The 144,179-nt window shown below is 38.2% G+C and overlaps 1 protein-coding gene and 1 long non-coding RNA gene across 10 annotated transcripts; both read left to right on the top strand.

Moving 5' to 3' along the window:
* Window positions 1–8,873: 8,873 nt before the first annotated feature.
* On the top strand, window positions 8,874–61,968 carry HACE1 (HECT domain and ankyrin repeat containing E3 ubiquitin protein ligase 1). 9 transcript variants are annotated; one of them, XM_030489665.1, is made up of 24 exons: window positions 8,874–9,073; window positions 13,688–13,742; window positions 14,953–15,042; window positions 16,843–16,947; window positions 18,273–18,348; window positions 18,627–18,758; window positions 19,935–20,017; window positions 21,312–21,408; window positions 22,931–23,032; window positions 25,490–25,596; window positions 29,341–29,587; window positions 35,533–35,870; window positions 38,457–38,525; window positions 39,179–39,266; window positions 41,024–41,135; window positions 41,229–41,326; window positions 41,519–41,606; window positions 42,689–42,838; window positions 47,539–47,735; window positions 52,548–52,679; window positions 53,394–53,492; window positions 53,771–53,841; window positions 58,994–59,107; window positions 59,623–61,968. In XM_030489665.1, the coding sequence occupies exons 1-24, from the start codon at window positions 8,998–9,000 to the stop codon at window positions 59,723–59,725; spliced, it is 2,829 nt and encodes a 942-aa protein (XP_030345525.1). In that variant the 5' UTR covers window positions 8,874–8,997; the 3' UTR covers window positions 59,726–61,968. The 9 variants fall into 9 exon arrangements, 8 of the variants coding, with proteins under 8 accessions (XP_030345525.1, XP_030345526.1, XP_030345527.1 ...); XM_030489666.1 differs by having other exon boundaries at window positions 29,341–29,491; XM_030489671.1 differs by having other exon boundaries at window positions 8,931–9,073; window positions 14,953–15,110; window positions 29,341–29,491.
* A 24,566-nt stretch (window positions 61,969–86,534) lies between these two features.
* LOC115609623 lies at window positions 86,535–91,470 on the top strand. The gene is made up of 4 exons (XR_003991926.1): window positions 86,535–86,613; window positions 87,753–87,883; window positions 89,346–89,451; window positions 91,338–91,470. It is a non-coding gene; the product is annotated as an uncharacterized LOC115609623 (long non-coding RNA).
* The last annotated feature ends 52,709 nt before the right edge of the window (window positions 91,471–144,179 follow it).

Here is a 144,179-nt window from a genome sequence, read left to right on the forward strand (position 1 = left end):
AGTTAGTCTTTTTATATATACATTGTCTTCAGAAAAGCTGAGCTATAAATAGGGAGTTTTTTTCCCAAAGTGTACAAAGTAGACCATTCATCTCACTGATTTCTCTTAGGTGGCCCCAAAGAGCCCAAAGAGGGAAATGAGTAACTGCCTAAAATAATAGCTTGCAGAGATGTAAAACATTCTGCTTCTTGTCCTGCACACCCCTTCCTCTCTTCCCAGGATCCACACCCCCTCCTTGCTCTGAGGAAGATGACGACATAAGCAAGGGTGACAAGACTGGGTATTATATACAGTTATTTTTCCCCAACCATACATATGTTTTAGATGATTAACTCCTAATTTACAAAGTTGCTTTCACTCATAAAGTTGAATTCTTTGGCAACAGACACATCTCAATGCAAATCTCTCTAAATAATTATAGATACTATAAGAAAAAAACCTATAATAAGAAAAAATCATAATCTTACCATTATCATTACATTTGTGATCTAGTGCTTAGGGTTTGTCAGGTGTTTAGAGAGTAACAGAGAAGGAATGATCTTTCCTCTTAAATCTAGATATGTCAAGTTGTCCTTTAAAATTGACACGCACTGAACCTCCTCCATGTCCATATTCCCAAGACATGGCACCAAACAACTAGCTATCTCCAGGATGCCTCCCTAAACTAACATCTGTTTTCTGGCTCCAGAGTCCCATAGGCCAGGTGTGGCTGAAAGGCTCACTGCCAGCTGCATATGGCAAGGAGGGCATGGGAGGCCATAAGGCTGAGGAGAAACAAGCAGTATGTGCTGGAAAACAGACTCCCCAGCTACCATTTTGCCCCTCGGCAGGTCCCTTGTTGCATGATCCAGTGCTTCAAGGAGGGACCGAGCCATAGGAACCTTGTCACATGTCCAAATTCAGGGAGAAAAAAGTGGGCGACAAAGATCTTGAGAGGTCTGAAAATTTCAAAATCCAAATATGGGTTTCATGCAGAACAGAAAAATACACAAAATAAATCTGGAAAACAACTTCTTATGGGTTTTTTTTGGAAGCCGAAACCAGGATAACACCCAGAATCCTATCCTTCCATGGTCTCACCATGAGCTGTCAAAAAGAAACCTTATCTTAAAGTACATAACATCCCATTTCCCTGGCTAGCTCTTCAGGCACACTACTAAGCCACATCCTGCCCTCCGGGAAACCTCTGGTGCAAGGAGGAAAATAAGGCTGCAGCAGAAAACTGGTAACTCTGCATGTCCCATTGGGTTTGGGTTGGTTTGTTTTCTGCCTGTGTGTGTTCTGAAGGCCTGAGGTGATACTGAAAGCTGATGCAGAAGGAAAAGATGAGTGTGGTGGTTATGGGTGGGCAAGTTTTAAAAATCAAAATAAAGTGGCAGAATAAGAAGATAAGGAATGTGATGGGTCAGCTTAGGAATGCAGGGCAGGAAATAGACTGTGAATTAGCATGGGAGTAAGGTGTACATTGTCTATCATAACTGTGAGTGCTGAAAACTCATGTTGAAAGAAACATCCATCTGTAACTTTGTCTTAAAATGTTAACACTAGAAAATCACATACTGAGAACAGATGAATGAGTCAATAACATTTAAGCAGCTGATTAACCATCAGGCAAGGAAAGAAAACTCTCTTTTAATGGAATACAGTAACTCTATTAGCTGTCTTCAAGGAAACTTGAGCTTGGCTTGTACTGTCTAATGTAAAGTAACCCATGAAACCAAGTGCTCTAGGAGCTACCGGAGTAAGAGCGGGGGAGCTACACTACATTTTGTGATACAAACAAGCTCTTTAAATGGCAAATCCTAATAGATTCTGTTCAGAAATGTTGAAAAATACAATTAACTGACTGGCCTGAAAATTTGATTTTTGTATGCTGGAAGCATTAGACTTCCTGCAGAAAGTATCTATGTCAGATATATTTTTAGATAAGTTCTGGTATTTCATTGTCTTACTGACATTTTACATTTCTTCAGTGGTACTCAATACAAAATAATTTTTTTTGATGAAAACTAAATCAATGTATGTTAACTCCTGAGTCTATGATTCTATACCCTTGTGACTGCAGTAGTGGTCAATATGTCTAGTTCCAGAGAAAAAAGTACACAAGGAGGAACTGCTTTTGTACCAAAACCCAAACAGATTCCAGAGAAATTACAAGGTAGAAGTTGAGAGAATCAAGAAAAAACAGCTATTCATCCTTTTCCCTTTTACTTTTAATATTTGTAAAGGATTACTATAAGTAAAGGATATTGTTATAACAAGTGATGTGTCAGGAAGAAACTCCAACATCCCAAAAGATTTTCCCTCTTAAATTTTGCAACATCCATAACACATTCACTTTACAAAGCACAGAACATATCTCAGCAGAACACGAGTCACCTTTTAACAAGGCACACAAATAACCTATGTTTGCAGACATAGTTATCCAGATGGCAGGTGACTTTCAGCCCTGAGATGCAGATTCAGATGTCTGGAGCTCCACCCCAATGCACCTCTCTCCTTGCCTTGTATGAGCACATTTTGGCTGTTCCTGCTTTGAAGGTACCTTTAGGCAGTTGCAGGGTGGTGTCTATGCTCTCTGTTAACTTCTTATCACTGGGAAGCCAAGAGCTGAGCCCCATAGGACCTTTAATCTGCATATTAGGATGCTGGTTCTCTTCAGAAAGCAGAAGCAAATGCCCCAAGGGAGACTGGCAACCATCAAAAAGGTGTATTATGAAACCTGAAGATGCAGCAGGTGAATTAAATTTTAAGGCCAAAGTAACATTAGTAAAAGTGCTTTCACTTAATAGCTGAATTACAAGAGTCAGTCAACTTCAGTAAGGCTGCAGGTGTGAGGTGCAGTAAAGGGCCTGTGTGAGAAGCCTGTAAGATGGGAGCCTAGAGCCTGCGTGTCTGCTGCAGGCTGAGAGACAGTGAAGGAACTAGAGGTTCAGGGCTTAATTTCCTGATCAATGTTGTGGTGTCTTGGGGTATTTCAGCTGCAAGTTGATGTATAAGGGTTTTAACTGTGTTCTGGCCAACCTATCTGTGACCGTTGAGGGAGCAAATGCCGCAGTTTGTCATTACATCTCACAACAATCAAACCAAAAGCAAATCTGGATCAAAGCATCTTTTGGTGCTTGCTTTGGTTTTTTCAGAGCAGGGGTAAGATCCTGGTGGGAAATTTGCCTGTTGTGGCAAGGTCTCTGTGCACATCCTGGGTATCGCTTCAACTTTCTAAGCACAACTGAAAGACTGTATGGACTGCAGAAGGAAATGGTTGAGCAGAGACAGAAGCAGTCAGCAGTTTTACTGCAGAATAGAGCAGAGCAGAGCAGAGCAAAGCAGCACAGCATGAACAACCACCAGAAGCAACAACAGGAGTTTGTGATGGATGGCAGTAGCCATGGTAAACCTGTCTGCTGTGAGCAAATGGTACCAAACAGAAGAGCATTGCTAGTGTGAGTAGTTAGAGGCAAACAGAGCACCCCTCAAAAAAAAAAAAAAAAAAAAAAAAAGGAGAAAAGAAAAGGCAAATGAAAGCACAATTCTTTTGCCAGCTTTCAAATGGCGAACTATGAGGGAATAGATTGCAAAGTATTCCAGGAACAACAATCAATATCTGTCACTTGGATGTCTCCAGACCTGGACTGGAAATGGAAATTGGGCTTTCCTATTACCTTACAAACATTCAGAACTGTAGGATGAAAACATGGTCAAGAATATTAGGAAAATAAAAATAGCTTTACGGGAAAAAGCCTGAAGTCCATCTAGTCTGATACTCTAGCCCTGAGAGCAGATGCTTCGAGAAAGAGTGTAAAAAAAGAGCAAGTGGGGAGTGACAAATCCCTGCTGTGTGCTTCCTGTGAGTCTCATGCAGAAGGGTTAAATCTTCAGCTTTTTTTTTTTTTTCCCCTAGTAGAAACAAATGTGCACAGGGGCTATATTTGGAGCTGATAATTCGTTTTGTGAACATGTTTATGACTAGGAATATTATTCTTAGATTAATTTCTCCACAAAATTTTCAGCATGATAAATAGTTTTTTTCCTATCTAGTTACTTATCAGAAAGGAGCCAACCAGAATAATTCACTGTAAGTCATTACGGCTGACATCTTGTGGTTGCTTTTTGTATGCCGCCTTCTGCTCGAGTTTCTGAGAAAAGACTGGATTTTCCCTTGTAAATAGCGATTGTACATCATCTCTATGTCGCTGATTGTGTGTTAGCTACAAGATTCTAAAAATTACTCAGTAACCCCAACAGGGAGCTGAGGAAAGAAGTAATGCTGGTATCAAAATTTACTTCCTTCTTTTTCCAGAGCTTTATGGTTTTGAATTGCTAATGTACGAAAGCATTCTTACTACTGCAGTCACAGCCCTCTTTAACATGTCTGTTTATATGCTGATATTTATCAGCTTAAGTCTTTTTAAAACTCTTAGTAATCCTACCCTGGATCACTAAACAGACTTAAAGGCATTGGCTAGAGTAACAGGGGAGTATACTTTAGTTTGAAAACCTCTCTAATTATCTTTTGTCTTTCGTGAATTAATAGCCACCAGCGTCCAGCAGAACGGGTGTAGCGAGGCCTGCCTCTTGCGTATATTCAGTTGAGACAGTTACTGGGAGCACCACTGTGCTCTCCAAAGTTTCATCATGTATTTTATTGTGGTACAAGTGTAAAAGACACACCTCCAGTGTCAGCAAAATAGGATCCATTTCAGAGCATGAAATATTGCCAGTCCAAAGAGTATAGCAATTCCTATATTATTTTTTTAATCTCAAGATGGTGTTATAATATGAGGCTACATCTTCATATTCTTCTGTATTTAAAGGTAGAAGTTTCTTTCTTACGCAGCAATTTGCAACTTGCAATATAAAAATATGATAAAAAGCTGGAAAGTAATTTGGACATTTATCTGAAACTTTCTTCTATTGGTACTTTATTAGTTTGTTCACAGGAATCAACAACTTCTGCGGCAATAGTTTGCAGGAGGTTTGGGATGCTGATGGGAGTCCACCTGTACAGCATCAGCAGCAAGTAGCAGAGAAACAGCAGATCAATCATCTCCAGTTATGATTGTGTTAAGTAAGGTTAGATCCACCCAGTATTTTCTTATGTGTATATAAATAATTCATTTATTTATTTGCTTGAGAAAAGAAAGGAGATTTCCTTCCTTTGAACCTGAGTGACAGAAGGATCCCAACAGCATAGCCCAGTTTTAATACACTTCCAAGAACGAAATTAGCTGACCAGGAACAAATGAAAAGACTTTGCCTGTCATTCAAAACAGAATAAATTCTAGAATGACAGCTAAGAGTGTAAGCCTAAATGACATATTTGCAGAGTTAATGAGGACTCGAAACAGGGACAGATAACAAAAATCTCAGTATATCATAAACTCTACATTTGCAGCAAATATGACAAAATAATTAATTCCACTGCTCCTTTAATATGTTTAGGTTGTTCTTTAGAATGTAATATAGTATTTCAGCACTGTTCACCTTTCAGGTTTCCTTTTTGTGATCTCTAATTGGGTTCAGAGATAATGAATTACAGGACCTTAAGTCATGATTACTATTGCAGGACTGTAAATATGCATGTTCTAGAAACACGAGAGAATGTAAAGAAATTGCCGTAATTATCTGGAGGAAAAAAACCCTCACATCTGTAGAGAGCTGCAGCTGCACAGAATGAAGTTGCAAACACAACTACTCAGAGAAAGGGGGCAGGGAAAACATGACAGCCAGCAAGAACATTACAAGAATGGCATCACCAAAGTTAGGCAGACAAGGACAGAATAATTATCAAGTCCTTACTGCCCAAGCAGATATTTAAACAGGTGGCTTTTCACTGATTCCACCACTGATTCCAATGCCAAGTGGACCATAATGATTAGCAGAACAAAGGCTTTTGTCTATCTATGTCTCACTCATGTTCTGGTATTTTCTTCTCAAAAATGCTTTGTGTAGAAGATGGCTTTTACTAAAAGAAGAGTGATGCTGTTTTCTAAGTATGAGACACAGATGTAAGCTTTTCAAGCTCCAGTAAAGATGTTGCAAACTTAAGGGCTATGACATTATGCAAATAGTTCAAAGTATCTTCACTCTAATCCTTGAGCACTGTGGATTTGTTTTAAGGCACGGTGAAACTTCTTTTTGAGAAATTAATACAACAGAAATGTAGCAGAAATAGAGCAGAAATATAACGGAATCGAGTTGCTTCAGACCAGAGGCATGCACATATTAGATAAAAGAGGGTTAAAAAATACACCTTCAAGTGTGGACACTTTATTACTGAGAAATTTCAGCAACTCAGCTTCAAGGAAATGCAGGTGGGTGTCAAGTGGCACTAACTGCTCCACAGAGAATAGAAATGGATGCTGCACAAACTGTAATTGATGGTCCTTTACCTTAGTAATGTTATTGAGAGTCAGTGTAAATCATACGCATCGTAAAAATAGACAATAACATTTTTAACCTTATGTTAGGTTCTAATTAGAATTAGAACAAATTAAAACCTCTTTTGCAGGACTGTTACAAGTCTCAGAAAGAGAAACCAGAATTAATTATAGTTCATATAGCAAAGCAGGAAAAAAATAGAAGGAAAGAATTCAATAGTTGAAAAATGCAGATAAAATAAAACCAGTAAAATTAATGGGGAGTTTCTCTGATGTCCTGTCCCACGACTACTTACCTGTCAGTTGTCAGAATCAAACCAACTGCACTTTGCTCAGAGAATATTCAGTTTCAGAGCATTCTCTGAGTGAATTTCCCTCCTTGAGGAAATCTCTTCATAGCAAAATTAAAAGAAACCCCATTAAAGTATACACAATTTTTACTTCTCTGGAACATGGTTTTCGGTATTATCTAGGGAACTAAGTTTGTCCATTAAAAGAAGATATTAAAATGGTTTTAAGAAATCCCATTAAGTAATTATAAAACCAGCATCTTTTTACATAGGAGAATATTCCTCAAAAATCAGACAAGACATAGAAATAATAGAACTTATTTTGTGTGAATAATAACAATAATAAAAATTGTTATTACATCCTCTATTAGTATAACTTTGCACAAATATAACTTATAGCACAAATAATGATGCTCAGAACTCAAATCTGAACATAGCCAAGTTCACATTTCATTTGGCTATAGAAATAAATGGGGACATAATCCTTATTATAAATGTCTTACAAATCCCATTGAAAACAGTGAGGTTGCATTGATTGTTTTTAACATGTATATGCAAAAGAAACAATTGAAACCATCTCCGGTTTGGGTAGCAGTTAATAGTGAAACAGCTTAATGCTACATTTTCTTGCCCTCAATACTATTGATACCAATAAGATAAATTTTGGAAACTGAAAAGCATCTGGAAAACAAGGATTCATGTATATAGGTATAAAGCCTATCTATCTAATGGCACACACCTAACGCACCCTGAAAAGGTTACTGTAAATCTCACTGCAGTAGCATTTTACATGATTAGATGTACTAAAATACAGTTGTATGAATTAGTGTATAGGACAGACATGCAGCTGCATTAGGAGTGGGAATCAGAGAGATATGTATAGATCCTTCAGCATTGTCTTCACTGGGATTATGCATGGTTCTCTATTTGAATTCCCTCAGTCCCTAAGAGCATATTATTCAGTAATAAGAGCAGTCCTCTCAGGAGCAGAGGGAACACAGCATGGACTTGTTTTCTGTGAAGGTCTTAATGTCCTTTGATGGCAACACAGGAAAGAGAAAGGTAGCTTAAGTAGTTCCCTGTGAATTAAGTCAATCTCTACTATAATTCTGCAAAGGTCCTCTGTTACATAGCCTCGCTTTCAGCACAGACGATTTCCTGAACAGAAGATGCAGGCAGTTTCCAACCCCAGCCTACTGGTGTGTCCGGAGGAAGCTGGCTCAGCCCACAAGGAGCACGTGGCTGTTGGGAAACTCTGAAGATGTGCTGACTCCTAACACTGCAATGCAGCGGAGAAGAAAATCTGTGCTGGCAGAGCAGCTTCCAGAAACTCAAACTGCAGTCGGGAGTCCACTGCTAGGGAAGGGAATCAAGGCAAATGGAAGCACGTCCGATGCCTGTCTATCTGCAGTACCCCACAAAAACATCATACTCTTAGCTTTTTAGTTCATTCCTTGGTGAAACATGAACTACCATGCTATCTTGGCTTGCATCAGAAATAGTGTGGCCAGCAGGACTAGAAAAATAAGAAAACAATGGTTTGAACCAGTGGACTGTGACACAGGAGGGATTTCAAATCCATGAATAACATGGTGATACCCCATTTATACACTATTGCTTGTTCCATTATCTGCTAGAAGGAACGTGATAAACTCAAGTTGGGCTGACTTTCTTGTTGAAAGAAAGAAAAGTCTTCTACTCCATTGAGTATTTGCAGCTGTCTTGAGAGCACCTAACTGATCTTTCCTTAGTATATTCTCAGAGTGTTAAAATTTATCCTTGTATTCAAGTACTTTATGCGCTTTGTTGCAGTTTGGAGTGCAAACCGAAACGCAAAAAGAGCTGACAAATAGTTTATGAAGAGTCGTTCTTTGCTTCTCATGTCTTACTCTGTTTATGATTGCTATTATTAAATGCTGCTTACATTTCTATGTTTTTGGTTACAATTCCTACATCTTCCTTTTCCCGTGTTTACTTTGAAAGTGCTAGTAAAGTCATTCACACTTTTCGTCCTTGCTACGCGCCTCCTCTTTCAATAACCCCTTCGGTTTAAAGCTCCCGGAGTTTGGCTGATGAAAGCCCCTTTCCCCCAAGGAGCCATATCAAACAGATGTCCCAGTACCCCCACTCCCCAAGCCTCGGGTTTTCTGTCCCTTAAGTAGTACACTGAAGCACGCTCCCGCACCCGCGCATGCGCGCAGCCGCTGAGCATGCGCAGAGGTTCGGGGGCTGGCGGCGGCCTGGGCGGCCTCCGCGCCGCCACCGCCACCGCCAGCACCGCGATGGGCTGAGGGAGAGGCGGCGGCTCCGGGCTGGGTGCTCCGAGGATGGAGAGAGCCATGGAGCAGCTAAACCGGCTGACGAGGTCCCTGCGCCGCGCCCGCACCGTGGAGCTGCCGGACGGTACGAGAGGGGCGGCGGGCGGTCTGTCCCCGCGGTCTGGCCCGGCGCCGGGGCGGCCTCTCCGGCCCGGCCCCGCCCGGCCCGGTGTGGCGGGGCGGGGGTGAGCTGAGTCGGGCGCCGTGGCGTGGCCTTGTCCGGGGAGGCGGCCTGGGAGGGTGGAAACCGGCTCCCTCCCTCCCTCCGCCTTCGAGGGGCTTCTTTAGTTTGTAGCGGTGATAAGAACAACAGCAGCGACCTCCGTATCTTCTTTAGTCTCCCGGTGTCTCGCCGCCGAAGGACGGAGGTGGCCGGCACACAGGGCGCGGCGTGCCCCTACCCGCCGCTGCCGCCTCTGGGCCCGGGCGAGAGGGTGGTCCGGCGTGCTGGATCCTCTTTTTGTCCGGCTTTGAATCTTTCCTTAGGTGCTTCGTCGGTGTCATCACTACTGATGACAAATCTTTGGTTGTATTGTTAGTTTGTTTTTGTTAATAGCACCGAATTTTATGTGAAATGGTGGTGTAAGTCACTGGTCACAGGCTAATTTTTCTGCCTCTAAACTACTTCGCATGGGTGCTAGCCATCCTGTATCGGGATAGATGTGTAAATATAGCTTCAGACTCTTACGGCAAGTAGTTTAGTGTTCCAGCCATGTCCAACTTTTGGGAGGACTACCTCTGTAAAAGCTTTTGGATACACAAAAGTTTCTGTTCCTGTGAGTCATGTGCTGTTACTGTACTTTCTTCAGGGTTTATTTTTATAGACGAGTCCTTGGCTGTCTGCCTGCCAGCTTTTGTCTCTGGTGGTGGAAAAAAGCAAGTAACGTTCTGTTTTCTCTGTCTTCCCTGTTTGGACTTCCTGGCTGCTGCACATGGACTTCCCCTTGCGCTGAGCTGCTACACCCTTTCCTTATTGTCACCCACCAGCAGTTTCAGTGTCTGCCAGTGCAATCACTCATAAGTTTCACAAAATTGACAGACAAGTTTCAGATGGATTTTGCTGCTGCTTGCAAGCAAGCCTTGGAATGACAGCAGTGAAAACTGACATAATACTGTTAATGTAAGCTCAGGCTTGGAGAAATAATGTAGTAGCATCAGTTTGACTAATTGATGATGGTAGTATGAATAATGCGTAGCGCAGCTTATGCCAGTTGGAGCTCCTTTAAATTTACTCCGGTACTAGAATAGGCAAATTCATTCTGAATTTGAGTTCAGCTGTTTTCTTCCTATCTTAGGCATCTTACATTTCCGAGGTAATCATGTCTATGCTAGTGCAAGTGCAAGCCCTGTGACTTCTGAGCAAGTACCTCTCTTGTCCTGTGGTGCAGAAGGAATGTCAATCCTATGTATTCTTTAAGAATTACATGAAACAAGTCGCAGCTGAACTGAAATAAGGAGATAAAAGGACTTTCAGCCACTGACGTCTCAAATTTCCGTTCCAGGAAAATCCATTAATGGCCATCTAACTTTGGATCCATCACAGCTCATTACCTGTCTTCTTTCTTGACCTTGGTGTTCACTAGGTTCATGCAGGCCTGCTCGGAGTCTTCTTGAGAAGCAGGTTTGGGTTGTAGTGTTTTGCTCCAAACATGTGCTGACAGGATCAGCTTAGAAAATACCACCACCATATGGCATGTGGTTTGGTGGCTTCTTCTGTGCTGTGTCCGGCTTCTTGAATTATGATTGCCATCCCCTCTCCCCCGGTACATAAACAGCTTTAATTTGAAAGATACATAGTTTACCTCTCCATCCTTAAACTGAGAGTCATAGTACTCTCTTGGGAAATGGAGATGTATGTTTGAACTTCCTTATGCTGAAGAAGGCACTAATTTCAGGTATTTAATTTCCTTTGCATGCGCTGTGGCCATTAAGATATTATATGGATGGTGCTGATGCTTCTTTAAGCTTGTGATCTCTGCCAAATTCAAGCCAAAATCTCTTATGAAATAAAATAAGTGTTTCTGGATTCAGGCACTGTTAAGTGCCTGAAAAGCTAGGTCTTGCAGCCCAAAGCAGTAGGTTTTAGGCTGTTTAGTTCTGACTCTGCATTTTGGGTGCTTATTTTTTGTCTTTAGATGTTCATAACTTGACATGCAAGCAAGTTAGGTAATAAATATGTTCTGTAAGTGCATGAGGCATATAATGCTTTTTCTTTCCCTGATGTCATGTACTTTAAGTTAATAAGTGTTTATTTATGAATAGGGATAATACTTACCAAAATAGGCACAAATGCTCCTTAGTCCCACACCCTTTTATTTCTGTACAGAAAAATTCTGGGAAAATCAGCACATGCTCCACAGTGTAAATTCTGTTAATAGAACAGCAAAAAGCTTAGTTTTGTAACTGTACTATGAATGCCTTTAATGGCCCAGTTACACTTATATTTAACTATTGTCTTTTTCTAAATTGCTGTACTTGTGATACAGTTAAGTTTAATTAGGATTAGTATGAAGCATTTCAGTTAAGTGTGCTGGTGTATATAAAGTTTTTTTTTTTCCTTTTTTTTTTTATTCCTGCCTCTTTAATAGGGCATAATTGTGGAAATTCTGAGGATGTCTAAGATTTAGTTTGTGTTCTCAAGTTCTGGTTTCTGTTTCAGTTGAGTGCTTTATCTTCCTGTCAAGAGATCTGTGGAACAGAGCCCAAGCAAGAATTTTTTTTTTCATTTAGATACACTGGAAGCTGATCATGAATACATTTTTAAAAAGTGATCCAGTCTTTTCCTCAATACATATCTTTATTTAGCATCTATTTAATTTTGTTTCCAGGACTCTCCCTCTTTGTGTGTGTATCCTCTCCCACCCAGCCTTCCCCCTTCTCGGACCCCAGCAAAAATTCTAGTGGTGCATGTTGGGGCTGGAGTTATCTAATGCTCACAGAGTGCTGCCATGAGGAACAATCTATGGATGGTTCAAACTCTTGAACGTGGGGATGGTTAGAATGACTTTCTACAGCTTGGAAATGTCATTTGGTGTTTTGAGAGGTTTGTGTCTCTTCCACCGTGTGTTTACTATAAGCAACATTAGTTTGTTTTTTTTTTTTTTTTTAACAAATAATGGAAGTATTATTTGAATTTGAATATGACATCTCTTTTCAGTGTTCAAAGATAATGATAGATTAGAATTGCTTCTTCCTTTTGTAAGCTACCGATGGACTGCATCAAATAGTGGGTAGCAGCACTAATCTTGGAGTACTGTTGAAGAATAATAACAAATAGCATAGCTGCAGCATGAGAAGGGTTTCTCTGACTCCGCTTGATAAGGCTGAAGAATTCATTTGATAAATGTCAGTTTGCCTGTCTAGCGGAAGTACTGAATGTATAGAAGCATGTACATAAAAGATACGAGAAGTTATACTTGTTTAGGTCTGTTTTAATTCTTCCTGTTCTGATGGCTTTGTAACTTTTTGAATAATCTGGAACATTTGGATCAATTAAGATACTGGGAAAAAAGTTCAAAGTGAAAGTTTTATAAGAACAGTCTTTTATTTACATATCCTGGAACTGTATACCTGGGTTCCCAGAAAGTATAGTCCCTCCTGTCATAAGCTGGCATCTACATGAAAAGTCTGTGGAGATTGCGCTCCCATCAACGGGTAGTTTGCTTCAAGCTGGAAATTATAATCATTATACATCAATAATAGTTAATGTACCTCAATATTATTAATAATTACATTGAAGGCTTTAAAGTTTTGTTGAATTCATAGAATCCTAGAATGGTTTGGGTTCGAAGGGACCTTAAAGATCTAGTTCCAACCCTCCTGCCACAGGCACAGACACCTTCCACTAGACCAGGTTGCTCAAAGTCCCATCCAACCAGGCCTTGAACACTGCCAGGGATGGGGCATCCACAGCTTCTCTGTGCAACCTGTGCCAGTGCCTCAGCACCCTCATAGTGAAGAATTTTTTCATAATATATAATCTAAATCTCTCCTCTCAATTGTCCTTTAAAAATAATGTTTTACTCCAGAAATTCTGTAAGTGGCTAAATAGGCATGTCATACCCATCCAGTGTGCTAGTATGTGCAGTAGAGGTCCTGGCAGGGACTGTATATCTGAATGTCAGTCTGTTCCCACCATTGACTTGGATCTTCATGTTCTGGCCTTTTTTTGTATTGCCTTCAAACATGGAATATGAAACTGATCAGAAATTAAATTGAAATTTATTGTATTCAGGTATTCGTGGTTAGAGACAAAAACAAATGGTTATGGAACAACTTAGTTTAAAGAAATCATTTTTACAAACTTGTAGGTATCGGGACTATGGAAGTCACCTTGGAACACAGGAAATTTCCTTCCTAAAATAAGCTATTTACTTTTTTTTGTTAATGCACATTTCTTAAGTACTTTGCCTTAACAGAATTGTCACTTTAGAGAAATTGATGCTCCATTGAAAATTCTGTAATTATTACTTTGTAAAAGAAAAAACTGTCACATTGAAACTTCATGTATTAGTCCTGTTAATTACCTCTTCTAAGTGTGGTGGCTTTTTCTCTATAATGAAACTTTAGTTACGTATAACCTGTGCAAAAAGAATAATCTATTGAACAATGGACAGTTTAAAAGGTAACTAAGTGCTGCTAGATGAATTTCACAGAAAAGATTTATTTATTATAATGGAATAATTTAATTTCTTCACAGACAATGAAACTGCTGTCTATACACTAATGCCGATGGTTATGGCTGACCAGCACAGGTGAGAGCTGCTGCTTTACACTTCCTTTTCTCACCCCTCCCCCCCCCCCCGTTTTTTAAGGTCTGAAAAACCAACGTGTTTGCAAGAGTTGTAGCTGCTGGAGCACTCTCAGGAGTTCTGCTGCTGAACAATTCTGTTGAAATCTTCTGTAGCTGAAGTTAGTCACTGACTGTGTGCATTCCAGCATATTCTTACCCGAGAAACCTATTTTATGCCATAGACTTGTTCTGCTGATACATAGAAACATTTGTCCTAGAATAAGAACAAATGCTTTTTTTTCTTTTTTTTTTTTTTTGTAACTGGGGTGTAGCTCGGAGTGTGCATTTACTGATGACATAGCAACTTTTAGTCTCGTTAGGCATCTTGGAAAGACATGGAGTAAGAGTTGCACAGTGAGATTGGTTCTTCTGGGATTCCTGAGATGACCAGCTGTTTCCTTTACGCAGCAATCCTCAGAGTGATTGGTACCTAGGGGGTGTATAGCGCCAGCTAAGTGGTGCTACCTTCTGATGAGTTTTGTGGGCAAGCAGGTCTTACTGAAACTGTAAACTTTTATCTAATCAGGCTAAACATTTGTTCTGCTACATAACACCTTGTTGAGATTGTTTTAAGTTATGTGATCAGCTCATTACTAGAGGTTGAAATCACCAGTTCACTTGCAGTTTTGCTTGTTTTGAAATACTTTACCTTAGCTAATATTTTATCTTTATTAATTCATTAAGACTTGAAGGGTCCTATTTAAATTTATTATCCTGTTGGCGTATCATGTGTCCTTCTACTTCATTATGATGATTTCACATACCAGTCTTCCCTCTGAACTTTGCCTATGTTTGGGAAAGCTGCTGGGTATCTGGTTAAGGTATATGTGTAGAGATAAGGAGGAAAATGGGAATTTATATTTTTTTCAAACCAAAGCTATTAATATGCTTGTTTTCCATGCTTGTAATGAAGTGATTTGGCCATCTGGTCTAATTCTTACTAGTTTACATTTGAAACAGTTGCCCAGTGTTGCAGTTCATGTTTTATGTACAAGTAAGAAGTGAAAGAGTAAAAGTAATGTTAATATGCAAACACTTGAAAGAAGTTGGATGTTGCTAGTTGGAGGGAAAGGAAATAGTGATCAGGTAAGAAATAGGGTACTTGTGTACGGTATATACTTTGCTTGGATATTGTGAGATACTTTTAATTAAAATTATATTTTTGTTTGAAGGTCTGTCTCAGAGCTGCTGTCGAATTCAAAATTTGATGTGAATTATGCATTTGGACGTGTGAAGAGAAGTTTGCTTCATATTGCAGCAAAGTAAGACTTTCTTGAGTCCAGTCCAGAAGTTAACAATGAAAGTATTACCACAAATCTAAGGCACCAATGTAAGCTGGGAAACTCTGTAGTATCAGTTAACATTTTGTTTTTACACTTCCTTTTTGTATTTTGTTTGTTCTTTTAGCAATATGCCTGCCTTATTGAGGGGGTAGTTTTTACACATAATATCAAATGGCTTTCTAAATTCTAGTGGAGGAAGTCTAGGTGGATACTTTTTTCCTTTCTGTGAAATATCAGTCTGTGAAGAGATGTAGCTGTTATATATATCCTGTATAGCTGGATTACTCTTGATTTTGTAGATCTAGAGAAATCTTGTCTGCAGGTGATGCTTGTCTTTGAAGTATTCTAAACCACTGAGAAGTACTTTGATGTTTGTTGGGAAGCAGCTGTTCCAAAGTACTTTATATGACCATACCTGAAGGGAATATAACTTAGCCACTCATTTCTAATAAATTTTTATATCCTGGATAAAAGGCTTAAGTGCAAATTTCAACTCCATGACCTAGATTATTGTTTATGTAGCTCTTCAGTGAGGATAAATCTTTATTGCCAAGAAACAGCCAGATTAACATTACCTTAATAGAAATGAACCATATAGTTTTTGAAATGTCCTTTCAGGAAACTAAACTTTAAACTATTGAGTGAATGTTTTATATCTGGGTCCCATTTTGAGTATCTAGAAAGCTCTTACATTTAAACTGGAAAAATAGTAAAATTACAAGAAATAATAGTGGCAGTGCATATAAATAGCAGGTACTTGGGCATAATGTAGGTGGGAATTCCAGGTTTCTAAGCAGACTGTTCTAGAAATATGTTTCCCTGATATTCCAGCTCAGATTTACATGCTGCTTATGTAAAATTTACTTGAGAAAGTGCTAAAGAAAAGAAATGCAAGCAAATTTTTAGCATACATCTTAGAAGTATCTTTGAAAAGCTGTTTTCATTGATCATAAACCCCAAGAAATTGTGTTACACCTAGTTTCTGGATTTTTTTTTTTTAACTTGGCTAATTTTTGGGTCATGAAGAGGTCACAGAGGTGCTGGTTTTGCAACTTACTGTACAGCCAGTCTTTGGTTTCTTTGGGTTGTTGGATAGCGGTTTTGTCATTGGGGACATTAATAACAATGGATAAGATGGTCATGATAGATATGAAAATACTGTATGTTTATCCTCCCAATCAGCTCTTCCTCTTGAAGAGTTCAGGAGCAAGATAAACATACAATGCAAAGTTTCTGTGTTCTTGGTGACATTGATTATTCTATATTATGAAAAGAAAAACGGAGTTACAGGTTCAAAACAAATAGCAAAGAATATTTGTATGAGTTTGAGGTTTTCTAATTCTTCAAGTTTTAAATATAACTTCTGGACACTGAAGTGTAACAATAAGAATTATATTGGAATTTTTATTTAATGGAAAATTCAGTCCTGTGAATAGATTAAAGACAGGGAGGTGAGAAGAAATAGTAAGCAAAACATTTTAAACAGTTTATATTTTAAACAACTGGCAGTCTTAAAGATTCACTGTCAAGTTTTAATGTCACTAAAATCACATAAAAGGCTAGCATCTGTTCAGTAGTGCAAGTTAAGATCACTTAGTTCTCACTGCGTTTAAGTGTCTTTAGCTTTGTGTAACTTGAATGATGAGGGTGTAAAAACGGTTTTGTGTAAAGATTTTTCTGCTGAATGTAATCTGTATGTAGTATAGCTGTTGTCTTCAATATAGATTTGGTTTGTAAATATCCTTATTACAGTTTCTCCCTTCCTTACTTTGTTCTTAGCTGTGGATCAGTCGAATGCCTTGTTCTATTATTAAAAAAAGGAGCAAATCCAAACTATCAGGACATTTCAGGATGCACACCTCTCCATTTAGCAGCAAGGAATGGGTAAGAAAGTTTTTAAAACTCTTCAAAAGGTTTTGTGCATAGTGCACTTGAGCTGACGTGTTCTGTAATATTTTTGCGTAGTTGGAGCAAAATACTTTGGTTTTCACTTTTGAAAATAGGATGGCACACTTATAGGGTACATGGAAGTTACTTTGAATATTCAGAAAATGTTTTTTTTATGAATAGGAAGTTACGTCTGAAATGCCAATTTCAATGCCAGTTATTTTAGTGTTTTCTGTTAAGTAGGAGATTAATGTTTATTACAACAGTGATTGAACAAGGGGTGTATTCACCTTCCAGTTAGCTAAGTAAGAAAAGATTTCAAAGAGGACACTGGAGGATTTGGAAGATGCAGGTATTTCAGAGTTTTCTCAGGTAGTGTCTCCAAGGAAATTTTTACTACAAGCAAAGGAATACTAAGTTTGCCAGCACAATATTAGTATAGAGGAAAAAAAACCACCCCAAAATGGTGAGCAAGCACCTTTTTAAGATCTTGTAAGGTCTTATTTCTTGAATTGCAATATGTGGAAACACACACCTGATAATAGTAATTTTGTCTTTTTGGTTTTAGAGCAGGTATGTTTACAGTAACTGAATTGTATCATGTCTGGTACCTCAAATGAGGAGGTAGTGTTTAGTGACTTTTAGGTATGTGGGAGAAGGGCAACAGAAGCAGCCAAGTGGTACATGGTGAAATGCAGAAATATACACAGGAGACAGGTGGAAAGGAGGCACGAGAAAGTGCGAGAGGTACCAAATAAAAAGGAAAAGTAAGAATAAACTCTTAAGGGTAAAGGACTTGAAGCATTGGAGAGCATTAAAAGACCAAATAAAACATGAAGTAGGAAAAACACCCCTACTTTTACTAAGACAGCTATTGTTCTTGCCAAAGATTTATATAGCTTACGGTGAGCGTCTCATTGTTTACTGATTTAGTGGTGTACTGTAAATGTGTTCACTAAAGTGTACAGATGATGATGAGCTTCATGGATTTCTATTAGTGGAGCTCTAGCTTCTTGCAACTGAGAGTGTAGTTCATGCTGAGCTGAAGCTGTTAGTGTGGTGGTGAAGTACTTCTATGCTTTCCACAAAAACATTCAGCTATGTTTTTAACTCTGTGCTGTCACATACTACACTTGCGCTGCGTGAGTCTCTGGTGCTACTGATGGTCAGTTTTTCATGTGCTCAGCACCCTACTCCTTATAAAGTAAAGCTACGTGCTGTAGTTTGTAGAATGATGAATTAGAGTGAGTGGAGTTCTAAGATACTTGGTCTTCATAAATGATTTTCCCTGCATGGGTTTTAATGTATTATTTTGTTTATAGTCAGAAGAAATGTATGAGCAAGCTGCTGGAATACAGTGCAGATGTCAACATTTGTAATAATGAAGGCTTGACTGCAGTAAGTGCTACTCGTTATAATGGTGATCTTAAAATGAATGAAGAATTTGAAGATTTTCATTTCTTAAGCTTCTGCCATCTTACATGTAAATGTACAAAACTGCTATGTGTCCAGTGCCCGTAAGAATCAAAAGCTGTGATCAAAGTACCTCAGCATGTGATAGTATTGTTCAAAGCTTCTCTTTTAAAACATCAACAGTAGCACAGTCAGGTTTAAAATAATATTTATGAAATATTTCTATCATTGCTAAAGAAAACGTATAATCATTTTGTACTTAGATTCATTGGTTGGCTGTCAATGGACGAACAGAATTGCTTCATGATCTTGTTCAGCATGTCAGTAATGTAGATGTTGAAGATGCAATGGGACAGACAGCTCTTCATGTAGCTTGTCAAAATGGACACAAGACAGTAAGTTTTTAAATTTTATTAACACAATGGCTTTGTGAAGAATTGGGTAAAATGCCTTGATGTTGCTGTGTGTATTTATAAACTTCAGGCTAGTCATGCACATTATAATAGTTGGAAGTGTGAAGAATTCTATTGTTTGTCTTAGTATTGACTGCATACACTTGAATGGGAACAACTTACTTATTCTTGTGGAGATGATTGACCTCAGTGTTTACGGGAGCTTAAGAGACTTACTGTATACTATTCAGCCATTCTGTAGTACTGTTATTGCTTTGTTGATAGCAAGTTTTTATGTAATGCTAAACATTTAAAAATGTTCTTCCTTACTTTTTAGAGTGTATTTGATTTATAATTATACCAGCAATCATGTGCTTTTGAAATCTGAAATGATTCTAATTTACTGTGAATAAAAAATGACTACAGAGTTGGGTCAGTTAGATATCTAATATTAGAAGTAAACAAGTTCACATGGACTCCTCTTTTGTTGATCTGCATGAATAACTTTTAGGCCTGGCCTTTCATTGGGGCTGGCGTCTACTCTCGGAGTACAGGTCTGGGTGCTTTGCTTGAACTGCATTACAGCACGTAGAGTTACACAGATTGTCTCCAGGACTATTTACAGTTCAAATAATGATTTTAAATAAAAAAATAAATATTTCTACCCAGATCCTTTCTGTTGTCATTGTTAGAGCTCAACTTTGGAAGACCAAATTCTGAGAAACTGTTAACTACAGACTTTTGTACTTTGTGTGACTGGAATATAGCAAAATTTATTTGAGAGTCTGCTCAGTATTTTGGAATTTGCTTACTTATTTATTCTAGTGAGCGTTTAAATCTTCAGCTTGTGATAAAGCTGTTTATAGCTGTCACTAACGCGAGCTTTACTTCTCTAAAAAATGTCAGTTTTCTTTTTAAATGGCTTGTAGTTCCAGGAGTCTTTGGAATTAGCTGAAGATCAGTAAAAGGCATTGTTATAAAAAATGGGAAGTTCAAAGAAAGCTTTATGAGCTCTGACAGCCATGATTTTCCATATAGTGATTAGGAATTTTGGTTTTGAGATTCATTATGGAAAATTAAATCCTTCATTGTAATTAGATACGCATGACACTAAATAGTTGCAAATCAATAGACTTTTCTGTTGCTTTTTTCTAATACTGTTTTTTTTTTCTGTTCTAGACGGTGCAGTGTTTGCTAGACAGCGGTGCTGATATAAACAGGCCAAATGTGTCAGGGGCAACTCCACTCTATTTTGCTTGCAGGTTATATATTCCTTAATTTTGAATACTGTGCTAAAAGTGAAATTGATCCCCTCTCCTACCCATTCCTGTCTGCAATAAGAATGTTTAGAAAGCACAACTTTTAGGAGACATAGAAGCTGACTGGTATTTAATCTTGCCTCGTGTTTGAATGTAGTTTGGTGTCTCATCTAAATACTTAGTACTGCAGGCTTATGTACCTTTTTCTAACAGACATGTTAAACACAGCTGTGTATGTTCTAGCATGAGTCGTAAATTAATAACTGCTGAACTTTTTTGGGGAAAAAAAGAGATATACCAACTTAGATTATACTGAGTACACTGAAAAGGCAACCTTTTGTAAGGCAAGTTTCACTATTCTTTAATGTACAGTATGGTATTACAGTGTACGTGAAATGTGCATATATGATTTAAAGTTACAATATTGAATTATATTGTTTATCAGTTCTGTTTTCTTCACAGTTTAGTTTTATGCCAAAACTAATCACATATGATAAATGACCTTTTGTTTTAATTGGAGCATTTCTGCTATTTGGTAGAACATTTACAATTTTATAATCCCTGTGCTTTGGTTACAGTTTAAATAGTTCACCTATGATTAAATGTTACTATAAACAAAAAGAGAAATGGACTGACCTGATGGCCTGCCAAGATGTTGTGAGAGCCTTGGTCTCTGGAGCTAGTCTATGCTGACTCTTGGCAGTTGAGAAGAAGGGAAGTGGCAAATAAATAGCTGCTAGCTAATTGAATGCCTGGGTGTTTGATTTAGGGACTGGCACTGGAATCTATTTTAAAAGAATTAAGCAACTTGCCTTGGGTTGGAGGTTTTTCGTGAGAAGAGAATGTGTTGCAAGTACAGTAGTGATGTTCTTTTACAAACCCACAATTGGAGCAGTTGGCAGGGTAGAATGAACAGGATGCATAGCAGAGGTCAACATCTCCTAGTCAGAAGTGCCAACTGGTGGTGCTGCCACCTTGGAAGAAAGGTTATAGGTCACTGATGACAGGGAGAGCAGGATGTGGTAGCGGTGGCTGATGATGGCTGGAGAAAAGGTATTGATGCTCAAAGTCTGACTCTGAAACCCCTAATTTTGCAGTGTGCTTCTGCAGTGGCCTTGAAAGGTAGTAGAAAAATATAAGTGGCATTATCTTCCATCCTGTGTTTCTGCTTAGTTTCATACCATAAGTACGTTTTCTCCTGGTTTATATGGGTTTTGTTTGAGATTCAATACTCAGGTTATCACTTATAGTAGAGCATAAGTGCTGTGTTAACTCTTTCTTCTCTTCTTTTGAACAGCCATGGTCAGAGAGACACTGCACAAATTCTTTTAATGAGAGGAGCCAAATATTTACCAGACAAAAACGGTGTTACTCCACTGGATCTCTGTGTACAGGTATTGAGTTAGCAGCACTCTTTCTGCGAACATCTGTCACTTACTACAGTGTTACTCAGTCAGAGTTATCTCTTTTATTTTTAAGGCCTATGAAAGATGGTAGTCCATTGGTGAAAGAGAAATGCAAAAATAACTTTTTACAATTAAAGTGATCTTACAGGCAGGTTCCCAATTCGTACCCTTTGCAAAAGTTTTTAATGTCTTTAAAGACTTTGCAAGATAGGAACCTCTGAGAAATGAAGAGTTTGCAGAACTCCAATTCACTAGAAAGTTTGGGAATCCTTGGTTTTTATGATTAGTGTTTCGAATGTCTGCTTCAGTCTGCAGTTTTACAGTCCCTGGGGAATGGCTTTATACGTCAAAATTCTGTCAACATTTTTAGGTGTGAGTAGTGACACCTGGTGTTTGCTGTTTTGTAATGATGATCTTCCTGTGTGAGCAAGAAAAATATTTTCTTTCCTTTTAAGTCATCTTTATTTTGTTTTTTTTTTCCCCTCGTTTGCTTACCAGTTTGCTTTTCAGTGTAGATACATCTTTCTAGAAGACTGAAATTATAGGTTCATATACTTCTTGCTAGCATGGTATTACTTGGGTATTACTTCGATTTTGAAAAACTGACTTTTGTTAATTCTTGTGGATTCTCAGTGGTTTTAATTTTAATACCTAATTTTTTGGCACCAGGAACAATTAAATGAATTTATTTAATGGATCTGTTACCACTGTAGCGAGCTATAAACTGTCATGCAAAAAGAAGGAACCTCTGGATTTGCAGCATTTAATCCATTACAAGGTCATCTTTTCAGTGTAGAATTTGTTGTGTGTTCAGGTGGTAGGTGCCTGCTTAAAAATGCAGCTGTGTTAAATAAGAGTTGATACAAATAAAATACAAATTCAAGTCCTGTTATTTCTAAAAGTCATTTTTCTCAAAAGCGTATGAAGTTAAGTCTGAGCTGTTGATCTGAGGCACAAGTGGAATCATATTCATGTATTGATTTTAAAGTTAAATAATCCTTTCATGAGTTTATCCTGTTTCATCCTTTACCAAGTCAGATCTGTGCCTTATGGACCTTTAGGAAAATATTTGTTTTGAAGGATTACATTCTGGGTGTAATTAGGTAGAGGTGTCTCATCCATGAGCAGTGGGAAGAGAAGCTAAATATTGCACCGTTTTTAAGCACTGGTAAATTGTTAGGTGAAACGTTGTTCAAATGTAACTTTGGCTTTCTAAGTGGGAAAGCGTTTCAAAAAAAAAAAACCAACCTAAAACAAACAGAGGAAAGGGAGCAGGTATATATGAACTGATATACTGAAAGAATTTAATCCTGCCTTCTCTCAAAAGTTTTGTTATACCTAATTTTGATACATTATTGAATTTCAGTTTGTTTATGTTAGGATTGGATTACTCCATTCAGTATTTAAAAAAAAAAAAAAAGGTAGTTCTCGGTAGGTTTTAATGCCTATAATAGTATAAGCTCCAGTTCTAATGTTTCTTTTAATTAAAATGGTTTTTGTTGCTTTTTAGGGTGGTTACGGAGAGACTTGTGAAGTCTTAATACAATACCATCCTCGACTTTTCCAGACAATAATTCAAATGACACAGAATGAAGATCTACGGGAAAACATGGTAATACAGTATTATGTGTTTTATAGTTACCAATCTGTATGGTGGAGATCTGATGTCTTAATATGAGTGTCCTGGTTAGAATACAGTACCAGAACTTGACCAGTCAGTGCCACAGTAGTTGATCACAATGTGGTTTTCTTTCCTCCCATAGAAAATATATGGTCTTCACATAGTTTTAAACACAAGAATTTGGGGTTAAATGTGGGATCTATTTCAATTTAGTGTTCTAACTTTGTATATTTGGCAAAGTAATCTAGACAGTGTAAGAAATGAAAAAGCAGATTTGTTGCAAGCGGCCTGTACCTTGTTTGTACAAAACCTGGTAAACCATTTTGTATATACAATTTCTTTGTGTAATAGGGCCTATTTTCCTTCATTTAGTGGTTATCTGCAGATGTCCGTTCTAGGATATGTCTCAAGGCTTGAATCATCTAGAATGAACTGGAACATTCGGAGTATGAGCACTCATCTGTATGAAGTTGCTTTGTGCAGTTACCGTGTAAAAGATTGCAGCCGCAATTTCATTTGGTTATTATTGCTGTAGATGAAACTATTCTGTTCCTTTTTCAGTGGTTCTTCTGTACCTTGTTTCTTTTATTATTGTGGGGTAGTGCAATCTAAAGCAAAGGAAAAGCAAGGAAAAGATTTTTTTGTTTCTTGATTCGCATGGGGGAAAGAAGCATGGGATGCTTTTGTTTCCCCCCTTCCAAATCTAGATAGCTGTGGGTTTTTAATATATTGTTTGCTTGAAAATAACTGGAAACAGTTTTACAGACTGTAAATTAAAAAAGAATAGATTTAGTAAGGTATTGGCTGCCTCTTCACTGCACTTCGTTTGCTAGATTTTTGAAGTTTTTATTGTTCTCTGTAATCCCATTACTTCCACTGCAAAACTGAGCATTTATAAGTCTATATAGAAACAGTCTTGAAATTTCTGAGACAGGTCTGAGTTTTACAAAGTAAAATGTCAGAGAGGTGAAAATTCTCAAAGTGTGTGTTAGAAGCACAGGAAATGGTGTAGGTGATTTCAAATAAAAGAAAGTTAACTAAAACCATGGAACAAAAAAGACTTTCTACAGGACGGGAAATGGCAAAGCATATTATTGTATATTGTATGAGTGAAGACAGTAGATGAGAAAAATTAATGTCTGTCTGAGTAATGGAGGAGGTGTGTGCAAAAAGATCTGAATGAGAGGGTATGCATACTGTATTAGATAATACACAGCATAGTTATGCTTCATTGTCAAAATGGAAACATATTTTAAGTATGGTTTTCTATGGCCAAGTCTGAGCTGTTCTGCCCAAAGTCTTGGATAATGACCAGTTTATATTCTCTGAAAGCGATGACATGAAGAGACTGGTTGCATGTTAGAAGTCAGGACTTGCATGAACTTAAATATTCTTGACAAACTGGAAAAATTACTGACAGACTGCAGGGAGAAAGATACTGCCTCAGCCATTTGTAGCTAGAGATTCACCTGAACCTTGGGGGAAAACTCTCACACAGTTAAGGAAGTGAAGTATTAGAAGAAATCAGTTAGTGAAGCTGCAGAGATTCCAGAGTAGGAGACATCTGAAAACTAGGCAGGCAGATTGGGCAGACCAGTTTGGATTGCAGATACAAGTGCTTCTGCCTTGAGGCAGAGTGTTGGCATAAATGACCTTTATGAGATAGATGCCTTTTCATTCTACCTTATTACAGGAGAAGTTGAGAAGGATTACTGAACTTTCTGAAAGTGAGCGAGAAGGAAGTAAATGAGGATACAATAGGAATGCATGAAGAGTGGTGCTGCTGAAGGGTTGGTTTACCTGCAGAAAAAGTCTAGGCTCGAGATAAGTGTAGAACAAAGGGGAGTTGAAGACAGGGTAGTGTCTGGGCAATTGCAACATGTAGTCTTTGTGAGCCAAGTGATGGTATTAGCAAGAAAAGGGATGATGTTGAGAAGAGTCATCATAACAATTATTGATTAGGGTATGATTTCTTATCTAAGGAAGGACATTCAGTATCTTGAGCAACAATGAAGGTAGTGAGAGCAGTCTCTAGGATCCAAGGTTCATTTACATTGTCATAAACTAACCAAGGAGTGAACTAGGGAGACAGGTGAATGATGAATTATAAACCTGAAATATATGCTCTTGGCTTTAAGAAGTTGAAAGTGTAGCCCACTAATTTTTCAGATGAAAATAAGTTGTTCTTGTGAATTAATAATATGTGGTTAAGCATTCAGTTATAGTATTGTATATCCTGTAATACCATACTTTCATACTAGAAGGTATACTTCTTCAGTAATCTTTGTAAATTATACTGAAATGTTAACTGAGGTTAGATTAGATGCTGGACAATATAGATGTACAATAATATTGCTAGCTCTTAATGCTTGGGTGATAATGTTCTAAATTAAATGTTGATCTGACACTCCATGACAGTATGCATTTTCTTTTGTTCTAATGTGTCAGTTGCGGCAAGTTCTGGAACACTTGTCTCAGCAGAGTGAAAACCAGTATCTTAAAATCCTAACAAGTCTTGCTGAAGTTGCTACAACAAATGGTCACAAACTGCTTAGGTAAGTGTGAGAGGATCATAAGTAAGTTGATAAGCTACCTGGTAGTTAGTGCCACTTAGTAGTTTTAATAATCTAAACTATCTCATGCCCGGCACATGCTGGAGTAGATGGAACTCAAATCCGATTCTTCATGACAGTGCCTGTTCAGATCATTGTCTTGAGGAGAGAAGGTTGGTGTCCTTCTATGGCTGCTGGCCAAGAAGCTTGAGTTCCAGAGAAGTGCATTTTTTTGTTTAATTTGGTTGTATCAGCTCTGGGAAGGGAAGCTTTTTAGCCAACTGCCAAACATTCCCCCCCCCCCCCCTTTTTTCTTCTCTTCCATATCTTTACTTTTCTGAATGCTTTCTTACTACGTTTGAGGAGAGTCTTGGTGGTTCTGATTGCCTTCCATGGCTACTAATATATATGAGACAAAAATTTATGTACCACTGTGCTGTCTCAGCAACGCAAGCAGCAGTTACCTGGGGAAACCTATAAAAAAGGCAAGCATATTTTCCTAATATGCTTTCCTAGTTTTTATGGCATCTGTTTGAGGCAGTTATGTAATCTGTTGGAACACCGGTAACATTTTACTGTTTTCAAAAGCTAGCAGAATCTGCTGTAACCTTTATGCTTTACTAAAAGCCAAGAAAATCTTTGCTGAAAGAGGTAAAGAGCCTGAAAGCATGAGTGGAAGTTCCTTACTAACATGTTCTGGATGGCTTTTTGGAAAAGAGAGATTTAAGAGTGTTCTGTAACCGAAGAGGTCTGTCAGCATAGGTTGTAGAACAATAAGACTTTGAATGCTTCTTTTCAACTGGGGCTGGGATGCGAGGAGCCCATCAGTTAGATAGAGACTAAATAATATATTCTTAGTTCTAGGTGCCTTTTTTTCTTCGACATCAGTCATGTTAAATTTGGATAGAACTTGTAGGTAGCAGGTCAGAACTCCTAGCCAATGCTAGGAAATTCATGACACCATTAATCACAGTCTTGTTCTGATGAGTGTTTGCCTCAATGAATGAGCATGAAAAACTTAAACCCCTCAAATGGTTGGTGATAAAGTGCATAGACATATTAGTGACATTCTGTTGCTGCATAGGTACCTTTTTGAAGAACTTTAGCTGTTGTTGGGCTTTAATGTGTAATCAGCTTAACTTGTAACACATTCCTTTTGTCTCCAGACTTCATTAAAGCCAATAGATCTCTCACAAATAAACTGTGATAAAGTGTAAAACCATTCTACAGGAAAGGGCTTGAAACTTGCTTTGTATGGAGACATTATCAGAAATCATGGTAGCTGGATTAGATCATATGAGGCAGTATTAGTTTCTATTTCATTATCTTCAGAGATAAACCGACTTTGTGTTTAAATTTGATTTATTACTGTTATTACGCCTCTGTACTGAGCAATGCTCCCTCAGTATGGCTGTAGAAACAGTATCTATGTGCCTGTACTGTCTCTGAATTTCAGCCCGTATGTACTCCTGTACTGTGGCATATGGGTTGTAGCGGAGGCTGAGGACAAGTTGGAAGCTTTGCCTTGCATTGATGAGCAGGCGTTTCCAGAGATGCCTGTACTTAGGGTGTCCTGTGGGTTCTTATTGGCCCAGTTCTCTTGGGTACTTTGTAATATGTCACAAGGGAAATGGAATTGTTTTCTTTTTCTATTACAAATCACAGTTTCACAAAAACTGTTCCCTCCAATTCTGTCCCTTGTCAGAGGCTTCAGTCTCTACTTAAACTAAGCATTTCTCAGTTGCTTTGTTATTAACATAACGAGGATGAAGGTGGTACTTGGTAAATATAGACCCTCTGAGCTTGAGCCTCTTTCCTCTCTCTGCTCCTTCCAACAGGTAGTATGTAAAATGCACTCTCTACATGAAAACCTCCGATAATGATACTCTTGCATGGCTGAACTTAGTATCATCATTGTTATTTTCCTGGCTATTAACCCACAGCCCATTGTTGCTGGGTTTGTTTCTTTAGTTCAAAAGTGTCTAAAGTTGTTTTTTGTAACGTCTCTATCAGGTAGCCAGGAGTGCCACTGAGCTTCTGCCTGAGGACTTCTGCTTTGAGTACCAGCAAGGAGCCTGTTCAGTTGGCATTACCTCCATCGCTTATTTCCTCTTTCCAAGGGATAATTATAGTGTGACATGATTTGTTCTTGCTGGTGCAGATTGAACCTAGCTGAATGTTTACAAACATGCTAGTAAAAGCTTCAGTAAACTATTAAAAGTGCTTTAAGGTATTCTTACATAGTTGGCTCCTCTTCCTGCAGATTTAAACCTGAAACTTCACCAGGAAAAGACTGCTGTTGAGGGATGATAAACGTCAATCAATGTTTTCTGTTTGTTTTGTTTTTGTTTTTTCTTGTTTTGTTTTTTATTTTAAAACTTAAGTGCGCTTCTTGTATTCATAGATTTTTTTTTTTTTTTTTTTTTTCCCCTGTAAAATCTTTGATAATATACCAGTGCTAATTTGTGGCTGTGATTAGAGCTTCTGGTAATGTAATTACAGCCTGCTAGTCAGAGGATTTTCTTTACCTGGTTAAAAACTTAACAGTGCGTCTTTGTGTTCTTTTCTTATCTCTATTTACTGAAAACTTCTCTGGTTAAAGTCTAGATTGTGACAAGAAAGTTGTACTTTGTATATCAGTTTGGTAAAATTCTTAGTATGTGGCTTTTTGAAATTCATACCTCTCAGGCAGTCATTCAAATGTAGTGCTGAAAACGGATAGGTCTTTTGCTTTTACCCATACCATAGGGAGAGTGACATCATGACGAAGGTACTGTTACAACTAGCTGTTTCAGATTCATGAATTAACATCTTTATTTGCATCAGAGGTTTACAGCATGCTCTAAGATGTCAGTTTTCTGGTCTGAACTGATCTTACAGTTAGAAAACATGCATTTGAGTTGCAAGTACTTTAAGGACAGAATTGAATGTGTACTCAACTATATAAAATTTGTGAGTAGAGTTCAGTGGAAAAAGTTTAAATTTCTTGCATTTTTTGTTTTGTATTCAAGATGAAAGAATTCTTAATACTTGGGGTTTAAGGAAAGAAAACAAAGTTGAATTTGGTGGAGAATGTTCTGCTTGTGCATAAAGTCATGAGTATCTCGTATTCTCCACTGTACTGGTACACAGTTCAGTGTTGGCCAGTTCAGTTAAGATGACATAAAACTTTTACTATATTTATTAGTAACATAGTGGTGCTGTTGTGTAGTATCTTTTAGATGATGTTTCTCCTAAGTAGAAATAGCGGCATCATTACAATCGTATTCCTTGTCTAACTGAGGTCTTTAATGAGCATTTAGAAGAATGGTGAGGATGGGCTGTGGGAGCCTATCTGATTAGTCAGTATGCTACTAGATGCTATCTTTTCTGGATTGAGAAACATTTTCATCTGGATATCCCAATTTGTTTCACATGTTGAAATCCTTACTGCACTAAGTTGAATTTCTTACCAACAGTTCATAAGAAGTGTACATGTACATAAAACCAAATAACTATTTTGCAAGATCTGGAATTTGCTGTTCTTATTTCACTTCCAGTTGAAATTTTGAGTATATGTTAGTAAAATTATAGTGCTTATATTTGACTTTTGGGGCTGGTGCAGGAAATTAAAATTCACTAGGGTTTAGAGCTTAGGTTTTTTTTTCAGCATATGTGTCAGACCCTACCATTAGATTACTTACTCCTTAATATACTAAACTGTTTCATCAAGGAAAAAAACCTTAAATATTCCATTTTTTCCCCCAGCTTGTCAAGTAATTATGAAGCTCAAATGAAGAGTCTCTTAAGGATCGTGAGGATATTTTGCCATGTCTTTCGCATTGGCCCATCCTCTCCCAGTAATGGAAATGACATGGGCTACAATGGAAATAAAACTCCAAGAAGTCAGGTGTTCAAGGTCAGAAAAGTATATGATGTTGTTAGGAAGATAGACGTTAAAGAGATGAATTTCACAAAGCATGCATTCATTAATCAGACATCTCATGAACAGGAAGTAAGTTTGGTTGATGTCCCTATCCCTACTTAAGTTAAGCCTACCTCTTTCCTTCTCATTTTTTTTATCCCCTCTGGATTCATTTAACATCTCATGATTTCTTTTTATTCTTATTTACTGTATTGTTTAGTAGATGTTGTTGAAGGCTTAGTTACTCAGCTGATTTTGGTAAACTTTGTTTTTATTTCTGTTATGTTGTTTTAGAGTGTAGTAATCTCAAAACGTAGTAATATTAATTTAATAGATTGTATTAATGTAATTTCAAAGTGCTATTTGGAGAGTCACTGGGAATTCTGATCACTCAGTTTTATCCAGCTTCACAAGATAAATGGAAATAATTGAATTCTTAATCTGTTCATTGTTTTCTCTGTGACCATGAAGTTTTTTTTCCGAAGTTGTTCTTGAATTTTATTATTACATCCTTTAAAACATACCAGCTTACTACTACTCTTGTGAGGTTATTGATTTATAGCTGTTTTCAAACACCTGCTTTAGGTGCTTGACATTTAGATGTTTAATTTCTGATTTTTGTGTTTTTGGTTTTTGGGGGTTTTTTTAATACTTGTTGAGGAATCCCTCTGTATAAAATCGCAGCTTACCTTTTCCGTAAAGAAGTCCTGGTTTCCTGCATGCCATTCAACGTACATTGGGTATACAACTGACGTACTAATCAGAGCACCTAAATAATAAGAACTGAAGGATAGTCTCTTATTTTCTCCTATCTTCCTCCTAACTCTTACATGGCACAGCTCATATTGCTAAATTTAGACACCAGTGGTTATGTGGGAATTTTCCTTAACCTTCACATTTCTTCCAGAGTGTCACGAAAGTGATATTTTGACATTACTGCATTTATTTGATGATATGTGTTAATCAGGTGAACTCTAAAGACTTTTAAGACGTAGCTATGTCAATAAGGTTATGAAAGACGATACTCTTAATTCCAGCCATATTTAGTTAAGTAGCTCAGTTTTTGTTTAAATTTCTTCTCTTGGAAAGAGGGAAAGCATTAGTCTATTTAAAAAAAAAAACAAGCATAAATGTTTTTCTGATAGCAAAATAATTTTAATAATGAATTGATTTATATAATGAATATAAAACTACTGCTCAAGTATGAAAAATACTGTGTGCAAAATGTAATGCACTGTACAGTGTGCAATGTAATAATGGTCCTTTACAGTTGTTCACTAAAATCTATGGAGCTAGACTGGCACATTGCAAGTTTAACCAGATTTCTGTTTTCAAAAAACAAAGCCCTACCCAAATCACGAGACTAATTTTATGAAAGACAGCAATTTCTAACAGTTTTAATGAAAATTCGTTTAAATATAACAAGAAGCAGGTGTTAAATGTGTTTAATACAGGAACTATCTGCAGTAAGATAGTGTTACCTTTTTTTCTGCAAGGTTTTAGTAGTACCTGACCTCATCTCCAAAACGAACAAGCAAACAAATAAAACACGCTTTTCAACTCCAGATCATTTCAGGACTCGCGATAAACAAACAAAAACATTCAGCTGCAATTTGCAAAGGAAATTGTATTTCAGCAGAATCACTTATCTGTGTGCCCAGATTACTTTGTATGCTGAAAGTAATTTAGTATACAGTTAAGTCTTGTGCAGTAGACTTAAATTACACAACTGGCACGCTTGTCCCAGAAAAGATCATAATTATGTAAACCCAACATTTATGTTTTTTAACAAATGAGCAAAATATGTGCTACTCTTGCCTTAGCTAGCAAACCAAGAATTTCAGGATGATTTTAAAATTATTATTGCTATTACATTAATTTATTTATTTTGAAGGTATTAAAACTGAGGCAGCCCTTAGGGCCGCTGTTGTCTCTGTGGTATTTTAAGGTTGATGTAAATTTCACACTCAAAAATACAAAACTGCCAACGAGAACTTACTCTTTTTTGGCAATGGGGCGCACAGGTCTAGCAACACTAAGTTGATGTTCAGTTGTAGATGAATTAGCCTGTTCTTCCCTGAATTTATATGAACTAGGTAGTGAGAGATTAGACATAGTGCTGAATCAGTTGGGTGACTTCCTGTTCTCTCATATTCCTAACTTCCCTTTACTTTTTTTATCCTTTCCTTGAAACCATGGTTGTGATGGTCCCTTTTGCCTTTTGGGAGGAGGGAAAATAGCCCACTGTATTCTAGATAATTACAATGGTATGGAGGCTCCTTGAAGACCTGTCAGTTGTATGTCTTCATTTGTACCATTACTTGCATGTGGGACGTGCAGGTCAGAGATAAAGAACTCCTCTTCTGGTTTTTTGGTTTGTTTTGGTTTATTTTGTTCTGTTTGAATTTTTTTTTGAATATAGGCTGTGTAACTGTTTGGTACAGTCTATTAAGGAAACCACAAAGGTTGCTGCTGCAAAATAGGAGTTAAATCTGTATTAAAAAAATCAATGTGGAACTTCAAGATTTTAAATTTGAGATCCAAATTAAAAATCTTAGAGGAAATTAGCTTTAAATTGGAATTTGCTGCTGATCTTAAAATTCAGTTGGGGGGAATAAATGTTGTAGATAATTTGAATTTTGATACAGGTTTTATAGCAAAAAAGTCTCTTAGACTGCTGGGTCATGTCACTTGTAAGGATTTGAGTACTTTGTAGAGCACAAGAAAGTGATACAGGTCACCACCCACTTCTCTAAATGCTGTTTATTTGAGCGAGTGAAGACCTCTAGATGTTTTCTTTCTTTACTATATGGGAAGCTAATCCATTGTTCAATACTGTCTTCTTTCAAGAATGGACTTAGGAACTTTTGTCTGGGGAGGATTGAAGGCAGCAGTGGCAGGAATTATGTCTTGTGATAGGTAGCCTTGTGGGATATGTGGACAAACATTATCAGGCCTTATTGCACAGTATCAGGGATTGTTTCCTTTCCTTCTGATTGCACTCCTGTTAGGTCCAAATAGATCTGTACCTGATAACCTTTAAGATGTACTTCATAACTCTTTTTAAAATGTTCATACAAAAACATATTTTATCCAGTGTAAGAACTGAAGAAAAACTTTCTTCTGACTTTTTTCCTAATGCTATGTTAAGGCTTTCTGTATTATACTGATTTAACTTATTTTGAAGAGTTGACACTGTAATCTAGCCTGAAAGGGGTTGGAAATATGAGTATATCTTGATCTGAGGCTACTGAGAAATGTTAGTACTTGACAAGGACAAAAAAAATCACAGAGCCGTCTTTGTTTTATTGAAGTTCCCTGTATGTAATTCATTACAGGCCTGGTCAATTTGGGTCTATCCAAATGTTTTAAAGTGGAAACACTAAGATGCACTTGTACTGATCTTGCAAGAAGCAAAATCATCACTGAATTTGAACACTCAGTCTTCAAACAAGCCACTGCTAACTTGGACAAGATCTTACCAGTGAGCAAGTTCATGAAGAGTAATTTTGACCAACTTGACGGTCATTACTTTTTCATGTGTTGCTCTTCCAGTTGCTGCACAGTATGATCACATATTAGGGAAGCTTGTTGCAAAATCTCCCTGTCTAATTGAACAAAGTTGGGAAGCCTCTAACATATTTCCCTCATTTCAGATACTGTTCTTTTCTAAAATAGAATTGAATTCTCTGCTGTGACACACTCACCTCAAGGATTGGTGATCTCCTGCTCCCTGTGTCTTAAAAGACAAACTGTGTCGCCTGGCAAAAGGTTTTGCTCCAGTGTCATAGTTTGAATACGGGTTTGATTTCTAGTGTCTTGCTTTCTAGATGGGTAAAGAGGAGGGTGTTGCATAACTAAATCCTTGCATTGGGGAGATCAGGTGTGCAGTTGTAAAAGCTTGGTACCCAGACTCAGGTGTATAATTACAAAGAAACTTTTCCGAAATGTGAGATATGAAAACTGAAGGTTGAGTGGGGGTTTATGGTTAATATGTGGTTCATGATAGGAATTGACTGAAGAATGCTGGCTTGTAGTATTAAAAACATGTTGCTAATGGTTTGATTGGCAATGCCCACATTATGCTTGAAAAGGTCTGATTATGGATGCTAACAAAAAACGTTGACAGTCATGGATATGGAGGTGGTGGGCAATATTTGCAGGTGTGCTTTATATCCTGAGGTTAGACTAGGGGGGAAAAAAAAAAAGGGAAAGTAGGAAGTTGAAGTCACCATGCTTGACTACACTTTTGAATGAGTTTGTGATCAGAATCTGTGAAAAACTAGCTTTGGAAAAACAAGTCAGTTGCAAGAGTTCTGGAGGGCGTTCTAAGTCTGTGGGAAATAAAAGATAAGACAAGAGATATCAGCAGAAAATTGGTGTCTGGCAGGCTAAGCATTGAAAAGTTTGGGAGAAGTAGACTAGATTTTAGTGTTCTAGTAGATAACTACCTAGTTTCTCGTGTTAAGAACACAGCTGCATTTTTTCCCATATATTCAATGAATCCTATTTTCCATTAGAAAATTTTTCTACGTTATGTTTTGTGGTGAAGGACTGACAGGTAGGTCTTGGCAAACTTGAAAGAAGCTAACTTGATCCTGTGTGGCAGATATTTATGTAGAAAATAATGCCTACACTGGAGGTATTCAGGTCACCATCTAGAGAAATGCATGGTCACTAGGAGTACAGGGATTAAGTGAGTGTCATATAGCATATTGAGCAAAGCCTACCAGTCTTAGAGATCAGGCTGACTTTCCCCAAAGTTCTTATTGGGGAAAAAAATGGAAGCATAATGGTAATTTTTTTAAAATGGTAAATTTGAACAGATTATTTCAATACACAACTTTCATGAGAAGTAATTTACTATGTATTGAGACTGTGTCACTAAGAGGTGTACTGACAGTGCTCCAGATAATGTAGACTTCTGGTATGTTGTGCTGTAAATCTTAACTTTTAAAGGTAACTTTAGAATATGAGAAGATACTTTTCAGTATCTGCTAAGTCTTTGAATGTTTTAATTGGTGAAAAATGTTGGTGCCACAGTAATACATAGAAAAAGGAGTGCATTTAGAAGTTTACTCTTACTTCTGGAATGCTGTGAAAGACTTGAGTCGGAATTGCTTCCCTGTAGGATACATATCCCTGTGCTCACTATGCTATGCTTGTGAAACAAGCCTTAACACATTAAGGTCTCTGTAAACACCATTAAGGGGCAGCACAGTCAGACCTTGTGTTTTGTTTTTTTTTTTTAAGTGCTGGTGAGTGTGTTGCAGTTCTCAGCCCTTTCTCTCCTCTGTGGTAGGCCTGCACCTCAGAGCGAATGTAATGTGTAATGATGGAATTGCGCTAGATTTCAATTGTATCAGTTTTAAGTTGGTGGTAGTGAATAAAGAATGACTTGGTTAAGATAAAATTTATAGCTTTAAAAATTGGTACGTAATTCTGCTGATACTTGTTTCTGTTTCGTAAAGCTCGGTATTAGTGACCCTTACTCTGAGACATCTGGGGTAGTACCAAAATGGGCTGTATGAGCTCACATGATGTATAAAGCACATTTTACTAGATGTGCGTGAGTCTGAATCTCAGTGGTATTGTCTGGGGTTTGCTCCATCTACCTGGTAGAGGGAGCTTGTTTGACCAGGGCCTTAAAAGGAACTCAACACGCTCTTACTCTGGAAACTTAGTATGTGTGTTAATGTTTTTTTTTCTTGACTGCAGCAGTCAGGCAGTGGTGTGCTGTGTAACCACCAGGAGGCCAAACGCTGAAATAGTTCAGTGTTTCACTCTTTCTAAATTATTTTATCTTTATTCTATCTGCTGCTTGATTATTTTCCTTCTATATGACATTTGTTCTTTGTGCTCTATGGCTACAAGTATGGATTTTTTTTTTGAGTTATCTCTAACGACTTCTAAAGGATCATTTAAAGCTTTTAAATGTGTGTGATATTTATTTGACTTAAGAGGATTATCACATAATTAATGTTATCTAATGTCAACATGTTCCTTTTTTGTCTGTTTTTGCATGTTTATTGCAGCCGCTGGAACTGCTCTGGCATTCTCTAGATGAATGGCTCGTTCTTATAGCCACAGAGCTGATGAAAAACAAAAGAGACTCTGCCAACATTACTTCTATTTTACTGAAGCAAAAAGGACCAGATCACCAGGATGCTACTCCTACGCCTTCCTTTGCCGCTGCAGAAACCGAGGGCACAAAAGAGCTATCCACTGATGCTGGCGAGTTGAAAACATATGATGTTTCTGGGAAGCAGGAAGCTTGTGCTGATTGCCAGGATGTTATCTCCATGACAGCAAACAGGCTAAGTGCTGTCATTCAAGCCTTTTATATGTGCTGCTCCTGTCAGATGCCTCAGGGGTAAGGAGAGGATCCTGTTAGTTACTGCAACTGTTATATGCTTTCTTGGAAGAATTTCAGTACTGACCTGATAATATTAGTGACAGTCATGGGTAATCACTATTGAGTGCATTTTTTTTTTTTTTTTTTTTCCTTCCCTCTGTCTTTAATGGTACCAACCAGCACAGCAGAATTTCCATAGGGCTGCTGCCTCTGAACATAGCTGCGCTGGGGCAGGTTTTGTATTGAATGTCTAATGGCTCTTTGTAATCATGTGGGATGCTTGCAAATAATGTAATTTTGATCTCTCGAAACTTAGCTGTTCTTGCTTTTGGTTCTTAATGTGAAATTATCCCTGAATTTAATGTGACTATCCAACAAGAATAACTATAAGCTCAGAGAAAAATATGAGTTATCTTTGTGTATGAAAATGACAGCTGGAGCAAAAGTTGTTTGGCTATATTGCAGAAGCTTAAAATAAGGAGAATACAATCTCAAAGTAATGCTCACTTGGCAAACAGAGTTTCGTGTGGAACAGACGCTATAAGTTAGGTAAATTTAATACTCTAAGTGCCTGGTTTAAAAAGGAAAAAAGTGTGTCCGCTATAACTGAGGTCTTTGAGATTGTTACAGATTGTATTTATGAACCTGCAAGTAAAGGATCCTTTGACTCTCTTGAGTGGAAGATTAGGCAAGTATGGTAGTTTTACAAGCTTCCTGTGGAATCTAGAAGCAAGGTTCCCACTACATGACACCTTTTGGTTATCGCCAGCCACTGTAAGGGATTTTCTTTCTCTGCCAAACTGAGTGGAATAAAAGCTTTCAAGTAAGCCAGCACTGTTTGGGGCACACTCCTCTGGACACTCTGGAAGACAATCTGGGGATCAGCGTGTTCCACGAGTACCTCAGTATTTTCACTTTTAGTTTTTTTCCAGCTGGAAAAAGGAACTGCTGTTTAGCAACTTCCCTTGAAATCTCCATCAAACTTTACTAAGATAAAATGCCAGTATAATATTACTTATAGCAGCCAAATCAAAAGTAGAAATGTTAATAATAGTGATTAAGTACATTTTGCCCCAGTTTATTTCTTTATGCCAAAATTCACTTGAGGAGGTGACTGTCTCCCTGTGCCCAGGTGGCTTGCTGATGTGTCCTGCCAAATGGGTATGCTCCTATGCATAGTTTGTGCTTCAAGTTGGGGAGAACTCCTCTGGATACTACATAAGTTTAACTTAAGAATTAGGAGCCAGGAGAGTAAGAACTGTTTCAGTGACAACTGGGAGAACTCCCTTGGATACAGGAAAGTAAGGCAGAGCACACCTGAATTCTGTGTTGGTTTAGGGCTTTTCAGAACTGCGTACAGAAGAACAAAGATCTGAGACTTACTCTGTTTTACTGACGTTTTCATATTAATAGAAGTAAATGGCACAGTGGTGTAATTCAATACTGCTGCCATCTTCAAATAATATTTGAAACTATAACAAATGACACTTTCAGGGAAAATAAAATGGCTTTAATTTTAGATTTGTGTGTCTTTGTTTAGTGGAGGAGAGTAAACAGTACACCGTTTTCCATTGTTCCTAATATTCATACAATAAAGACGGCATTTCATGCTGGTTAACATTTGAAATATTGAGGTTATTTTCTTTTACTTGCCATGATGCTTTTCTTCTGCAAATGCTGATATTGAATCTAGGCATTCTTTTGTTAATGTACTGGAATACAATGTTCCAAGTTTTCGCATCAAAACTGATGAGTGTATGCGAAGTTGATTTTTTTTTTTTTTTTTTTTTTTGGTGTGTTGGGGGGGTGTTGGGGTTTTTTTTTTTTTTTGTTATCCTGGACTTTTCAAAGTACTGTTTTTCACAACCTTTCCAGGCACTTGATGAGAGGGGTTGATTCTTGTTTGCAAGTATTCATTAGCTTTTGCTGAAGCTAAAGGATCCGCCTAAGAATTTTTCTGTTTCAAAAAATACAGGAGAGAGTTGTAAATAAAAGGAGTAAAATTTGCACCTGTGTTAATCCTTACCTTGTTCTCCAGATATAAATAGGAGGAAAAAATAGAATTCCATATTAGTGTATGAGATGCTTGCCTGGCAAGTAAGTTTGTTGTTTCATGAAGCCATTAAATACCACCTTGCCCCCCATTATTAAGTTTGAGTTTGTAAGGTTATTTCTTCCTGGCTCTTTCCTCACTTTTCACAATCTACACGGTGTGTGGTGGGAGTTATATACAATGAACAAGAATACAGAACAATGTGTATCATGTATATTGTGCATATAACATCATTCTTTCCATATATATATATTTCCATTGTTGTGCTGAAAGCTGGAGGGGTTTAAGTGTATCTCCATTAGTTTGGGCTTTTCTTCTTCATGTAGATAATAAGAGTTAGTGGTGAGGTTGCTTGACCTTCTTGATTATTGTCATTTTTGCCTTTTGTATGAGCTTGTTATGAAATCTTAATGCTGCTGAGTATTTAGTTTTATGATTGACTAGTTATGTAAATAGAAATGGATGTTGTTTAATATTTTATTAAAAGAATGCAACAATTTATGTAATTCAAATTATTTTCAATATCATTAACTAAAGCATTTTTTGCACAGGATGACGTCGCCTCGTTTTATAGAGTTTGTCTGTAAACATGATGATGTCCTTAAGTGTTTTGTTAACCGGTAAGCTTTGAGAAATATGGAATTTCTAATTTCTTCCCTTTTTTTCTCCCAAAATAATTCAAACTCATATTTTTCTTCTTAATGAGTTGTCACAACAATAAACTAAAAATACCTGTGAAAATACCACATGCACTTCAGTGGTCCTGCCAAATTCGAGGGAGTGCATACTAATGATTCAGAGAGCTCAGTTAAATGAACTGCTCTGCATTTGATTGTGAGATTTAGCGAACAAATTTTTTTCACAGAGCAACAGAATAATTTCCTTAGTGGATTCTTTCCTCATCTTTCTTCCAAAAAAGCCTTCCAATTGAGGCAAATGAAAACTTTTGTTCTTCCTCAAATGTGTTGTACATACTAACTTATTAAAGGAGTCTAAACCATTTTTGAACACTTGGCTATTTCCAGAGTTTCTCTGGGACTGCCCAGTTCATAATATTGTTTCTGTCTGGAGAGCTGCTTGTAATCCACCATGCTCAAAGGATGAGGTAGTATAAGTAATTTGCAAACATGAATTAGGAAAACATTATGAAATAGAGTTTGTTGGAACTTTTCTATGTGACTAATTGCATTGTCTCTTTCTGTAGACTTCATGTATCATGAAGCATTATTATTAGATCTCTGACTAACAGACTTCTAACCTATTTTTCTTTCAGAAATCCCAAAATAATTTTTGATCACTTCCATTTTCTTCTTGAGTGTCCTGAATTAATGTCCAGATTTATGCACATCATAAAAGCTCAGGTAAATGTCAGGAGATGCTTGGTTACAAGGAATATAAAGAGTTTGTTTAATAATAACAATAGTAATAATGATAACAATTAAAAAAAATCCATTTGTGGAGGATGGAAGAACTAAGTGTCCGCTCCAGTGTTTCTGAATCTGGGATGTTGAAAGATCAGATTAAGCAGACATGGCAGCCAAATTTCTGTACTTCTAATTCTTTGAAGTACATGTTTAAGTCCAATGTTAAATAAGTCTTCATGTCCAACTTTCAGTTAAACAGTTTACTTGCTATTATTAAATTTATTTGTGCACATCTAATAGATTCAGCTTTAAAATGCTGTGATTTTTCCTTAATTGACTTTATCTTGAGATAAACCAGACGATAAATACACCACTGTTAGTTGATTTGACCACAGTTAATTAGTGATAGCTCCTTCAGTGAAACATCATGTTGTATTGTTACTCTTTGCTCTGTTTCCTACCATTTCCTTTTGTTTGGGTTTTGATTTCTTTTTTTCCCCAATTAATTTTTTTCTTATTTGTAAAATCCTTATGTCTTGCATAACCTAAACTTGCTTCTCAATTTAACATGGGACATGAATTCAAGACTAAAGCGTGACTCCCGCAGTAAGACTAGTGTAGTTAAGCAGAAAAATTAGCAAGTGAACACCACACCCCCACCTCCCCATATGGAAGTCTGCTGCTTTACATAGCAGTTTAGTGTTAAGCATATGCCATGTTTTCATCACTTACCTTTAAAAGATTATGATTGTCTATTTGTAGCTTAGGGACAGGGATGCATGTTTTTTTCTATTACGAATGAGGATGGTCTTTTGCCAATAATGAGCTATTTGAAACTCCTTCATTTAGCACACGCTGGTTTAATTTTGCTTTGTTCCCTATTAGAAAGGTTCCTTACATTAAACTGTTTTAGTCAAAGACAGAATTTGCTGAAAATAACGGTAGAATTCCTCTGACCAGACACCCTCCACGCACCCCACAATAATTTTGGGGTGTCTGTTCCAAAAGATTTATTTCTTTAGTTGTGCCTTTATTTTTAGATGTGCACTGATTTTTTGGTAATTCTGTTTTATTTTTAGGATGTGATCTAGGTGTATTTTTTACTTTTGGTTGAAATATATGTTTTTGAAATTCATTACCTATGAATAACGAAGAGACCCTGAGAACTGATGCCCTGTTAGATCAACTAAAAATACATGCTGTGAATTGTGATAGATGAGAGAGGCCATATTTGTGTCATATCTATCTTGGCAGAACTGCAAAACGTCTATCTAAATACTGAAAACAAGCTAGGACCTCCTCACCTAGGAATTGCTTTGGAATCTTTCTGGTCTCTTTGGACTGTTTTTTATTGCCAGTGAACTTTACTGCAAATACCCCTTGTTTATATCATTTGTGCTAATGTGCTCAGCTGTGGTTGGTAATAAATAGTGTTACAGAAGCCAGTGACTGACTTCTTATCTAGGTTGCTTTCCCCCCTGCTCTGGAAGAAGTTTTGTGCTATTTTTCTCTTATGTAGTGATAACTGATGGTCCAGTTATCTGCATATCAGACTTCAGCAAACACACAAGTGTATGTTTAGTCCTTTCCTCTTCCCAAAATACTGTATAGCATATTGAGATAGCACCAAGTGACTCTGCACATCTCAAAAATGAGTTGAGAAGTATGTATAACCATTTTCCAGTCATGCTTATGAGAGGGGAATTATTTGGTTGAATGCATCTGTATAATGTGGTATACCCCTTGTTTTGTAGCCATTTAAAGATCGCTGTGAATGGTTCTATGAACATCTGCATGCTGGGCAGCCAGATTCGGACATGGTGCACAGGCCTGTCAATGAAAATGACATCCTTTTGGTTCACAGAGGTATTGCATTATAAATGGAATTAGTATAGCTTTGAAATACACTGAAATATAATGAATTAAGATTAAGAAAAATAATTGGTGCTTTTTCTTTAGATTCTATTTTTAGGAGTAGCTGTGAAGTTGTTTCTAAAGCAAATTGTGCAAAACTAAAGCAGGGGATTGCTGTGAGATTTCATGGAGAAGAAGGCATGGTGGGTAAAATTGCATGGTTTTCCTTTATGGTATTTATATATGGAAATATTAATTCTGTTTCACAAGTATTGTGAAAAATCCTAATTTAAAATAAATTTTATACTTTATTAAGAAGTATGTGGTTGCCCAGTGTAACTGTTTGTGCAGTGAAAGTTCTATATACTAATATATTTTATTCTTTTGACATGCAGGGACAGGGTGTTGTGCGTGAGTGGTTTGATATCTTATCCAGTGAAATAGTTAACCCAGATTATGCCTTATTTACCCAGTCAGCTGATGGTATGTCTTTGCCTTTTTATTTTTTCCTAATTTTATGATGTCTTCTTTTATAATACAAGAGAAAAGTCACTTAATTGCTTTCAGAATGTGGGATTGTTACTTTTTATAAGCAACACTGGCAGAATTGTTTTCATATATACAGAGAAGTGATCTATTCATTGTACATTATCATAACTACAGATGAAACATTTTTCCTAATTTGAAGTTTCCTTGATTTTGTTCTCTCTTTTGTAAGAGGAGAACGAGTTGTTGGTTTTAATGAGTCCATCATATTTCTGCCTGTTAGTAGAAGGACATAACACTTTGAGGGCAGCATAGAAAGTGTTTTCCACGGGGAACTGTGGAGATATTCCTTTATTTTCTTTTAGAAATCCATGAATTCAGTCAGTTAATTTTTGTAGTAAAACCAGATGTTGATCTCAAAGGTCTACCTTGTATTTGACTTTTTGTCTTTGGGGTGCTTCATATAAAGCTAATCTTTATCAATAAAAGATTTCACATCAGCATCAGTGATAAATGTTTTGCATTCTACCTTACAAAGTCTTGGGAAGTGTAAAGGAAGTCGGTCAACAGAACAGGCTGTGCTGTAGATAGTTCCTGAAAGTTAAAAGGAAAAGTTCAGGGATGCCTGAAGTGTTCTTTTCTAAGGACACCGGGACTGGACTGTTTTCTGTCTGCATCTGTCTGGAGCCAGATGAAAGGAAATACACGCATTCTGATCCTTCCTTTGGGCATGTTCACAAGTTGATACTGTGAATTGTGGCCCATTAGAGTAAGCGAGAAATGCATATAGCAATATAGTAAGATGGAGGACCAAATTTAGCAGATCATGATTACCCTTATGTTAATTATTTCAGAGTGGTGCCATGGAAAGTGGCTAAGCAGTATCATTGTAATAATAGGATGCCATTACATTCTGATACATTTCTTTCTGACATCTTTTTGGCATAAGCAAAAACCCCCAGATAATCTTCTAAAACCTCCAAATAAAACACTTTCAGTGGTTTCAGATGCTTAGTGTATTTGTTAAATATGAACTTCACTTAAAAAGTAATGAAACATGATAATATTTTATTTTATAGGAACAACTTTCCAGCCCAACAGCAACTCTTCTGTAAATCCAGACCATTTGAACTACTTCCGTTTTGCAGGACAGATCCTGGGGCTAGCTCTGAATCACAGGCAGTTGGTGAACATCTACTTCACGAGATCATTCTACAAGCATATTCTTGGTATGGTTTTATTAAAATTCTGTTTATTAGTCGTCTAAGCAGTAAACCTTTTCCTTTTTTACTTTTTTGTGTTTTAAAAGGGAAAAAGTCTTTGGAAATAAATGTTTTGCTAAACTTTTACATACATGAGTCATGGCATAGTACGGCAGTAATTGCTATTCCAGTCTGAGCCTCTGTTAGCAACTGTTATAGTTGCAAAATACAGAGATACATTAGCAAAACTATGTAGGAAATTCTATACAGTTAGCAACTTTTAATAAAATAGCTAATCTTACAGTTTATATTTAAATATGAATCTTAAATTAAAACCAAGGAAGGCATCATTAATCTGTCTGAAGCATAATAATGTAACTTAGTTGTCTTTAATGTTGCTGACTAGGAATACCTGAAAGGCAGACTAGTGTAGTCAGTTGGTTTTGTGGTGTGTGTGATTCTTTGCATCACAGTTGTGAAATTCATCTGTCCTGCAATGTAACTTCATTCTTGAGAAAGGAAACTTAATCGTTCCCTAGCTAACTCAGGACAGACTCTACAAAGTTGATAATGTTAATGAACTCTGGCAAAAAATCTGTTAAGCATCTTTATTGTGTCTGAAGTTCTTCAGTCATGTAATGCTTTAATAAGGTGAATCCATACACTTACTGTAGCATTCAGAAGGATTGATCAGAAGTCTTTATAAAAATATAAACTTTTCCTTTTAATAGAGAAGTACCGCCATTAGCTGGTAGTATCTGTGGTATAGGGCTCTTCTCTGCTCTTCTTTGAGAACCTTTGTGTTTCTTGATTGTTGAACATGATGCCCCTGTTCTGCATTCTCATGAAAAACTTTGCCTCTTTAATGAAGGTGTGATGGAAGGATAAGTTCCCTTTGCATTCCTGTTACTCCTCTAAGTACATAAATTCCTTTGCTACTGCATGCAGAATTTCCTTTGTGTTTAAGCACTGTTCTTTCAATCTTCTTTAGCTTGATGTCAGAAGTTTTACTTTTCCTCAAGAACCACTCCTTATTTTAAGACCTGTCAAGGTTTTCAAGGAATTATTTGCCTCTCATTCTGTTTTTCTGTAATGATTCTGTCTACCGACGGTCTTCTGGTGATGTTTGCTGAGACCAGGACAGATTGACTTTTAACTTCAGATTTGCTGTTTCTCTTCCCTGAAAGTGTTCAGGAAACACTGCTGCTGTTGTTGATGGTGCAGGCTCAGTCATCTTTATCAAGATCTTCTTGACAAAGGGTATTTTACTTCTCTCCCTCAGTAGCGCTTTCTGCTGCAGGAGAGTGACTGTGTACTGGGTAAGAGGCAATGGAGGGCAGCCAATCTGAAGCAGCACCATGTTGGCAGTGCCTCATCAGGCTTCCCTATTGATTGATCTTCACATATGGAAGCAGTTCCAAAGCAGACATACCTTTGTATGGCACAATTTGGCACAGACTTAAGGTTTGGCCTCTGACATCAAGAGATGCCTCTGTGTGAGCAGAAGAATGACACTCACAGGCTAATCTTAATGTGATGTATTCACAAATGAGAAAAATGTATTTTTCTGCTGTTCAGTGACACCTTGAAAATAGTCAAGTGTTGCTCTTGTCATCTCTTTTGGAAATGACTACTAATGAATTTGGGTTCTTTTCTAATTTGACTCCGGATTAAATACTGTATTTGTTGGTTTCTGAACTGACAACCTATTGTTTAATTTTTATATATATATATACATTTTATTTTTTTTTTCCCTAGAGTAACTACTGCAGACCAAACAGCAGTGAGTGAGTAGTCTCTTAATGAGATCTCACCACTCCCTCTTAGTAAGGTCTTGTCATTCTGTTGAGCAGGCATCCTGGAACTCTAGAGGTTTGTGCACATTCAACTTCTTTCAGTTCAAAAGGTTCACAGGTTTTTATCACTTTGTGTTATTGATCAGACACAGAGAACTCTAAAAATTACACCTCCGCTTTCCGAAGTAGTTGCTTTTTCTGCGTCAGGCACAGTAGTTTGTTTAAACCTTTCTAAGGCCTTTTCCCTCAGCTTTGTGCATCTCTTCTGTTCTTGTTTAAGGAACCTGAGTTGCACAGCAGCAGATGCTTCTGAAGAGCTTTTGTTTTATTTTTGTTTCGGGTTCAGCTGTGGGTTATGCTAGCTGTTGTTCATGCCAAATACAAGTTACCAGGTTACAGTCATAGAGATTCCCTTCAGCTGCTTGTCAGGCCTTAAGTAATGGAATATGGAATCTTTCAAAGTCTGAGATTGTTTCCATTCCGTTTGGTTTCTCACATTGTGCTGAGATCCTTGTTTTCTGTAGCCTTTCCTGTTGATGGCATTGAATCCACCAGTTGTGTGGTAAGACCCCCTGTGTCTGAGGAACAGTGTGAAACTCTTTCAAAGAAACTCTTCTCTTTAGTCAACAGACATGACGTGGAAGTGCCTTAATTAGGAGCCAAAATCTGTATAAACAAATGTAACTACTTTTTTGAGACTCAGGTGGGTGCATCACCTTTTTTCATTGTGGTGGACTGAGATCTTTCTGCAGCAGTGTCTGGTAGGCAAGGGGTAAGGACAGATCACCAACCTAAGTGATTACTGAACTAATGGACAACTAATGTGCTTTACAAGATGCTAGATATGTAGTTTGCATTATTTTGTGTATGTCATAATCAAACATTATTCCATAGGTCTTCATGTTTATTAGGGCTGCACTCTATTACAGATGTAGAATTGAGGCAGAAATACAGTCAGAAATTAATAAGGCCTCCTAGGTTTGTTTTTCTCAAACTTCCTATTTGTTTGCCTTCTGCTTAAACAGGGGAGGAGAAGATAGTTTCACTAGTGCTGTTGTCCAGTTATTTTGTTTTTTTTCTAAGGAGCCAATTACTTTTCTATTTGGAAAAGGAAACTTCCACCTCCAACCCACAAAGACACATAGCAGATACATTCATAACTGTGCTATCTGGTGTTGGATTAAAGTCCCATCTTTCACAGTATAATAGAAAATACTCCTTGGCATAGCATAGACAAAAATGAAAATTAATTTCTGGGTCATTGTATTTTGAGCTGGAGGCCTTAAATCCTTGAATACTTACTGAGCTTGTCTCAGAGCTTACCTGTAGCTTTTTGAAGTTGTGTTGCATAGAAATACCTGTTTTTCACAATTCTGCTAAGATAGATTTATCTTCCTTTTCAAACTACAGGTGCCTTAAGGGTACAGCAACAGAAAGATACATATTATTTCAAGGGATTCAAATTCTGTCCTGGTAAATCTGACAGTTTCTTTATAACTGCCTGGCTTGAGTCTATTGATTGGTAATATTTTCTGTCAAGCAAATGTATGAGCTTAGTACTTTGGTCTCACAACATGCTTCTGAGTGTAGTCTCATCATAATGCTCCAGTTCAGTTTCTTCTCTAAAGGAGTCTCCTATTCCTGCTTTTCAGTCTCCTTTTCCCACATGTTTTGCTTATATCCCTCAGAGACATCATTATTTCCACATTTCATGTTTGAAATGCACATATGCCAAATGCACATATGCTTACTAGTTGGCAAAACGCACAGTCCTCTAGAAACTACTAGACAGCTGTTAGATTATTTTTTTTTCTTTTGAGAGTCAACCATGAAAATTCATTAGTGAATTATCTGTCCTTTTCAAAGTGGAGCATTGCTTGATTTTATTTGAAAAAGAATGCCTTGTAGCTTGTGTGCACAGCATTTCAGCACTAGTCAGCTCTTCCAGGGAAATACTTTAACACTTTTTGTGCTTAGATGTTTGCATTGCCTGCTAACTTCTCAGTTTTGTGTTACTCTCTGGGGTACTGCTTCCGTAGTCCATCGCATGCTAAGACTTCTAATGGGTACCCTGTGACACTTCATAATGCACATAAAATGGTGAAGCAGAGTACTTCCCGGTAACTAGCTTTTTTCTAAACCTACTACCATGCTCACTCCCTGCCTCTTTTCTCAGATATTTGTCTGTCTTGGTAGAATTCAAGTGTCTGTCATGACAGTTAAAGTAATTGGGGTTTGCTTTTGTGCCCAAACTCAGGGTCACCTTGTTCTGGACACATTTGCTCAAATTTGAGTGCCATGTCTGTGAAGGGGCTCTAAATGGGCAGGTTTTGTACTTGGATAAAAGTCAAACTTCTAGCAACTTTCCTCTTAATGCTTCTAAATGACTTGAAAGTTCAGTTTGAAAATGTAAAATTCCTATAAATAATTTTTTTCATCTGTATAGTAGATCTCATAGCAAACATGATCGAAAGAAAGAAAACTGAAAAGGGTTTTCTAAGTACAGAAAGATTGTTTCCTGCTCCCCTCTTGTTCCTCCAGGTATTTTCTGGGGGAAAAGGTGTTATTCTATAAAAAAATATGATACGTGGGAAAACCTTAAGATTTTTTTAGGAAACTCATTTAACGTTGTGTGTTCTGTATGGGTAGATGCTTTTATTGCAATCCATTAGTGAGCTAAAATTGTGCAAATTGTTGCTCAAGTGGTATGCCATTTGCTTCACTGGAAAGAAAAACATAAAGAGGAAATTTGATTCTTTAATACTTCTAGAATGTACTAAGTACAGCTCTGCTGTAGTTGGTGAATCTTTTTCCTATTACTGCATTATTCTGATTGCTCTCTAGAGGGCAATCTTCTACCACATATTGTTAGAACCCTTTTTGCTTTATCCTGCTTATTTGAGGGGTTTTGTTTCTTTGTTTTTTTCCTAGGTATACCTGTAAATTATCAGGATGTAGCGTCTATTGATCCAGAGTATGCAAAGAACTTGCAGTGGATTTTAGATAATGATATCAGTGATCTGGGTTTAGAGCTGACCTTCTCTGTTGAGACCGATGTGTTTGGAGCAATGGAAGAAGTGCCATTGAAGCCAGGGGGTGCAAGTATACTTGTTACACAGGAAAATAAGGTGAGTATACAGGTCTCTTCAGAAGTTAATAGTATAAAAAAATCAATTGGACTGACTTTCTGAATATCTGGAAGCATAAATGGTATACCTCTTTTAAAGGAAATACACAAAAGAGTGCCAACACGCTTCCCCCTTTTCCTAGTTTAGCATGTTATACAAATAGTGCTAGTTAAAACTTTTGAAAGTGATCAGGTTTGAGGTTCTTTCTCACAGAATTTTTGGAAGGAAAGTAGGATCAGCTTTAAATGAAGAGTTCATTTTAAAAGTTACAAATATTCCTAAATTTAAGTCATGGATATATATACCAGGAAGGTAAAACAGTAGGAACCGTTGAAATTAAAACTGTAGGTAATGTTGCAAAACGTGCTGCCTGCTAGGGTAGTCTATGGCACTGGATTGCTCTGCGGTAACATAGAGGTAGTTAACAGAGTAAAAGGCTGCAGGAAGCTTTTTCAGCCATTTGCAAGTCACTTGGTGTGTGCGGAAATAATCTACCTTTTTAATTTACTGTAATAGTAACAGCTTGGAAAGTCCCTGAATTCTCTGCAGCGTTAGTTCAAAACCAAATCTGGTAAAACACAGACAGATTTTGGAAATCATGTAGAAATTAGGATAGATATCAGTCTAGTTGAATTCTGAAGTTACCCATGAGATAGTTTTGTGTAACCGCAGGAGTCTCATTGCTTAATCTGCAATTTTTTGTATCATTTACTCTTTTGATCCTGATGTCTGCTTTTCATTTGTGTTGAGCTAGCCTAACTCGTTTTGTATACACAGAATTCATTCAGTTTTACTCATGTAGATAGCTGCTGTATTGGTAAATGGCCACTTGGTGTCAGCATGTGTCCTAACAAAATTTTTGTGTTTGAGCAATTGGCACTGCGTTATTTTATGCATAATCCTTATTCTCATTAAGGCAGAGTGTCATTCCAAACCCAGAAATATATATTGTTAGCCTGATTTTGCCTGTTTCCTGCAGTATATTCATTCATGAAAGAATACAGATGGTAAAATAAGTTTAATTGTGAAGGCAGTGGGTGATTAACTTCTTTATTACCTATCAGAGAAAGCAAGGATGTTGATTCTTGTTTCTGGGCAGTCTCAGTTTCTCAGTATATAAAATAGATGTACTTGACATAAATTGTGGTTTCATAACAACTACTTAAAAGCTATTATCAGTTAGCATGAAATTAGAATTTTGCCCACATAAGGATGCTACCCGTTAGTAGCTTAAATTGCTCTGTTAACTTCTGACTAGGAGCACAGACTGAAAAGGGTGGTTGAATCTGATGCATCTGATCTAGCTCATCACTTCCTCAACTGTGAGGAAGGATGAGACTTTGCGTAGCTTTTATTTGAGAGGTGGTAAGAAACAGATGAATGTTGTGGGAGCTTTGAAACTTAATATTAATTGATCTTTTAATTTGAAGCTGCAAGATGTGTAAGATGGCACTGTCTCTTTCTTGTTCACTGATTTTTGACGGTGATGAACCAAGTTGTTGAAAATTGTAGATCTGTGTTTTAGTGATGTTAGGGGATTTTTCCTAATTTCTTTAGTGCAAAATGGTTTTGCAGTATGTTTGAGCTTAACAGTTCTAGCAGGTTTAACAGGAGAGTGTCTGCTTTACTTTATAAAACATCTTTCTTTTTTCCCTGCATGAGATATCTTGCTTTTTTTTCTGCCTTTACCTCAGGAATAAAAGATTGCTGTTTAAAACTCATTGTATTTGCTGTACCTCTGGGAGAACAAAATTCAGCTTCTAAAGGAATTTGCTGTGTATGCACACTTGCAGATTACCTGTTTAGAGGATGGCACTTTCAAAAATGAATTTTCGAGTGAATCTTTATTCCTTTAAAAAAAAAAAAAAAAAAAAAAAAGGCAAACCAACAAACCCACAAAAAAAACACATACCAAAACCTCACAGAGCTGCAAAAAATCCATGTCCTTCTTACTCAAAACCAAAATAAAAGAGAATAAATGCCCCATTGAGCAGCAGTAGTAATAGCTGTTTGTAAAAAGTTGTTTCCTTTGAATGAAGGAATTTTCTTTTTTGTATCAGCTGTGTAATAGGTGAATGGTTGTGCAACTGTACAACACAAGTGTTCCAGTCTTGCAATTGGAGCGTCCACGTAGTGAAGTATCAATTATAGTAGTGGCTCAACTGCCTTTTGTCATGGTAATGGGGAGACTTCAAAGGGAAAAGTCAGGTGTTGTCCAGTGTCCATGCTAGGCATTTCTCTTTGTTCTTTGCTGTACATATTTTTGCAGCTTTCTACTAACATTTTAGGAAAAAGGTAAAATTAGAGCTAGGCAAAGTTTGTCCGTATGCTATTTCAAAAGATGGTGCATATCTCCACAATGCTGTGGCTTTCTGTGGCCTCCCAGGACTTGTCTGTCTGGGCTGCCTGTGCTGTTTGGCAGTAAAAAATTACATATTCCCTCCTCTCCCCCCCTCCCCCCCAACAGCTTTGGAAGGGAGCTGCTTTTTGAACCTGAACATAATAATGAATACTGATCCTTGTCTCACAGTTGTGAAATCAGGGAAGCATAATCTCTGCTTGATCTACCTCAAAGGAAAATACAGAACAACTCCTCACCCAAACTAGACTTTCTCGTCATGTTTGTGATGCCTGTCTAGTGTGTGTTCAGTCAAATCTCCCCTCTTAAAAGAAGGCTGGATTGTACCTTTTATGCACTATCTAGGAATGCATATGTAGATCTGAAATTATGTAGGTATTTGTTCTGTAATGTGCTCCTAAGGCTTCTGAGAGGGAGTAAAATCTAAGTGAAGTGAACAGAGAAAAACAAATTTTTTTATTTTTTTTTTTTAACTGACAAATACTATGCAAATTCTATCATATGACAGCTATGGGCTGCAAGCATACACCAGTGCTGATAGTCAGGATGCTCGGCTATACCAGGCTGTTTGTTTAAAACATTTTTTCTTACACCTAAAGCACAGCGACTGTTTTCTCTCATAATGAAAGAGTTCAAAGTAAATATTTTTGTAATGCAGAAAATGTGTCATTTTTTTCTAATAGATTTTTTGAAAAATAAGATTGCGAATTTTTCTTTCTACAACCCTGTTTTCTGAATAGTCTAATTCAACTTCAGAGATACAAAACAAGCATTTCAGAATATTGAAAACCAGTGTTAAGGCTATGTTCCAGTCCTGATAATGCTAAAAGCTTCTGATTTCTTCCCGGAGCTCATAAGATGTGTTCACAGAGGCCAATTTTTGTCTAGTGCAGTTAATCTCCTTTGGCTACCCCTCTCATTCTTTAGAGAAGGGGGAGTGCCTTCAGTTTCACTGGCAGTAGAAGCAACCTAGGGAGCTGACTGGATTGAAACTAGATTTTTGGGAACAGTTCTGCAGTTGAAGATATGATTAGGTAATGTTCCTTTTCTTCAGAGCATTTCACAGATTGTTTTCTCACTCTAATAAAATGGTGGTAATGCATTTAAAAATATCTTCCAACTGCAAAGCAAATGACAACCCCTCTATACTGTGAATGTAAGGATCTGCCTTTGAAAAATATTCTTCTCTTTTGAAATGTTCCGTGCTTCATTCTGTTATTCTGAAAGGGAGGAAATAAAGAATGCTTGGCTGCTTTTGTGCAGGTTTAGTTTAGTTTAATGGTTTTTAAAATTAAAAATCAAGGTGGTATTTTTGTAAGATTATTGTCTTGAAGGAAGGAGATAGTTGAGACGGTTTAATTGGGAGATATATTTCATGATTTCATTATTAAAAATCATGATTCATTACTTTGAAACTGAGTACTTTATTCAGGAATAAATTTTGTTCTCAAGTCAAAATCTCTCTTTTTGAGTAAAGAAACTTTATTAGACTTACGTAGTTTTTTCAGGGTAGATGAGATGTTTACACAGCCTTATTGTTGGCACTTTTGTCTGTCTCATTCTAAAAACCTTCCTCCATTAACCACCTCCTAGGCTTTTGAGTTTTCAACAAAACCAAAGTTCTGGTGGATTCCTTTTCTAACTGGCATCTTCTAAAGGGGATGGAGCTCCCACATCTCTAAAGCATGCAAACTATGATACTGTAATTTCATATATGTAAATTTCTGGCTTTTTGCCTTTTCAAAAACTGGAGAGATTTTTCAAGACTTTCTTGAAAGCATTGAAATTAAGACAGCAAAGCTTCAGGGATAAGTAATCTATTCTGTTAGAGTTTGAGGGATAGGGGGAAAGCAAGAAAGCTTTTTGGCTCACAAATATTCCTGCAGTAGCTTCCCCTTTTTCCTGAGTTATTCCAGCTTGCTTAATAGAATATTTTTCTTTACAAATCTTGCCTTGTTTATGTCCTTAGATGATCACAGTGCTGGTTGTATTAGATGCAGGCATGACAAACTGAGTGTTATTCAGTGCCTTTATTTTACTCCAATTCCCTGTTGTGTGGGTGTTTTTTTGGGGTTTTTTTTTTTGTGGGTTTTTTTTTGTGGGTTTTTTTTTTTTTTTTTGTGTGTGTGTGTTTTGTTTTGTTTGTGTGTTTTTTGGATTTTTTGTTTTGGGGTTTTTTTTGTGGGTTTTTTTTTTTTTACTGGTTTGTGTTAAGATTTGAACATTTCTGTTTGGGAAGGGAAGAAAGGGGAAGAGCAGAAGGGCTCTGAAGTCTTAGGGGTCTTCTGGATTATTTTGGGTTACTTCTGTGTGTGAAAAGTGCATAGGGACTCCTAATATCTTACAGGAGATGAGATTTGTATGTATTGAGGGCTGCATTTGTGCGTGTGCATTTGCATGAGCACTATCTGTTCTTGCTATTATATATCTTAATGGCTTTTTCTGCGTTGCAGGCTGAGTATGTCCAGCTTGTCACAGAGCTTAGAATGACAAGAGCCATTCAGCCTCAGATAAATGCCTTTTTACAAGGCTTCCATATGTTCATTCCACCGTCTTTGATCCAGCTTTTTGATGAATATGAACTGGTAAGCAGAAATGCCTATACTTTTTAAAAATACTTTGTTCAGCATACTTCATCAGTAATGCAGTGATGTAGAAATAGAGCTCAGTACCCAGAAAATAAACATTTTCTTTCACTCCATTTTGCTTCCTGGACATCTTATCAGTCAGGATCTCAATATCTGTATTCCTGCTTATCCTTATTACTTAGAATGACCATCTTCTTGGAATGCAATAACTTCATGTGCCAGTGATAAATGTCTTAAATTATAATTTCAAGATGGAATCAGGATGTTGTGGCCTTTAAGCCTTTTCATATTTTCTTTGAGGAGGACAGAAGTCCTTTAAAAGTAAGGAGTTGTGTCTATTGTCTTTACTTTTTCTGAGGCACAGAATCAAATTCGAGGAACTTTTTGTGGTGGTTTGATCTGTAACCAACACATCTCAAGTTTTGTCTCAAGTAATGCCAAAAATCAGCGCTTTTATCTTTTAGGTTCTTTGGCAATAATTTTTCACTCTTAATCCTGTGTACTTAAGTGAAACAGATCGTGTGAAGTTGCCTGAGTTGAAGGATCTTCCTGTATTAAAATTCAGTCGTAGGTTCCATAAGGTTGTAACTAAATGGAGAAAGCACTGTAATTTTTATACTACTTAAAGCATTACTTCTTAAAATAGCATAAACACTTGAAATTAATGGTTAGTCAGGAGGACTAATGGCAATCTGTGTGCTTCTTCCGAAGGAGCTTTTGCTGTCTGGTATGCCAGAAATTGATGTGAATGATTGGTTAAAAAATACAGAATACACCAGTGGCTATGAAAGAGGAGACCAAGTTATTCAGGTAAAAATAATTTTCTTGAATAGTGTAGACTATTGCATTTTAACCCAAAAAAAGGTGCTGCTGCTGCTGTCATTTTCTGTATGTCTTCATGAAAGCTTATTATGGCTGAAATTTGTGGGGTTTTTTATACTATATTCCTACATTAAGTGACTTTCATAGGAAAGTTTCCACCATTTAAGTAACAAACGCATAAATATTCCATTTATTGTTTTACCATTATCTTTTCAAGTACTACAAGTATTGAATGGAAAATAAAAACTAACTTATTTTTCATTTAGTGGTTCTGGGATGTCGTGGAAGAGCTAACTCAGGAAGAGAGAGTATTGCTGTTACAGTTCGTTACTGGCAGGTGAGAAACTCTTAAGTAACAACAAATATGTTGTCTGGATACGCAGAAATAAGTCAAGAGACTTCACATTACTATACTAGATCACTTAACTAGAAACTTTTGCATACTTCGTGTTCTATATGTTGATCAAAGTAGACAAAGTGTGTGTTAATACTTTAGCTGCCTGTACTGCCAGCAAAATGATTGATAATGTATTTATTATACCTGACTAATTTGCAAGAGGCCTTTGTTGCTGTCCCAGGCAATTTTTAAGAAGGCAGTAGTGAATTTAACTGCACTTTATATTCTTCTTCCCGTTGCATATTTATGTGGCTCTTGGCTTCTCCAGTAATCAATATAGGCTTTAATACACGAGATAACTAGGGATCACTTCAGTCAGTGTAAACAGAACAAAGCTGAGTTGAATTTAACATTAGTGCAGTGTGTCAAGATCAAGTGAAGATGTAACTTTATGCTAGACTGTGTTTGCTTTACAAAAGATTTCCGTCCTAAACTCTAGTTGTTTTTCAGGGAAAGCCACTTTTGTTTCCTTTATGGTTTGGGGGCAGGAGGGGAAGGTCTTGAGCAATAAATGCCTGTGTGGGCTCTGTGAGTTGCTGAGTTTGTGTATACAGACATGTCGCAAAGTGGATCCATTGATATATGTGGCACCTGAGCTGTAGAGTCTACTGGAATCTTGTTCTGGTGGCAGTTAGAGATTCCACAATCTTCTTCATTTGATATACCCTTCTATTCATATTCATAGGGTAGTTGACCTTTAGTTTGTATGCTTTGTGGTTAAGCAATGGTAAAATACAAATTAAGATCATCAAACTGTGTGTTTTATACCAAGGAATTTCACAGTCACGGATGTATCATCAAATGGCATGGTCTTCAAATTCTATTAGTTACACTTGATTTATTATGAATTTCATTGGTTTTAGGGATCACAGACAATTTAAGAAACTAGCTCTGTGCACATCGATCTTTTCTTTTTGTCATCTACAGAAATGATTCCTGCAGTTCTAGCTGCACATCTGTTGCATGCCAGCGGCTGGTCTTTCATTTTTAGTGGACTAGTCCATTTCTAAATCCAGACAGCAAATAAGGATTTTTAAGATGTAAGGTCATGTTTCAAATGCTTCTTAAAACATTCCAAATGATACTGAAGTGGCATTCGCAATTTTTATGGCATTTGGGATAATCTACTGATTCTAAGGGACACTTTCTGTCAAGTAAACAATTATGTTGTCTGATTAATACGTGCATGTGCACCATTCATTTTGGTTACAAATTACATACTGACTTGTTCTTACCCATTTCTTGTTAGTAGGAAAGAAATTTTTGGTATGTCTTGTTAGAACTGTGGTCTGCAATTTAAAAACAAATTGCTTAGTTTTTTGGTTGTGGGCTTCGTTTTTTTTGTTTGTTTGTTTTTTTGTATCAGCTAGGAACCCTGTGTGTTTTTTCTTCAGTAATTGAAATGTAATAGGCATGTTTTTCCATAAAAAATTAACTTTTGAAAGTTACCTCTAGGAGTTGTATGCGGCTGGCATTTTTTCATGCCAGCCTGTTGACTGATTGACTGTTTCAATCCCCAAACAGTCCTAATTTCTGGGCATTTAGATGCTGAGTTGTCTGTAAACTAAAATACCAGTTAGTCTAGTCGACATGGTTTAAGCCCAGCTGGCAACTAAGTACCATGCAGCTGCTCACTCACTCCCACCTCCCAGATGAAACCAGGACACTATACAGGCCAGTATCTTCAGTAAAAATCTACACTAAAATTATACCTGATTCCAAAATATGATCTTTTTCTGATTGTCACATTTCCTTAGTGAAGAATTTGTTTCTGTGTACTGGTTGGCAGGCTGCATTCAAAATTTTCATTGTTTTCTCCATTTCCTTTTAATCTCTGCTGCATATTCACTTGTTTGGGGTTTTTTTTTGTGTATTTGGAGTGGTATTAGTCTTTCTTTCCAATCAAAGCCTATGATGTTTATTTAGTAAATTAAATAAAACAGTTCTATTTGTGATTGTCTTCAGTGTTTCTCTGACATCTATTTCTTAAACTTAATCTTCTTCTTAAACCTTTTTTTCTCTTCAGTGCAATGAAGTCTTGCTTTGATAGTTTCAGAGGAGGTACTATTGCATTCATCATTAATACCAATTTTGAGACATCTTTTAACAGTAAAGTAATTGCCATGAGCAATGTTTGAATATCAATTCTGTGTGTTAGGGGGTCGTGGCACACTCAAGAAAAAGCCTAAATATTCTTGTGCCTCATGCTGGGGATCTGAACATTTACTTATGGACCACCTACTTTTTCTTTGCTGGCAGCTCTTGAGATGGTATTTCCAATTCCACATGCTTTTATATTTTTATCCCCTCTTGTTCTGTTTGGTATTTTTAATAGTATTTGGTTAAATTATTTTTAATTATCAATTGGCAACTTTTAATCAGGTTTTTAGTTAATAGTTGCAGGGAAGTGTTGACAGGTTATCAGGATAAATTCTACTCTATTTGTATTCTGTAGGTATCAGGATTGCTGTTCAACTTCTTAAGGAACTGTGGTTTATGTTAAGTAATAAGCTATATGCTCCTTTAAGGGAAATTCAATATATTTGATAAATGTGATATATATGACTACTTTTAAAAGTGAAACAAAACATAAGGAAGCTGGCTTAAAGTATCTCCTCTACACTGTTCTAATTTATGTGAAATCTGTAAGTGGAAAAATAGGTAGAAAAGATAGGATTCATATGTAAACTTAAACATCTTAAGTGTTGAAGTTTTCAAAGTTATGAAATTGTATTGTTGGTCTTGCTGAAGGCTGTTGACACACACAGTGGGAGAGGTAAGATGTTGTGATCTTATTTGCACATATTTGGAAGTCTGTCTTGACTATATCGGCAGTTTTTGGTTGGAAAGAAAAGTCATTCTGGAGGCATAAATTGGTAACCAACTGTTACTTTTAAATGTTCAAAGCCCTGATCGTACTGTATGATTTTGACATGCCATATGAAATTTTCAAGTTAGGTCTGTTTTATTGCTGATTTGAATGTGAAATTCTCTTGGTTCATTGGAGGGGGGAAAAAAAATCACTGCGGGGGAGGCAGCACTGTATTAGATGCGAACCAAAACCATGGTATGAAAGAGTACTGCTGTAAAATCTTTAGAGATGCTCTAAACTGTGGCTGTGAGCACAATTCCATTTGTATGTCAGAAATAGCATGCTGCAAATAATCAGTACTTCCCTCCATAGAGGTTGCCTTATGTACCGGTGCTAGAACTATATGCCCGACATTGCTGCCATTAAGCTAGGCGATTCAGACATATGTGTTAACTATTGTTCTATGCTATTAGCTAGCTCTTAAAGGTATGTTTAAAAAGGATTACTGCGAGCTCTGTCCTAGCTCCTTAACATTTGGCAGCAGCAACACTTACTCTTTTGCATTTTTGCTAAGTAGTTTTACTGTGAGTGGAAACATTACTTCATTCTTCTTTTCCATTCTTGCTCCTGGTTTCTACAATCACTTTGATCTTGTGAATATGGGAGCATTGTTTTTAATGTAAGTACTTGTAATGCAAAATCCTACAGCTGTTATATTTTATGGAAGTTTTATTTTGTTTTGTTAAATTTTTTTTTTTTTTTTTTTTTTTTTTTTTTGCTAGCTACGAAATAGCAGAATAGCTGAGGTTAGAAGGGACCTCTGGAGACTGACTAGTCCGACCCTGTGTTTAGAGCAGGGTTAGCTAGAGCCGGATGCCCAGGGTCTTGTTCAGGCAAGTTTTGACTGACTCCTCAGCTGCTCTGGGCAACTTGTTCCAGTGTTTGACCACCTCACAGTGAAAATGTTTTTTCTCACGTTTAAATGGAAATTTCCTGGATTTCAACTTGTGCCTGTTGCCTCCTGTCACTGGGTACCACTGAGTGCTCCATCTTTAGACTTGTGCTCTATCTTACTTATTCCTCCCTTCAGGTATTTATATACATTGATCAGATTCCCCTGAGCCTTCTCTGCTCCAGGCTGAATGGTCCCAGCTTGCTCTCCTCTTGTGTCGGGTGCTCCAATCCTTTACCATCTTTGTGGCCATTTGCTCAACTTGCTGTAATATGTCCCTGTCCCTCATGTAGTGGGGAGCTTGTTGCTGGACTCCAGGTGTTTCTCACTGAGCACAGGAAAAGGATCACCTCCCTCTACCTCCTGGTGTCATTCTTTCTGGTGCAGGCCAAGAGCCTGCTGGCCTTTGATGCAAGGATGTATTGCTGGCTCACATGCAACTTCTTTAGTCTTTATGCCCTTATCTTTTCATTATATTTCTTTGATTTTGAGTTTGTTGGGTTTTTTGGTTGTGGGTTTTTTTTGTGTGTGTGTGTGAGGGCTGTGCTAACAACGTGCTACCGTGTAATGCATACCAGCTTAAGTTGATATAAAAATATCTTAATTTTGTTATATTTGTCTCTAAGTTTAAAATTATAGGGAGGTACTCTGAAGACTCCAGGGCTATTGTGTACTTACACCTTGAATAATCTTTGAATAATATATTGGTTAAAGGAAAAGAATTATGAGTAATGTGATTAACTGAGAATTCATTCATGAAAATACTAGTGTGGTTTTTTTTTGTTGTTTTTGGTTTTGGTTTTTTTAGTGTACTCTGGTTTTGCTGTAGATTGTCACTGTGGGATAGTGTGATTGGTATAATGGTTTTATTAGTTACTTGAAATAATTGGTCTGAGTAGTAAATGAAAAGACATGTTGTGGATACTTTGGTAAGTTGTCCCATGGATAGCGATTGGAGAATAAACTTCTTTATGATGTAATATTTCTTAAACTGTAAATATAAATAATCATAGATGTTGGTCTAAACTGAGATAATGTTTTGTTATAAAAACAGGTTGTAGAAATGAGTGCTCTTGCAAACAGAATTCTCTTAAATATCATTCAAACAATTTGATGCCTAATGTAAACAGACAAATGGATTATTTAGTATTGTAATTAAAAGCATTTAGACTATGAGAATTTTAATGTGGGTAAGAAAGGGCGAACCTTGATAGAAGTATTAGTAACTGTCTAATTACTAGCAGGAAGAGATATTTGCAGTGTAAAGACTACAGGTTTTTTGGCTTATAAAATTCTTGTAATGGTCTAATTTCTGTGAATTTTCTCAGTTCCAGGGTGCCTCATGGTGGCTTTGCCCATATAATGGGTGGCAGCGGTTTGCAAAATTTTACGATTGCTGCTGTACCGTATACTGCAAATCTTTTACCAACATCAAGCACGTGGTATGTTAATTAGTCACATTGAAATATCTTAAAAATATGCCTTTTTCATGCCAGTCACAGTCAAAAATACTATTCTTTTGAATATTTTAATTAGAACCCCCCTCCACAAATTTAGGTGGTTTGTGCAGTATTCACTATCCAATGTGAAAGTGGTGGATTTTAACCCAGATGGTGGATGTTACGTTATGTTTGCTCATTGTTTACTACTTCATTTTGCTTAACTAAAGGCAGTGGGATTAATAAGGGAATATTTAAGTTAAATCATTGTATTAAAATTTACCAAGGTAAAAAAAATTTTACTTCCTGCAATATATTTGAATGCTCAGTGGTACTGGAATGCTCAGTGGTACTGGAATGCAGCACAGCTTTGTTTCCGTCCTTAAATGTGACATCCTCAGGGTTTTCAGGCAGAAGTCTTTACTGTTGGGTTTCTGGGTTTCTTGCTGAACTGTGATGTGACTTCATTTTCTTTTTTTCCCCCTTTTTTTTTTTTTTTTTTTTTTTTTCCTTTTCAGTATCAACATGCTCAAGTTACCTGAATACCCAAGTAAAGAAATCCTTAAGGACAGGCTTCTTGTGGCATTGCACTGTGGAAGCTATGGTTACACAATGGCATAATGAAGTCTAGAGAACTCATTTGGCTACTGATGTGCAATTTCAGGTGGCAGAAGTAATTTTGGAAACTGTCAATAGAAAAGCAGCTTAGATGCTGCAGCGCATTGGCAGGGCTGGGCTTCAGAATTCCTACAGGATCATCAGCTTTTTGTCCACTATGCATTGTCAAAAGTAACTTTGATACCTTCACAACAAACTGCTCAGTATGCTGTACTTTCATTTTAAAAATTACAGATTTGTATGGAAATCAGTTTACATGCTTTTTGTTATTACTTCAGTCTGAATCAGAAAGTTTGTCAGAATCTTTTTCCACAGTTTGCTTTTGATTTTCACCTATATGGTCGAATGACGTTTGCGTTTCAGTTCCTTTGCACTCAGATGGCATACTGCTAATGGACAGACTTGTACTTTATGCCTTGTTGCATGTCAAAGTGCCATTTATTTTTGCAGAGAACACTATAGAAAGTTCAGTTGGGATATTGTACAGTAAGACAGAGCTGATGTCTTTTCCATTTCTTTGCATAGTAACAAGATTTTATAACTTTTTAGTATTTTAATGTATATAGTATGTAAAGACTAGGCGTATCACTGGAAAAAATAACAGATGAAGTTAATATCTAATTTATATTAGAGTTTACACTATATTCTGCTAGATATTTAAAGTATTTGTGACTTTATAGTCAACTTGCAGTTTAGAATTTGTAAATATTATTTAAGATCTATATTCATTGTTTGAATGCCTTTACTCTTTCCGTTACATAATTGTATGTTCAAAAGGTATTATTAAATTTTAATATTTTAACCTAAGTCTGAATGTGACGGGTTTGTGTGTCTTTGTGGATGGTTTATTCTTTTTTACTATGGATTTTATTTCTCTTACTATAATTTAAATTGTCATGAAAGCACCATTTGAGAAGGTATTGTCAAAGTGTGTGGGTGGGCATAAGCAAATAAGGAAAGAACTTGAGCATATTGAGATTAATTGACAAGACAATAATAATTAGAATCTCATGTCGGAATTTATATAAAATTAGAATATATTACTCTGTAAAAATATACAGCAATGGCTCATTGTTTGTTTTTGATAAGTAGCTGCACTTGTTGGGGAAGATGATGCATTTGCATAACTGCTTTTTTAGGGACCCTAGGGTAGGTCTACATTATTGTTTTGGTTCAGGCTACAAGTAGTTTTTTGGTTGTAGGTGGTTGTTTCTTGGACTTTTGTTTATTATTTCATTACATATATTTTCTAATTTGGTAATCCTGCTTTTCATGCTTTTTTTTTTCATGCTTTTTTGCTTCAGAGAATGCAAACTGGATTCTTTCCAGATGAAACTAAACAGAAAAACATGATCCGAAAATGTACCAAATCCTAATGGATAAACATTAATTATGTCTGCAAGACCTGCGTGATCTGAAGAGTTAGTAAATGAGCTCAGGAATAGGAAACCCTCCAAACATGTAGATTTTAAGGTTCAGGTCCTCAGCAGAAACTGTTTGCCACAATCCATTCATGTTTTCCTACACTAAGTGCTAATGCATGTGTAGCCTGAGTTCACCAGCTGATGTGCTGCTTACTTGCTGCTGTTTTTTCAGATTTTACTGATTTTAGTCTAAAGCATACATAACCTCTCTGGGAGCGTGAGAGAAATCTGTGGGCCATCTGATTCAGTGGTGCCACAATAATTTCCCTTTGGGCTAAGCTTTAAACATAGACTTGTTAGCTGTATTTCCTTTCTGGTTCTATTTGCGCGCATGTATGCATAAATGCTGGCTTAAATTCTTATGTGGTGTCTGTGACTGCAATTTAAGGAGAATACTGGGTTTAGGGGAAAGAGCAGACTCTTCCAGCAGGGTAATCCAGTGAAAGCTGGTTAGACTGTTGCTTCAGTCAGTGGAGAGATGCTGTTCCTCTCTGGCATGCTCTAGGAAGCTTAAGGTTATTTAGATGGGTTAGATGTTTGAGTGTCTGTGGGGTTTTAGTGTTAAATCCCAGTTATCTTGGATCCTTCAGTTAGCAAAAGTACTTTGCTTTTCTGCACAGTTGGACAGTGCTTGGTTCCCTGGCTATGTAGCATATTTCTTTATGTGCCTAGGCAAGGTAGATTGGTAGCAAGACAGTGTTTTGAGCAATACAGGGTATTTGTTGGGAATTACGTATTTTTCTTTATGTAAACTGGGGTTTTTGTCTTTATCCCAGGGTTTTACTGTAAATACTGTTGTTCATTAAATACTATGCAATTTGTGATCTTTTTCATTTCTTTTTTCTTTTCACGCATTCTGTTTCATGGTAATACAGAGCAGTTTGCAGGAAGCTAAAACCTTGCGTGCTGCCTTGCATCCAAAACATGTCACACTGTAAGGCTGAATTGAAGGGGGGGGGGGATCAGATATTTATATTTTGCACTTCTGTATTATACTGTAGGTGACATAAGTATCAACAAGCTGAATTTGGTCTCAAACAGTGTTCCTAAAATGCTGGTCAATGGGTTTTGAAATGTAACAAAACAGAGTTTTAATGTTGTCAACAGTTTCCTATGATGGATCTCTGTGTGTCCTGGTTTCAGCTGTAACAGTTATTTTTTCCTCCTTCCTAGTAGCTGCTGCAGTGCTGTATTTAGACTTTAGACTGAGAACAGTGCTGATAACACACCCATGTTTTAGTTGTTGCTAAGTAATGTTTACCCTGATCAAGGACTTTTCAGTTTCTCATGCTTTGGCAGTGAGGAGGGGCATGGGAAGCTGGGAGGAAGCAGAGACAGGACACCTGACCCAGACTAGCCAAAGGAGTATTCCATACCACAGCACATCATGCACAGCACATAAACTGGGGGGAGTCACCCGGAAGGTCCAGATCACTGCTCAGGTCGGGCCGGGTTATCGGTCAGTGGGTGGTGAGCAATTGTATTGTGCATCACTTATGTTTATTGTTTTCCTTTTACCCTTTTAGTTTTTTATTTTGCTTGTTATTTCTCTTATCATTATTATTACTAGTGGTAGCAGTAGTGGTTTTGTATTATATCTTAGTTACTGGACTGTTCTTGTCTCAATCTGGGGGATTACATTCTTTCGATTGTCCTCCCCATCTCACCCAGAGTGGGGGTGAGCAAACGACTGCATGGTGCTGAGTTACTGGCTGGGTGTAAACCAGGACACCTTGTTAACAGCCTTAGAAATAATGAATCAGGTTACTCATTCCTCCCCCGTGATGATGTTATTCATGTCCCATATGAAGGTATGTCGTAATATTTCCTGTAACATTTGTACTAAATACCCACACAGTAGGTCAGAATGAAATTGGTTTAGAATAGTCCTGTAATAAAAAACTATGATGAAAATATGTAGAAAATGGGAATAGAGCTCTTGACACTGCACTCTTTGTATAACAGCAACCTTGTTATTGCTTGTTGTGAACAGTTAGGGTTTTTTCCCTGCTGAAACACAAAACTACTGTCTGCTGCAGTTGACCATGTGAAGTTAGTAGGATTTAATTACTGCATTAAAAGACTGTTTTTAGGACACCTGTGCGCTATTAGCAGCAGGGTATGAAAAGCCTGTTGAGGAACTATAACTTAATATAGTTTATAGTTTAGAATGATTAATTGGTTTATATTTGTTCTCTCCCACTGTGCCAGAACAAGGCAGGGTGAGTGTTTTATCTCTGAAAGAACAGAACAGATGTCTTGTCCGATCATAGATCATGAGCGCTCATTAACTTTTATTATCTTTATGAAATGTTAGATAGCAAAGCCTAGTTTTTGGTGCTTGAAAATGTGTTGTGCATCTAATGTTGCAAAGCCATTAAAACCGTAAACTGTGAAATGTAGCTTAATGACTTCTACTGTACATTCCATAGTCAGTAAGATTCAAAATGGAATGAGAAAGAGAAGGTGGTTGGTCTGAATTTTCCAGAGACTTGGAGACTTCCATGTGTACAGTAGAAAAAATACTAGGACCACCTCTGCTTTGGAAACATGAACTTTTTATTTAGGAGTATAAACTGAAAATCATGGTTTTAGTGTAGTTGGACTATTCTTGAAGTCTGATGAGCTGATTCACTCTGAAGGTACAACTCAGTGGTGCCTCAGAAAAGCCTTGCTTTTACTTTTCCAGGCCTGAGAAGGGGTGGAAGCTTCCTTCATGTTATCCAACCTGGGTGCATGGGGAGGAGATCAAAAAGGGGCAGAAGATCACTCAGCTTTTTAAAACCTTTTGAAGAAATAAGTAAACACCCTTATTTTTCTCTCATGAAGTGCAAATAAACAATACTCCGTAGGTGATCCTCCAAGTCTTAACGAGTAGGTGGTTTTCCAGCAATGCTTGTATGGCGTTGCACAGGAATTGGGTGTAGAAATTGAACCAAGCGGTTGTCATTCCTTTTGTACACGTAGTGGGTTGATCTTTCTGAAGGAAAGTAGTTTTGCAGTTCTGCTCTCTGGACACAAGAGGTCCCTTGATGTTCAGGCAGTGGGAGACTTTGCTGGCACTGGTCTGCTCTCATTCCTCCCAGTACCCTCTGCCAGCCAGGTGTCTGTGGCTGAAAAGCAGAATCCGAAGTTCTCTCAACGATCAAGACTTACTTTTTTATTTTTCACTTGATTGAATCCAAAGAGCAGAGCTGCTGAATGATCCCTATGGGATGAACTGTTTTTGTAACAACACTATTTTAGTTCTTTGTGTGAGTTAATCTTGGTAGTATTTAAATATGGTTGCCGAGTTCTGTATTCTTGGTTCAGTAGAGACCTTGGGTTTAGTTGTGCTTGGTTGTTGCCTAGAGTAACCTTGAATTCCTTGCAGTGTACCATTCCAAATTGTTTGTCAGCAAATCTTGACAAAAGGCAAATTTCTCAATTGATACATTTTCCAGATTTCTTCTCGAATTAAAAAAACACCAACGTCATAATCAGAAGTCTCAGTATGAGCACTCAGTCATCATTTTAAAGACCTTGTAAATAAGTGCTTATTATAAAATATTCTATTAAATATGTGTTTCAGGCACTTACTAAAATACTAAAAGATAGTGAAAAAGTACTATGGTATATCCCACTTTCTAATATAATTTTTGTGTTGATAATGTCAAAAAGTCTAGTGAATTCACAAACAAAATTTTTTGGGGGGGACTTTTATGAAGAAGGCAGGCAGCTAATGAATTAAGGAATGCCTTATCTTAATAGCTTGTTCCTGTTGTAACATCATCAGTCTCCAGAGCAGAGACAATCTTTACCTCAAATGGTTTATAATCTGTAAAAATAAGGGTGTTTTCCTGTGATTCTTTTTTTTTTCCCCTTCCCAAGTTGCCATTTTGCTTCTGTATCTTAGCTTTTGGGGAGCAGTTTTCATCTGGGGGAAAAAGGCGGAAGAGGAGGAGTGCTTTCTGGGCTAGTGATGGAGGAAGCAGAGGAGAAAAGCAAGATCAAATACAGTAATGCTGGTAGTTTGAGGAAGGAGTCAAATGCCTGGTGTCTGCCTACTGCTGGCAGGCCAGAGTGCAAAGCAGGACTTCTTCCAGGTTTGTTTTCTCTCTTTTCCCCTTGGTTACATACTTCTCTTTTTATGTCTGTATAACAGAAGTTGTTGGTCCATGATTGGTGTCAACCTCGTTTCTTGATTAATAGCAGAGGTGCGAGGAGAACAAGAGGACAGGGATAGCTTCTAGAAGAAACCTGAGGTGGTGTCAGTACATCATACACAGGAACAGCTCTTTGCCAGGGAACCCTTATGCCATTCAATCCCTACAAACTCTTCTCCTGCAAGATTATTTTCTAGGAGCTACTCTTTTTACAGAAAATTTTTCTGTAGTGGGTTCTTTAGGTAGCCAAATAGCTGCAATATTGAATTGAACATAGTGCTTTATTGGCTGCTGTTCTGGTATTCTTTATTCCAGGTGGTAAGTAATCAGTTCCCTTTGCAGAAATCGGAAAAGAAAGATGGTACTATCTCTATGGGAATTTTTCCTGCATATTAGAAGGAATGCTTGAAGAAAAACGGCTGATTAATTAACAGAATGATAAATATAAACTGTGGTAAGAGGAAGTGGATGACCCTGTCTGAATTGTTATCAGGCAGGCATAGTGATCTGTGTTTAGCACCTTTTATCTCCACCACAAACTTTTGGAATGTGATGCAAATGTTGAAGAGCAGAGAACAAGAAGCTGTTTCCCCATTCCCTGAGACAGCTTTTCAGATTTTGAAGGATAGTTTCTTTTTCTTTACAGTTTCTATGCTATATTATGTATAATATATAACAAAAATATTTAAGTATGAACCAATATGTGTTAAATATATGCATTACATAAACTCAAAGTACTTTTTATATAATATATTTTAAAAATAAGTACAATATTATTAGTACTACTGTAGTAAAATGCTACATACTGGAGTGTCTTAGGCTGCGGAGATTTTGTTTTCCCCTGTTAATGCTACTAACTGGGTTATTTTCGTATAAATAAAGTAGATTTTCAAGTTGAGCCGTGTAGTTGGGGATTTTGCATATATGTTTGTTTTCCTTACCTTCATTTTGAAAGAGTGGGTGGGTTTTCAACTAGGCTGTTGAAATCATGGGCAAGTCAGTAGTTTGTAGGTGCATCTGTTACTAAGAATTTTTAGCATGTCAATAGAAGACTATTTTTCCAAATAAGAAGTAAAATTGGCCAACTACTAAACTGATTCTAAGAACCAAAGCTTTAAATCTGCTAGATTAAACTTCCTTGGGCATTCTTGAGTTGTAAAGATAAGTGCTTTTCAAGTCAGAACATTTGTTTATACCCAGACTGACTATAGATAATTGTACAGCTGATAGACTAGAAACTGTGATATATGTTTTATAGACGCACTTGTCAATTCAACAGGTTTTTTTACTCTCTAAGGACAGTAGCAGAGTTAATATACTTCTGCGGGACTTCTGTAGCATAGAGGCAGTAGGAATCAAACCACATCAGTAACCTTATACTAGGTTTCCTTGCTTTTTCTTATACTTAGTTTCATTTGAAAATAGCTTTATAAAGTTAGGTAGGTTGAAACATTTCTAGTTGTGTGTATAAACTAGGATTTCTAGCTGCAGTCATAAAAATTTTCATGTAATTCAAACAGAATAATAAAATCTGAACTAAAATAGAATGGGTTTCCAATGCACCTTTAGTGTGGGTTTAAAAAATGGCATTATTACATGTCTTTAAATACATGGCATATAATTTAGTTGGAGCATGTTAGTTTTAAAATACTCAGTATGTTTGAAATGTTACAGATAGGCTCAAAATGCCAATGAGAGAGACTGCAATGGCCCATTGAAATATTTCTTCTGAAATCACTTTCTTCCATCCATTTTGTTCTCTTCATGTCATTGACTACTGTACCTCAATAAATTTTCTTCTACAACAGAACCCTTCAAATTTTTCACCCAGATTTTTCTGGACCATTTTCTCTGAAGGTAAAGAATAAGATAGAAATAGCAAATAATATCCTTAAATGTATGTTAATTGCTTTTCCATGAGAAATTGTTTTTTTAGAAAAAAGTTATCTTAATATGATTAGAAACCGGTTAATACCAAAAGGTGTAGAAATTCAGCAGGAGTGCAAACACTGAGAAGGCATGCATTCCTGAGCCTGCTGGTTGCAGCTGTATATACTTGCTGCATTAAGTGCTTGTGACATTCTGAGCCAAGAGTTCAACTATTGAGTTTCATACAGTGCTGAGTGATTCATCGGGATTATTAGGATTCTCCTGGGATAGCTTCACCATACTGATTGCCTCTGACAGATCAGTTTGCTTAGATTAAAAAGCAGTTGTTGCTGTCTAGTCAAATTTATAACCTGTGGTAAAAGGAAACTGAACCCTAGCACTGTCCAGTATATAAAACCACCTTGGTCTACAAATTACATGAATACTTGAAGAGTGGTACTAGTTTACATGCACCTGGGCAAAGGTTTCACAGGTATTTAATACATAGCTTGTCCATGCTAATAAGTTTATTCTGAACTATTTAGGTAAGTCTAAAAGCATTATTTTAGATTATTTTTTCTAATTGCTGTCTTTGTGGAAATAGCAATGCTGCTATTGATTGGCATTTGGATGCCTGTGGATGCTACGGCAGTATGGCTTTTAGATATATGTCACCTGGAAGATGGAATTGTACTATTGAGAATCTAAATTCCATAATAAATTAAGCCTGGTGAGGTGGCCCAGAGACAACTACCACACTTTACCTCTGATTTGTGGCACATATTAGTGATGCCTTAGGTGTAAGACATAAGCGAGAGAAAAGAGAAAATAAATGGTAGGAACACACTTCTGAAACTGAGGAGTATCTTCAGAGAAGAGGTGAGTAGTGTCCTGAGTGTAAATGTGGAATAACAGCTGTGTTTTCAACAACAGATATGTCGTTCATCTGGCAGGCGGGAAAAGTGCCCAGGCCTCCCCAAGATGTGATCCATTTTTTATCCCCACCTTGTCTGAATGCTGCTGTCTGCCGCCACAGAGGCTGGTAAGACTGGTTGGGCTTGGCAAGTCTAAAGGAGGGCTGATGGAGATGGTGAATTTTCTTTTTCACATTTGATGCTAGTTCAGAATGAGTCTTCTGCTGATTCACCATTTTGATACTTTTTTGCCTCCCTATGCCTTAAGGTAGATTTTCTTGTTATTATTTGCTAAAGCAAATTAAGCTTCTGCTGAAAGGGCACCACTTCAGATTGTATATGAGAAGAGGCTCCATTCTGTACAGGCAAGATTGAAAATCCAGTTGGATGAAATTCGAGTAGATGCTGCTTTCTTTAGGCTCGGGGTTCTTGTGGTAGTGTTTTCATTTTAGTGTATTTGGAATCTCCATCTCCAGTCTTGACTGGATTATGGCAATGTTATAACTGTCTTAGGAAGACCAGACAAACATAATCCCAGTCTTTGCTATTCATTACAGTTTGTTTCTGTGTATTTGGTGATTTCCTGTGTCTTTGCTAATAGTGTTTCCAGAGAAATGGACTAAAATAATGGAAATGTATGAGTGTAATAACTATTAATGTAAAGCCATGCTTTCTACAAGTTGTATTAATATTTTGATTAAAACTCTTCTCTAGACCAGCTATGTGTTAATTACAGCTCATAGCTCTGTGTATTTTATTTGTGTGTGTGTGTAAAAGCCTTGAAGAAAGTCTTTTCTGTACTGTTTTTCACAGAAAAAAAATCCCCACCTTTGGCCGTGACTTGCACTGCTGGGCTATAGGTTTTGTTTCTGCTTCTGCATCTGTCTGTCTCTAGTACCAAGCTTTTCTGTTACTCAGTCTTGACTGGTTTGATGTGAGTTCACCAGGGACTTTTGCTCTGTCATGTCTTTGTGCTTAGCAGCCAGCAAAGTTCAGTGGACACACAGATTACAGAGAGGCTGCTGAGGCTCACGTTTGATGTCTGCCTCTGCTGGTGACCTGTGTTGTAACCTTAGTAAAACAGTGTCTCTCTACGTAGACCCATGCTATTATAGTTAGACTGTAAACTTCTGAGGGAAGGAGACGTGCTTTGTGTATCTATGTGACACCTCACAGAACAAATGAGTTTGGTAGGGACATCTGGAAGTATCCAGATTTAATGTCTGTATTTTTACCCAGGGTTTAATTCTGGTGACCATTACTTGCAGACAGCCCTTGAGTGTGGCCTCAGAAGTATACTTGCTCTTCTGTCTTGCCATCCTGCTGAGCTTTTCTGGCAGCTGGAGCAAACCAGAGTGGATGGCTGCCATAAATATGCAGTTAGGGAACCTCTGTATCTTGAAAATGCTGTTCAGTGCTCGCTGGTCACAAATTTTGAAAATGGTGATAAAGTTATACAGAAACCAAGCACACAGTTAAACAGCCAAACGCTCTCCAAGGCTTGCTTCTGCTTCAGTGTCTTGTCCTCCCCTGTCACCTTGACTACATGCTTGGTAGTGTGTGGGGCAACAGGTTCGTTCCTGTGATCTGTCTGGAAAGCAGTCAAGTTCAAGAAGTAGTGAGCTGGTGGGGATGCTTTGTAAAAGTGTTACTCAGGTGATTTAACTTGCACTCGAAACATCATCTTCTCAAGAGCCTTCATTGCTTTGTTGCTGGAGGCTTTTATGTCCAGAAACCGATGGCCTGAATGGAGAAGTTTTATAAAGGTGGAAAATCCCCATGGTTTAATGCTACTTCCTTAACTTTCAGGTAAGTTTCTAGTTGTTGCTTTCCAACTTCTGACAGTTGGAAAGTTGCTTTTAAGCAGTAGGGTTTATCTTATGGGAAATCTTACTTTCTCCTAGCAGCAGAAGTGAAATCCATTTTCAGAGGCCTTGATGTCAGTGTCATGCTCCTCTTGTTTGAGTCGCTTTCTGTATCCATTCAACACCACCTGGCAACTTTTGTACCAGGACTAGCCAGCTAAAGTTGAACCCACAGTTGAACTTGTGTCGATGCTACCGTTTTTTCTATATGTACAAGCTCTCATTAATATAGTACGCATTTAAGAATGTCTGCATTTCTGTCTGTTATGTAGATACTCAGACACTCAATCTAATATGTGCCTTCAATATATCTAAAGCCCAATACCTGTATTTTAACAGGTTTTGTCTAACTGAAATTCGCGAACAATTTTTATCCAGTACTGCATTGGCATCTTGCATTAAAGTCTACTGTTAGTGTGATTGGTGTAGGTACATGTCTCCTGCTTCTGCAAAAATTTTCCTTGAGGGGAAAAGTGAGTTGGGTGTTGGTGCTTTCTACAAAATGGAGAGCAGTTTCTGGACAGTGTAAAGATAAGTAAATGTTGTTCTGTTTTGCACTGTGTTTTGTATCTTTGTAAGATACAAACAGTTGCATACAAGGGAAAACTCCAAGCCTGTATTTGAAGCAGGCAGCACTTAAAAGAGAGGAAAAAAGAAAAAGAAATGTCAGGGAGCAAGGATGGGGAGTTTCTTGATTTTCCAGAAATGCATCAGTCTCTTCATCCAGGGTGCTTTTCTGCAGCTCTAGAGAGATGCTGTTTGTTTTGGTTTTATTTTAACGTACCTTATTTTCCTGTGACTATGTTAGATCAGATCTTTAAATTTCGTTCCATCCTTGCCTTCAGACAACTCAAACTTCACAGCATCAGGAAGGCTTCAAAGCATGTCTTGGTGAAGGCAAGGATAGAAAGCAGTAAACCAGCAAAGAATCTGCAAGGTCTGAAGGTCTCTAGTTTTGAGGTGACATATAGCCAGATGGTGATATATGGCAAACATCAACTCCAACCAGTCCTAAAAAAAGGAATGTGAAGTATAAATCTATCTAAAATATTTCCATTGCCTTTGCTGCCTTAGGATAATATCTACTCTGATCCTGGACAATAAAGTTGTGCTAGTTCAGTATGTCTGAACCTGCTTAAGCAAAGGAACTTTATTATTTGAGATTTTTGACATTTGTATTTCCCTGGGTGTAACACATGGATTGACATCATCAGAAGCAAGATTAAGGGAAGGAAATGCAGGAGTCATGCATGTAGGTGGTATAACCTCTCTCTCTCTGATAATAGCACATGAAATTCAGATTATGATCTCGGAGTACCAGGTCTCAGTGTACAAGGCTACTTGTGGAGCACGCACTTTTGCTGCCACTTGTGTTTACTTTTTGACTGCAGGAGAGTTGACACTTTGGTGGCAGCCTGCTTTACGAGTGAGATCATCTTGCCAGCCATACCATTAAATATTATAAAACATTGTTACTTCAGGGCCTTAAGCTGGGTTTTTGGCATATAAAGTTACATCAGAAGGTAAACATCTGGTTTTGTTTTGCTGCACGCTTCATGCAAAGAGTGAATCAGTATCATCAAGCAATGCGAATGCATTTAAGCAATTACCTTGAATTATTTGTTGCTGCGTTTCCCTTGCCAGTAGTAGAATACTCTGATTTCTATCTTTGCAGGATACCAAGCTTTAAACCTGTCAAAGGCCAAACTAAATGTTGGCCATCCTGTTCGTCAGGCTTGTGTACCTTTGTGGGTAAAGAGACATCTCTATTCAGAAATCTTTGCTGACCTTCCAAAGGTGCTTGGCTTTTAACTTCTGGAAAAAGACATAATTTTTATCAACAGCTTGTTTAAGAAAATGGATTCTTGCTTGTAAATTGGTATAAGAAGTCACTGGAATGGGAGGATCATACAATATTCCTCTAATGAGCAGTATGATAATTAATCTAATTCCTCTTTCCTCTAATTAATTTAGTGCTTGTATGTTAGCCCCTTTTTAATACACTGCTGCCTATGGAAAGTGTGGGCTTGACCTTTGAATAACTTGCTTTGTCATTTCTTTCTGGTTTTGATGACTGGCCTTTCTTTTTATTCCCAAATGGCTACATTTATGTTCTGCGCAGAGACTTATCTAAATCCTTAGTGAATTCAGGCAATACAAATGAGGACCCTTATCTTGAAGGAGCCTTTTACTCCCTTTAGGTTCTCTTTTTCCATGTAGAAGAGCACCTTGAAACATGAGAGTTAATATCTGCCCTACACTACATATTTTTACATGTACTCTTGAAGAGTTCTTAAAATCCTGAATTTTGGAGGAGCATGTGCTTCTGCTGATGTTCTAAGACCGTATTTCCTCTGTTTTGCTGGGTCTCGGTTCTGGTCGTAAAAAACCCTAGGATTAGCAGCCTCTTTTCTCTCTCCAGCCCATTTTTCTATTGAATGGGAGAATGATCCTTTGTCATGAAGAAAGCAAGTCAAAAATCAAGAGCTCTGTTTTGTGGAAACGCTTAAGTTGTATTTTTGCTCTACATCAAATCTTATTTAGTTCCTGCCACTAAAAGTAGCTGGGAATCTGGGAGGTGTTCTTCACCACAGCTGCCTCAGCTTGCTGTTATTAGTTGTTTTATGTGTGTGTGAGGCTGCTCTACTTGGAAATACATCATGCACATGTCCATGTGAGCCTTGGGAAATGTTTATAATAAATTTTCCTTACAGGTAAAACTTTCACAACTATTTCATGTTTTCATGATCAACTCTAATTATGAGGACAGATACTTTAAAATTTGGGACATATTAAAAAAGTGCAGCGAAACCAGAGGGGACTCTGAAACCATTGTTATGGAAGTGAGAATAGGAATGTTTTAAGCAAGTCAGTTTTGAACAGTTAATGAAGGTCAGCTGAGAGTTAAACTTGAGGCAGCAGCTGCTTATGCTTCTTTCTCTATTCTTGCTGTACTCTTGGTTGTATTCAATCATTACGCCATGTTTCCCAGCTGAACTTAAAAGGTAACACCACCCCTCCCACCTCACAGCCTCTCCCAGAATAAAAGCTTTGTGGTAAGGGTTCTGACTTTCACTTTGTGAGAAAAGTCTAATTACTGTAGAGGGGGAGTAAATCTATAGGAAGTACAGGTTTTAAGTTTTTTAAATGTAAATTGCATCTGAGTGAGAGTGAATCTATGTTACTCATCCAAAGCCTGATAAATAGATTCCTTCCTTTTGCACCACCTGAATTTGGGTTTGGCTGCAAAGCTGATGTGGATTGAGTGGCGGTGCCCAGGCATGTGGCTTTGAATGCTCTGCCTAATGCAAATCCAAATATATTGATAGATAAGAGTTTACTGTATTTACTGCTGTGTAACCATGCAGGTGGTATCTCTGATCTAAGCCCCTGACCAGTTGCACTCAGTGAGATGATGATGGTCAGCTGTAGGTAAGATTCAGAGAAGTCTGTGGGACAAGTCTATCTAAACTTTAACAAGACTGCAGTATTGTTCTTCTCGAAAAGCAATGGCCATAAAATGTGTGAATGCTGCAGTAGATTCCGCTGCCTCCTACCCTCTCTACCCTGCAGCTCTATTGCTGGCCATAAAATTAAGTTGTTTTGTTGCCTGTGGTTATTAATTTTAACTTTAGCATAGTAAATTTGATGCAGAGACACTTACTGTAAATTTGTCTCACATGAAACAAAGGGGCACTAACTTTGCAGACTTGCATGTAAAGAGTATTTGTTTCCATTAAAAATGGTAGAGGCTGCAGGTTAGGACATCTTAAGAGTAAGTATATACACTAAAAATCAAGAAGTGTTTTATTAGTGCCTGGAGATTATCTGACTATAAAAGTTTTTTTAAAAAATCCAATTGCTATAAAAAGGTAAATAAAAAAGTTAAACATCAGTCGCCTCACTTTCGTTTAAAATCTTGCATTTAATTTCTTCCTTCTAGGTAACCAATTTTTGTTATTTTGTTCTAATGATTGGACATGGAAGAAAGTAACTTTATAGCTTTTATTTATTCAAATATATTGTCAACATCATAGGCTTCACACTTCCTATTAGAAGTTTGGAAAATATTTCTTGCTACACTGAAAGAGAACAAAATTCAATTTAAAAGTATAATTTCCTACTAAGACACTTGATAACATGAGAGAGATTAATGGAGCCTTATGACAGAAACTTGATTTAAAGCAGGAGATTAATACTGCTTTATTGGCCCATACCACGAGTGAATCAGCTCAAGAAATCTGTTTGAAGTTTGAGTTGTCTGTTAGAGAAAAGGTCTCTGGACATTTATTTGATCATTGCTGAGTACTAGCTATAGGCTTGTCTATCTGACAACACAGGAACAAACTTCACACCAGCCTTGCTTATTTTACAGTAGCATGTTTTTTCTTGTTCCTGGTTACCCTGCAGGAAGATGGAATGCTTTGGAGGTCAGCTATGACTCAGGGGGATTACTTCTAATAACTCAAGCTAAAATTAATAAACAGAATTACACTGACATTCTGATTTTTATTGGTATTGAGGACAAAAAAAAGCTCAAGCAGTGTTCTCAATTGGAAAAGTTCTATCCCAGTGCCTGCTGTAAATCATATTTTTATCAGCTAAAGAAGCCTCTTTTTTTCTTTCCTTAGTATAGAAGTGTTTATCTTTGGAGCACATTAGAGTGGTTGAGAAGTTGGACCTGACAGGTTGATAGATCTACAGATGAACACAACTAACAGAGGAAACTGGGAGCTAATGCACTGGGGCCACAGCTGACTGCTGGTCCATGTTGGCATTCCAGCTCTGCTTTTGATATAAATTACATCAGCATCAAATAAGAAAAAAGATGTATCTGTGGAGATCCTTCCATTTCTGTAATTTGGCAGATGTGCTCTATGTCTGAAGATACAGCCACCAAATTAACTGGTAGTTCTTGTATGGTTTAATCAGTGTAAAGAAGAAATCACACCATATGCGTGCATAAATATATGTATGTGTCTGCATACACAAGATATGCGTGCGTACACACAAATGCTTTTTCCTCCAGTGACTTTCAATTGTCTTGGGAAAATATCTGAAGCAACTGTACTTGTAAGTTCAGCTAGTCCAAATTGAAGTCTGCATGATTTTGTAACTTTTAGGTTTTTTCTTATAGAATTACAGCATCCAGAGTTTTATGTCTAAATCTCTTTTTTAAACATTTTTGCTATGTTGTATACGCAGATGAGTCTGCAGACTTGACCTTCTAGCACATATATTGGATTATTTTGAAAATGATATGTTGTTATTCTAAGCTTGTATTTGTTGCCTACAGTATGGTAATACGAAAAGGTACATTCTCAAATGCTGCACTGCAGAGGTAAACACAAATAGCTGCATTTTGTATGCACTATGTATGCAATGGCAAGTGCTTAAAGAGTACCTTCACTGGGTATCTCAGTGAGCATCCTAGTTATTAGTACAGATGAGAATTAATGGTGAAGGGCCTGGTAAGGCATGTAAATTTTGCTGATGTGAATATCTGCATTTCATAAAACCAGAAGATTGCATCTGCAGTGCGCAGACAGAAGCATGCATTTGCGGATGGAAGATTGGCATTTACCTGCAAACAATTTAAAGACTATTTGTGAGAGTCAAACAGGACATGGGAGTTATTCTAGGGAAGAGGGAAAGAAAAAGACCTCTCTGCTTCTGGGCCTGTCTGGCTGGAGTGGCTGAGCTTTGCTTCATGTCTGCAGTGTGGGCATGAATTTCTGCTTATCCCAGTGGGGTCTCAGACCCAATATTAAAGTCTGCAGCTTGTGGGGTCAGGACAGCAAGCTGTTTAAAAGGGGCTGACTGAGGCAGCAAAAGAAGAAAGCTAAAAAAGGATGCTGAATGTGGGCAATGATCAAAGACCTGAACAAAAAAGGACAATGACCTGCAAAAATATTGTCCTTGTTTGTTCTCACTTTAGGATTTCTCCAGACATTCTGATACACTTCAACATAGGCTTGGACTACCTTTGTAAGTTTGGTTGAAGAAGACCCCAGACTCTGAAGATTCTAAGGAGCAGGTGACTGCTATGTCCATCTTGGCAGGGTTGTCACATCTGTTCCTCTTGATGAGCTCATACCCAGCCAGACTTACCCAATATAAAGGGCAAACAGAAAAAGCTCTGTTGCTTTGGGAAAGCTACTGTCAGTGGTGATGTTACTTTGTGAACTGCAGAGATTTCCTTTGTGCTCGGCTCTTAGGGACAATCCTTCCCCTGTGTGCCATCAAGGAGACCAGTTGCCATCTGGTCCAAACTGTTTGTAAAGTTCATTGCTGTACTAAATGTCATTCTACAGGAATATTAACAGGCTGTTGCCCTACTGCATTACTGGTGTATTCACATTAGTATGCCTAAAGCTGTCTGAATTTGTTAATGCAAGTAAAAGGAAAATTAATCTTTTCCCGCAGAAAGCACCTTAGCAGCAACACTGACTATGTTGCAGCTGGGGACATCTCTGACTTTCTATGATACTCTCTGAATATTTTGTTTGCTCTGTAGGCAGAACCAGGAAACTGCTGCTTAATGCTGGTTTCAGTCTTAACATTCAGGTCTATAGATATGTTCTCATCTGACCTTTTCTATAAGAGGCCACAAGATGTTTTTTTAGGAGCTAACTATTTCTGATCTATGAAAATATATTTTCCAGAAAGACTGCCAGTAAAGAGAATTGAAGTGCTGGAGACCCCATCTTTTTCTTTACAAATGCGTTTTAGTAGTCAACTGCCACACTATTTTAAAATCTTATAACTTACAGACAAATTGAATTTATTTGGCTTCAACTGCTATTGGAGCTTGACTTTTTCTATTCCATTCAATTAAATATTTCTCCTGTAAGGCGTGCTTTCCATGTCCATGGCACTTGGATACCGTGGCCAGAATTTTTCTTGCCTCTAATTAATTCTTGAGACTTCAATCATTTGAACTGTGTGCTCAGTATTGGGGAATACTCGTCACTAGTGGGGAGGAATATCAGTACCTAAGAATACCCATTTGTACATCTATTCTCTCTTCCTATCTGTCCTATAACAGTCCCTTCAGACCTTATTTCACCCTGTCTAGTTTATCTGTTTTTTTCTTTTTGGTTTTTTTTTTTTTGCTTTATTTTCAGACTGTGGACATAGGACTTATAGCTAGTGTTTGGCTATTGACTTTATGAAATCCATATGTAGGCAAAAAGAAAGCTTTTAATTTGCTATTCCGGTTTTCAGATAGCCATGAACTGTGATAGCATTGATATGTATATAGATAAAGAGAACTTCTGATGAAAAGTATTACAGAAGGAGAGTTTGTTTGCTTGTTTTCTACAAAAGCAAACTCTCAATTAATCAATCAAATGTTTATGTAGGTATATATGCTGCACAGGAAACAAACTGAAGGAATTTGAAGTCTACATGCAGTTGCAGATCTATAATATCAGTGGGATTACAGAAATGTGTTGGAGTAGTTTGCATGACTGGAGTGGACCTGGATCTAGTGAAGAGCAACAAGAAGGGCTTCTACAAATACACTGGCAACAAAAAAAAGATGGGAAACTGTAAAGCCATGGCTCAGCAGAGCATGGGACCTAGGGACAAAGGACATGAAAAAGTCTGAGATATTAAATATCTTTCTTGCTTCAGTTTTTGCTTTACAGGTTTGTTTTGAGGCCTCCGACGTCTCCGAGTCCAGTGGTGGAGACTGGGAAAGTGATGCTTGACTTGCCAGAAAGATGGATCGAGTTAAGAAACACTTAAGTCAACAAGACATACACAAAACTGTGGAACTACATGGGCTGCGTCTGTGGGTGCTGAGGGTTGGTTGATGCAATTGCAAGACCCCTCTTTATCATCTTGGAAAGGTCATGGCAGTTGGTGGAGAGAAATACAAGGCCAATGTCACGGCCGTTCTCAGGAAGAGCAAGGAGAAGCACACAGGGAACTATTGGCCTATCACCTTAACCTCAGTCCTCAGGAAGATCATGGAGCCTGTCTTCCTGGAAGCCATGTCCAAGCACATGAAGGACAGGAAAGTGACTGGGAACAGCCACCATGGTTGTACCATGGGCAGATTGTGCCTGACCAGTCTGACCACCTTCTGTGATGAGTCAATAGGAAGGGAGTGCAATGAGTGATGGTTAAACTTTAATGCTGTTCTCTGAGGTGCATAGGGAAAGAATGAGTGGCAACAGAGACTGACTGCAACAAGAGAAATTCCAAATAGCTATTAGGAATTTTTTTACACCAAGAGGGTGGTCAAACACTGTAACAGGCTGCCTAGAGAGGTTTTGGTGCCTCTGTTCTTGGAAGCATTCAGAGCTAAACTGGGCATGGCCATGAGCCATGATCTAGTGGACCTATTTAGAAAAGGAGGTTAAATGACTTGACCTTTGAGGTCCTTTCCATACCTGGGATTTCAGAAAGGTGGTCTTAAGTCCCTAGTTTACCTAACTGACAGTAACATCTCAAATGTCCATCTCCCACTTTTCAAGCAACTCTTCTAATTGGTGGGTTGAAATGGTGACATTTTCATAGTAAGAAACATTGAAAAGACCTTGCTTTGTTTTCATACTAACAAGTTTTGGAGGAGGTGGAAATGGCAGTTCTTGGGAGTTATCTTTTCCTATGCCCTGTTTCATCTGTCCTGAACAGATAAAACAGATAAAAACATATAAAATCATTACATAATTTATTCTTTGCTAACAACATATCTCTGTTCAATAGTGGAAGCCAATACTTTTTTTTTTGGGAAATTTTCTTTTACAGCCTTTCGTTTCAGACATTTTTAAAAGGCAATCTTCATACACAGAGAACAACAAACAAATAGGGTTTGCTTTGAGACTGAGTCTGTGATTTTGCTATTCATGTTGTAAACTGCATGAAAGTACGTCTGATAGAAACAATCTTCAAGGTTAAGTGTCATAAGATGATATCATTTTGCGTAAGCCATTCTGCTTTCATTTGCCTCAGAGAATATGTTTTCAATAAGAGGTCTAATTCTGCTGGTTCCTGCAGTCGTGCTGACATGTACCTGTGGTCATCTGACAACGAATTCTGCTTTTCCTCTCAGCCAGCTGACAATGTATTTCAGTTGGAGGAACAAGGCGTGGTAACAGTTGCCACCCTCTTCCCACCACGTTCCTCCTACCCGAAAACAAGCTATCCTTCTGGCAAGAGCTGTCTTTTCTGGTGCAAAGGACTAAGATCTTTGAGCCAGGAGCGAGTGGGTGACTGCATTGCTGTGTCTGTCATAGTGTCAGGCAGGCAGCTGCAGTGCCTCCAGGTCTGGCAGCAGGCAAACCCACTACTTTGTCACTCCTCCTGCTGAAATACAGTTTGCTTCTTAAAGATTAGAGAGATGCGGCAAGCTCCAGGTTGTTGAAATTTTGCCTGCCAAATATGAAGCAGATGATCCTAGGTGTGTTTCTGCAGCCTCTCTCCCACTGTCCATCTGGGATTTTGAAGGGACGTGCAACACTTCCAGAAGAGAAAGGAAGAAAATCTTCGCCTGATTTCCTGAGCAACAGAATAGGCTTGCTTGACCAGGAGTCAGAAATACTGGTTCTGCTCACCCAGCCAGTTGTCAGAGCCTTCATGCTGATCACAGCCATAAGTTAAAAAAAGGGGCAAGTGGGTGGAAAAGCTTCAGAAGTAGGTAAAAGTGTTTCATAGTTGCAGATATTAACTGAAGTAGTTGAGATAAAGTTTTTATCACTTACCCACACTTTTATTTAATCTGAAAACTAAATGGCCAAGGTTGGTTTGGGTTTGTAATACATCCATTGAGCAGACAGTCCCCTTCAATAGGGGCTGCCTACACAAAGCTGAGTGCTTTAAGGATGGTTCAGAGGTTTCTGAAATAGAATGCGTCAATATGAAGTTGTTCACTCAAATGGGGGTATTCAAAACTGGGAGTGAAGCTTTTAATTTTGAGGGCAAAGTAATTTCTTGAAGGGTCATGAAGCTGATATGAACCTTTCAGACAGAAAGTCCAAGGATCAAAAATTTCTTCTTCCCATTGTAAAAAGGGGGCTGTAGTTCAGCAAAAGTAGCAGGTTTATATGGGTCATATATGAACTTTTTGTCATTTTGTACTTAGATCACCAAGCTGTCTATAAGAGTAAGGAAGTTATTGCTAGAGAAGTTGGAAACTTGTAGTTGATAAATAGTGCTACGTCACTCTGCAAAGAATAGTTGATGAATGTTACCATTGTATGTGAAATGTTTCTTCCCTGCCTCTTTAATAACAGTGTTTTAAACTGTATTGTCCCACACAAGGGACTGCTAAGTAAACCAGAAGCGACATATGATAAATGTAAAGCTGTGGTTACAGCCCCAGAAATCGATGAATTGCATGTTTCACATGTAGAAAGGCAGTCATGCTGTTTCTGCTTGCAGTGATAAATGTAATTCAATCTATGAGCAGTAAAACATGAGTGTAACTTGGCTAATGCAAGTGCATGCCTCAAAGGGGAAAGAGAACTATGTAAGAAGCTACACTGCTCTGCTTTGAAATCACCTGTAAAATAATTAATTCCAAAATTTTCAAGGAAAATGTAAAGGAGAGCTGTGGTAGAGTGTAAGTCAATAACCCAGAGGATGTTTCTCTAATAAATGTGGTTCAGCACCTGTGAGTATTGTTACTCCATCTCAGACACCCAGGCACCTAGCAAAATGTCGCTTTGAGAGATACTAAACCAGGAAACATAATAATGCCAGCAATGAAGGCCACTATTTATGGCACTATGAATGCAAAAATGGACCTCTAGGAATGACTCCCTACAACTCCGCAAGTTAAAAATCATGTTTTAAATTTTGCTCTGTTGCAAGTGATTAAACAAATTCTAGAATAAAGAGGAAAATACAAGGTTAAAATAAAGGGTTAAAATATACTTCAGGGACTGAAAATTATGGTGACACACTTCAGTTCTTGCTGGGCACCCTAATTTGCTCAGTGGACTGCTAATCATGATTGATTTCTGATAAAGAACATAGAGAAGCTTCCTGCACACCAAATTCTGGGTTTAATTCTCTTCTGAATTCATATTTAATAAAGATTATTTTTTTTCTCAGAGCTGTTCAAGGAAACTCAGTGTCACAGTTCACTGAGCTTATGGCAGGGTGTTGCAGTGTTTCTGTGAGATTCAAAGAGATGTTTTTTAATGTTAAGATCCTTTAAACAAGCCAACCCTAACTGTCAGCTCTTCCATGGCAAGATCTTATTGGAAGGTTGCTGTCAATAGGCCAGCAGACCATGCCATTATTGAATGGGCATGCAGAAGCTGATAAATTCCTTATGTAGTTCTAACATATGGAAGGTTTAATAACAACGTCTTAAAACGTAGGAAAGTGCTGTAGGAAAAGTCTAACCCCTCTGTCCCATGAGGAAGAGCTTGGGATGATTGTTTCAGCAATTGTTTTTCTTACAAGTTAGGAAAATGACATGAGAGAGATCCTTTTTAAACAGAAGGAAGTAAAAAGTGTTTAATTTGGAAATGCAGCTCTCCTGGCTTTTGTATTTTAACTGAAATGCCATTCTATCTGTGGAGCTTTTTCCTAGACTCTAGTTTTAGGCAGGGCAAATGCACAGACAAATGCCTGCTTGGCATCACGTGGGGCTCCTCTTTAGAGTTTCTGGAGTTTACTCCAAGTTTGACATCATTTTGATAAACTGAAAGGCAGATGTAAGACAAAACACACTGTGCAACTGAATGGAAAAATTGCAGCAAACTTGTGTTTTTTTCTTTTTTTCCCCTCTTCATTTTGGTTTAACACACTCCACCTTGATGTTTGATATGGGAAATCTTCCACTGACCTTTGGCACTGAATTTCATGCACTGCTGATCTCAAGAGAATGCAATGCTGCCTTGATGCTGCGCATCAAGATGTACTGTCTGTGCAGATAAGGTGCAGATGATTGTTGCAAATAATGATACCTTGTACTGCAGAAGTGCTTTAGGGATCCAGATGGAATAGGTGGGTGGGGATCAGATGAAAGAGCTGTTCAACCTTACTGCTTGCTAATGGTGTAAAGCAAATGCGTTGTCCATACAGCTCCAAATGTGTAGGAACTGTCAGGTAATAACTAAATACAGTGAACCTAGCTGGCAGTGTATTTTTGAGCTTTTTGAAAGGGAGGCAGGATTGGATGCAAATGAACAAGCAAAGGCTGATCTAGCGACTGCTGTGGAATGGAAAAGTAAGAAAAGATGCATTTGTGATAAAAAAGATTGAAATTCCTTGGGAGAGTGCACGTGTATTAAATGTCTTAGCATGAATATATTTGAGGTTTTTGTTAGAATAAATTGCTAAAACTAATCATAAGATACAGAAGCGAAGAAATATGAGGATATGGATTGTGGTGCAAGTAAATTCACAAACCTCAAAACTCCCTCTAAAAATACGGATCATAAGTAAACATCACCAAAATGTGATGTCTCTTAATAGTGGCTAAGAGTTTCCAAATAGATATTCTTATCAAGAAATGAGCTATTAATACCTCCCCAGCTTCTAATAGATTGTTTTAAGAAATGTTTCAATGTCTTTTATTTCTCTGTATTTTTTTATGTATAATGTGCTGTATAACAGCACATAGCATTTCAGTATTTGATATCCAGGCGTACTCACAGTAAACATCTTCTCTACACTTGCTATTTTCACAGATGCTTATATGTTTTTCTATCAGTTGTATAAAATCAATGCATGCCCTTAGGCAAAAGCTGAAACCCTGCTCTCAACATGCATGTGCTGGAGGGGACGTGGCAAAGGACCCATCTCTGGGGGTGACAGCTACATCCCCCACTTTGCTGGCAGCCTAGGTTCAACTGGTTTCACCTCTCAGACACTTTCACAAGTCTCAAAAGCCCAAACCACAATCCAAGAAAGTGTTGTGCTGATGGTAGTTAGAAACCAAATGCCTCACTCTCTTGTTTTTAAGAGCTCAAAACTGATCACCTTAAAGAAAAAACTGGATTAAAATATATTGAAGTTGTAAATAAAAGCACTTTTCTCTCTATTGTTTGTTTGTTTGGTTTTTTTAAATCAAACTGCTTCTAATGGTGACAGTAAATCAAGGAAGAAGTAGCAGCTGATTTCTGGCAGAGACTTGAGTTTAGTCGGGAAAGTGACATCTCGAAGTTTAAAAGAAAATAATCACCACACCCCAAACCCTTTTCAGCTCAGTGAAAGAGGTCAGTAACAGTTTCCCAAAACTAGGAGAACTTTAAGCTTTTTTTTTTCTGGGCAGTTTCTTTTCAAAATGACAAAACAATTGTTAATCCCCCGCGCCAGGCGCCTTCCCTCCCTCTCCAAGGCAAGTTGAGGTGAGCACACTGGATGAAAAAAGCACCTATGTAGTTATTCCTCCTTATTCTTCTGCTGATACTAGACCCCTTGCTTGCGGTCTTCTTCCTCTAGCACAGCAGTAACTAGACTTCAAGACCATAAACTGCCAGCTCTTTTTAGTTTCTGTCTTTTTACAGATGCACTGTCTTGTTTTTGAAAAATGCTGGTAGGCTATAGAGAGCTTGAAGCAAAACGTGGAGGAGCGCTTCATGCGGCATTGCCTGCTGAACACTACTGGATATGCTGTTTGAAAACAAGTATTCAGGTGAAATGTCCAGGTCTCTGTTTATCCCTCGATTATATTTTATATGTTCAGACTGGGGAAAATATTCAGTGAATCTGAAAACTCAGTTTGCAGGATTTCAGAAGAAAACTACAAGTCTTGTTGAAAAGTCCTGAGTCAAATAACCTCTTTCACTTTACCCAGTAAGACATTATTGATGGGACTTGTTTAAAATCTACCTTCTTCCTTCCTGCAGCCCCCAAGCCCTGTGGCGCTGGAGTCAATGTTCTGCAAAGCAGGGGATTGCTGACAGTTTCTAACAGAAAGAGAGTGGCTCTCCTTAGCGGCAGTATTTTTTTTGTCAAAATCCACTTGAGAAGGTTTTGCCCTGGAGTTCTTTTCTTTTTCTTTCGTTCCTTCTGGTTTTTTTGGTTTTTTTTTTTTTTTTGTCAAAAATGACATTTTGCCTGAATGTGAAAGTTGTTCTGCTCTAATTGTGTCACGATAACAGCAGAGGCACAAACTTCCCTCCTCTCATCCGGGACAGACCCATGAATACCACTATGAAGGTGTCTTATAGTGGTACCAATGACTTCCATGTGGCCAGCCTGGGACTCCTGAGCCACGCACAGCATGTAATTGCGAGATCTAATCACTAGATTGTTTGGCTGAATGTTGCTGGGATGCCCTTGGATCTGCTGGATATTTTGTTGAGTCCCATCCTGCAATGGAGCCCTAGGGTCTGAGCAGCTGTTATCCCTGAGTCTTTCTTGTCACCTGCTCCCTTCTTCCCCGTTGGCTTTCTGACATAAGAAATGTTTTTATGGGTCTTGGTCATAGGAGTTCCGTGTGCTGCTTACAGGGACAGTAAGGCTGGTTGTCTAACTGGGTAGGGAGGAAAAGAAATAATGTTCACATATGATGCTATCATGATGCACTTGGTGTCTACATAAAGGGTTATGCTAGTAACTGATCAAAAGTCACATCTGTAACTGGCATAATTCAATTTTTATAAGTCTGCTCTGGGACTATAGATGAGCTTTGAGAAGCTGTTGTAAGAGATGAAAGAGCTGAAAAATTCCCAAATGGCACCTAAGTAATAGGCTGCAGGGGCGTGGAATGAGGGATGGAGGCTGCTCAGTTCATGTTAGAGACTAAATATTCAGTGTATCAGTTTTGCAGCATCACTGAAGTGATATGGGCCTGTTTCTCTGACCTCTTTCAAGACAGCATTTTGCTTTCTGTATCTGAAATCATTCCTGGCTCACCTTCTGAAGACCTCTCTAGCTCAATCTACAAACCCTTTTGCAACTCACTGTTCCTCAATGAAAAGCTATTTGGAAAGGCAATGAATCGTGAAGTGGTCTGATAAGTACTTGGCAGAGGAAAGATGCTCCAGTGCTTAGAAGACTGGCCTGGGATTTGGATCATCAGGTTGACTTTTTTTTGGTCTTTTTCCTTCTGCAGCAGACTTCCTAAAGAAGCTTGGGCATGTTATTTAGCCTCACTTTGCAGCTCATGGAAGTATTGTGGGTATGGCCTACGAGGTGGTTGGTGATAACAGCAGGAAGGTACTAAAAATCAGAGCCTGCTCTATTGTCTTTTCTTCTAATTTTTGTTAAATATACTGCAAATTTCTATTGAGTTCATATCCTTTCCTATATTAAAACAGACTCAATTTTTATGGGTCAAGGCCTCATCTTGTACTCCGATGTTGAGATCCAGAGGATGCAGCTGTAGATTGCTCCAAGATCTGGTAGAGTCCTTTGAACATTTTTCTTACTGCAGCATTCATGTTAGCTTTGCATGACAAGGTTTTGCCAAGGACACGATTGCGTTAATCTTTGCAGAGTGATGGAACAGACCAATTATTTCTATTTATTAATCTCTGATCACTTCAAAGAGTATTTAAATCTATGGAAAATGGTAATAATAAAGAAACGATGCTTGACAACTCTCTCCAGTGCTGTATCGTACAATCAGATATTATGCATGACAACTTGAAGAGGTCAGTTGTTGACAGAGAGCTTTCTGTGTAGCACATGTAATTGCAGAAGTACTGTTTGTCTTCCTGCTGATTCATTACTATCATTTTCTGTGCAATTTCAATGTCATTTTACTCATCCTGGTTTCATTTCATGATCCAGAAAGGCCTTCGTCATTAGCACAGGTAAGAGGATTTTTCATAGTACTTATCTGCTGAAAGTCACCCGAGCAAACACTCACCTGAAAGGAATCTTGCCTTCAGACAGCATCTAGCATAGACAGCCAGGCACCCCTGAGTAAAGAGCAGAATCTGTAGCAGATTCATGCAACGGACAAAACCAGGGATCTCCTTCCTTCCTGCATATTTCCACTGCTCCACAGTGTGTGGGCACACTGAGCCACGAGCCATCCTTGCCCTGTCTCAGCCTCACACTCACTCGTCTCTGACCATGACAGGCAGGCAGCTCTGCATTTGTGTCCTTGCCACATAGCAGAGCCAAAAGAAGGTCCTCAGAGAAGATGATTTTACAACGTCACTTGATAAGAGTAAGTCAAACTGAGACTGATTGCAGATTTGACACTCAGTTAGAGACCACACAAAAATAATGGGTTCACAGCAGAATTGCGCAGTGCTCTCTTGATGATGTTAATGGGTTATCCCCTTTTCGTTCTCGGAGATTTCAGCATCAACATCACTAAAGCTGCAGATGCTAAGACCCACATTCCAAATGAGAATTGCTTACCAAAGTAATCTCTCTCCTTAAGGGATACTGCTGGGAACACTAGCTTGCTTCTCAATCTTCCTCTCAGTGTTGAAGATAGAGCACTGAAGCAAGGGTCCTAATGTTTGTTTCATTAAGTCGCAGAGTTTCTTGAAAAACACATTAGCTATCTTTCAAATTAAACCCTTGTTAATATGTTAAATGTAAATATAAACTTTTGGTTTAGGTGATGCAGCTCCATGCTGGTGATATAACTTAGGCTGCTTTGCCTCTACCCTTCTAACTCCCAACAACCTCCACTCTCTAGGGTGGAAATGATCAACACATTTAAGACTTTTACTGTTACATGGGAGAACTGTTTACCTGTGAGATTCATCTGCCTCTGACTGCTGAAGCACAGTAACTGTGAGTATAATTACGGGGAAAAAATGAGACTAGAACCGCTAGTTTGTAGCTTACCCAAGTTAATTAAATCAAGGCCATAATTAATTGTGTGTCGTTTTCTGTAATTTGGCAAGCTCTTGAAAAGTTGTCTTGATAAGACCTGATTTTTATCACTTTACTTGTCTGATGAAGATGGCCATTTTTATAAAAGCGTTCAAAGAAATAGATTAGTACCTAATAGCACCAAAGCACGTGAAATCTTCTGGTTCAGATGCCAATCTTATTAGCTGTCTGAGCCTTTTCAAGTAGCCCAAAAGCTATTTATTTACAGACTGACAGACAGTAGCTTGCTTTATTCCTTCTCACTCCCCTGAAGAGAGATACTGTTTACTCAAAACCAGCTCTCTCTTTTATTATAAATACCAAAGAACATTTTCTATCTTAAAAGCACTATAGACATTCTTTTAAGCATTGACTGCTGTTATTAGCTATTACTTGAAGCTTAAAGGGTATTAAATTAAAATAATTTCTTAATGATAATCCCCCCCTCACAGGACTTAATGGTTTTTAAATTGGGTTTTGGCAAATACTGGATTAGGCAAGGATGCAAGCTGAGGTCTTATCCAAAGACCATTTAAATCAATGAAGTCATCAGGTCATTGAAATGCATCATGCCACTGCACGACAACTAACGTTTAGTGGAATGTTTGCAGAATATTACAAAGTCTATAAAATATGGATTAAATGTACCTGAGACACAGCCAGTTTCCTGACAGACAGGAGATGAAAGCTTTTTTTTGAGATTGACTCTGCTGATCTAATTTGCTGCAAGCTGTAGAAAATGCCAGCTTTCAAGCAGTAATATTCATTACAGCAGGCAGTCCAACAAGTCTCTTCAAAATGGACTTTTCTATATGAATTTTTTTTTTCTTTGAAAGTTGATGGATTTTGTTAGATAAGTGATAGAAGCTGTAAAGGACTCCGGTGACTAATATCATCCTTTCCTCCATACCAGTGGAAGATGGTATGCACTTTTGTATTCATACTGTGGTCCATCCCTGAATGATCTGTAAACTGTTGCACCTTGTTGAGTGATTTTTATGCATTTTCTGAATTTTGTTATTTGTAATGACTTTCTGTTTCTTTTCACATTTCTCAAGATTTTACAATTCAAATGAATAAACAGCCTTCAGATGCCTAGGACTCAAATCAAAGTGTGGTCTTAACTACCAGGAGCTGGTATTGTGTGGTCTTCGTTTCTCCTGTGAATATATGAGCATTGGGTGAAAAGGTACATTCTTTATTTATATGAAGTCAAAGATGTTTTGGATAATATTAAAAATAATTTAAAAAGCCATCAATCAACTCTTTCAAGTCCTATGTCCTTTGTGTTTAAATTATGAGTTAATGCAAAAATTCAACACATTGCTGGAAAAAACAGTCCTAAGGGTAGTTTGATGACAGAGTAAGAAGACATCAGTGAGGACAGAAAGATCTGAGGTGATCTAGGGAGAATAAAGTTGCTCTTAAAGAAGGCAGAGTATTTAGCTGTCTTAGGTAAAGAGTTTTACAAGTAAATTTTAGATTCACCGTTGCTCCTCTCTCTTGCTGTGTGTGCCAGGCAGTATTTGATACAGAAAAGAGCAGTTTTGCATGGGTAAACATGCACATTCAAAAAATGATGTTGTGGATGGTGAGATTTGCTGATCCCTTTTTCCCTAGTGCTCTGAAGCAGCCATATTTTGTGGAGCTGATAACTAAAGGCAACAAAGGGGGTACTGCAGAATCTGAGCAAGAAATAGTTGAGTACATCATGCCTTTTTTTTTTTTTTGGTGGGCTCTCAAGCCCAGCCCCTCAAATGAGAGTCTCTAGGAACTACTTTTGGATGCCAAAGCACACACTGTGAAATGTTAGTCCTGTGTGTTCCCAGGATACATTGTTGTTCTGTAAGCAAAGCCAAAGCTTCTGTTGGACCCAGAGAATGAGGGAGGACTGCCACCCAAGAAGGCTGTAAGTAGCATAATTCCCCATAGGCAGTGCAAAGGAGACTATTTTGGAAAGATTTCTTCTTTATATTCTTTTCTCACTCTGTTTTTTCAGACCGAGCTAATTATATTTGCATACACAGTCAGTGTTTACTCCTGTGACAAGGCTGTTGGGAGTGATGGTTTTGGCTGGAAAGGATGCTATGTTTGTGGTAGAAGGAGGGTGGGATAGTTGAGCAGTGCTGAGGTTCCTTTCTTCCTTGCTCCCTGATGTTATGTCAAAGCTTGCTGTTGATTTTCTCTGCATCTTCTGTAACTTTTCACAGAAATTTCTTGGCTGCTTCAAGGCTAACTTCACTAACTTCGTTTGTGCTTTAATAGGCATAGTCACTGCCATTTTTCAACCTTCCTCTACTTCAGCTCAAGCGATTACATTCTGTCTATTGAAGATTCCTATTGCTAGATCAATAGAACAGGTTTATTCTTCATTTCCTTCATAATAGCTATCGTATAGTGCTGCAAAATGGCTGTTGTAACCAGCTGTAATTTGTGAATGGATGAGCAATCTTGAAGTCTGAAAAGCATCCAAAGATCTTATGGGATGAAAAGTGATATAATCATTATTGGTAGCTTTATTGCTCCTTCGACATCTCCTTGAAGTATTAGTTGAGAATTGGAGGGTTATCTGAGCATAAATGTTGCTTCAATCAATTATCTGTGTGTTTTTCCCATCCCATCTGATGATCGTTTCCATCGCAAACCACTAGTATCCCACAGGGTACCTCGACTGAACTTGAGTCTACAAAATTTTGCGTCTGTTTCCCTGCCACTTCCCAGTCATCTAATGCCACTATACAGAACTGGGCCCTCGAGGTTAGTATTGTTGGTTTTCTTTCTCTCTCAAACAGCTGGCATGTCATTGTTGTTGTCTCTAGACACTGAGAAGTTGGCCTTCTACAAGCCTGCTGGCAACCGCTGATGTGTAAAGTTATGTGCCTGATGACAACGACAGTGAAACAACCTGATAATTCAGCTGTGATGATATCAGCTTTTGCCTTTCATTCCAAGACCTTCTCAGGGTCTTGGGTTACAGATCGGAGTGTCTTGTAGTTCAGGTGTCTGGGTCAAATAACAGAAAAAAATGCTTTTATTGTTGCATGGCATTGTGAAGCCAAATGTGCAGTTGATTTTCTATTAGCATGGTACACTGAGCTGGCACCTATAATAGTTCTGTCTCCTTAAAGGGCTTAGCAGCATGGGATACAGTAATCACATCTTCAGCATGGAATGATGCCTGTACCACTGCAAAAAGGAGGTGGAAATGCTAGTGGGTTGCAACACTGGTGTTTAATACCTGACTTTTAATGGTTAAAATAGCTGTTCATGTTTTGGGTAGATGCAGTAGCTGGGTTCTGTGATTTTAGTATTTTTAAACACCATTTTGAAAGAACAATTGAGGAAGGGATGTTGCACATCTCCTGGTAGAACCCAATGTGGTGCTACTAAGCAATCCAGCTAATAGAAAATGAGAATTGATGGGACAGGTAACTCACAATGATGATGTTCCAAAAAAACCAGAGTGTGTTGTTTGGTTCATCTTTTGTGAGGAATGTTAAAGAAATTAACCTTTATTTAGGAAATAGATAAATGTCATATTGTGAAGAGAGGTAAGGAAAGAGTAAGATAAAAATGTGGAAGCCTGAATGAGGCATGCTCTCCAGAGTAATTAAAACCCCCTGAATTTGTCTTGTATGTATTTGTGATAATGAACAAAGAGTTCTCCAGTCTTTAAATGAACTTCCTCACAGAAATCATATTTATAAAGCAATCTTCTTATTGCATCTGCATCACCATAAAACCTTTTGGCAAAGCCTTTTTATAACCCTGTCTATATATGCATCTCATGTAAACTACTTGCTTTTGAGTATGATAGTGAGGTCTGTTGAAAACATTAAATAATAAATTATGCAACTTTCTCATACCCTTTCAGTTGAAATGCTCAACAGACAAAATTCAAACACAGGTTTAATTCACCTATACAGCACTTGGGCATCTGAATTACAGTTTTAATCTGCAGCAGCTGAGTTGTGTGCTACTGTTATCGTATATTCAGGGAGGGAAGGCTGGACAGGTAGAATCTCCTTATTGTACGGATTGTGGGTTAATGCATGTAGACAGCTAACAGCTTGTTCCTACTAGGTGGGGAGAAATTATTGGAAGGGCTCAGGATCTTGCTGCTCCTGTCTCTGGTGGGTTATTAGCTCGATCTTGCCCCTGCAGAGCTGATCTGTTTGGGTTCAGCCTTGAGCTAACTACAAGTATTGCCTTCTGGAGAAATGGGCTTGTGATGTGAGAGGAGGGTTGTGCCTCCATGTACTCTTGACCAGGAGGGATGCTCAACTGAGTTAGCTCTTTTTTCATTATCACAACCTAAAAGAGACAAGCTCTGCTATTGTTTGTGCTGTGGGCTAACGTATGCAGTAGCTATGCAGAGGGTTGGCAGAATATGTCTCAATTTATATAAGCATGAAGACTGTCATGATCTGATATTTCTAAGACTTGAACCTGCAAAACTTTCTTCTGAATATGCAAGGAGATAGATACTCAGCTGGAATGTAAGCTGGCAACTCAGGCTCCCTAGGATGATAGGTATCTGCTCAAACTATTGGATGCTACAATCTAAATGACCACAAACTGGGTGTGAATTCAGCATATAGTTAATCTTATAGGGCGAATAATAAGATTTCTTTTTTCCTTAGGGCACCCAGAGAGACAAACAGCTTGATACTTGCTCAGATGCCCATGTCAGCTCCTGTGAGTTTTACGGATAAGCAGGCATCTCCCTTGACCTGCACTTCCTATGCTGACTACTTGCTCTCTGACAGATTGAAGACAGAGGCTTGCAATAAAACCAACTAACAGGTACTTTTGCCTATGAGTTGTTCTCCAGCTCGTCCAAACTCCCAAGGAAAAGGACTGGGGGTGGAAATAAGAAAGGGCTTCACTCTGCAAATGTCAACATATCATGAAAGTCATTGTGTGTTAGCAGTTCAAAACGAGTCAAGTGAAACACTTCTGTGAAGAGACTTCTATGGCTGGCTGGGAAATCCCCATTTTTGGATTCTGGCCATACAGGGAGCAGAAACTCAATGGATCAAGAGCAGAGAAAGAAATCTTATTTGGTAACATGTTAACCATTTTGGTTAATACCTTAATACCTCAAAAGCCATTTGAAATTGTCAGATGAAAGACAATATGGAAAAAAGTTATTAATGCATGTTCTGTAGTGTGTAAGAGAGTTACTCAGTTAAATCTTACTCAGAAAAATAGCCTTACTGGAACTTCTGTGTTTTGCAATATCTACTGGTGGAATGGAAGATGCAACACCCAGATTTAGTGTTGGATCCATGCTATTCTGCGTAGTATTTGTCTGCTAATGTAGAAGTCTGGGCACACTGCGCTTATCTTGTATTTGCTAAAGATGAACTATGCAATTACCAGTTGCTTTCCTAATTAAATTTAGCCTTAGTCTGGGCTAGGTGATTTTGATAAGACATATTACAACTTGTCCCCTAGAACAAGTGAACAAGATACTAACTGAAAAATATAAATCTAAAAATAAAGAAAATAATTATACCTAATAGAGCAATTTAAAAGGCATGTTTTTCATGGTATTTGAGAAACATTATCAACTTGCAATGATTTATTTCCACTGCTCACAGAGTTAGATGAATAACTAATATCCTCCGATAAAGGCTTTATCCTATTAAGGAGTCAACTTTGCAGTAGAAGCAAAGAAGAATATAAAAAGTTGCAAAGACAAGGTAAAGCTATTAGCCAATCTCCATTTCAAAGTTGTTTCCTACTTGATGTAAACCATTTCTATCAAGGGAGCAATTTCCTGTGTGCTGCCATTAGTGGATAATATTTTCCTTCATATAATGGGCTGTGGATGGTGACTAACCACAAACGGTAATATTCTCTCTTTAAGAGCCTGGACAGCAAACTTTAATGTTCCACCATGATGCATTAAAACATAGACTATTTCCAGTATGAAAACTCACTTGTTTAGAAAAATGTCTCTCCCTCTCTCATTACCTCTCTCAAAACTGCTGAATGAGAGTTGAGGTTCCCATCCAGCTTCAGCTGTCCTGGAGTTCAAAGTTAACTATATAGTTAACAAACCTCAGAAGAAAATTTTATATGGGGCTTTAAAAAACGCAATACAGTGAACAAGGTGGCAGCATGTGTGCATATGCCATGACATTTGTTACCACTTACATCTCTGGGCCGTGCAGACACGCACACAAGATAAACTGGGTGAGGATTAACCAGGTGCAGTGTAACAGCATTCTGTTATCTGTCCCTGACAAATTACAGGCTGATAGCTGGAATTGCCACTTGCAGATAGTAGTCATTTAGTAGTAAACTGTGCTTGTTTATTTTTCTAAAAGCCTGAAACAAGGGCATGTTTGTATAAGTATGTTGAAATATGAAATGCTTTGAGTACATATAAGGGAAATGAAAACCTTCCTAGCCTTTCATTTCCTATCAAACATTTACTGCATTGCAGATCTCTCCAGCTCAGTAGCAATGTCAGTGTGGCATACCTCATACACACCATGCTTCACAGTGTCATGGTAATGTATTATTTGAGCCCTTCTTCAAACCTGTATTCTGCTTTTATAGAACTGATTTTGATAAAGGAGAATATAGAAGCATTTCTTTGATGTTTTCAAGTGTGACAATTTATGAGCGAAAGTAAATGCTTTACGCTTGTATGTTATTGCAAGATTCATTGCTCTGGAGGAAAAGTCCCTGCCCACAACTGAGCTTGCTCAGTGAAACAAACACAGCAGAAAATACTGAGCTCCCTAACTTAGTTTAAAGTGATTCTGTTTTCAAGTGATTTGATTTTTAAATTTTTTGAAAAGCAAAACTGGAAAACGAAGGTTACTGTTTTGCACTGCAATACAGTGTCACTTTCTTTTCTAGAATTGTTTTAGACAAAAAACACTTAAATCTCATTCCTACCACTGAGGCATATACTGGGGAATCATTTTACCATCAAGTCAGAAAACCAAAATGTCCACAGCTGCAGGATATAGGTAGTGAGAGTACTGCATCTAAAAGGCATTTACATGTAGGTCTAAAGAGAAAATGTAACTAGAACAGAAGCACAAACGCAGTTAATTTTTTAAATGCAGTGTAAGCTGTTGGTTTCATGGTTTATCAGAAAGCTGCACCTTTGCTCCTGTTCCCACATTTCTTGCTCATTGCAGAACAGATTGGGGAAGTTTCATACTGAATACTCTGAAGTTCATACTGAAATATTTCCATCCACAGTTACTAAGAGGTTGGCTTATGAATCACCTTAAAAAAAAAAATTGTGATATCACTTCCATTTTTCCACCTCCTTGTGCACTTCTTTTACATCTCAATAACCTAAATATTTCCTAGAATATGTAGTAAAATAATGACAGGGGAAATCTAAAATGTTCTAGAGTTTCCTTCTAAAATATTTCATTTTTTTCAGGCAATGTATCAAAAAGGAACACAGTGAAAGAGTCATTATTTTATCTCCTCTATTACTCAATTTACAAGAAACAATTAACAGGGTCATAAACAGTGTCTTGACTCATTTTGGTTTGCTATTGAAATACTTCCAGTGATCTGACTTTTGAACTTGTCTAATTTAAGTGTGAAGTTCCTACTTGTCTTGTTTGGATCACTTCCAAGCATGAGGCAAAGTCGATAGTAGCATTCTTACAGCACATAACCTCAGTAAAATACCACATTTTTGGCATGGCTCTTGAAATGGCCAAAAGACTTTTTCAATGCTTCTGTTACGGTGAAGGAGAGAGAAAAAAAATAGAAAGCCAAAGAGGATGTGACACTGGGTGTGACACAGCCTCAGTTTCCCCTTGCATCTCAGCGCTTGGGATGTCTTTCATAGTACATAGAGGCTAAATACATGCAAAGGGGCTCCTTCTGTTGCGAGGCAGCAGAAAACCTATTCAATTAAGGTTTTCTACTTGGAAAGATCAGCAATGCATCTACCAAGGACTTACTGCAACTTCCTAAACTGTTAGCTCAGTCTCCTAACAGTGTGCCTGCCTGGACCAAGCTGTACATGGGTCATTGCACAGGGGAAGCTGCAGCAAGACTGGGTTGCAGCAGCAGAAGTGTAATTGCACTGACTAGCAAACAAAATATGCACTCAGCTGACTGGAGAGTTTACGTTCTGCTAGCTTCTGCTGAGCTGAGGCATGAGCTACAGAGTGTGGTGTTGTATACTTAGCTGTTTAAGAAGGAGACAGTAAATGAGACCAGTGGTCCGTTCTGGTCTTGAACCAGCTGACCAGCAGGTCTCCTGTGTTACCCACTCTAACTTATCAGCAGGATGGTATAAAAGATGGTGGTTTCATTTGCTGACTATGGAAAGCACCATGTGGGTTATAAAATTGTGCAAGGTGTTTTCAACAGCTAAAGTAGGAACATTGCTTTTTAGGTCCGTTACTAGCTGCATCTTGTTCCTTTTGCTGTAAACTAGCTCTTTAAGACTTTTATGCCTGTTTAAACAATTAGGGATGGACTCAAGCAATAGTGCAGGAAAGCAGAGGTGGACCTTTCTTTGCTTTGTAGTACCTACAGCTCCCTTTGGAGTCGCTTGAGTACTGGTGCGTAGCAGATTTTACTTGTCAGCAAAGTTGAGCTGACATTATCGGGGCTACCTGGAATACTCGACTGGGCTCAGACCACACACAGAATCCTACCTTATGTGGGTGTGTAGACAGCTTTTTAGCAGCTGTATTTCTAAAGGATCAGCCAACATGTTCTTTATTTATGAAAAGTTGTTACCTTTTGCATGCAGTGCAAGCTTTGCTAACATCCCATTTGGCTGCTGTCTGTTTCTGGTGACATGATATTGGTTCCTTTGGTCATGCCTTGTAACTCCTTGAGTCATAACTACAAATATCAAAATTATTCTCTCATACCGCATATTACAGGCAAAATTCTCTGTTCCTGGTATATTACCCTCTAGCACTTTTATTGCAGGTGGAATCAATTTAGCCTTTGCTATATTTAAAAAGAGTAGATGCCCAGAAGATGAGGTCTGAGGAAAAAATATTTTGCCTTTCAAAAAGATAATTCCAGGGTTAAAATCTGGGATAGTTCATTTTTCCCCTGGTTTCAATCATTTCTGTTTTTCAGATATCCTTCCTAGCTCTTTAAAGTGTAGATCTTGTAGTTTTTATGTGTCTGTAGATCAAAACGTACAGAACTCATTTTAGCCTCTTTAAAAAAAGTGTCACATCTGGACGAAGGACTTTGTATGCCAAGCTACAGCATTATACACATACAGAGATGAGTTAAAATCTTTGAAAAAAGAAGGAGGTTTGTAATGGGAATACTTTTTGGAGTGGAAGTATGAGAAGGCACTACTACAATAAATCTAGAGAACAGAGATAAAATGAGATCTTACGATGCTTTCATGCAGTTTGGCAAAAAGCAGTTTTGTACCTGTGTTCGGCCGATTCTGCCCCGGAGAGGCTATTAAAAGCATACTTTTCAATGCTTGTATTTCACCAGTGTCCTTCTTTTGGTTTTGGTGGTTTTTTTCAACGTGAAAAAAGTCACAAAGTCAATGACCCAAAGGCAGAGCTATGATAGAAAGGTGCTACAGATGGGATATTAGGCCCCTCCAATGCTCACTCCTCCCTTCTCTGGGTTTGCTCTGGAATGTGCCAGCTTTCCTTGGTGATGCTGTGCCACAGCTGACCCTAGGCCAGGCGCATTTTGCATGTGTTTGGGTGGTTTAGTGGTGGTGCAAGATTTACTATGGTATTTCTCTGCCCTTTGGGAGTTCCTTCTAAATGCATAAGGACTCAAAGGGATAAAGAAAGCAGCTCTGTACTACTGTGTTGGGAACATCTAGGCAAAGTGCTAGAATTGTTTATGGAGGCTTTGTGGCCTCTAGAAATGCCCAGGCAGCATTTACCCCAGCTTTTCTTCTCCATTGTGCCAGCAGAGGAGCGCAAAGTAGCCTTGCTGAGATAAAAAGATCCAGCCTTGAGAGCTCATGATTAGGAGCATGGCTGTTTTCAGAGAATCTAATAAAGACTGGAGCCCTGCTGTGCCCAGAGGAGCTTGGCATCTCTTGCAAGTGAGAGTCTAATTTTGTGGTAAATAGGTGGTTTTTTTTAACCTTTGTGACAGCCTGAAACTGTTTGATTTAACTTTAGTACACTGGACTGACCAAAATAGAAGGATTTGAATGGAATGAGAAGCAATATGCCCTGGAAAGTGCAATTACGTGGAAATCCATCTGAAAACAGCTGTCTGCAGGAATGGACCAGAGAAGGCATTTTTAATACATCACCAGGTAATGGGAGAGCTGCACCTGTAGCTCAGCAGTTTGAACCCTGATCACATCAGTACTGTGTTACTGTCATTTTAGTTACTTGTTACTTTTCTGCATGAAAAGAATTTACTTGACTAGCTGGAGACAGAAGAAGCAGCAAGAAATCATTCTTCAGCCATACATGCTGAAGGAGATGATGCCGAAGGAAAAGGTTGGTTTGTTGCTCATCAGAGCAGTGGACCAAAAATGACATTGAAACAGACTGCCTAAAGCCTTTTGCTTTTTCATTTTCATTGCAAGTTCAAGTACATCCTAATTAAGTTTGGGAAGGTAGAGAATAGTTATATGAAGAACAAGCTTTTGAATTTGCTGCTTCTGCTGGGCAGTAGGAAGTTTAGCACTAGAATGTTTAGAGCCTGAAATGATCCTAAAGCCATAGGAAGTTATCTCAGAAATCTCAGGGAGTGTGGGTGAAGTTCTGGGCGAAGGTCAGGTAGTGTCTTTTTCATGAAGGGTAAAATGGGTTGGAAGAGCTGCTGCAGGGCAGTCAACTTGAATTCAGCTATAGGAAAATACAGGAGTGGATGAAATACAAGTACTTGCAGGAAAGAAACCCCAACCAACCAACCAACCAAAAAGCCCCTCGAAGTTTATGAGGCTTCTCAGTCTGTCTTACAGCATTCTTGGGAGCACACTGGGAATTATGGACTGAATGAAGTTATGGCAAGGCAGATGCAAAACACATTAGAAAAGTACTCAAACAATATTTCACTGACAGAATGGAAGTATATCTGCAGGGTTCTATTCTTCATAGAATCATAGAATGTTTGGATTGTAAGGGACCTTAAAGATCATCTGGTACAACCCCCCTATGAGCAAGGACATCTTCCACTAGAGCAGGTTCCTCAAAGCCCCATCCAGCCTGGCCTTGAATGCTTATAGGGATGGGGCAGCCACAATTTCTCTGGGCAACCTGTTCCAGTGCCTCACCACCCTCATAGTCAAGATTTTCTTCCTAATACCTCATCTAAACCTCCCCTCTTCCTTGCAGGCCCCCTTTAGGTACTGAAAGGCTGCTCTAAGGTCTTCCTGGACCCTTCTCTTCTCCAGGCTGAACAAGCTCAGCTGTCTCAGTCTGTCTGCATAGGAGAGGTGCTCCAGCCCTCTGACCATCTTTGTGGCACTCCTCTGGACTTGCTCCAACAGAGAGCAGAGTACAGCAGGAGAATCACCTCCCTCAGCCTGCTGGTCATGCTTCCTTTGGTGCAGCCCAGCATAAGGCTGGCTTTCTGGGATGCAAGTGCACACTGCTGACTCCAATTATGTTTCTCATCAACAAACACCCGCAAGTCTTTCTCCTCAGGGCTGCTCTCAATCCATTCTCTGCCCAGCCTGTATTTGTGCTTGGGATTGTCCTGGATTGTTCAGGTACAAGTTAATGCCGTTGTTAACATCCTACTTGAGGAATAGGAAGTATCCTATTAAATTTAAAATTGAAACAAAATGAGGAGGGGAGAGCAGCCATGTGAAGGACAGGTTAAATGGTATTGGCAACATGCAGAAACAGTCTAAACATAAAAAAAGATAATAAAAAGGCAGGACTCCGTGCTCAGTGCAATTGTTTATTGCTGCCAAAACCAAGATAAAGAACAACTGGCTGGGAAACAGTTCTGTGGAAAAAAAATCCAAGGCTGTTGTGGACCACAAGTTGAATGTTCTTGAGGCAGAATATAAAAAAACCCTCAAAAGCTGCGAAAACTTTATTCCCTGTTCTGCTCATCAGTAGAAAGGCCTCAGCTAGACTAATGGTCTTATTTTGGATGGACCAGTGAAATTTCTTGCCACAAGATTGTGGGGGTGCTAAAATTTACAGAAGTTTAAAAGATAAGCTGACAAACTAAATGGAAACAAAATGTCCTGTTTGAACAACAGGATTTCATTTAGGGGCTCGAAAAAGTCCTGGGAAAATACTGTTACATGTTTAATCTCTGCTTACCTCCTTAGCATGTCTAAGCTAAATGAAGTATGAGGCTGCCACACTATGCCCATTCTTCTATTCTGCCATGTTCTTAGAATCATCAGTGAGGATGAAGGATGGGATTGAAGGGGCATCAGGTTGTAACAGGAGGTGCTAATGGCTGCCATGTGCTGCCCAGTCACTACTGAAGAGCCTGTGGTGTGAGATGGCTGGGCAAGTCGACTCACTGGAGTGATAGGTTTCCTTTGCATATAGCTCTTGTATTATGTCCACACCAGACCTCTGTCAGTTCAAGTCCTTCTCTCCTTTTGTTGAACTTGCTTCCTCCTGTCACATCCCCAGCTCTGCTGGCACCCCCTCTGAATGTTGTTATACTGCTGTAATACTGCTTTTAATTCTGTTCCTGCACATAATTCTGAGGTCATCTGATAATCCAGGCAGGCATCCAATGTAGAATTTGGATTTATGTTTTAAAAATCTGCCTGACCTGAACAATAGTGATTGTGAAGGAGATGTCCTTTCTTGGCTAAGTTCTCATAAAGTTTCATATGACTGACTAAAAAATAATAAAAAGAAAGAGAAATAATAAAAGAGGACATTATAGTAACAAAGGAGCAGAGCAATCAAGGAGATTCAGACTCCAGATAAAAGCCAAGGGCAAAAATCCGTCTTATTCTATGGGGTTAGAGCTGCTTTTTTGGTTTTAATCCTTTTGCTTTGGTGCATTTCGCTCCTAGCCTTTGCAGGGTTTGGAAGATGAACGTTATATTCTAGTGGTATAATAAAGCCTATCATCTTGTTTATTTCAGTCATTTCCTCTGGGTTGAAAGCTTTAGGGATTTTTTTCACAGTAATTCCCCAGAATTCATTCTTGGTCATTACAGTGCAGTTGATTGCCACTAAGCAGATAGTACCTTCTTTTTATTCTTTGCTTTCAGTCTAACAATTCTGTGCTTATCTGCACTGAACTTAATTTGCATTTATTAGCTGCATTGGTATTTAAAATATCTATTATAAGACTTTCTTTATCTGTTTGCATTGTTTCTTATTATTTTCTGTCTCTCCCAATTTAACTTTAAATGCAAACTTGAAATGTTTATTCCAAATTATTGTCAAAGTTCTTTACATAAACTGTTGAGTGTTGACCTGTTCCCATTTCCCAACTACCATATGCTTTCTAGCTGAGAAGTTACCTTTTCCAATTGCACTTCTTCCATGAATCTCCTTATAGCTCCAGCTGGTTCCTGCCTCTTGCTCCCGCTTTCCTCCCTTTCTGGAGGATGTGGTTCTCCAGTGGAGTGCTTGACAGGTTCATGGTTTAAACCAGTGTAGGGCAACCTCTTGTTCCTACTGACACGCTTGCTCCTCTACCTGAAAGAACCCACCTTGTTGTCCCTGCACAGGTCCCACCATGTTAGGATGAGCATGTTGTCTTAGTGTCCACATTCCAACACTGCTATGGAGCCATCCGTATCTTCTGGAGAACATAAAACCCACCTTGATGGTGCTGAATTGAGGATTTTCACATGGTGCCATCACTGCTCTTTACTTTTTCTCTGGTATCAGAGGTGATTTGGTTACTGACTGAAGGCACCCCACAGGATTTGGGTAGTACCTACCTGATGATAGGTTGGTTATAGTCAAAGCACGGAATCTGGTTCCAGTTTTTGGTTCTGACATAGACTTCTTTAGTGATTTCAGGCAGACATATCTCTCTTCCTTAGTTTCCCCTTGTGTGAAATGGAGACTATATTGCTTATTAGCAGAACTTCTCTTCTTTTCTTGTTGTTGGCCTTTTCTCACATTTTAGGAGCCGTGTTGTTCCCAAACAGAGCAGAACTAAGAAGCTGCAAGTCCCAGGATGGTCGTGGGACATGGTAGGGCTGCAGTTCATACCAGTGTAAACACAGCAGCAGCCACCTACAAGCTCTGACAGACAAATAAGGACAGAATCTCTGGGAGGGGACTGGCTCTAGACTGAGGCTCCAAAATTCAGGTATTTAGGGAGTAATAAAATAACACTTGCCTGTAGCCATAACTTCAGCATCTCTCCTCCTCACTCCCATCAGAAATCCCTTATTGTTTAGAGCTTGCCAGTTCTGTTGAATGTGACGATCTTCCTAAAAAGTGGTACCAGAGGCCAGTGCCACAGCGGGTACAGGATTTCTGCACTAATATCTAGACGTCGTGGAAGTGCATATGGGTCCAACACTTTGGGCAATGGTTATCACCAATTAGGCAGAACTGAAACTATACTTTTAGGGTCTGATCCAAAGTCCATAAAAGTCAAAAGATCATTTCTATTAGCACTACAAGGCTACAGTGGTCTCAAGGGCATAGCATTGAGAAATTCAAAACTCTTCTGAAATTTTCTGCAATATTTTAAAGCTTCAAGGTATTTTACCATGCTAACTGTTTCAGGCAGACTGTTTTAGTGGTGGGACAGTACAAAAATATTCTGCAGCCTGTGGAAATTTAAGAACAAATGAAGCAGCCTACTGTCCCTCATGTCCCCATACAAAGCTCTGAAAACAAAGGAAACCATAAAATACTGTTTTCATTGCTGTTAGCTATAACATCTGTTTCTTGTGGCTCATATACCTCCTCCCCACCCTCCCCTTCACCTCAACAAATTCAAACTCATAGTCTTTTCCCCTTTCTTTTTAATGGTAAAAGAAAATTATAGTCCATCCAGAAGACAGATGTGAGAAGGATGAGAGTTTTGGTTTTGGACAAGCAACCAGATACAAGCAACCAGATAAAAATTCTGGAAACAGTGCTGTAATTTCCATTGCAAACATTTTGAAAGCTGCTTTCTGAAACTGTGAATTATTTCTTTAATATCAGCTCTTTTGAACTTTTATCTTTGGATAGGAAAGAGGAATTATGTGTTTATGTGCTAAAGCATACTGTTAGTGAGTTGTAGAGACCAAATTTAAACTCTGTCAACTGAAAGAATAGGAAAAAAAAAGCTACCATATTTGTATATGTAAATAGTTTCCTAACATCACTTCTTCTGAACTTTCTCTGCCAGTGTGAACACTTCATTGTTGCTTGCTCCTTTTCCAGAGCGAATAGAATTTTATCTCTTAATGAATATTCTGATATTATGGGGACCTAAAAACTGGTAACACCTGCATTCTTTTCTTGCGTAGGTAACTTGAAGTTTATGGCTAAAGTTCCACCCCCTCCCTCCCACTCCCCTTTGTTTGTTTAGGACTTAAATGGCTGTTAAATGATCTGCTAATGTTTTAGGGAATTGGGCTTGGGAAAAAAAGAAAAAAGATGTCATTCTTTAATTCTGATATCAAACAAACCTTTACTAATTCATTTAGATTAGAAGACTAGTCTAAACTAAGTCCGCTTTCATTTTTTCACTGAATGCAATCTGGAGAATAAGAATAATTGGCAAAGAAAAAAATCTGACATAATTATAATATTAATGATAATTCTTATGAAGTTTTTTGCTTGCAACTTTCCTTTTAGTCTTTTTTTTAAATTTTTTCATTATAACAAACCTGCTTATTAAGCTCTTTCAGTATGTGTAATTTTTCGTAGAGGTTAATCTATTGTAAAACATGTCAGTGTCTGTGAGTGTATTTAGTTTATTTAACATTTTACGCAGTCTTTTTATTCTTTTCTGAAGATGTCCACAACCTTCTTAATGTTCTAATTCTGTTTACTTCGTTATTATTCCAGTTATACTTGTGTATTCATGGTTGCCTTAAGCTATTGATGAATGTGTCTACACACATACAGATCTTCATGAAGACATAAATTAACTGTCAAGTGAAATCTTTGGGAAAGACTTCTGAGGAAGGCTAGCACTTTATATTTTGTGCTTTTCTCCTTAATGTCAAGGTTCAGCCATAACAGAAAATCTTTTATGCTAGCGTTATCTTCTTTCATCCTCCAGACATGCTTGTGCTGTGGAGCTAGACTTGTTCCTGCTTTCCTTGGCTGCTGTCAAGGCTCGGGCCCATCTGCCTTGTCCTCTTCTGATCCCCAGGTTGGAGAACCACCAAGCATTCTTTGGTGCTGCGAAAGGCTGGTTTTTAAAATTCTTGCTTCCCAGCAGGTTTTTCAACAGGTCAGAATAGAGGGAGGAGTTGAAAAGAGGTTATTTCCTCATGTTTTATGAGCTGGGTGGGAGAGAGGTCTTTGAAGATCAATGGATTAATCTTGGGGTCTTCTCAAGTAGAGTGGGAAGAAGCGGGGGAGGTGTGCATTATTTCTACTCCTCCAGTAATGCAGCCCCAAAACACCCATGCTACTTCAGCAGCTAAGATTTCCAAAAGAAAAGGTTCATCCCTTCTACATCAAATTACGACAGCAAGGAAAAACAAATGTTTGGAAAAAACCAAGTTAAACAGAAAATATTCTTACAGAAAGCATAAAATCTACTAGAAAAGTGATATCAAGTGTAGAAAGGAAAAGTAAATTACCAACCTCACAACTCGAAACTGTCATTCATAATTTGGCTGTCTTGATACATGTTTCTTCTGTCGGTTATATCTGTAATAAATTCATGATAGGTCCTGGCTATGAAAACTGCAGAAAAGTTTTCACAAGACTCTAGTAATTAGCTTTCAGAGACACATCAACCTTTATGTAAGAAGACACAATATTTGACAATTGTCCATCTGTTGCCTCAATTACGATTTGGTGAAGCAAAATTGACAATTTAAGTCAGAATGCAAAAAAATTCAATTTCGTTTATTGCTGGAATTTGTTTTGTTCTAATATATGGAATTAAATCCAATTATTGGTGTTAATGAACTTTGAAAACTTGATTGAACTTAATCCATGGAGTATTTGAATTTATGTCAGGGAGTTTTAAGGTGTATGAAACTATTTTTGGTACCACTGGTCTGTTTTAAATGAGCTCACAGGGAGTCTACAATGGAAGAAGAATGGTTATTTCAATGTGAAGACTGAAACAGTCCTGTATGCTCTGAGTTTGATTGAGGCTAGATTAACTCAGGTGAAAGAGTACGGTATTTCTAGGATTTCAGTGAGACTGATGGAGCTCCAAGTTGCTGCTCATCTTCTCTTGTGAAATTTAGCAGCTATGGGGAACCTTATGACTATCTGATTATGCAGGTAGAATACTATAGATACAGAATTTCCTGACTTATTTTATGCTCCAGTACAACAGCTTCTGGTCCATTTGGGGCAGGGGTAATTCTAGCAAAGTTTTCCCAAACTTTTCAAAAGTCTATTTCAAAATATGAAGCTTAGGAATCAAATTTAAAACTCCAAAACACATCTCCATGAATACTAACCATCTCACAAGAGGCATTAAAATATCTCATTTGCTTCTTGATGGTAAGTACTTTGGCACATGTTTAATTGTAGAAAGCTGCAACAGGCTCCAGCAGCAAGAAGCAATTGCTGATTTGTGCATTCAGGGGACACAAGCAGAGGAAGTGACAGCAGCAGAGCAAGCTTGGAGTCTTTTAATTACAATCAGCTTCCTAAAGTGTTCCACGAGGACAGCTTTTTTTGGAAAACAGAAAAATTACTGGGTAGGGCTACTCACCCTGGCAAGGATGAAATATGTAATGAAACTTGGCTTTCATGATTGTCTTGTCGGACAGTGGTTTCTTTCAGGTCTTTCTGTTCACCATCAGTTAGTAGGCAGCAGGTCAGAGGTTTTGTGTCTCTTATTAAGACATAGACAACTGCACCAAAGTGCAGGGTCTAGCTCATGGTGCTCTTGCTTTTTCTCCTGGGTCATGAAAGTTTAATGGATACCCTCTCTGCTTTTTTTTTTTAAACACAAGCTTCATTTTGTTTAGGTTTTCATCATTTTGGTCTTGAGACAGTGACAGCAATATTTGCTGTATGTTCTTTTCATGTGACTAAGGTGCATGCAAGTGTGGAAACTTCCCACAATTGGAAGTTAATAGGCAAAATCCCAAACTTTTATGGGTAAGACATGTCCTCAGGGGAAGCTTTAAACTCTTCTTCATGTTTGTAAGAGATTGTGCTTGAAAGAAAAATCCCCTTTTTTGCAACACAGAGACAGAATCATTAAAAAGATATCTCATTTTAAAAATAGCTTTATTTGTCAGATATGGCTTATGAATCCTATTTGGATGAACAGGGAGTCATATAACTACAGCGTGAAATAGATATGTTGCATAAATTTGCAGTGTGTCTTCATGATAGTTTAATAAATGAAAACAAGAGCAAGGCACGTAAGATATCCAGGAGCAATTGACTAAGCTTCCAGACTTTCTACGAGGAGCCAACATGCTTCTGAGGGGAAGAGAATCAACTGGAGGCCTGGACTTGGGATTTATTCCTTACTTTGCCCGGCATGGCAGACAAGGTGGAGGCAAGGCAGTCATCTGTGAGATGATCCTGCTAATCTGTTCCTGCTTCTGAATAGATAATCTTGGTAGGGACCTGCTTGTCTGGGCAGCACCCAGCACAACACAGCCCTTGGTGAGCCAACTAACTCTAAACACAAGGAGAGAAGTTTTTTTTTTTCTTTTTTTCTTCCCCTTCAATATATTTAAATGAAACCTCCATATTTATTCCCTGTGCTTTTGTCCAAGATAACCACTCTGTCTCAACATCCTCTGTATCCGAATTTCCAGTTTGGGAACTGTAAATTTAAAAAACATTAGTCAAGTTCAGGAAGTTTGCGAACTTCTTTACTTTCTTCTATAACAACAGGGCACACGGTTCTGCTGAAAAAAAAAAAATCTATCTACTCTTTTCCTGTAACCTATTTGTTAATCATGTTTTGGTGACTGACTTTTGGGCACAATCCCAAGAACTTTTAAGGCAGTCTTTAATAACCATTAATATGTCTGCATACAAAACCAGATGATTATTATTCATGGGTGAGATTACGCAGAATTAAACTTTCAAAAACTGCAATGAACATTCAGCTAGACATGAAAGTAAGCTGAATTTCCATTTGGTTTGCTTCTTGCTGAGCCTTCAAATTATAAAGTGAAGCAAAGCCAAAAGATTAATACAATGAAAACAAAGTTTGGGAAATTAAATGACACGATGCAATTTTCTGCCTCATTGAGCTGGCACAAATAATATGCAAAGGAAAGCCTGCTTAGTGTTGGTTAGCTGCTGTATAAATACGGGACAATCAGTCTTCTTCTCCAGGGAAGGTATTTTCTTGAATCATATAGCCATTGACTCTTCCAATTACCAGAGACCCCATGAAGAGCTTGAGGCCCTTTTTTTCCTTTTTCTCTTCTGCTTTGCCATATTACTGCTATTAGCGTTTACACAAGTACATGATTTCTCATTATCTCTAATATTTTAGTGACAGATAAGGAGAACACATTGAAAAGAAAGAAGGGAAACCCTGCAGCCTGCTGCCACCTCCGTAATTAAATATTAATATTTCAGAAAATGTTACTTTAGGGAGCCCATAATGGACTGTCTGTTAATCATCTCTTTCAGTGTACTTTTAATCTATTACATATTCAGGCTGCTGTTAGCGTATTACTGGAAATATGTCATTGCTTATAACTGTCTGGGGAGAGGCATCATCCTCTACTCTGCTTTTTTGCATTATTTAGATATCAAAAAACTAAGTCCTCACTATTTTAAAGATCTGAATAATATTTGAATTTTTGTTACACAGCTATGAGCCTAAGGCCTGTTTACTCCCAGCAGGTCTAGTTTGCTTTACCACTAGTCTGCAAGACTTGGGACCTTGGGAGGAAGGATTCATTATCGATGAATACGCTGGTGTTCTTGCAGTCAAACTCAGAACCGCACTGATTGCTTCATGGCATCCTGTGATGTGCCCAAGTTATTGGCCAATGGTTGACTTTTCTTATGAATCAACATCTAAAGAATAAACCCTGAACTGGGGTTCAGGAAGACTAGTGTCATTCCCAGTTTGAATATTGACATGGTGCATAACTCCAAGCAAGTTTCTTCTGCCTTTGTTTTACCTTCTGTTCTTGTTTGTTTGGTAACTTTAAATTTTAAGCTCTTGAGAGTGGGACATGCCTCGCAACTGAGTGGTGGGTTCAGCCCCTTTGGGTCCAATCCCTTTCTGCAGCCCTGGTTTTTTGCCACTTCTGTGTGGAATAAAAGAAATGCTTAGATTTTCCATGGTATTTATACCTGCTAGGACAGAATGAGGCATGCATGAATTAACATTATCTTGATATGCTGTAACTACTGAATACTTGAATCTTAATGTACTTAAGGCTCTTAATATTCATTCCTGTGTTATTTTATATTTAATTTTCTATTAATCCCATAGTTATATGTGAGGGTGCAGCATTTGCCTGGGGATATCAGCAGGCTTTATCTGCTCAGATAAGAGAAGATCCGTCAGCTGCAAGTGGGAAATATGTAACCTGAGGAAAAGGTACAATATATATTACAGAATAGCCTGAAATAGTCTTATCCTCCTGTTGCTGCACCTTATTGCCTGGATGTGATATTATGACACTGATGTTTCTTAGTGAAATTTCCATTATCTTTTGTCCACCATGCTTTGCTGTATTCAGTGATTTGCACCTCTGGGTGTTATGCCTTTTCTTACATAAGGTGCTTCTTGTACTTTTATCATCGGTGCTGATAAAATTCCACAACTTGGTTTAGGTAGTGTACTAAACTGAAGCATAGATTTCAGTTCTCTTCATTTGTCTTGAGTAATGTCAGCTCAGTTACTCAAATGTGTGTTTTCAGCCATTCCATTGGACTGCTGCTAATACAAACTGCTTATTGTGCGTATGAAATACTGTCCTTTGCAAATTTTCAGAATTCCTTGGGTAAGTATTGCAAGCCATTATTCCAAATTAGGTTGCTGTAAATACTATGCCTGGCGAATATTACTGTGGTCTGACTCATTGCAGTGCTGTATAACGTGTTTCTAAGTCGAGTTACTTTGACAAAACGACTGTAATAATCAAGTATCAGCAGGTAGTGGCTCTGCCTGTGTTCATATAAATCAGGCACAAATTGCTGCCAAGCCTCTATTAGGTCCATCATGAACTATTGTTGCTTCCTTGCTATTTTTTTCTGGTACTTTACATAAATAAAACAGTCTAAGAGAATTTATGTTACTTGTGAAGTCTTTCTGGAAAATTCCTGTGTACTTGTTTGCCTTTTGTACAGTGCCACATCTTAGCATCCCTCACAGACTTTTTTCCAAATGTTTGGAGGAAATATTTTCTGGAATTCCGTATCTTTTTCTTCAAACAACTTTTGGACTTGTTCATATCCCACATGCAGAGCCTGAATTTTTTTCAATCCAAACATCTTTGATGGCCATGCTGTGTGCCTCATGTTCAGGCCCTGCTGTCCGTATTAAAAAGAAACCAGTGATATGTACACACTATGCTTCCCTTACCATTTCCCTATTTCTGTTAGCGGATCATAGGTGTGAGTAAACATCTGCCCCTTCTCTTTTGTATGACATCATCCTGCTGCATGAGAGGATAGCTGCTACAGTATTTTCTCTCTTTTTTTTGACTTTTAATTCAAGTCATCTGAGTGTAGCTCTCATCCTTTGTATTTTGGATATTCTTGTCTATCTATCTCCTTCACTACCAGTTACTCTCTTCTATCCCTCAGACTTCATGGAAGTGCTGACATTTCTCTTAATCTTTGTGTAAATACTAACAGAGAGTCCAGGGGTTCTGTTCTTTTGTGATATTGGTGCTTTAAATTACTTGCAAGTTTTTTCCTTTGAGGATTAGATCAGACCACTTCCTCTCTACTAATCTCATTGCCTTTTTGAAAATATGAAGTGCTTTCCTCCAACACAGTAATGGTTAGGAGTAATGCTTCCGCCCCCAAGAGATGAGAGTAGACTGTATCTGTTCCTACGCACTGAACCCAGCCTTTGCGGAATCCTTGCAAGTTACATCTGGGAGGGTGGCTGTGGTATAATTTTCCCTGGTTTAGCTGTGTGTGGGTCCCAAGAGCCTTTGCACATTCGAATTGGCCCAGCATGTGTTTGGCTTTTTATTACTTGCAGCAATCAAGCTAGCCCATTCTGAGGATTCCTCCACCTTTCCAATCACACTTAATTATGCTGTATGCTGGAGCTGCTCTCCCACTTTGGCTGTAATGCTACTGATGCGCGTTGCTCTGTATGCACCACTGGCACTGCTTTCAGTGATAGTTTGAGTTCTTCATTGTCTTAGCAGATGTCCCATGACCTCCAACATGTCAGTAAATCTCTTAATTTCCTCTGCCTTCAGCTGTCCTTATGTGGATTTCACTGTATATTGCCAAGATTAATGATTTTTTCAGCTTTCAGTGCCATTGCTTTTTTTTTTTTTACTTTTTCCTGTTATGCTACTCAGAATGAAATCTAGATATTTGACAGATTTTCTTTAACACTTTATTCCCCCTGTTATGTGTAGCAAATGCCTCCTTATATCCTGCTGTTCTCATTCACATTCATGCAGTGCTTGGGTCAGGTTGGCTCAGGTCTTCTTTCATTTTCTTTGCTTCCAGGATACAGTTTAGTAATGTCTTTCTAGAACTTTTAAAGGCTGATAGCACCTTACCTGAATCTATTAAAATGCCTGTTTAGCTGTAGCTCCTTATTATCTTTTTCCTTTTTTTTCTAGCTTTGTAGCCATACAGCTTTGAAGACAAGAGTGGGCATACATGGCCTGGTTTTGGTGCACTTTGCCCAACTCCAGGCTGTCTTTTGTTTTGCAGGCAGATCATATTGCCCCTTGAATGGAAAACCCATCAGTTTTCCACAGAAAGGAAAACTACAATCCTCTTCTTTTGTAGTCAGAGGCCTCTCTCTATTTGCCTTTCCACAAACTGACCTAATTGAGCATTGCTCTTGCAATGATCTCAAGAGCATGTTGTCTTGTACTAGTTTTCTTTAAGGGGATGTTTCTTTATTGCAAACTTTTTATTCACTTCGCTGCAGAGCCTGCTTCTGGCTAGCAGTTCCCGGTTCTTATTCTGCCAGACCTTGTGTTGCCATATGGAAAACTACCTGTTTGTGTTGTGAGCACTGCCATCACTGCCCCAGAGACAAGGACCTACAACCAAGCAAATTTGCCCCAGGAGCAGAGCGAGCATGGGCATTCTCAGTTCTTATGCCTCATGTGGATACAATGTTAAGTGTTCAGTTTTCACAAAATCCCTCTGTAAATTTAGATTACATGGATGGACATGAGGATCTGGAGCAACTTATGCCCAACTAAGTCCAATGCTTAAAAGACTTTTTTCTTCTGTCATTTGCCAGGATTTCCTAGCTAGCAAAGGACTGGGACGGAGAATGTTTGCTCATCTACCCTAACTGTAAATATGTTTTCCCAGCCTAGAAAACTTCACATTTACCTTATGACTCCTTATAACTGCTCTTCACTATTGTTTCATTTTAGATCCTCTGAAATCTGGTTTCTTACGTAAGCAGATAATTTCTTTTGTTAAAGTAATTTTTAAAGTGGGTGGGTATGATAAAAGCAGTAGTTTTTAAGTCTCTGACTTTCTAGCCACTGCAGCCCTGATCCATAAGATTTCAGGCAAATAAAAACATCACTCTTCTTCAGAAATTGACATAATTAAGAAATAAATTGATTTAGTTACACCAAATAAAATTGGAAGTTCGAAATTTTATAAGGGGTCAGTGGTGAGGCACTGTGATTGTTTTATGTCATTAGCTCTCCTACAGCTGTAATAAGTAACTAGTTTGTCATGTGTTTTGTATTAGTGACTACAATAGAGGCTTTGTATAAGCACAGTATAAAGTGATCAGTAAAAGTGACTTACAGTCAACTCTAATGGTTGATAAGGCTTAGCTTCACAAGGGCTAATCTTGTTAACTTAGTAACTAGAAAGTTTCTGTAGTAAAATCAGGCTAGATAGGCTCCCTGTAGTGCACAGGGAGGCAGAAGTGCTGACAAATGAGCATTTAAAAAGTTGAGTGAAGAGAGGAGCCTAAGCTCCTGCAGATACAGTACTAAAAACTTCCTTTTCTCCAGCACTGGTAAGCAGGCATCTAGCCCTTGAGTGGAAAGAAATGCTTTGCTCTTCCTTTTGGATGAGCAGTCATGAACCTGTTTCAGAAGCTAGGGGACTTGATTGGTTCTTAAAATGATTGAATTGTCTTTACTCTTGGTTCTTCTTCCTCTACATCCAAGATCCCAGTGATGAGATCTCATATTTACTTGGGAGAAGAAATGTGTTAGGTCTGAATTCCCTAGTGGCTAGGCTATGATGTGGGTCTCTGATTACTCATCTGAATCAGAGAGAGTGAGGATTTGAACTTAATCTCCTATATTGGAAGTTACTTACAGGATGTGGCCTCCCTGGAGGGCTTGAGGCTCTTACTGGACAAGAGATTTTGGGTGAGTTCAGTGACAGTGTATTAGAAATATTTGTGCATTGTAAATCCTACAGTCAGTATCTGACAATAGCTTGAAAATCTAAGTTTTGGATTACATCACCTAAAACTTCAGTGAGGTCCCCCAGGTGCATCTGTAGACATAACCTTTTATCTTGCTTTTCTTCTGTGTGAGAGTGTCCCAGGCAAACGTATGCCTACTGACATTTCAGACCCCCAAAACCTGTGTCTTGGTGTGCTACTTCTTTGTACTGTAGCTGTTGCCTACCACTCAGCTGTGCATGCTCAAATTACCTGTTGACTGGAGCAAGAACTGTTTCAGCTTCCTGCAATCAGACTTCATTAAAACGTTAGAGCAAGTATGACTGATGAAGTTGGCACCAGCTAGCACAACTGAGCTCTTTGAAACGAGCTAGGAGCTGCTGTTATTTACTCTTCTGTGTAGTTTATTTTAAATATCTTTTGATTTCTCTGTTTCTCACTCCCTCTTAAAATGAATTTATAATCTGCTGCTTTCTTCTGAACCGTAATTGGCTACCTTATTGGCAAATGTCATTCCTTCTGATAGAGGCAATTGTTACTTAAATTAATAATGCCCATGTGGTACCTGAAAGTTTTACATGAATTCTCTGACAGCTATTCATTCTCCCCTTACCTACTTAAATAGTTACAAAGAACTTGCATGAAAAGGAAATTCTTCATACTCTTAATACTATCTTCTCAATTCCTCATGGGAAGCGTGGATCAGTAGTTTTCCAAAGTGTGAACATTTTGTGTCAGAAAGTCGGCTGGTCAGCTGAGAAGCCTAAATGAAGATTTGTATTGCTCCTTACACCATGTCTGGCAGGATGCCACTAAAATTAAGTAAATGGACACACGGTACCAGATGTTTCTATAAAACAGGTTTGGTTTTGTTATGGTGCAGATCCTAACATAGTATACTTTGTCTGTAGCAGATGGTCAGTACTTATGAGCAACCATTTCAGTTTTGCATTTCAAATGTCTGAACTCAGCCTCTTAGTCTGACATAATCATGATTTTTATAAATTTGCTTGCTAGCAGTGAAGGTGTAAAAAACCTTCCAAATGGAAATGTCTTTGATTTTTCTGTCTACTTTGGAATATATAGAGAAGGGAAACCTGTAAGGTTTAGGAGTGGGTAATAATTTTCCGTGATTAATTCTGCCAGTTGAAGCATCATTGCATCTGTATAGTTGGTGCTGATACCTTGCAGTGAGTGTGAGTGTGGTGAAGCTGCACATCTTCAGTGATGTCATTTAACTGCCATGCAATTCTAATTCCCTAGTTGAAATGTCTGATTGTACTTTCCTGAAGTTGAAGCAGATGTCAGTCAGTGTCACATTTGTGAAAACAACAATGAAAAGCAATGAAAAGTTTCTGATTGTAGGATAGGGGTATTGAGGGATTTTGAAATTATCTTCATTGTAGTTAGAAAGCAATAAAGATATAATTTAGGGGGTCATGTCCATTTAAGTATAGACATGGCTTTATTTTCAAGGACAAAGGCAATGTCAATTTATATGCAAAGATATTCTGCAATTGCTCTGGATGTAAATATACTATGAGGCTTCTTATAAATGGTGACACTGGCTTATGCATATTCTCCCTTTTCATGGGACAATCATAATAATTCTTTTTTTTTAATATAAAATCCTGTATCACTCTTTGCCCAAAGCTTTTTTTTTTTATTTTTTTTTTTTTTTTTAAAAAAGGTGAAAACATAATGAACAGGGCAACCTTGTCCTGAATCCTAATGGCTTTGTGATGAGGTAAACAATGACTCTTAATTAGAAGCTAAAATTTTTAATTAAGATGATTCTTCAGTCATTATCTCAGTTGTCTGCTTCACTGGATTTTAATGAAAAAGATTGATTAGGTATAAAACCAGTAGCATAATTAAACATTCAGAGTCTACATTGGTTATTGAGGTGAAAGCAATGTGATTAACTTCAAAGCGCATTTTTCAAGAAATTGTGTGAGACAGTGAAGCCCACTCCAAGCTCTATGCAGCCCTATCCCACTTCCTCCCTCCCTCCCTGCCTGCCCACATTTCACAAAGTGAATATGCAGTTATGTTGAGCAATAGATTATGATGGCACACTTTTAACTAAATCTGTCAGTGTCGTTATGAATTCCATACGTCAAGGGGTTTCAGTAAATGGACTGGAACTTGTCACACAAGACTTCAGACCCAAGAGTAGATTTGTTTTTTGTTCTTATGAGAAGTGTGAAATAATTAGTTCAGCAGTTCTGTTTTTGCATGCACTCAGAACCCCCCACAGGACCAGAGAAAGATGCCTTTCTGTGGTTGATATGACTACAAGGATGGTGCCAATCACAAATCTCATCTCTGCTTCCTTTACTCTCACTGAACAGTCCCTCACTTTGTAAGCAGTGTCACTGAAAACATGAGTAAAAGCTTACTGGAGTGCAAAAATTTGTTCTGAAGAATAAATGGCTGCTGCGCTTCTGATTGTGATTTTATAGACTTACTACACCAGGACAAACTGTGTTCAGCATCCTGTTAGCTAATCATAGAATCGACTAGGTTGGAAAAGACCTTTAAGATCATCAAGTCCAACCTTTACCCCAGGATTGCCAAGTCCATCACTAAACTATGTCATGATTAAACCTTGTACCTTAGTGTCACTGTAAGGCAAACCGGCGATGTTTGTTTTGGTTTAGTTTGGATTTTTTTTTCCTGGAAGTTGTTGCCGTTACAATTGGAAATAAAGATGCCTGTACTGAGAAACCAACCTTAAGAAAAACTTGAAATCAGATTTTCAAACATTCAGCCATAGTTGTAATCTCAGTGAGAAAGCAGCAATTGTGGGCATATATGGAAAGAAGCTGGTTGCCTGTTTTCCTTTTTGCTTTATGATGCAGAATTCAGCAGCCCTATCTGGAATTCAGGGAGTTTCTAAAGCCTTTGTTATGGATCAGTCTACTGAGAGTTGTCCAAGATTATTATGCTTCCTGCCAGTTGCCAGAAGGAGGAAATGGGGTAGAAGTGCCCAAAAGTCTCTATCTGCAGTCATTCCGATAAAAGACTGCCTCACATTGATTCATATTCTGGTTCATTTTCCCAACATGAAGGCAATATATGTTTATCTATGATGTATCTCTGGTACATCAGAGAACAAGACTTTGAACCATAGGATTAATTATCCTGTTTTTTCACTACATCAGCCCACATCAATCACAGTTAAACTTAACTTTTTTCTCAAGTTCTTCAGCTAAAGAAGAATTACATTTCACACTTCCCCCATTAATTGCTGGAATATTTCCCTGGGTGCTAGACAGTCTTAGTTAATCATTAGTCACATTAGGAAAAGGGGTAACGCTTCTCTTTCTGTTGATTGCCCTGACTATCAGAGTTAATGCAAAAGGAGCATGATGTAGGAACCAGGGTTTTTTAGGAGTTCTTGCACTTAGTCTTCCACGACTGTAATATTCAATGCCATCTCGCCTTTCACATGGTCCTCTCCTTTCTTAAGCCTTGAAGATCTACTTCTAAGGGACCTTTTTTTAAAAAAAAAAAAGAATTAATTTTTGTGTCTCTGTGGTATCCTGAGTGGAGAAGACCTGGAAAAATGTCTGGCTATCTTACCCAGATGGAAAGGAAAGTGAATTCCTTCAAAGACAATTTTTTGCAAGGACAATCACCAGACAATCTAACACATAAATCTAACCTACTACCATGGCTTTCCATGTTGTAATGGAACCATTTGTAGTGAATTATGATTCCCTACAAATCAGTGAACCTCTGATTTGTAGAATCTATGCTGGTAACCTCTGTATAAAGTACTCGCTGCTTGGAGAATGTTGGATTTGAACACACTATTTTTACTCCATGTTTCCTTTGTATTTGGAAGGTCAATAGCTCTTCTGTTTACCTGGCAGACAAACCTGAGAACAAGAAGACATTGGAAGACCTTTCTTCTGAAGAGCACTACACGCCAGGTTTCACTACCAGTGCCCACAGCAAAGGAAAAATAACTCAGTGGAGATATTTCTTTGGCAAACAGGCCTGCTTATTGATGAAAACCCTTCCAAAGACCCTGGTACTCCTCAGAGCAGCTGGAGGTAGCAGATTGTGCAACGCATTTCTATAGGTAACATTCCCTTTCTACCATGACTGGAGCATAGCCTGGCTAATTGTATTACTTTCTCCTATGTAACCCAACAAACTTCTACAGTCCCCAGGGATTTTGGGTCATTTCCTCAAAGACTGTGTTTTGCTTCTTACTTATGGTGAGAATATAACAAAAGAATAAAAGTCCAGATATTTATTGAATGTTGCAGCCACTGTCTCTTGGAGAGCTTAACAGATGAATGTGCTGGTCAGCTTAAGCCTACAAACATAAGAACCAAATAAAAGACTGAAAAGAAAATAATCCAGTGTTTGCTCATGTAGCTGCCCAAATTTCCTGTTGAAGAGTGTGTCGTGTGCTTAAGAAAGGCCAGGGTATACAGTTTTGTGTATACCAGATTAATCAGAATCTGAAATCTGTTGCTACCCAGCTTCCTGGAATGCATTTGTCACAGCAGTCTTTTGAAATCAATTGAAATGTATCTTCTCCTCCTGCTAACTGACATGATAGATTGGTAATAATCAAACACTATTTGTTGCAGTGTCAGTCTAGCTTTTCTGTCATGGGTGATTGAATATCCTTTAAATACCATCGTGGCATTGCTGCTGAATTGAAACTTACTGAGAAAACTTTATAAATGGACTAAAGTCATGTTTCCAGCTCCCAGTTGTGCATTCAGGACAGACACACCTTGCTTTATCTCTTCACTTAGCAGGAATTGTTTAACAGGCTGTTCCTGCAAACTGTCAAGCCAAATACAGAGTTCACAGGCAGTATTTTAATTAATGATTCTTTTAATGATTCTTTTAATAATTCTTTTTAGTGATTCTTTTCTGATCAGGCTTAAAATCCTCTCCGTGTAACTGATTATTGGTAATTCTTCAGCTGTAACAAGATCATTTGATAATAAGACTGATAAAGGAAAGCAATTATTTAAATATCAGCAGCTTAATATCAGTAATGACTATCTCCTTTTTGTTCAGGCTTTGTGGAAATGTATTAATACAGTGTAATTTTAATATTAGTTTTCATGGCACTGGAATAGAACATAAACACAAGTAGAATGGAGGTTTCCCAAGGGGGAGGGATTTTCAACATCTGGTTCCTCTTACTGCCTTATTCCGATTAATGGTAAGAAAGACATAGCACTTGCATATTCATAATTTACCTGGCCACTTCAACAGTAAGAAGGATTTCTTCTTGCTCAGCCCGGTTGGACCAGCTCATAAGGCTCTGTTGAATGTTTTGCCATGGGTTCTGGCTCATGGGGAGAAATAGTTTATTTGTGGAGCTTCTCTGCTCTGAGGCTTGTCCAGGGCTACATCTTGTGTATGCAGTAAGAAGCAGCTTCAATAATTTTGACAGACAAAGTGCTGTAAGACTTTTGCCTGAAACCACTTGAGTTAGAGTCTGCTTACAACTGATTTGTTCTCTTGCAAGAACTATGCTCATTTAAGAAAAAAATGTGGTATAATTTTGCAAGACAAGTGGAAGAATCACCTTTGGGAGATTTGAAACCAATTCACGTGCACTAAAGCTCTTTGTGCCAGGAGCAATGCCTTGCGCTAATGCTACAGAATTTGATCTTGCAACGCAGATATAATTGCAAGGTAACTACATTTTCTCCACGCTAACAAAAATATAAATCTTCAAATAACGACTAATGACCTGAATTACTGTGATATTTGGGAAGAGTGAAAAGGTAAAATGCTATTTTACTGGTTTTGACAGGGATAGAGTTAATTTTCTTCATAGTAGCTGGTATGGTGCTATATGTTTGGGCTTGTGCTGAAAACAGTGTTTATAATACAGGGATGTTATAGTTCTTGCCGAGCAGTGCTCACACAGAGTCTAGGCCTTCTCTGCCTCTCACCTCACCCCACCCCACCAGTGAGTAGGCTGGGAGTGCACAAGAAGTTGGAGGGGACACAGCCAGGATAGCTGACCCCAACTGACCAAAGGGGTTTTCCATAATGTATGACATGGTGCTCAGCAATAACATCTCTGGGGGAAGTTTGTCAGGGCTGTCATTGCTTGGGGACTGACTGGGCATTAGTTGGCTGGTGGTAAACAATTGAGGGTTTTTGCATAATTTTATTTTCTTTTTTCTTTTCTTCTCTCTCCCCCTCCCCCCCCCCCCCCCCCCCCCGTTTTCTTATTAAACTGTCTTTGTCTCAAACCATGAGTTTTCTACCTTTTGCTCTTTTGATTCTCTCCCTCATCCCACTGGAGAGGAGTAAGCAAGTGGCTGTGAGGGCCTTAGCTGCTTACTGGGGTTAAACCACAGTAGCTGTAAAGAAACAATGTCACAAAATTCCTTTAGAATTTTTTTTCTTGCTTGCTTCAAATCATGGCCAATCTGACTGGCCTGTTTTTGGCACAAAATGCAATTCACTGGTGTCCCTGGAACTAAACAATAATTTATTAGACCTGGCTTTTGTGTTTCTGAAAACTGAAGCATGTCTGATTCAGTACCACAAAGTTAAATCTCAATTACCAAAGCCAGTGAACTGTGGGGAAAGGAGGAAAAATAACCCCTTCTTTATTTGCAAAATAAAGAAAAATTGGAGGTGACACAGAACACATACACCTTATACTGGAAGACCACGTAGTGAAAGTGTGATGCGGAGCAGAAAGGGGAATAATGGTTGAGGTGCTTTGTGTTAGGGTGCAGAGCACCACTCTAAGGCATGACATCCATCCCATGTACCTGCTGAATGCAGGCATCCTGCCTCCTCTACCAGGCATGATGGCTTGTGCAGAAGTAGCAGTGATGCTTTTTCAGACTGGGTGGTCAGTCTTCACAGTGGTCCATGGTCTGCAGGAGATGGAGAGAAGGTGGTATGGAGCATAGCCCTGCTTCCACTGACTTGAAGCAGAGCAGATGAAATCTGATCTTCAGTCATGCTTTTAGCCGTGGAACATAGTGCTCTCCTTTTTAAGAGGCAAACAGTCTGAGGTTTTTCCTCCTTTTATCCAGATATATATTGACATATATGTAACCATAGCAACTATGGCTGAAAAAATGGAGATCTAGTAGTTTTTAAGTTGCCTTTGGAGTAAGTTTAACAGTGAAGCTTGAAAGCAGACATTACAGCTCATGGAAAGGCAGGTGACAAAAATAAAGGAAATTTTATTGCTAAACTTATGCCTAGTAAGTGAATGTTCTAGTAAGTGAAGTAATAGCTTCTCTCACTAAACAGGCACTTTTACAACTCCTTAACATTTCGGCTTTACCTTCAGGCAAACTATCATGTTTTTGTGACACAATTAATATCTACTATCATTTACTCATAGTAACTGTTTTTAGATACCAGTTCTTAACTCCGCACATGATGAGTTAACACAACCTCAGTTGGGCTTCATTAAAGTGTTGGTTGTGTCATGCAGATTTCAACAAGGACTCCTTCCATTGTATTGTCCACTCTGCTTTGAACCCTGCTTTGAACCCTGAACTTGTTCAGGCACTGCCTGTGCCTGAAGAAGTCTCAGTCCACGTTTGCAAAGCAACTTAACTTACAAATGAGATCCTCTGGTTTTGTATACCTGATACAGAGACAGGGAGAGATGTTCTAAGTGGTGAACATCCACACAAAGAGTAGATGTGGACAAGTTTCTGCTACACACGACAAAATAGCAGATGGATGCTATTAAAGTTAAGGACCCCTAAACTACCTTCTTGTTTTTGGAAATATAAAGTCAAGGCACCTTAAATCACTTGGGTGTTTTTGGAGTTCAGGCTGAACTCTACGAAATGCAGCAGAGAGTTTATTGCACGGGTAATATTCATGTAATGCTTCTTGAAAATGAAGTGGTAGTAAACTAAAGTGCTGTGCCTTTCTGTGTCAACAGCTTGAGACGATCTTTGAGATAATGAGTAGATGAATTAAACTTGAAAAAGGTTGAATGTATGGAATGCATTCCTTATTTAGAAGAGTCTTTTCTTTCAGGAGAAAAAATGAATCTTTATCTATCTCCATGGAGGATCTTTGCACATAAATAAGAAGAATGTAGCTGCTTAAGACTTCCATCTGTCAGAGACTTGGCTTTTAAAAATCAATCAGCGCAGAGGAATGCTACATGTATATGCATACACTAGAAATGAAGCACTTTTAAAAGGCTTTGTTAGCTTGGTGTGCAAGTTCACTGCTTCAATGGGAGCAGTATCCAGGTCTTTAGAAATACAATTCTGGGGCCTGATGTTGGTAGGAGGAGGAGCACACATCAAGGTAATGATTATTAGGCAATGAGAGAGGCTTCCTTGGCACGATACCTACTGTATCAGTTTGGGGATCTTGGGATGCTGGGTACATGCAGATTGAAATCTGGTCATCTCTGCCATGTGGCCAAGAAGCGAGGGAGAAAGAAAGCCTTGTGACAGTAGTATAGCTGTTGTGGCTGAAGGGTAGAGAAAAGGCAGGGTTTGTAGGGAAAGACAGCACCTCTTTAACTAACCGATACTAGTAAAAAGCAAGCAGATGAGAGGCTCCTTTATTCAAATGTAAACTAGGGTTTCAGAATACAGGAGACTCAGAAGTGAATCACTCGGTCTAGGGCTAGATAGCCTGAGGGTCTGAAAGCAGCTTCACAGATTTCTTCTAATCTAATCACCCATCTTTGGTGTCAAGGCTTGGCAGAAAAGGGTGGATTTGTTGGTAAAGGTGTCCAGGGAAGATGGTTAGATTTTGCCCTCTTTTGTACGGGGAATTTGTATGGGGGATTTACATGTCGATGGCAAGAAGGCCGTGTTACTCTAAACTTAATCAACTATGATTTTGACCGTTGCTTCCAGTTTTTTAATCAGATAGAATTATAGTAATAAAAAAAAATAAACGTATTGATTTTAGTATTTCATGGTGGTTGTAGCTGTGAAATAGTTAGCTTTGTGAATTGCCTATCCTAAAATTCTTTTTAACGTGATACAAGTATTTTTAAATATTATTTTTCATTCTTAGATGGCTAAAGTTAAAGGCTATTTAAGGGAATATATATATAAGGAAGAAGTTATTTACTGTGAGGGTGGTGAGGCATGGGCAACCCCTGGTATCAATACAGGCTGGGGGATGAAGAGATTGAGAGCAGCCCTTTGGAGAAGGGCTTGGGAGTACCGGTGGATGAAAAGCTAAACATAAGCTGGCAGTGTGCACTTGCAGCCCAGAAAGCCAACCATATCCTGGGCTGTATCAAAAAAAGTGTGACTGGCAGGTCAAGGGAGATGATTATGCCCTTTTACTGATTCTGCCCTTCTACTCTGCTCTTATGATGAGAGCCTACTTGGAGTACTCTGTGCAGTTCTGGGGTCCCCAGCACAGGAAATACATGGACTTGTTGGAGCTGGTCTAGAGGGGTGGCACGAAAATGATCAGAAGGATGAAACACCTCTTCTATAAAGAAAAGCTGTGAGAGTTGGACTTCCTGGAGAAGGCTGCAGGAAGATCTTATTGTAGACTTTCAATACTTAAAGAGGGCTTATAAGAAAGACAGGAACAAACTTTTTAGCAGAGCCTGGTGTGATAAGGCAAGGGGTAATGGTTTTAAACTAAAATAAGGTAGATTTAGACTAGATACAAGGAAGACATTTTTTACAGTGAAGGTGGTGAAACACTGGAAGAGGCTGCCCAGAGTGGTGGTAGACGCCTCATCCCTGGAAACATTCAAGGCCAGGCTGGATGGTGCTTTGAGCAACCTGATCTAGTTGAAGATTTCCCTGCTAATTGCAGGGCAGTTGGACTGGATGACCTTAAAAGGTCCCTTCCAACCCAAATTATTCTATGATTCTATTCTCTACAGATACAAAGCAGAAATCATGACCAGTAGTTAGATTTCATGTACAAGAATCATTTTAATTATAGCAAAGCACCCAAATGTGAAACATTAAGTTCCTTACTCTGCATGTTGTGCCAGACTTGTCCAAGAGCACAGTGGAAACGTGGAGTTAGTACAAACTGCATAGATTGGCACTGAAGTAGTTCTCCAGGAAATGAAAAAAGGCACAGACAGAATAGTGCAGTGCTGGGTTGCCAGAGCTGAGCAGCAGCTGTTCCAATTTTGGAGCATAAAATCTTACAGATCTGGAAAGCAACCAGTATGGTCTGAAAGGAAATGGGAAACCTGAGTTAAATGATATATTTCAGGAGTGCGGGGAGGATGGTAAATCTTTGGTGTACTGTACCTCATCTGTGATACTTGAGCACTCTATTTGGGTACCTTTAAAAATGTATCTGGGTGCTGAATTTTAGAGATCTTTGATATTTACCTTGTAATATTTATTCCTTCAGTTTGCAGGCAGATCAGTTAAAATTTTGTCATATATTGGCCCCCCTTCGCTTTTTGTTTGTCACTCAGGATGATTTAAGGCAGTACTGGACCTGCAGTTGCCCTGTTCCACTTCTGTGCTGATCACAGCCCCTTGGGAGTTCCTCACTCCAGTCTGCCCTCTGGGGCTTTGCTGCTGCTCTCCCTGGCAGCAGGAGACAGCAGGAAGAGAAGATACCACAGGAACTAAATGCACATAGTATGAGTTGCATGACAGAACCAGGCAACATGCTGTGTGCTTAGTGGAAAGCCATTCTCCATTGGGTATTTAAGGAAAAATTATTCTCTGATGGATAGGAGGAGGTCTATATTACTGAATGGGATTTTTGACTCTTGTTTTATACAGGACCTTAAGGATGCCTAAGTTGTCTAAGAAATGCTCAGTACCTGACAAAATATACCAATAAGAAATACATTAGTTGATTTTGGAGAAAACCGAAAGTTTTTGATATTGAAGCAATGAACGAAGGAAAACATGATAACATGATTTCATAAGGTTAAATCCTGTTTCTTTTGCTACAGTCTTTCCATTAGTGACTATAATATTTTGACATGAATTGTATCTTTTTCTCACAGAGAATCTGTGCTGATACATTTTAAATAATGTGCCTTGGAAGTGAAAAAGCATACCAGATAGGAAATCAATAAGAATATTCACTTTTATTGTTCATGTCAGCTATTGTTTAGGAGACATAAAAATGACTGTAGTGTTTATATAACAGCACTTGCTCTCAGACCATTTCCAGTAGTGTCGCATTTTCATGAGCAATGCTTACTAATTTTTTTTTTTTCATTCTTCAAGAGAATGAAAGAGAAAGCGTAAGCATTGATTCATAGTTTGCATAACTGAGTGAATGGGCTGAAGTGGGATGAGTGTTGCCAGAACTGATCTAAGGGATCGTTCCAAAAAGCTTTATTTCTTAAAACAAAAAGAGCAGCAGTTCATCAAAGCTGCAAAAAGCTCCTGACTTTCTTCTAAGATGATCCAGGTAGCTGAAGTCTTTAAATGCACTTTACATTCTGGATTTCCAGCAGGCTGTGCTATCCAAGCAGAAATTCCCAGGGAATATTCTAGCTTCTGAAATGTCCACTTGGGTAGTGGCAATGCTAACGCCAATGTGGGAAATGTCATGTCAATGACTTATGACGTCATTGCTGGCTGAGTGATTAAAAGTGACAAACTGACGACCTGTCCAAAGAACTAAGACTGTGTAGGTGTTTCTCGTGCTGATCAAGGCCACATTCCAGAAAGAACTTTTAGCTCTGCTACATTGCCCACCAAAGTGTCTAGATCAGTCCCCTTCTCAGATGGACAGTGGAGAGAAAATATAATGAAAGGCTTGTGGGTCAAGATAAGGACAGGAGAGATCATTCACCAGTTACTGCCACAGACAAAACACACTTGACTTGGAGAAATCAGTTTAATTTATTACTAATCAAATCAGAGTAGGATAATGAGAAGTAAAACCAAATCTTACAACACCTTTCCCTCACCCTTCACTTCTTCCTGGGCTCAACTTCACTCCCAAGTTCTCTAATTCCTCTCCCTCAATGGCACAGGGGTATAAGGAATGGAGGTTATAGCTCATCACATCTTATTTTTGCATGTTCAACATCACGTTGTCCTCGTGAGAAGGATTTCACACACTCTTCCCCTGCTCCAACGTAGGGTTCCTCCCATGGGAGACAGTCCTCCATGAAGTTTTCCAACATGAGTCCTTCCCACAGGCTGCAGTTCTTCACAAACCACTGCAGTGTAGGTCCCTTTCATGGGATGCAGTCCTTCATGAACAGACAGCTCCAGCGTGGGTCCCACATGGGTTCACAAGTCCTGCAGCAAACCTGCTCCAGCGTGAGCTCCTCTCTCCACAGGGCCACAGGTCCTGCCAGGAGCCTGCACCAGAACAGGCTTCCCACAGGGTCACAGCCTCCTTCAGGCACATGCCTACTCCTGCGAGGGGTCCACCATGGGCTTCAGGTGGAGATCTGCTGATTTGTAGAACTTGTCAGGAACTCGTCAACAAAGTTATAAGTTGACGAGCAGGTATTCTTTATTGCAACACCGGAGAACATGGGGGATAGCTCCTCCTAGCGTGTTCTGTCCGAGCATCAATCAAACCGTGATTATATTGTCGTTAGTCATACATATTCATTATATTGTATACATATTCATGAAGTTGTTTATACATGACATCACATTCCTAGAACATTCTTCCTGCATGCGCACTTCATTATGGTAGTGGTGTTTGAGACCTTTAGTTGTAATTTCGTCATCATCCTCCTCTTCATCGCCTTATCTTTTCCTTGAATTCTTGTTCTGGTAGTCTTTGAGGTCTGCGCAGTAGATAAGTGCTTATGCCAATTTAATAAGTTCGGTAACACTGCTGACATAAGTGAGTGATTTCTTCTCGTCCTTCTACTTATCAGTTAACTTAGCTACAGCACATCCTGAACATCTGCTAGTTTCAGACACCCTTTATCTACAGACCTTATTTTGCTTATAATAATTTTATATGAAGATCATAAGGTTCTAAAACTATGTCAGCTACGACGATTTATCTTATACAATGATCCTTATTATGTTCTTTTGGTTGGGCTTTTTAGGTTTGGAAAGTTTTGTTGTTACATACAAAGCCACCAAGCTTAATGTTACTTAAAACTGAATTTTCTTATTTACCATTTTGGACTTCCTCGTCTCATCTGCTCTACCGTGGACCTCCAGGGGCTGCAGAGAGACAGCCTGCCTCACTATGGTTTGCACCATGGGTCTCAGGGGAATCTCTGCTCTAGTGCCTGGAGCACCTTCTCCCTCCTTTTGCACTGGCCTTGGTGTCTGCAGAGCTCTTTTACATATTCTCACTCCTTTCTGCAGCTGCAGGTGCTGTTGGGCAGGTTTTTTCAGCTTCTTAAATACACTATCCCAGAGGCGCTACCACCATCACCGATGGGCTTGGCCTTGGCCAGCAGCGGGTCCGTCTTGGAGCTGGCTGGCACTGGCTTTGTCAGCCAGGGGAAGCTTCTAGCAGCTTCTCACAGAAGTCACCCTTGTAGCCCCCCCACTACCAAAACCTTGCCATGCAAACCCAATACACGATGTCATTGCTCGCTGAGTGATGAAAAGTGTCAAACTGACAACCTGCTCAAAGATCTTAGATTTGTAGGTGTGTTTCTTTTGCTGAGTAAGGCCGCATGCCAGAAAGAACTTTCAGCTACTGGCTACATCCCTGGTGATGCTGTGTGGTGGAGGCACTTACCATGCCTGACCTTGATTTGGATAGTCCTCAAGTCACCTTTATCCTAAGAGGGCCATCAGAGAGAAGATTTTAGGCCAAGTAGTCTATTGCTGGCAGCACATTTGCATGAGGAACCAATGACTGAACCATAAAAAGTAATGGGAAGAATAGCTGCCACTGTGTGATTTAAAACTCTCTAAGCAGAACAGAAGGAGATAAAGGAAGCCAAGGAAAGTGTTCTTGAAAGGATAATGGAAAAGATGTTGCAGCTGAGGTAGAAAAAGCAACTTCTGAGGTAAGTGGAGGTGTTAACAGACTGAAAGATCTTACATAAAGTGTCTTCAGGTTCCCAAGACATCCCAGATATCTGGCCAAAAATTGGTGAGATCTTGTTAATGTGGACTGCAAATCTTCTCATTTTTACATGGTTATACATGATTTGAGTGTATCTTAAATGTCTGTTTTAATGATGGCTTCGCTGGCCTGATTTATCACTTGGCCAACCATGCCTGTAGAGCTGCAATCCCTTCTGAATAATGTTGTTTCTTGAAAGTTGATTATTAGTGTGAAATGACAGCGAGTCTTTTACTTGGATTGCAAGGTTTTACCATGTTTAGAAGTACATTTATTATTGTGTTATTTACTCCTATTATTAAATTCCATCGAGAAATTTAACATACTGAGAGTTGCGTATGACTTATTGTGACTGATTTATAGACTGAATCTATTTGATTAAAGAGCTGTGAAGCTTCTCAGTATTTTTGAGATATATTAATACATGGAAATCAGGAGCCTGAAGTCCAAATGATGATAAATTTTGAGAGTGAGCAGATTTTCAAAAACCCCTCCACTACTTGTCTGGCTAAAGTTACCTCTTTCCAACAGATGTAAGTATGTAGACAACCAGGACTTGCACTATTTTATCATTTAGGTTCAAATCATCACACTATCTGCTGTGGAGGTCTGTGATGTAGCCTTGTTCTCAGCTAGTGTTTTCCTTGAGGTTGCGTACTAAAGAATCACCTCCAGTGCTTAGTTGCTCATGTGCAGTTAGAAGTTATAACACCTGAACAATTACTTGGTTATTTCCAGAATCATCATTATTTGTAATTAAACATCTGCGTGAAACTTACATACTGTAGCTTCAGAGGAATGATGCTGTCCTGATATTTTATAAGATGACAAAATATAGTGAATAAGCACCTCATTAAGATGGATAAAGTCAGCTTGCAAGCCCAAGGTCTGTTCTCCAACAACTCAAATTTTAGCAAATGAGTGCAATTACAGTGTTCTTGGAGATATTCTGGATATTGCCGCTGGATGAAAGACCAAGATTTCTGGTCTGCTGGATTAAAACCCCCATCCTCCTTTCAGGAAAAACATCAATCAAAATTTGTCCTCTCTGCCACATGAACTTTCTTTACGTTTAAGAATAGGTTAGATGGCTGATTTTCCAGAGGTTTTGGCAATGATTAGATTGGCTGGCCTCCATTTCTTGTAGTTTACTTTTAAAGCAATCGACTCTTATGACATGCAACACTTTTCCTGGGATAATTTCAAAGTCAAAACTCTTTGTTTAACATTTTCCATTTTGCAGTGGTGCATTGCTTTATTCTTTTCCCTCAGTGACTGTAATCACAGAGCAACCATATCATAATTTCTGAAACACTGACAAACCTTATCTTGGGATAGAGAATTTCTGAATGGGAAAAGATCAACTCAGTGGTTTACTCTGGCTAAGAAATCTTTCTAAAATAACTTCTTTCTTTTGTCACTGACAGAGCTGTCAGTGCTTGGAGGGAGGAAGAGACAGAAACCTGATGATGTAAACACAGTCCCCGCTGTACACCTGAGTTCGTATTTATATTGTGATAGTGGAAATCAGAGATTTTGCAAGATCCTTAAAATCCTGCTCATCTCCTTGTGATACAGAGCTCTAAATAACATTTTATCGTTGTCTAGTCAGAGGTTGGAAGGTTTACTCTGTTAGGAGTTGAAAAACCAATGGTGATGACAAGTAATACTCAGATGCAAACCCATGTACTTATGGACCCTTTTGGTGAAAGTTCAGTTTCTCTTTTTAGGAATGGCAGAAGATTGTTCCTTTGCTTATAGTCCAGCCTCCTGCCTGTCCTTTTTTTACACACCCCAGTTAAGGTTATATAACCTTAAGATTATATACCCCATATGTCCTGGGTTCAGCTGTAGCAGTCATTTTTCTCCTTCTTAGTAGCTGGTGCAGTGCTGTGTTTTTGGCTTTCAGTCTGGGAACAGTGCTGATAATACCGATGTTTTTAGTTGTTGCTCAGTAATGGTTACTCCGATCAAGGACTTTCTCAGTCTCATGCTCTGCCAGGGAGGAGGGGAAGCTGGGAGGAAGCAAAGACAGGACACCTGACCCAAACTAGCCAAAGGGGTATTCCATACCACAGCACGTCATGCCCAGTATATAAACTGGGGGGAGATACCCGGAAGGCCCAGATCGCTGCTTGGGTCGGGCTGGGTATTGGTCGGCGGGTGGTGAGCAATTGTATCCTCTCCCCTTGTTATTTGCCTTATCATTGTTATTATTGGTGGTAGCAGTAGTGGTTTTGTATTATACCTTAGTTACTGGACTGTTCTTATCTCAACCTGTGGGAGTTACATTCTTTTGGTTCTCCTTCCCATCCCTCTGGGAGTGGGGGGAGGAAGAAGGGAGGAAGAAGTAGGGGGAGGACGAAGGAGCGGCTGCGTGGTTCTGAGTTACCAACTGGGCTTAAACCATGACACAGTATTACCAGACTGGCAAACCATAAAACTTCTTGCATGAGTGGCACTGTTCATGTCAGCTGCCTTCTGTTGGGCAAAGTGGAGGGAAAATCACATGCTGTTTTAATTGTAAGTGAAGAGTTGCACTTGCTTGAATCCCCTGCCTTTGCATTTGTTACAGACTCTGTATGGCCAAGGTTTTCTTGTGATCTAACCCACCAGCAGTTTTCCACTGTTTCAGCTGAAGCTAAGGTTTGTCTCTGCTTTCAATTAGCCTGAATGGAGGGCAGCTGGCATGCTCCAAAATTCAAAGTCAATCTGTTTAACCAAATTTCAACCTATAAAATGACTATAAAGCATGTGTGAAATCCCATACTTTTTGGACAGCTCATTTTAATAGAGGCTGTTAGACTGAAGATTAGAAATATACTGCCAAAGCCTAATCTTTATATCAGTGAAGTACAGGAAAATGCCGAAAGTGTGCCTTGAAGTTTATAAAGGTGTAATCAACTAGACACCATTGTGTATACTTCATGTTGGGTTTTTTTCCCCAAACCTAATCCAATACACTAAGAAGACAACCTTTCTTACATGTAAACGTGATGTAGTCAACAGTTGTTCAGACTTCGGCATTAGAAGAATCAGGGCTAAAAGAGTTGCTGAGCGCAGGAAAAATTGCTTTTCTCTCTCAAGCTCTGTAGTAACTGTACTACTCAGACAGGTAGATATAAGGGGCAAATTCTTTTTTCAATATTCAACTGATTCATCTACCTGAGCAGGAGTATACATTTCCCCCCAGTATGTTTCTCAGTGTGCTTATAACAGCGATTCAGTTGAATGGTGATGGAGATGTTAATCAGAGGCCAACAGAATCAGCAAAAGTGCTTGAAGGATGCTGGCAGCACTGCTCCCTTCAGCAGGGTGCAAAGCATTTACCCTGCAAGGGGCTGTGGCTGGGAGCCTCTGTGCAAGCAGCTGTATTGCCCTTGGAGGTTGCGCTCTGCTTGGGGCTCAGAGGGAAAAAATGGAGAAACCACAACTGTGATGGTCCCTTTTGCCAGGAACCTTTGAATAGGGATAACCAGTCTAGTCAGGGGTTCTCAGGCTGGAGCTGTACAGACTGATACTTCCTCCCATGAATTTATGCAGCTGTGATGGAAATAAAATGGTGTGTGCAACCTCATTAGCCTAATTATGATCACAGCCTAGATCAAGAGGTGCAACCCTAATCTGCAAGAAGTTAGTGGGTTTACAAAATACTTGGCTCCTTCCAGTGACCAAGTCCAGTTCTTCTGTTATTACTCTGTTTAGTGAAGCACCACCACTTTCAGCCAGGGAACAGAAAGAACACTGTGAGGTGAGGGTGGAAAACTACATAGTACTAATAAGACAAGGTGATTGGAGATCAAACAGCCTAATTTTTATTAAAACTCATCTTTCTTTGTGTGAAACAGTGAAGCAACTATAAAGGAACATTGTCCCAGATATCAGTCTGCAAATAAATTATGAAAAGATACTGAAATTCATGTATTAATCTTTTATTAATAGCATCATAGCCAGGTACAGCAAGTCTTCTCCTGATTCATTTGTGAAATATATTTATTGATACTAGTTTTGATGCTTTCTGTCTTTGTTCTTCATAGGGCATGTGAAAACCAAGACTTTTAAATTTGATCAATTGTGGTGGCTTACATGAACGGGTACACAGAGGCACACAGAGAATAAGATTTTATGCCCTGATACATATACATCATGTAATTTTCTGAAGACTTGGAAAACTTAGAAGGAAATAGAGATTAGATAGTAAGGTCTTTAGGTTTACAAAATGCTTGTGGATGTGTAATGTTCTCTCTCTTTTTTTTTTTTTTTTCCCCATAATTATCTGGTATTTTCATCTCTTGCTTGCCTGCCAAGAGAAATTGGATCAGACGTCTGTTTTTCTGTTATTTGAATTATTTTGTTATACACCACAGAGGTATTTGGCAAGGTGGGTAAGCAGAAGAGTAATGAAGTGAGTTGGGAAAATTTAATAAGCATAAATAAAACTTGAAAACAACAGCTTAAAGTTTTTGATCCTTGGGTGACCCTTTGATTGCTTCAATTTTTCAATCCTCTGTGAAACTATGCATTGCAGCAAATAGAGTGGGAGAGGGGGTGAGGGGAATAAAAAATGGCATAAATAAAAAGGGAAAACCAGAAAGAGGTAAAACTGGACTTGGCCACTTGAGTGAAGAAACACCTTTTTGTCGTAACTCATATTTGGCAAATATATCTGTTGAAGAAAAGGCACTTGGCTGAGTTATATTCTCTTACTTTTGAAAACTTGCTGGTTTTGAAACTGAGTAAAAAATATGGTCCAGATCTATTTCTTATGGGTGCTCCTTCGAGTGCGAGGCTTCACATGCCACTCCCTCAGGTGGAAGTTGTGGCTGTGGTGGGGTCTTTGCTGCTGGACCCCACAGACATGAGCTGGCTCTATTTTGAGAAGGTGTGGCCACCTAATTAGATTTTAGGGTGGAGAAGTTACCGTTAAAATGAAGGTCCACTTCATTACCCTGGAAAGATAGTATTTGTGAGGGGGAACACATTATGACGCCATATCAAAGCAAATTGTGCTAGCAATCTAGTGAGGAAGCAAGTCAGAGAAAATGGATATGTTACCAGGAAATCCTAGCTAAAGAGACAAGCTGTTGGGTGATACTGGATTCAGTAGCTTTGTTTTTTCCAGCAGCACACTTCTGTGAAATCTTTACTATGATGTCTCCTATTAATACTGGAAGCATCTGCTTTGTATGTATTATCTTAAGGGTATAAATATGGGTGTATTTCTATAATGACTGGGATTCTGTTAATAGCTTTCATAATTTCTCTTGAGCAAGCAAAAACCCTCTTACAAAATTCCTATTACTTGTAACTGTGGTTAGAACCTAAATCCTATGACATGAGGGTTATCATATAGTCTTTTTGCTTGCTACCTATGGTCTGCATTTCGGCTATGTGCTAATGCTTCTACTATTTGCCTGTCAGAAGAAAAATAGTAAGAGTAAATATCTCATGTTTTCCCTTCCCTTCAACAAAGTACTTGCCCAGAGGCCAGCAAGTCTTTGTTTTTCACTGAGATTTTGTTGTTGATTATATTTGCATTACTGCAACTTTGCACTTTTTTTTTCTTCATTTTGCTTTCAGAAGGCTGATCTGCTTGTGCAGTTTTGCTCCACAATAACAATCCTTACTTTTGTGGGAATCCAGGTGAATCCAGGGTTCTGACTGGAACATTCATATCATTACAATTCAATAATTACCAGACTGAGGTTGACCTTCAAACAGAAGGTGCAAAAGTTTAAGTTTTCTAGCATAATGCGTTTTACTGACTAGAAACCAAGAGCATCCACAGGCAAACTCATTTTTCTTCCTTCATCCTCAAGCAAAAGCTGATTTGATATTTTGTGAGAGCAACACATATTGACAAACAGGGACCGCAATCTTCTTTATTAATGACTACAAGGTTGTGGTGTGAAAATTTGTCTCAGTCTTCAATGCACTGCAAATGTATTCCTGCATGGCAAGCCTGAAACTGTAGAAAATCTGTTTTCTATTATACTGTAAATAGACCTCCTACAACAAAAAGGCAGCACACGAGGACAGTGTGGATAACGCTGCAGTGGCTTCTTGGATTTCTCGGGAACTTGATGCTTCCCACCTTTGGACCTTGTGAATTTTGCAGCTAATAAAGAAATAAATACTTTGTGCAGCTAAAGTTCAGGGTAATTTAGATGAAAACTAAAAGGGGATTGTGACAAACTGTAGCTGAATTTTAAATGAATGTAAGACTATGATAACCACTGATGTCTTGAATCCTAAGTTCTATATTAAGGTCATGATAATGGCTTAGTGTTTTATGAGCCTTTGTAGTCTTAGCTGCACCATCTCTTTAATCTTAACTTCGCCTCAAGCAAAAATAAATCTCAATGTTGTAAACTATATTGTAACATAACTGCCTTGTTCAGGAATGATCATTTTTTCTAAATGTCACTAATGTCTTGCTTTGGCAAAATAAGAAAGGAAATCTTACTCTTTCTCTTGAAATGGCCAATCTGGAACTATTGTAGCACTTCTGTGTGAACTGAATCTTTATTTTTGAGCATTTTATTCCCAGAATTTTGAGCTGGTTCAGTTATTTTCATTACTGTGTAACTCAGGTTGAAAAGACTAAGAAAACTGAGTGCCAACTTCAGTGACATTTTCTGAACGTGCACAACTTATTTGTTTAAGCATCTGCCATATACCCATAATAAATCAAGACTGGATCTCATGAGCGTCTCTCTGAATGTTTGAAAAACTACTGCCTTGAGAAGGTGGAGGTAGAGAAAGTAAGAAGTAGAGAATGGACTTTATTCAGCAAATGTCACAGCTCTGCAACTTTGTTGCCTGAGTCAAGAAGATATAGGATTATGTTTATGCACCACATGTAGAATAGAGGATTTGTCAGAGGCACCTACTATAGGTGGTGCGTCTATAATTTTCCTTAGCATTGTGCTTTTACAGTTCTTTTCCACATTTTTTTCTTTTATTTTGTTGTTAGGTTTCTTGCATTGACATGTACATATTCAGCATCTGTTCCTTGTTTTCAGGATCTTGAAAATTGGGATAGCTTTTCAAAATGCAGATAAACTCCTTCACAGCTAACTGTGACTGAATTTGTAATCTCATGCAGCATTCTTTAATGAGACATAGTGTATGTCCTGGGTTACTTTGCACATCAGATGATTTCCATGTTGTCACTCCAGTTGGAAAAAACTGGTAGCAAAGTGCATGAATGAATAGGTATGACAATTCTTTGCCAAAGTCAAACAATAGGCAATGTTTAATAACCAATTTAGTGCTTGGGACTGTCATAGAGGAACACCATGGGGAGAATACATCTTCAGAGTCCATTTTTTTATAAACAATAATTTTATATTCAGCCAGTGTCATATTCTGGATGTTTTATTGAGCCAGTAAAATTACAAGGATAGCAATAAAATTATGTCAAACTATACTGAATTCCTTCCTGTTTTAACCCTACAGGCACAAAGACTGTGAACCTGAACAAATTTGTCAAAAATGGTAATTTTCTTGTGAGTGGATTGTGTTGCATTATCATGGTGCTTTGAACAACCTTATCTAGTGAAAGATATCCCTGCCCATGGCAGGGATGGTGGACTAGGTGATCTTTAGAGGTCCCTTCCAACTCAAACCATTTCATGATTCTATTTTGTCTTAGTCATCCAGGATCCCTCCATAGCAGTGGAGAAAGACACCTCCAGAGGATAATTGTTGTATCCGAAGTTAGACTATGCAAGATACATGAGAATAATTGTCCTTTAGGAGCACCTGCCACTCTTCATTGCATTGAGGGAATTTTGGTTGGTTAAAAGCTGGGTAGCACAATAAGAAACATATATGGCCTCTTAGTGAGACACCCTAGATTGAAAGGGCTATCGCTTTTGTAAAGCATTTGTTATGGGAACATTCACAGAGGAAAGACATGTTAGTGTGACTTTAGCACAAAATACTCTGAGCCAGTTCACCATTTTTTAACCCTGGAGGAAGATTCTACCTCTCAAAATAACCTTCTTTGGTGCATGGTAAACAAAGCTTGCTGTCTTTTTTTAATTGTTGACCATTGTCATCAAATTGAGACAAATATTCCTTGCCATTACTGTTCAAAACCTGAGTGGGGACAGTCTCAATCTGTCTCAATCCATCATCTGAATTCATCTCATCCATCCTTTTTTTGGTTTGGTTTTTTTTTTGGTGGTTTTTTTGGTTGGTTTTTTTTTTTTGTTTGATTGTTTTTGGTTTTTGATTTGTTTTTTTTTTTTACTTGAAACTCTATTGCAAATTGGTGGCTTTTATCACCACTTCTCTGAAGCTTATATCTGCTCTCAAAATGTTATTTAGTACTCTTTCTGATGTATGTTTATATCTCCAGAATCTCTGTATGCTGGTGCTGGTCATCCATGGCAGACATTAGGAGTTTTTCCTTCCACTCATTCATCTTGCATCAAGGAGGGCATTAGGAAAAATTGCTCCTTTTCTGTTGCCATGCTTTACCATCATTCAACAGTCTTGTGTCAAGCAAAAGTGCCTGCCAGTTTTGAATCATGCATGCCTGTGGAAATTATCTATTAGAAGTGAAAAATTCTTCTGGTATGATATACTAGAAAAAGGTCTTCATTTCACGGAGACATTGCTTAGTAAATTTAAAGATGACCTGTGTTTACTAATCCAGTTCATTCTGTTAAAGCAATGATAGTATTAAAGGCTATTTAATCTGTGCATATTAAAGATAAAGAGTTAGGGTTTTTATCGTAACAATAGGATCTTAAGGAACAAATTAAAAAAAAAAACCCAAAACAATAAAAATGGGTAGTGTGAAATATTACCTTGTGGTCTGGACTGCAAAGAATTGTGCTTAGGAACACTCAACCTGAGATATTGTACTGAGTGAATGAATTTTATTTTATTGTGATTTTTTTCTTTTTTTTTTTTTTTTTTTTTAGTGAAAACTTAAGTGCTTTTAGACAAGGATCTGGAATTCTGCCATTTTCCTTCTCTTTTGTTCTTTCTAACCAATTTATGGCATAAAAGCTTCTGGGTGTAGAGTGCCTTTCAAAAAATTTCACATGGAGTTAGGACAATAAAATTCCAGCCCTATTTGAGATCTGCTGGAGTTATCGCATTACTAATAATAGTGCTCTGAAAAACCACTGTTAAATCTTAAAGCCCCTGGGGACTTCACATTAGCAATGGGATGTATGCAAGCTCACCAGCTTACCTCTGCAGAGATTCTGATTCATGCTCTTAAGGCAACCAGAAGTCTTGCTGCCTTAGACATTTAAACTGGGTAACGTAAACTAGTTGATGATGATGGAGATAAATGTCTACCCTGGGGAATAGTTACCATCAGAACGCTGACCCAGATGGGACTCTGCCTTAACTGGTTGTGACAGGTATTGTACTTCTATTTATCAGGTATTCTTCCCAATCCAATTGCAAAGGGAACTGCTTCTAAGAAAACCTTGTTTAAAGTGTGTCTGGTGGCAGAACTTAATCACTGACGACATCACCAAATAAGTTGTCAATAGCTCACAGTGAATAAGGCATGTGACAAAATGAGTCACCACCGGTACAGGCAGCTGTCAGGCAGCTGTCAGGCAGCTGTCAGCTTCTGCCAGGCAAAGATGCTGTGTACTGTTTTGTGAGCATTGGTTTCTGTTATGTTATGACTGGGAAACATTTCAAAGTGGCCATTGAAAACCAAGTCCGCTAAATACTCTCATGTGTTTGTGACTGGTCACAAATTTAGAGGAAAGATTTCTGTTTGCTGCTTGTCTGGTTGCAGAGAAAGACCCGAAAGAATAAGAATTGTGAAGGCTGTAGTATGCCAGTGTGAACACTTGCAAAAGAAAGTGTAAAATGTTCTTTCTGCCAACACCTGTGGAAAAAAAATATGATTGTTCCAGGCCTAAATTAAAGCAAATGTCAAAGGAACATAGATGTCCTGTCTTTTTTGCCCTGTGTGAAGTAAAATGTCCATACTGATTTTTATTTCACCTCTGTGTTTATCTCTACTAGTGTGCCCATTGGTAACTTCTACATACATATGCTTTGTCAGGTTTAGCATTTCACTATAAATATTGAGAGGAGGATATAGTTTGTGTTCCTCTACATCGAACTGATAAATTAGCTACTTCTTAATATTTTTAAATTAGAGAACTTGTTCATTTGTTCTGTGTACAATAATTAAGGCAAAAATTTTGGCAATATTTTTTTTCCTTGCATGTAACACAATATAATTTTTTGTCTAAAGTAAAGTAATTTGGTTTTAAGTAGCTTGATTTTTTTAAAATATTGTGTCCTAGTAAGTAGGTCTATTTCTTTTACTGTGGCTATTTTTATGTTAAACAGTCCTTGGAATTTAATGATAAAAGCAATCAGTATTTTTCTAAGTAATTATTTTCTGTATTAGAGTTCTTGTAGTTGCTACGACAAGGTTATAAGGGTAGAAGCTGGCCATTTTATGAAAGAGTATTATTTGTATGTATATATCATTAGCATACACATGCTATTGTATGTATATATCATTAGTATATGACAGCCTAGGCATAGAGACACTGGAGTTAAATTGACTGAACAATAATTGCATTATTCCCTGAAGAGTCTTAAATGTTCAAATTTGAACGATATAATAGCTGTTAAGTTTTCCTAGTTGCCTTTTTTTAATGGCTGAACAAGCCAATGGAAGAACCACCCAATATGAGCCAACAAAAACAAAGATACCAACAGTGATTGGGAAAACACTGAATTACAATTTCCTGGGGACTATTTTGGGTGAGAACAATGTTGTGCTTACCCTGTTCTTATGCTGTTCCCTTTGGAGGGTAGCAGTCACAGCAGTTGTTCATCAACACTGGAGACATCATTTTGCATTTGGTGGACCTGGTTCATCCAGTGCCAAATTGTGTTGTCCTGTGGGCTGGCAGTGGAGGTGTGTAGCACAATTTGCTAAGTGGATTAAGATGTGTGCAGAATATAAGTCACTGTAACAGTTTGGGACAAAGGTCCATCTACCCCAGAATCTGGTCTCCTGGAGTGGCCTCTGAACAAACAACAGGCATATATGTATATACCTTCCTTAACAGTCCCCATATTCCACCTTTTTTCTGTTTAGAAGGTTTTTATTCTGCTTGGTTTTGTCTGTTTGCCAAAACACCTCCTCACATACTCATTATCCTTTGGGAAGCATTTCTGTCCACTGTAAAAGGAATCCCTTCCTTTTGTTTCAGTTGACCCTGGCTCCTACCAGCTTCGGCCCCTGGTTCTTGTTCAAGGAGAGATGTTGAGCAGCCAATCCCTGCTCACTCTCATCTGTTTTTGCAGATCTCTGCCATAAAACAGGTTGTCTTTGTTCCAAGCTGAAGACTTCTACGCTAAGCAGCAGTTCCTTGCTCCTCACTGCAAAGACATCTTTCATCACTGTTGCTGCCTTCAGAGCTTTTTCCAATTCAAAGGGATCACCTCTGAGATGAGGGGATCAGAACAACCCATAATATTCAAAATGTAGGCAAACCATGGAAACCATGGATATATAAAGTGGTTTGCCTTCTCTCTTTATTTTTTTCTTTTTTTTAATCCTAATATTTAACTCATTTTTTGTGCTATTACTGAGCATGTCTACTGTTTTTATGGAACTGTCTGTCTCCCTCCTGAAGGCATCCTAGAGACCTTAATAGTATGTGTGAAGTAATGATACCTTTTTCAATAGATTCATAGCTTTTTGTTTGTCTCTGTTGAATTTCACCTGCCATTTTACTGCATACTGCATACTGCTTTGCATAGTCTCGTAATAGCAGCAAACTCTCTCACTGCACTGTTGCACTCTTTCATTGAATATGAATGGCATATTCATAAATGCCATTTCATAGCATTTATGAATATGCCTAATTCCACTGTAAATAGTAATAAGAAGAGCAGCAGTTACCACTGGACAAGAAAATAAGGTCTTCAGCAGAAGAAACTGTTTAGTAGCTTCATGATTTTTCTCCCTGAACTGTTCTCTTTTCAATTGAAATCCAAACAAATTTAGTTTCGTTTTTTGAATAGGAGTGAAAAATAAGAAGGTTAGAAAATGAGAAGGGTAATTTTTCTGCTCTCTGCAGGATGAGATCAGTTCAAACGAGAAGGCTTTCTAACTTCACTTAAGGTTAGTAAGGTGTTTGGATTCAGTGATGGTGGAAGGAAGAAGATGCGTGGTAATATAATGAAAAGCTATTACTGTGGAAATTAAATGATAATGATATCTTTCAAAGCTTTTGGATTGAAGAATGAATCTTTCCTCTGGGTATTGTCCCTCTTCTGACCTCCAAGGAGAATCAAACTAAATATTAGTTCAGTGATATTGTAATTTAGGGAAAGAGAAACATCGAAGTTTAACATAACATGATACACTCTTAGACAGAACTTTCTGTGTAACGTTTTGTGAGTGGACAATGATTGTCACCATTTTAGAGCCAGGGAATGGCACAAGCTTTTCCAAACAGGTCCTACTTTGGTGTCATGGTTTCAGAGACAGGACTTAACAAACCCTACAGATGGAGCTTAACTTCTTGCTGAAACAAAGGTAGCAGGAGCAGAAGGGTAAGGTAAGGCTGAAACATAGTGCGGAAGGAGGAAAGAGGGACTTTGCTGGAAAATGAACTGAGAGGTACCTGCCCAGACTGTTGCGCACTGAGAATGAGAACAAGTCCTGCTGTTTCTCCTGAGAAAGAGCTCATTTCTGATGCTAAAGAAGAACACAGGGATGTAAGTTACAGTTTATATACGTCCGTCCGAAGTGAGTGGGATGGAGGTAGAATAAGGACATTCCCAGCCCCCAGACTGACATTTTTCTTGTATTTGTGGAAATTGTAAGTGCAGGTCTCCAGTCAACCCTCTCTAGTTGATCCCTCAGGCAGAGAAACGAGGGAGGTGAGTTTTATGGTTCTAGCCCTGTGGAGAACCTGTGCCTCCAGGTGGCTGGCAAATCAGTCTTAATCACAGAAAACTTCTTAATTAAATATTTCACCATAGAGTTGTTTGTTTGTAAAGTAATGTAAAATAAAAACCATAAATTTCACTGTTTTTGAAAGATCAATTTATACTTCAGTATAACAAATAACTACCTAAACAAAGAACTTAATAGTTAAACAGGAATTAATCAAAATAATCTAAACCCCTTTCAAAGTAATGGGTTTTATTGCCTGCTTTGAAAGAAAGTCTGAATTTGAATATTTTATGTTTTGCCATGTAGCATTTATGTCTCAAATCAAATCTCTGTCTAGATCTCTATCATACTTTTTACCAAAATAACTATATTGCTTTTGCACATGTTTATATCTTAGACAAGTTGTTGGCCTATGTCTCACTCTTTTGAGAGATTGCTTAATTATTTTCAATGTAGTCTCTATACTTTGACTTATCTGTCTTTTAAAGATGACAAAAAGAAGTCATTCTCCAGCAAAAAACACATGTAGATATATTTGCGGCAAAATCATGCATGTCTGTGTAATTATTTGTGCAAGGTATGTTGTGGGAATTTTTGTTGTTGCTTTTTGGTTTTTTTTATTACCATGACCCATCTGGGCAGGGAGAGAGACTGAGATGAATAGAGAATATAACTCTTTGAACATACTGTGCATGTGTGTATATGTATATATATTTATATATATGCATTTGAGAGAGGACTCTATCATCTCGCAGGTGGGTACAAGTACCCTCAGTGCCTGTAACTGAGGCAGTGAGATGAAGACAAAGAACTCATTTTACCAAATATAAATCTCAAGGGCGTTTATACCAATATGTGTCCCAGACTCACAAAAAGAGACTCCCAGTCTCTTTTTAATCATTGTCTCTTAAAGATGTAATTAATTTGATTTCTTTTAACTGTCTTTGTTAAAGTGGGATAATCCGGGCCCCTTCATTGAGCTTAAAGGGGGAGGAGATTGAGCAGCCCCGTGGACAGCCCATGGCACTATACACCTCACATGCTTCTCACCACTGGAGGCCTTCCCAGTGCTCATCTCTGCTCTTTCTGAACCTTAATATTCTGAAATGGATAATTTATTTTCTGAATTATCACTACTAATCAGGCATATTTCTTTGCTGCTTGGAGACTGCAGATGGAAAATAAATGCTCTCTTTCCTTGGAGCTAGTGAGTACTGCCTGCAAAGTGAAAACAAAAGCATGCTTTCACCTTAGAGACACAAAACCTTGTTTGTTTTGTCTTTGAGGATATTTAGCGGTTATGAGGTTTGTGAAATAGAGCATGGAAATAATTTCAGAAGAATATACAATGTACTTTATAGAATTATTTTGGTACATACATATGAAATATATGGTTGTAAACAGCTAGTATAATGCTTAGAAGCAGTTGTGTGCACTGGCACCTGAGGATATTAATATTTCCAACCAAGTATTTGATTGAGCAGCCCTGTTGTTACATGTGTGATGGTTAGAAAACATTTTCCTTGGAGAATATGAAATGTGAAGTTACAATCTAGGATACTTCGAGCTTACAATCCTTTCTCTTTAAAAAAACCTATGTGAGATACTGTATGCATGACACCCTTTGTCCATGTGTTTTGCTATGGGAAATGAACTCTAAGCTGCCCGTACAGATTGCATATTAAGGAGTTAATTACCCAAGTTGCAAGTGACAGTGCTAGTAGTAAACCCAGGTAAGATTAATGATGGCAGGCTGGGAAAATTTTCTGTGAAACTGAGCCACTTTGTCTGGTGATACTAATCACTGCAATTCATTACAGGATAGTTTGAGTAGCACAACAAACACTGTTGCCAAGTTTGCTAAATCCCCGAGCTTGTTTACCCACTTGTTTAAGAAGGTTGCATGCTTAGTGCTGTTTATACATGTTTCTCTCTATCATTTTCTAGGGTTGGTTTTGATTTTCACACGGTCTTCCGAACAAGAGGATATGCTACCTCTGTGCAGCTCTTGACATGGCAAAACCTGCTAAGGAGATAGAGTGAAAAATTCTAGAAATATAAAAGGAACTCTGCTGCCTCATGAACAAAGGAGCAATACCATAAGGTTGCAAATAACTTTTTAGCAATTGAACAGAGGCAATTATGCTCTGCTTAGCTTGCAAAAGCACTGGTTTGGTTTTTTTTTGAAGTATTTCCCCCTTCCAACAAAGCATATCTTTAGCAAATGAGTTTTTCCTAGGCCCATATACACTGGAAAATTCGCTTCAGAATTGAAAGATAAGTGACTGCCTTATGACAACTAAGTAGTACATTTATAATGTAATTTGTTTGGGTTTGACTTTTTTTATTTTCGTCTTCCTTCAATTTTTTAATGATACTTGTTATTACAGAAGATTTATGAAATAAATTATATGAAAAACTAAGTTGTGTCTAATTCCTCTAAATTCTACACATACTAGGTTTTTAGGATAACCACAACACTTCTTTGTTATCACTTCCCCTCCAGTTTTCATATCTCTATATCAAATTGCTATTCATATTTTCTGGTAACAGAAAAGAATACCAGTAGAAAAAGATCATAGTGTGCTACGAGGATGTTTGTCTACTTATACTACCATAGCATCCAGAAAGCCTAACCAGAGTTTGGTAAATAATATTTTTTAATCTTGTATTGTCTTCTCAGAACTCAAGAATCTGATTTCAAGACAATAAAAAATAAACAAAACCAAACTGAGGTTATTTCAAAAGTTAAAAAAATAATCCTTTGAATGAGGTCTGTTTGATCTGAAATTGGGTATTTATTTCCTTTAGGACTCAACTTATGAGGACAAAAAATGCTTAAGGATGAAATTTTGAAGCATCACCTGTTAGAATACATGAAAGTGAATCTCTGAATTTAAATTATTCTATAGGAATAATATAAACATTTGGGTCACTCGATCTGCCTTTTTCTTCCATAAGGAAATGGTCTACAATCCTAAATTCAAGTTGTCTTCCATGTTTTCAGTGTTAAAACTGACTTAGGTTTGTCAGCTGTTACTCTGTGCTCCTGCCTTCATGCTGGGCCCTCTTCAGTTTTGTTAGCACAACCATTTCCAAATTGATTCACTGTCATGTTCCAAGCAAAAACAAAACCAAAAGGTCTTCCTATGCTCTTTTTATGATTATTTTTAATCTGGTTCAGGAAACAATGTATCAGGAACAAGTGTGAGTAACAGACATAGCTGTCTTGTATTTCTGTGGTCCTTTGATATTTAGTGAGGAGGTTGACTCGAAGCCCCCAAATTAGCTCTTGCTCTGAATTGCCTCCTGGTGGAATCTATCTCTCTCCACTGGCTTTAAAGGAAGCCTGTGAGACTAAATGGATAAAGTAAATGATGTGAAAGTTAGCCTCAGCGGGTGCTATTTTCCTTTATAGGGTGCCTGTAAACTCTAAGTAAGAGATTTTGTGTATACTTGCATTGTAACTAGCATGATGGGAGAGGATTCACAAGAGGACCTCTTGTCTGATATAGTAAATTAATAATGAAGTGTGAATTTCACATTTGGAACAAGTCATTCACAGTAACAAGAATTCTAAATAATATTTCACTAAAAAAGGTACAGTGGGATCAGTGATACACAGTGTCATTTCAAACAACCCAGGTAAAGCTCTGCTTACAGTTTTGAAGGGAAATGCCAAGAAAAGTCCAAAGAGTTGTGCTCAAGCCACTGAAAAGGAAAAAGAAATATAAACTTGGGGCAGTAGTTAGAATAAACAGAACTGCTTTCCTTTCTTCAAATTCTGATCATATCAATAAATTGATGTCCAACATCTGGTACTGAGATGCTGGAAGAATGGGGAAAAGCAAAGAAAATCTCACAAAATCTCACCAACATATCTGAGCTGTGATCTTGCCCTTAAATTGGATTCTAACACAGCATGCTGTTCAAATGACCTTTCATAAAGAGACAGACAAAAACTGCAGTAAGTGGAGACCTGTGCTGGCCTCTGCTTTCTCTGGGTAATATATACCCTGGAGAAAGGAAATAACTCACAGCATAATCAAGTTAGATCTATAATTTCTAAGGCATTTTGTGCTGTCCTTTCAGACAATGTAAGGTCAGTAGATAAATCTAAAAAAGTTAAATGTCATGAGAAACATCAACCTTGTCTTCTGTAAAAAGGGATCTTGACATAATCCAAAACAAAAATTTATGAGATCATGTCTTTACTAATAATGTTACTGAGTTTTAAGATCGAAATGTTCCATAGCAGTTTAATGTGGATGACTGTCCACTCGATTATGAGCAAACTGTTAAGAACTTAAACTCTTCTTGTTTTCTCCCCATCCCATGGGTTCAGCAGATACAGATCAGGTAGCAATGTCAGTGTCTGCTAGTTTGGACCAAAGTTGGTTTTTTCCCTACATTTTCTCCAGTTTCCAACACTTTCCCCAATTACTTAATTTACTGGCAAACAAGGTTTCTATCCTGATTCCTATTCCTACTACTGTTTGTATCTTGGCTGAGCTACTGGACAATGCTGCTGAGGTAGGTCTCTCTCTCTTATAACTGTGTAACTGAACTTCTAAATCTGGCAAGTTGTTGTATTTTTGACACGTAGTCATTCTTCACTATGCTTTTTGGAAAAATGTTGTGTGAACAAAGTATCTGTAAAAGAAACAGGAAATTATAAAGGTAAGATTAAGTCCTATCATAAGATAAAATGACCAATGAAACTTGTTACAAGGATGGCCACAAATCTTTATGATGCAAGGCTACCGTTGGAGACTGAATTGCTTTGCTGAAAAATATCCAATCCTCTAGAATTCTTTTCCACCCCCTTCCATAATATTTTTGGAAGTAAAATTTTGGGGGTGAGTTTTCTTTCTATATGTGTTTTTGTTAGGCCGGCATTCACTGAGAAGCCTGGACCTCTATGTCTATTACAGGAATTGAGATTAGAATTCTGGCCACCTCAAAGCCGTATCTTACAAATGAACTGAGAAAATTACATGCCTAAATAGCAGCATGGGTGTAAATATGTACACATATATATGATTAAGCTAAAAATAGACCCCCAAAGTTTTATCATCCTTTTAAACAGCTGCAGTGGTCATTAATTTCAAGACCTAATTTCTACACTTTCCTGTTTTGGTTCAAAATTAGAAACAAGTCCCGTTTTGTTCAAAAGTCTTCAGATTTGGTTTCTAGTCCTTAAGTTAGATATGGAAAAAGCTAGGATGGAACTGTCCCAGTTCACTGGTGCTTACAGGCTGTATGAATAAGCTCATAAAGTATGAATTCTGCATATCATCTAAATGATATTACATATGGCTCTGTACCATGTGTGCTTACAATGGGGTTTATTTTGACATGATAAGGTGTAATTTTCTGTTCTTAACACTTGCACAGAATTGGATGCCCTTTAGTCCACTTACAGAATATGTATGATCTTACACAAGAAACTGGACGATTCATTTCTGAATATAACAGGCCTTGTATTAAGACTAAGCCACTTTTCCAGGCTTGTAGAGAGAGCACAAGCTTTTAAAAGCATGAAAGTTTTGGCGAGGGCTCTGATAAAAATCAGAACCTTTGAAGTTCATCAACTGCTATTTAGAATAACAGGAATAAGGACTGTTCTTCCTTTTAATTAACATTGGCTGGTGGATGAAGCACTAAGAGATAAACTGTTGAAGCTTAAGAGTACACACATAGAAGTCTGAGTCAGTATTGTTACACGAATGCATGAATGAATAACAACGAAAACCATATAATGAAAAGTTTTCTCCTCTCCTTTATTTGTAAGGTGCCATAATGCAAGCTTGTGTGGTATGAGAAACCTTTTCATGCTGTTGAAAGCTCCCCAAAAATAAAAATTGTGAATTCTGAAGGCCACAGAAGGACAGATAAATGAATGGCAAATCCCACTGAGTGTTTTATCAGCTTCCTGCCACTCTCTGAACAGTGCCAGATAAGAACCCCAGTGCTTAAAGGTCTTGTGAAAGGCTGT

Source organism: Strigops habroptila, chromosome 6 (genome assembly GCF_004027225.2).
Source record: "Strigops habroptila isolate Jane chromosome 6, bStrHab1.2.pri, whole genome shotgun sequence".
Classification (NCBI taxonomy): Eukaryota; Metazoa; Chordata; class Aves; order Psittaciformes; family Psittacidae; genus Strigops; species Strigops habroptila.

Coding starts and splice junctions, on each gene's coding strand:
- HACE1 (XM_030489665.1), top strand. CDS start 8,998: ATGGAGAGAGCCATGGAGCAGCTAAACCGGCTGACGAGGTCCCTGCGC. Junction 18,349..18,626: donor ATAATGAAGGCTTGACTGCA/GTAAGTGCTACT, acceptor TTTTGTACTTAG/ATTCATTGGTTGGCTGTCAA. Junction 41,136..41,228: donor CATCCTTTTGGTTCACAGAG/GTATTGCATTAT, acceptor CTTTTTCTTTAG/ATTCTATTTTTAGGAGTAGC.